The following is a 104,057-nucleotide window of genomic DNA, read 5'->3' as shown; positions in this document are numbered from 1 at the left end:
TTTATCAAACTTTCACATTAATAAGGCCCAGCGCAGACAGACCGGAATAATCCTCGCGCGGTCTCGAGCATTTTCTTTACGGCTCGCGGATGCTCGAGCATGCTCGCGACTGCTCGAGCCTGCGCGAGGAAAACTTTCTAGGTTACCATTCTTCATTAAACAGGCCAGTTTTCGTGAAAATTCGTCAACGATGATAGACTGGGCCATGATTATAATTGCTCTTTTGACTGAAGAAGAATAAAAATGACGTTCTCTCTCTTTAAACTCAGTAACAACATTGAAATTTTTCATACGATGCTCGCGCGTCCTCGAGTATGCGCGGGGATACCCGCGCATCCTCGAGGACGCGCGAGCATTTTTTGACAGGTTCAAGCAATTATGCACTTTATTTTAATTATTTTAAAGTTGATTTTCAAGTGCGTTAAAAAAATCCTCTCCGCTGCGCTCCTCTTGGTCTGCGCTGGGCCTATTAGTACGACATTGGACCAATTGAAAGGAAAGACTGAAGTAGTTGAATCCTGCTGTAGTATGTTAGCAAGTAGTGTTAAAAGTTCCCATGAAGTCCCACAGATGGCGTTGTATAAAATTGTACTATAGAATATCCTGGTTTAAAATGGGGAAAGGCATTTTATCCGACCTGCATATCGCATATCTCAGTTGACAACTATTTGAAAGCCATTACGTTGTACATTGTTTTCTCTCATATAGTAATTAACACTTTACGTTGAAGCAGCAATGTACTGAATAGTGACCATCAATTCAATTTGACGTACACTAGTTGTCAACTGAGATACGTGATGAGCCCACTGTACATAAGGCAACGCAAAGTATTATTGTTAAGTCTTATTATTACGTCTACATAATCGCAAAGGAGCTCGTGGCTTAGTTAAAAACAGTCCCGGGGATCGATCTTTGAGGTCAATTAAGGTTAAGGATGGGTGACCATAATATAGGGGAACCTGTTGTACCTTGGCACTATGTGTACCTAGGCCACTGGGCTCGTTTTCATATATTCGCGCGATACTAAATTCTACTGTTTATGGTATTCGATACGTCACTACAGACTATTCAATGTGTAGTTAGTCGCATACCGCCATTAAGCCGGTGTTTGGTGTTATCGACGCTGAAACTTTTTTGTGTGAAAAAGTAAGTATTTCTAATATATTTTGTAGTCTAATAGTTTTAAAAGTTTTCTAATAGTCACTTAACTGTTATATGCTATCGGTTCTTTGATTTTACAAGTCTCAACACAATAAAAAACTTACGAGATACTTAACTCTAAACTATATAAAATCCACCGTTTTAGTGAAGTTGGAGTAGTGTTGTACCTCGGCCACTGTCGATCAGCTGTACCTTGGCCAGTGGCCAAGGTACAACCTGGATGTTGTACTTTGGCCAGGAGAATATGTTATTAAATTATTTCACATTTACGTAATAATATTCCTAATTAAATATCTTTATTACTTCAGAAATCGATGCAAAAATCAATTAAAAACTGGAAATGGTCTGAAAAAGAGGATTTAAATCTGTACCCGATGAGTGACGTTGTCGAAAAAATTAAAACCCCGCAAAAAGTTAACAAGAACAGAGAAATTTATTATGTTCCAGAGATACAGAAGTACTGAGATTTCTACTAAATGCTTAAGGCTGAATAATATATCTACACTAGCTGACCCGCGCAACTTCGCTTGCGTCACATAAGAGAGAATGGGTCAAAATTTTCCCCGTTTTTATAACATTTTTTTCTGCTGCTCTGCTCCTATTAGTCGTAGCGTGATGATGTACAGCCTATAGCCATTCTCGATAAATGGGCTAACTAAAACTGAAATATTTTTTCAAATCAGACGAGCCGTTTCTTAGAATAGCGCGTTCAAACAAACAAACAAACTCTTCAGCTTTATAATATTAGTATAGATTATTGATAGTGTTTTTATAATAGCTAGTCCAAATGACTGATTAAAATTTAAGAGAGAAATAATAATTTGTATATAGGTAAAGATAAATTGTTTCAATATTTTGTTTTCCATTTGCTATGCTATATAGGTATATTGATTTGTTGTATTATATTATGTGATATCGTCGCTGCGCCTGCCAAGTTCCACATGTGTCTTTTGTGAGATTTTGGAAAACTTTTTCTTTGATTTGGGACACAAGATTCATTTTTTTTTAACATCAAAATACACATATGGACTTTGGCAGGCGCAGCGATGTGATGTAACGAAACGGTGGCAAAAAGTTAGTTGTTTTTGTTTAAATATTTTGTTTGAAAAGCATAAAAATAGCTATGAATATTATTTTAATTTTGATCATTTCTAAATGTTGATCAATTGAGAATTTTTAAAATGTTTTGTTAAATACTGTATACTGTAATAATACTGTGTACTGTAATAAATCAAATAAAATGATTTTAGTTAACAAAACTTGATAATTTGCTTAAATTACCCCCAAATTTCAATGTGTCCTAGGTACAACGTACTACTGGCCTAGGTACATAGGGTATGTTGTACATTGGCCACATTTCCCATTTTTTTCTAAATTTAAAAATATTATGTAAGTATTAAATATACATTCCTGATATTTTTTTGGTGAGTACCCAAATAATTGACATTTCAAAATATGCAAATATGATTTGTGTGCTGCACGTCAAATCACAATAAAAAATATATTTCTAAAAAACCGGCCTAGGTACAACAGGTTCCCTTACATATCGAGTTAAGGCGTTCTTGAATTTTGGCCTTAATTCTGATCGGAGAATAGATCCACGTCTACCAGGAGATCATGACTACTTGGTGATGTTGTCTCCATGTTCTATTCTTTCAAAATTATAAAGAGAGTTCTTCTTCTTCTTATCGCGTGGTTAGTGGTCAACCTAGTGTCAAAGTTGATCAAGCCGCCCGAAGGCCTTTGACGTGGCTTGATGACTGTTGTTTAATTAATAACAACTGGGACTGACGTTTTGCGTGCCCTCCGAAGCAGGGAGACGTCCAATTCAAATACCACTACGCGGTCACCCATCTATGGAATGACCGCGCCTAGGTTTGCTTAACCCACAGATCGTTTACCGACTGGTGAGCACAACTGGCTATGGACGCCTTCTGGCTATGGCTAAAAAGAGTTAAAAAGTAGAAGTAAAGTATCCTATGTACATCTCTTTGTCCTAAGCTACCTCTCCACCAATTTTCAGTGAAATCGGTTCAGCCGTTCTTGAGTTATAAATAGTGTAACTAACACATAACATAACATAATTATATAGATTGTTATACAGTCAACCTGGGTCAAACCAACAAAATTGATAAAAGTTTGCAAATCTAAAATAAACCTTTATCAATTGTGTTGTTTTCTATGAAAAAATAATCGAAACTAGTTCAAATTCCCACTGTCAATGTTGCGCAAATGATTCAAAGTTACCCAAATTGACCTTAATGAATAAATTATTTAAAAAAGCCCTATACTGAGAAATCATTACGACTTATTTCGAGGAAAATGTTGCTCTTTTAATAGAAGAAGGGCGTATGCTGAAGCTACCTGTGCTTTGCTACTAAAAGTGTGACGTCACAAACTTACCTTAACGCATTTTATTTGAGGAAAGCTAATGTCATCCTTTTAACTTGCGTAATCGCTTGGGTACGAATATGTTTGTGTATGTAATATTGTACCGCATATTATTATTTCACTGAGTCTACGGTCTAAATAAATAAATAATAAATGAATATCATTGGACAACTCACACTCGGTCATTTGATTCCAAGCTAAGCAGAGGTTGTACTATGGTAACCAAAAAACTTATAAACATACTTATATACTTACTTCTAAATGCATATTTCTAAAGATTAATTGACAACCAGCCTCAGAACAAATGCTCGTGCTCCTCACACAAATATTGTCCCGAGTGGGATTCGAACCCACCACACGCGGCGCTACGTTTATTGCGGCGAGGTGTATATAACTGTACACGAGTTTTCCAAAAGTCGCTGGACACATGTATTCATATTCATGTACCTGTGTATTGTGCACACACTTGGACACCACAAACCAAGTCCTGCACAGCAAGGGCGCGTTCCCACTATGTCGTAACGATTAATTTATCGTTGGACGACTGTCGTCTCTAGCTGTTTCCATTATAACGATTGTTTGTCGTCAAAAATGTTATCGTATAGTGACTGTCGTATCTAGCCGTCCCCACTGTCACGATAATCTGTCGTCACTGCAAAAAATGTCGTAGACGATAGTAAGTCGTGTCGTTCTATATGTGAACACCTCCATTTAAACATATAAGCCACGACACTTAAAACTAGACGATTATCTGTCGTCACGACATAATGGGAACGCGCCCTTAGCTGGATCAATGTAGCTTGCTGCTGTAGCCTAGCAACCAGCGGGCTTATCTCGTATCTCAGTTGACAACTAGTGTACGCCGAATTGATGGTTACTATGTAGTACATTGTTGCTTAAACCTAACGTATTAAACACTATATTCTAAGGGAGAAAACAATGTACAGCATAGTGGCTTTCAAATAGTTGTCAACTGAGATATGTGATAGCTCTTCATGCTAGCTTCAGCTACCCTGGAAGTTTATAGCTAGCATTTGGTCGAGTTTAGGAGTTAAAGAAAAATTACAATATTATTATAATATTTTATTTCCACTGTAAATACATACATACATAAAATCTCGCCTTCTTCCCATAAGGGTAGGCAGAGACTAGAGAACGCCACATAGTATGTTCCTTACAATATACACACAATAATATCAACATAACTTATATACTATTATTATTTAAATGTATAATACATGAGATCATTCTCGCATTACAATCACCGCTCGGTAAACGATCTATGGGTTAAGCAACCATTGGCGCGATCATTCTGTAGATGGGTGACCGCATAATAGTATTTGAGCTAAGCGTCTCTGTGCTGGCACGTAAAAAGTCGGTCCCGGTTGTTCTCAATTACGATAACAGTCGTTAAGCCATGTCAAAGGCATCTTGGGCGGCTTGAACAACTTTGACACTAGGTTGACCACTAACCAAACGATATATAGATATCAGCAAATATGTCTGCATTTGAATTTGTTTGTAGTAATGTATTAAGTTGAGTGATAGCCCTTCCTGTAGGACAGTTGCTGGCAAATTACGATAATTATCTATACTTATAATAAATCTGTAGAGAGGTTAATTCTGTACATTCAATCTATACTAATATTATAAAGTTGAAGAGTTTGTTTGTTTGAACGCGATAATCTCAGGAACTACTGGTCCGATTTGAAAAATTCTTTCACTGATAGATAGCTCATTTATCGAGGAAGGCTATAGGCTATACATCATTACGCCACGACCATTAGGAGCGGATTAGTAACGAAACATGTTACAAAAACGGGGAAAATGATGACTCATTCTCTCTTACGTGACGCAAGCGAAGTTGCGCGGGTCAGCTAGTATATTATATACTAGCTGACCCGCGTAACTTCGGTTGCGTCACATTGGAGAATCATAATTTTCCCCGTTTTTGTAACATTTTTCACTGGTACTCTGCTCCTATTGGTCGTAGCGTGATGATATATAGGCTTTAGCCTTCCTCGATAAATGCACTATCTAACACTGAAAGAATTTTTCAAATCGGACCAGTAGTTCCTGAGATAAGCGCGCTCAAACAAATCAACAAACAAACAATCTCTTTAGCTTTATAATATTAGTATAGATCTGTAGAGAGGTTAATTCTGTACCTTCAATTTATTAAAAAGAAAACAATTGGGGATGTTAAGAAACGGATAATGATACCGAATCTGATTTTTTTTTGTCTGTCTGTCCAGCATCACGTAAAAACAACCGGATAGAACGCACTGAAATTTGTTATAAGCATAGAATAAGTATTGGAGCAACATATAGAATACTTTTTAGCTCATAAAAAAACTTAAATTTCTAGATAATAAATGACTAGATAATAATAATAAGTAAAATGGCACATAAAGAGCTTAATTTAACACTAATACTAAGACTATAATTATCTAAATTTATCTAAAACGAATCTAGATTGGATTATGGTGTAGACTTTTTGGTTTCCTGTATGCGTATCACGCATCTCAGTTGAAAAATAGTGTACTTCAAATTGTATGTCACTATTCAGTACATTGCTGCTTTAAAGAAACATGTTAATCACTATAATCTACGAGAGAAAACAATGTATAGCGTAGTGGCTTTTAAATAGTTGTCAACTGAGATACGTGATACCTGGTCCTTCACCTGTGGCTTTATTTTCTACGGTCAGTACTATTAACTAACAAGAGACTCTCATTTAAAATTGAAGAAAATAGTTCTCGAAAAGGACGCTAGAGGCGCTGATCACTTTTCATACAACATTTCTGTGTCTGTTGTGAAAAAATGCTCTATCGATTGGTGATAACAGATATTGTTTACCTTTAAAAATGAGAAAGTTAGCAATGTGATAAAGGGGTTAACTTACTTTCCACAAAATCGGACTTATACCGTTTTTCACTAGAGACACAGATTTGTGGCTCCACTACTTCAGTTCGAAGTATGCAGTTTAGTGGAAGGTTCATATCTGGCGGAACATGCGTCGCGTATTATCGGTCGCGTAATGCCAGAACAGACAAATGTATTCACACTCAACCGATGATGCGTTGTTCCGAATCCTATACTATTTAGGCTTCGCCCGTCGCATCTTTCGTCATATGTGAATCGTCCCTAGTTTCTCATACATTAGTACTATCGCAATTACATCTGTCAAGCTACAATTTGTCGCAGATGAGTCATGTTGCACTAGACTTTGACTATAGTCGATAGTAGGAAGAAATCGCCCCCTGCACTTCTTGCATACGTCTCTTGCAGGTATTTTTATTCACCATCTGCACAGCAGCTTTTTTAAACTTTCAGTTAAAGAGCGCTCCTTTTAATATTAAGTTACATACATACATAAAATCACACCTTTTCTCCATAGGGATAGGCAGAGACCAGATAATGCCACTTGGAACGTTCCTTATAAACTTCCTTCTTTTAATATTAAGAAACATTTACTTAATCAATAATTTAAGTCCCATGATTGATTAGTGTTGATTCCAGGTTCACATTATTGTTAAATACATGTAATTTTTGGGTTACTTATTATCTTGGCATATATATCAGCTTAGCCTTTCTTCCAAGCTATGTTGGAGTCGGCTTCCAGTCTCCAGTTCCACTCTTCCAGTTTTACATGGAGCGACTGCCTATCTGACCTCCACAACTCAGTTACCTGGGATAACACGATACCCTTCAGTAAGACTGGTTGTCAGACTTTCAAGCTTCTGACTACTGTTAACGACTTATTATCTTGGCATGCGGTAGTGAATCAAGACAAACGTCAGATCGGGCGAGCAGCACTGTAAATCGGTTCTCAAAAAAATTCTAATCGTCGTAGCTGTAAAGAAAAAAAAATCCTCAGTAACTGGTAGTTAAGTTGTTTTAGAAACATGAATACTGATATATTCAATAATGTATAATATTATGATTGATGATTGATGATAATATTATAATACTATTTAATAATATATAATAGAATACGGGAATTAACGCGAACACGCATTTTACCTTAAACTATTTAAAACTATCTAAAACGATGAGATTTTTCTTTTGAATGAAAATTGGCAAATATCATTAAAATTAAATAATTAATACTAAAAATTGAGAATAGCGCGGTAAGTCACTATTGAGTTTTCTAGCGGTAAAATAGTTTTTTTTTCTTTTTAGTTTTAAAAGAAAACTCCCGCACTAAGAATTGCTCTTGTAACGCGGGTCTTTAAACATATAATACGACTATTTGAGGATCGCACAAATAATTGTTCCGTGTGGGAATCGAACCCACGACCTCGTGCGCCCGATGCAATGGTAGTGGCGTGGCGACCACTTTAACCACTGCGCCACGGAGGCCATCGAATACTACTCGCCACAAATACAAGATAATATTTAAAATTAACTTTCTCAATAGTTTCTCATTCACACAAATACCAATTGCAATTTAATGTACCATAAAAAACAATTGAATATATTATCTACGTGTCAAATTACCAAATATAAAACTACTTACTCATCAGGCATGCATCGTGATAAAACTAGTTTTTTTCCTTTAGAACAATGGCCGCTGCCTCTCGTCACATATCTCTTGCTTCTCACAATGTTATCCTCGAGGTTATGACCAGTAATTACTACTTCTTCACTCCTTGGAAGTAAGACGTTGCTTAGGAGTCTGCTGTTGTCTGTATCACCTGTTGTTTCGACTGGCAGGCAATATACTGTGCATAAACACACGAGGAAAATCACCAATAACAATTTATAAGTCATGGTTACGTTTAGCCACTGTTTACTGCACAAAGCGATCCAATCGACTGTACGCTCATTCAAAATGCAGGACTTTATATAAGTAAGTCGTCGCGACCGGCGACTTCATATGTGACTCAAAATGTGACCATATAACCTCTTTGGTAAATACGTTTCACTGTTTTAGTAACTAAACCTTTTATTACCAGAATCGTACGAGGAAAAAATTTGATTGAATATTGGATTAGAACAAGAAAAGTGATTCCTAGATATAATTTATGCGATTAAATATGTGACAGTGTGAGGAGCTCGTGGCTTAGTTAACAACAGCCGCGCGGATCGATCTCTGAGGTTAAGTTAGGCTTGTCGGGGTTGTTCTACGGATTGCAATGCGAACGATTAAAATAGTAGTCGTAGTCGTACTGATTAAATATTCATTGAACCTTTGACGAGACTAACTTGCTTCAATTACAAGGGAATTACCCAAAGACTATTGTACAGTCAGAGCCAAAAATATGTACACTCTGGCACATCTTTATATCAGCTTAGCCTTTCTTCCAAACTACGTTGGAGTCGGCTTCCAGTCTCACCAGATGCAGCTGAATACCAGTGATTAATATGCTGCGACTGCCTATCGGACCTCCGCCACCCAGGTACCTGGGGTAACACGATACCCTTCGGTAAGACTGATTGTCAGACTTTCAAGCTTCTGACTACTGTTAACGACTGTCAAAGATCTTCGAAAATGACAGCCGGGACCCACAATTTACCGTGCCTTCCGAAACACGGAGGAACTCGATATGTATAAGATGGTCACCCATCCACAAATCAACCTCGGTAAGCATAGCTTAACCTCAGAGATCGATCCGCGCGGCTGTTGTTAACTAAGCCACGAGCTCCTTAACTACAACGAATATACCGGGATAGAAAAAGTTGAATAAATACGGACAGTATCAACTATAGGTAACAAATTATTGGGAATACAGATATTGTCGATTTTAATAATTATGATTGTAATAGAAATAAAATAACCATTATTAGTTTCTTCGAAACATAATGTTGCGTTTTTACATTGCAATTTGTGAATTCTGTGAATCGTTGATTGGCCTTGGAAACGAGACTGTTATATAAAACTGGTCATATAAGACGGTTTCAAACTATATTTGACCTAAATCTATACTAATATAATAAAGCTGAAGAGTTTGTTTGTTTGTTTGATTGTTTGTTTGTTTGTTTGTTTGAACGCGCAAATCTCAGGAACTACTGGTCCGATTTGAAAAATTATTTCAGTGTTAGATAGCCCATTTATCGAGGAAGGCTATAGGCTATATAACATCACGCTACGGTCATTAGGAGCGGAGTAGCAACGAAAAATGTTACAAAAACGGGGAAAATTTTGACCCATTCTCTTAGGTGACGCAAGTGAAGTTGCGCGGGTCAGCTAGTCTATACTAATATTATAAAGCTGAAGAGTTTGTTTGTTTGTTTGAACGCGCTAATCTCGGGAACTACTGGTCCGATTTGAAAAATTATTTCAGTGTTAGATAGCCCATTTATCGAGGAAGGCTATAGGCTATATATCATCACGCTACAACCAATAGGAGCAGAGTACCAGTGAAAAATGTTACAAAAACGGGGAAAATTATGATTCTCTTATGTGACGCAAGCGAAGTTGCGCGGGTCAGCTAGTAATATTATAAAGAGGCAAGATGAGTGTGTGTGATGTTCTGCAGTATGTATAATACTGCACCGATTTTTAAAAATCTTTCACCATTTGGTAGCTACATAATCACTGATTATGAAAAACTACTTTAGCACTAATATAAGATTATTTAATTTCAAGAAAAAAAAAATCTTCCTTGCGAAGCCGGGAAGTATCGCTGACCCGTGAGAACGCCATTGAAAGAATAAAGAATACTGAAAATATATCGTGATGTAATTTGTTTTCATGTGTGTATAGACACACAGGGTTCCATCTTAGGTTTGATGTCAAGCATAGTGATAATTAGACGGCATAGGGATCTCCTCCCTCCTCCGGGGTCAAATATATAACGTCGGTAAAAAAGTATTTAGCATTATAGTAAGGACTTGTAATAAAATCTCTTTGGCATCAAGAATCACAAATGAGTTCACGGTTCATTAGGTTTCTTTCAGTTAGCTCGTGAGGTCCCCAAATATTTTTTTTTGTGTAGAGAATAGATTTTATTACAAGTTCATACATACTATAATGCGAAAAGCGATATCCCCGACCTAATATAATCTAACTGCTACGAAGACAGCCTTGTGAGCCTTGTATACATAGGTTGCGATACACAACTTTCTGAATTCAGATGATCGGTGAACTGCAAGCTTATGTTGCTAATGGTGGCCTTTTGGGTGTCTTTGCATGCCTGAGTTCTTTAAAAAACAATAATTGAAGGTATGCATAGTCCCCAACCCACATCGGCCAGCGTTTTGGGCTTAAAGCCTAACCCCAACCTTAATACGGAAGGGAAGAGCCCCTTATCTAGCAGTGGGAAAATAATGGGTTAATTTATTTATTATAGTGTATTCTACATTTTGGAGGACTATGTATATTTTGGTAGTCCAGGTTTCAGTTAATATATGTATATTGGCTTAGCCTTTGTTCCAAACTATGTTGGAGTCGGCTTCCAGTCTCACCGGATGCAGCTGGATACCATTGTTTTACATGGAGCGACTGCCTATCTGAGCTCCACAACCCAATATCTGGGTTATAACACGATACCCTTCGGTAAAACTGGTTGTCAGACTTTTAACGACTGTCAAAGATCTTCGAAAATGACAGGCGGGACCCACAATTAAACACAACCCAGATTTCAGCTAATGCGATTGCTAAATCAACAAGGTCAACAACAAATAAAATATGTTTTATTCTTTTAACTTTTTTATTTATGTAATTTGGTTTGTCAATAAAAATCACATTATGACATCGTACATAGTTTATAGAACTAATAAAAAAGGAGATTCATATAAAAAATACGAGTTGCATACAATATACTGAACATGTAATTTTTTTTTAAATATGTATTAATCAAATAAAAAATGCTGCGTTATAATTACGTAAGGATCTCCTTTTACTTTGAAAATGTAAGGAAACAAGTACTGTAACGCGATTCTCTACCACGAGCGAATTCCGACAACCGGCTAGCTGTCAAAAATATTGTTTAACAGTCGGATCAGCGCCCCTAGCGGACGACGTAGGAACTATTTTTGAAGTACATTTTAAATGTCAAACTCTCGTTATCAATAGTACCAACTGAAGAGAATTGCGCTACTAATGCCCAATTTAACCATCGCCGCATAGAACTGTCACTTGTGTCCTACCCTAAAAGTACCCGAAATAACCCCACATTAGTTCTTGTTGTTATACTTAAATGCTGATGAATAAATAAGGCAATAATGAGATTGAATTAAAATTACATATTACATATATTTTTGGTAGCAATAAGTTATGAGTATTTGGCACATTTTTCAATAATATAACTAGTTCTAAATATATTACAACAGATTCTGTTAAGTGATAGATATTAGGCTAGTCAGAGATTTTGTACGTAAAATCTATCGAAAACTTATCCGTAGCTGAAGAAACATATACCCTTAATAATAAATAGAGAGCTACCTTTAAATGCTTCCTAAATTTATAATATCACAGAAACGTATGAAATCAAGTGTAAATGGAACTTTATCCAACAGTAACTAAGCAACCAATTAAAAAGACCTTGAGAAAATAAATACACACATATTATCTCGCCTGTTATACTCAACGAGGTAGGCGGAGGTGTTTGAAAAAAAAAACCAGAAAATAAATAATGAGGTAATAATCTACGTATCCCTGCAAACGCGAACGCAAGAGGAAAACAGCAAATTAAACCGGACCGGTTCATTGCACTTGCTCATGAGTAGTAAACTGTGTAAAAACCCAAGTAAAAATTATACCAACGGATGACATTCTACATAGTCTATACAGGTTTAGTAAAGAAATGTCCTACATCTACAAAATGGCTCAAATAAATACATAGTTTCTAATGACTAGCGTCTAGCGTTTGACTAAACTTATCTAAGCTTTACAATTACAGTACTTTGAGCACTGTAGTAACAATTACAAATTCAGTAATAATAAATACTTATAACTAGTGATTAAAGTAAGTTGATTATTATCGCTCGTTAAAGAACGCTTGACACTCAGTGGGAGCGTTCTACCCTTAGCGAGTAATTGTAGAGTATTTGCGACTCGGACGGTGTCCAGTTGTGACTTGATTCTTGACTACAATGTAGATCCGATCAGGCCTCCAGGTGCCTCACATTTCATACAAGATTTGTTCCAAAGAGATACGAGATCTCCATTCCCTTCATTCCTCGTAGTCTTCATCACGCAACTGCTCATACCTAAGCAAAAATAAACAATGTATTAATATCGTGTTTATTTATTATCCTACTGTTACATTATATTGACATAATTGCTGTTATAACTACACGTCTTTAAAAGTAGTTTGTTTATCCTTAACGAGTTTATAAACGTTGTTGATCGTTTAAAAATAAATGGAAAATATTACATAATTAATGTCTTCACAAAATTTATTATTGAATTGTGATAAAATTAAGTCCTTACCTTTTAAATGTCATACATTTGCCGGCGTAGAAGATGTGGTTTTTAGCGCATCTGTGTTTTCCACGTCGGACCATGGATCGTTTGGTTCTCACAAGGGATCGGTCCACACTTGCACTTAGTTTCAGATTAGTTTGAACAGCACTTTCACTAGGTAATACACTCGATGTATCTTGAACAGGCATCGATAGTGCCATGCACAGTAAGCACAAGCACACGAAAACGAGGAAAAAGATTGATTTTGCCATTTTGCTAGTGGAGCGACTTGTCTTGCACGCGGTCCGTAAAGGAATGGTAAGGAATCGATCGTGGCTGCATTTTATATTCGCAATATTTGTCGCTGGAAAACCTTTTGGTAATTGTGACGTCAGATACATGTCTCATACGCACGATATTTCGAATCAAACTAGTTCGTAGTTTGCGTTAAGGATATTTTTTTACTTTTAGACAACATTTTGCCATGCCTTTTTGTGATTAAAATTCTTATTGTGCAATGTACTGTTTTACAATTCGTATGTAAATTTTGAAGAAGTGAACATTTAAATTTGTTATGTATTCTGGTTCGTTCTGAGACGAATTAAAAGTAATTAAAAATTAAGCTCACTGCATTACTATCCTAGCTGGACAAAGTTCTCCATATAGATTAAGGCAGGGGCCTAGAGTCTCCAATCAAATGTGGTTTTAGGACTTAGCATCCTCTCAAAAACTCTTAAAATAAGTTTTTATTTACAAGCTTTTATTTCAATGTTTATTAGAACTTGTAAATTAAAAAACTGATTCATAAAACCGTTATAAACTTGCGTAATACTTATTGCACAATTGTTGCACGTGCGTTTTTTTTACTATGACGAAACAATGATATTGCTGCTATCGTTAAATAATCTAAAAGAAAAAGGCATTTTATTTATTTTTATATTATGTATTTATTAAATTCTAGTTTGCGGAAGTATCTTCCATTGACTAAGACGCAAAAGGCATGTTTTTATTTGTATGATGACGAAAGAAATGAGAAAATCTTACTCCAGTAACTAGGATCAGTTTTAGCTTGCAAAGGTCTGAGAACCTGCGTCGAAACATCAAGCAACCCAAGGTGAACTACATGTTCACGTGAATTCCCGTATCTTTTGTGTTACAAATTTTTGATATGGAAAACCATAATTTATGAGGTATGCGGAGTTGATATCCAGGTTAGATGGTAGATGACTACCAGTCAAATGAACTTCTCTTTATGAAATGTCAAAAATACATTTTAGTATAGGAATACGAAATAGTGACGTTACAGTTTTGCATATTCGTTTGTATCAAATGAGTGCCTAATATTGCAGTCTGTAGAAGTTACAATTTCAACACTATTTACCAGCAAAACTACAAAGATTTTGCTAACGAATACAAGTTAAATATTTTTTCTTTTATCCAAATTACCCAATTGATGGCAACTATTCTGTTCATTACATTGACGTAACGAAGAAATCTCTTTCTGTCGAAATATTTGGATGTAACAGGCGTGATATTATGTATGTACTAGTCGTACTTTATACAATAAAATACATGTAACTGTATGCTCTTAAATTTCGTTAGATGAGTCATAGTTTCGCGGATCATTGGCTGAAATACAACACTCAATGTTATGGAGACTCATCCGTTCTTCCCCTGAATAAAGGAATAGAAGGGAATCACTTAATTAATGTTATATTAATAGAAAAATTCATTAAATGACGCATGTTCACGGCCTCTGTGGCGCAGTGGTTAAGGTGCTCGCCACGCCCATTGCAGCGCAAGGTCTTCGATTCTTTGTGCAATTATTTGTACGATCGACAAATAGTTGTATCGGGTCTGGTTGTACTTTGTGTTCGATGTTTGTATGTTTGTTAAAGTCTTCGCGTTATTAAAGCAATTCTTAGTGCGTGAGTTGCCGTCTTTAAAAAAATAAACAAACTAGAGCATGCGTAATGAAATAACGATATTTACAGCTAAAGAAATTTACTTATACTTAATTCATCGAATGGTTGAACGTAGTGTCAAAGTTGTTTTAGCCATCCGAAGACCTTTAAACTTAAGGACTGCTGTAATTATCAACAATAACTCCGACTTAATGTTAATAACCCATCAATTAATTTACAATTGACCTCTTAGACATTGGCAAATAAAGAGGTGTTGGCCCGTGCCAATATTTCCCATAGTGGTTTTACCCGTTCGATTCAATTATAAGACCTTTGACAGACATGTCACTTACATTTGCCCTAATGAGTAGACAGACGTGATTTATGAAAAATCCCATTGAAGAAGGAGATACCTAATATTTTCACGCCGTAGACTGAAATGATTAGGAAAATTCGGAGTTAATTAGTTAGCAGAGATAAGTAAATAGGTACGAGATTCTTCTTTGTTGCACTCACCGGTAGGTAAACGATCGATGGGTTAAGCAACCTTAGTGCGGACATTCCATGAATGAATGCCCGCGAAGTGTGAAAGGCTGAGTGTCTCTTTGCTTCGGAGGGCGCGTAAAAAGTAGGTCTTGGTTGTTGTCAATTAAGATAACAATCGTTAAGCCACGTCAAAGGACTTCAGGCGGTGGAGCAACTTGGACACTAGGTTGACCTCTAACCATACGATAAGACAAAAGGTAAAGAAGTGGATAAAACGGTACAAGTTAAGCCGCACCCCGCGTGGGTCAACTTTTAAGTACCTACATTAATCAGTAGCACGCGATCATAAGTGGAATTTCCAAACAGTAGCAATTTTGGTTTTTACTTTTAATTTTCTGTGAATCCCCATAAATATTTATGTTCAGGGTCTAATTATTTTTTTTAAGTAAAGTATACGATTGTTGAACCGATACAGTCACCTGTCTGGACTGCTGCCAACATTTTTGGTACAATCAACTTATAAATATTTGAACTCACTGTTTTGGAGATAAAAATAAAATAAAAACTGTTTTGGAGATGCGATACTTAAAATACTTGGCCTTGAACTTTTCTTGTTCTGGGGAAATTCAATTAGCAATTTTAACACATTCATTCATTTGTGATTCACCAGATGCTTATCCCAATTGATATCGAAAATTAAATCATATATTTAGGTCAAATGTTGACACTTAGGCTGCTTTTATAGTTACGCGTTTCGACAGCTGTAAAACCAGCCTTATGATAGTCGTTTCAATTGCTAAATCTATTATTAGCTCGGAAGGGGGAAAATTCTTATGGGAAGAGCTAGCATATGATTATTAGACTGACTTGACTGCCTCCGTGGGGCAGTTGTTTCGGTCGCCACGCCGCTACCATTCCGGTGGGAGGTCGTGGGTTGATTCCCACGTGAAACAATTATTTGTACGATCCACAAATTGTTGTTACGGGTCTGGTTGCACTCTGTGTCCGTTGTTCGAAAAAGTCCCACTGCTGGGCATGGGTCACCCGTAATAAGGGAGGGGCCAGGCCTTCAATCCTCCACGCTGGCCAACTGCGGGTTAAAGACTGCATACCTTCAAGAACTGTTATAAAGAACTCTCAGGCATGCAATATTGCATCACGATGGTTTCCTTCACCGTTAGAGCACGTGATAATTTATCTAATACACACATAACTTCAAAAAGGCATTATGTGCCTCGGGTTTGAACCTGTAACTACTTGCGTGGTAGGTACCAACTTATACCTCTCTTATCACTGTATCACATGTAGCTGTATAATCTACTAGCCTTGAATCCATTACATATTTGTCTATATACTATATATATTATAATGTCTAGTTGTCTACTATATAATCCAAGTGGTATGCGACAGCTGACGAGGTTTAGGTTCGATGCTCGACTCTGGAATTCGTACTTGTTATTTTTTCCGTAATGAACGTAGGAATGTGAGTTTTATTTAATCTTTATTTTAAGGGTTCAAACTTAAACAAGTAGCGCAAGGAATGTGAGTTTAAAAATAACTAGCTTTACCCACGAATTGATGTGTCGGAATAACCTAGCCGTTATTTAATCTCAGGTCTTTAACAGTCTCTATACCAACAATTACTTATGTTAGTTTAGCGTTTTTGAAAATAAGAATAAATAAATGTCATTGGACAACACTCGATCATTTGATTCAAAACTAAGCAGAGCTTGTACTATGGTTACTAAATAACTGATAAACATTCTTCTAAATACAGTAAATAAGCTCGTGGCTTAGTTAACAACAGCCGCGCGGATCGATCTCTGAGGTTAAGCCATGCTTGCCGAGGTTGATTTGTGGATGGGTGACCATCTTATACATATCGAGTTCCTCCGTGTTTCGGAAGGCACGTTAAATTGTGGGTCCCGGCTGTCATTTTCGAAGATCTTTGACAGTCGTTAACAGTAGTCAGAAGCTTGAAAGTCTGACAACCAGTCTTACCGAAGGATATCGTGTTATCCCAGGTAACTGGGTTGCGGAGGTCAGATAGGCAGTCGCTCCATGTAAAACACTGGTATTCAGCTGCATCCGGTGAGACTGGAAGCCGACTCCAACATAGCTTGGAAGAATGGCTAAGCTGATATATATTCTTCTAAACACATACTTACTTATATAGACAAATTAACAACTAGGTTTAACAGAGACTCATCACACAAATATTTGTCCGGGCGGGATTTGACAAGACATACATAGATTTATCATTTTTTTTTAATTTATTTATTTATTTATATATTCGTCTACTTTTGTATTGATAATTTTAGCACAATGTTTTTCAATCTTTCAGATGCACCATCAGGAAGATTGCAACACACTCGTTTTGGGCCAAAAGCAGTAATATTATCAAAAAAGAGGTGCTCATAGACAGTTGCGCTGAATGGTCGGGAAACGATTAGAGCGTAGCTTAACCTCAGAGATCAAACCCCGCGACCTTGAACTACCACTAACATTACCAAAAAATAATATGCATTGTAACATATTACACAATATCATTTGTTGTTACAAACTAAAGGTAACAACGTGAACTTATCAACAGCAAAAAAGGTTTCGGTTCATTACTCCTAACAGGCGATATTCATTAGAAACTTTTTACTTGTGTACTGGCAGCCACGGGGTTTCCCGCGCGGGCGTGGCAGTACCTTCTCGGGTATAACCGTAAAAAACCGGCTCAACGGTAGTGTGAGAACTGTTTATAAATTACGCAATATTAATCATTTGTTAAAACAAGGTTAATCGAAACGCGATGAACTAAAACACGGGGGGAGTGTAATATGAGTGTATTTTATAAGACTTTTTTTGATCACAACAAACTTAGAAACTACTGAACAGGTTTTCATACTGTTCTCACAGGCAAACATAATACATATAATATAATAATTCAATATCTGTACATTTTGTGAACATCAACGTTTTGTGTTAATATACTGAAATGTGATCATAACGTCTTCCTAGCCGATGTCCGGCTACGGCGGTCAGTTTCATTGAAACTGGACTTTGTCTATAGTGTCCAAGTGTTTGCACAATACACTGGTACACTCTCATAACCCGGTGAAACGGATAACCGACACTTCCAGTGAGGAGTCAGGCGCAGGACCGACGGCTTTACTTGCTCTCCGAGGCATGGAGATCTATGACCTCAACTTCCTGTCTCCGGGCAACCTCTGAAAAATTCTTAACAGAAAATCTCAAAAAAAAAACTAATTGGCGAAACCGAGGCCTCTTGCGCGGCAGTCGCATACGCTACCGACCGATAAATACATACATTACGCACATCCGGCACATCACACATCACGTCTCATGTAATACGAGGCGAGTCTGTCGCAATATACCGGGTACGATACAAAACCGGGACGCAATTGAGAATAAACTAATGTAATTTGAAAAAATGTCTATAGCTCTTTATTCAATGCTTAAATCGAACCTGAGACCATGTGAACAGCAGATGCACTGCGGCACAGAAAAGCCTTGACATTACTCATTTAATTACAAGTTTAAAACGGTGACGATGTGAAACTATAAATAAATAATCCAACTGTTTTCCCCTAGTGAAGCTAATAACATAGGAAATTTAACTCGATAATTTCAACTCAATGAATGATGAGATATTTACCTTGTGTGACTAAACCTCGTGGCTTAGTTAACAACAGCCGGATCGATCTCTGAGGTTAAGCTACGCATGACGTGGTCTTCCGAAACACGGAGGAACTCGATATGTGTAAGATGGTCACCAATCCACAGAACATGTGGATTGGTTACCATTTAACGTGTTTGTGTGTGTTGTGGGGTTGTTTCCTCCGTGTTTCGGAAGGCTCGTTAAATTGTGGGTCCCGGCTGTCATTTCTGAAGATCTTTGACAGTCGTTAACAGTTGTCAGAAGCTTCAAGGTCTGATAATCAGTCTTCCTGAAGGGTATCGTGTTTATAGCCCATGTAACTGGGTTGTGGAGGTCAGATAGGCAGTCGCTCCATCTATAATACTTGCATTCTGCTGCATCGGGTGAGACTGGAAGTCGACTCCGACATAGTTTGGAAGAAAGGCTAGGCTGATATACTAAAGCCTGGATCATCACTACATAATATAAACAGAGTTTCCTTACGGCGTCAGTCTGTTCGCAATAAACTCAGAATATATTTTCATGCGGTTTTCAGTAATAGATAGAGCAATTTTCGGGGATAGTTTTAATGTACAATGTGTTAAGGGTAGCCCGGACGAATCCGCGGTAATTCCCTATTTTGTTTTGAATGTAGATCTCCTATTATCATCTTCAGAGAAACATGAGTAGCTGACACCTCATGATGCATACATTAATGGAAAGATTCTAAGTTCACAGTATTATCACAGAATAGTTAATAGTACAAAGTATTACGTTCAATCAATTACGTGTAATCATGTGTTAATTGCTTAATCAATAGAAACATGTTTTGTATATTAAGCACACAAGCAAACGCTATGTTCCATGGAAAACCTACGTCCTTTTTATTATTTTGCCTTCTTCTTATCGTACGGTTAGAAGTCAACCTAGTGTCAAAGTTGTTCAAGCCGCCCGAAAGCCTTTGACGTGGCTTAGCGGCTGTTATGCTGCCATCAACCGGGACCGACTTTTTACGTGCCCTCCACAGCATGGAGAGGCCCAGTTCAAATACGCGGTCACCCATCTATGGAATGTCCGCGCCGAGGTTTGCTTAACCGTTGAGCGCAATTGACTTTGGGCGCCTCAAATTGTTAAAAAGAGTTAAGTACATAAAAGAATGACAAATAAACTATCATCATTTCACATTTGTATTTGTAATATTAGTAGGAATTATGTAAAGTAGAGCAACAACAATGATTGTATTCTTGCGTAAACCTGTTTCTTGTTAGATGGGTAAAACCTTACCACGCGCCGAACCGTCGCGTGCCCGGCGCGTGCGCAGGAATTCCAATTTTTCATACTTACGTATTTATTGAATCATTTCTGAGTCAAACATGTGTGGGAAAATCGTTGAGGGCAAAGGTAGTAGTGTTATAGCATTTAATTATAAGGAAGATGACAGCATTCTAAATTAAAATATTAGGTATGATGATGCTTGTGACGTGAAGACTCTAAGATGTCAGTTTTAGTTCCACAGTTTGTATTTAAGTGTTAGGTAACCAATCTGATACGCGGTAGTAAATGTATAATAATTTGACTCCCTCTGTGACGTGGTTGGTAGGGTTCGTATCCTGGGTCAGGCTAAAAAGATTTTTCCGAGCTTTAGTATTTCTCATAAATTGTCCGGCCTTAAGAAGTTCAGGTTTATCGGGTTCGATTAAGACAAAAAATAGTTACAGGATTTCAGACTACGAACTTAAGTATGCAGCTGAAAAAGAGTTTTTCCCAACAATATGTACCTGACGGTTAAACATTTAATCGGAAATATAACTTTGTCAAAGCACACTAAAAAAGACATTGAATTGACTCCAGAGAGAAAATACAGCCAGTATGTTTTGTGAGAAACCCCGCTAAAAAAAATACCAAACATTCGATTTTGCAGGCATCAGCTATTACATCAGCTATTAAAAATATGTCTCATGATCGTTCAATGTTATATTTAACAGGGATTTCGTTTAGTAGCCGGTTTTGAAAGAAATATAAAAAATTGTTATTAAATATTGTCAAACTAGCGCTTGTAAAAAGTTCATCTAAAATGCTCAGGCTATGTAGTATATTTTGTAAACAATGTTGAAATTGTTATTATCACAGACTGAAACATTTTATTAGATACTCATTTGATACCGAAAATATGAAACAATGACGTCAGCATGTCATATTTCTATATTAAAATGTGTTTTTAACACTTCATAAAGAATAGCTGATTTGACTGGTAGTCAACTACCCAATTATTCGTTTCAAAATATTTTGTTTTGAAGTCAGTACCTCGATTCTCTACCTCTATCGACTATCGATATACGACGATACAGTTTTCATCAGAAAATTGCGAAGTACTTTGTTTAATAATGCGTATTCATGTATTATTGTAATTAAAATACATTTACATTTACTACTGTATAACTAATGCAAATATTAGTCAGCTGCGAACTTAGTGACGTATCACGACAGACAGGTGAATGAGGTGAATCCCTTGCGGTTGCACAATAGGGAAATTTAAGGGTTTTTTTACTAGACTAAGTGACGTGTATAAGGTTCCTTTTTAAATTATGACTGCGTTCTATTCTTGGGTTTGATGTCATCATATGTCAGTCTAGCCTTTCTTCCAAACTATGTTGGAGTCGGCTTCCAGTCTCACGGATGCCGCTGGATACCAGTTTTACATGGAGGGACTACCTAGCGGACTTCCACCACCCAGTTGTAACACGATACCCTTCGGTAAGACTTATTGTCAGTTCAAGATTTTGACAACTGTTAACGACTGTCAAAGATCTTTGATAATTACAGCTGGGACCCACAATTAAACGTGCCTTCGATCGTCACCCGTCCACAGAACAGCCTCGGCAAGAGAAGCTTAACCTTAGAAATCGCGCGGCTGTTGTTAACTTAAGCCACGAGTTAATTTATGTCATCATGTAAAAGTTATTAACAGCTGTGGGTGTAACCGATGATAATGTGTTAAGACTTTTGACTGTTTTAAGAAAAAAAATCACGCCTAAACCTGCACCGAAACGTTCATTATTCCAAAACGCATGCCTGCGTTTATTCTGTGGGGTCACATAATGCAATGAAATGCAACGCTAAATTGCAATACGTATGGTAAAGATTACGCAAAAATTGGGTAATCGGTCTAAAATTGTTAAACTACACATTTTTCGAGGAAACGCAAAATAGTCAGCGTGGTAGGCTCAGGCCTAATCCCTCCCTCATTTCAAGAGGAAATCCCTTCTCTCCAGTTATATTTAGACATTCGTATACCCTTACCATTACCTTCTGGATACAGGCCGCATCAAATCGGTCATACTGGAAATCTATGGGGAAACTGTATGTTCACCAGTGGACGTCCCATGGCTGAGATGATGATACCCTTACCTTATACATATATAGATAGTAAATAATTAGGTACAACAATCTTTAACATTCAGTTTATTAATTTATTAAGATTTTAAGTATAAAACATTTAATTTGCATTACAATATACATATATCTACTTACATTTCATATAGTTTTACTATGCATTATTTATAGACGCCTCACTCAGACTGATTAATTATGATTTTGTTATACCCATTTACAGAACATATCGCAGTTTCTTATTTCTAGTAATATTACATATTCCAACTGTGACTCCTGCCTCATATAGATTTCTTTCAGTGAGCTCGTGAGGTAACCAAATATCGAGCTTTTTTGTGTAGAGAAAAAAATTTATTACAAGTTCACACATATTATAATCCAAAAAGATTTTTTCCCCGACCTAATATATATATACTCAAATGCCCGCGACTTCGTCCGTGTGGTTTATGACTTACAACAGAATTTTTATACAAACTTTCATCCCCTATTGTATCCCCTTGGTGGTAGAATTGATCAAAAATTCTTTCTATGCGAATCCTACCCCATAACATCAAACCTGCATGTCAAATTTCAGCTCGATCCGTCCAGTGGTTTGGGCTGTGCGTTGATAGATCACCATGTCAGTCGGCTAGTCACCTTTGAGTTATATATATTTAGATATATTTAATATGAGAGTAAATAAAATTTGTAAATAATAAATGTGTTTATTCATTATGTGATGTATCAACAGCATATCATTAAATAGACTAGAATATCATTAGTAAACTTAAATACAGATTTACTGCCCACTTCGGCACAATTATATCTATCTAAAAATATGGTTAAATTGTGGGCATGTGAATTGACAACGAAAAATTAAAAATACTTTTTTTTCTTTATACTCTTATAAGCTACACAATTTTTACCAATCTCCCCCAACTAAACAATAAAAATAACAATTATATTTCATTTGTTTCAACAAATAGTATATTTATATGAAATTTATGTTCATCAATTATCTGGTTCTTCCTGTATGACAAGATGTCCCATACATCTAAAGAATAAATCTAAAGAAGTTTTTAAGGACCCTACCAAGTGGCGTTCTCTGGCCTCTGCACGCTCGTATGGGAAGAAGTCGTGATTGTATGTATGTATATTGTACGTATTATCTTAATTACTTTATTTGTTTTTTATACGGCAAAGTTAACCGTTACGAGAGTTGGGCAAAGTTTGTCATCAACAAAAATGTTGTTATAAATTAATTTGCACATTTTCAGCATGATTTTTTATTTTTTCTTCTTAATGTTTTAACATGGTGGCAGTCTCGCTATTTCCTTGTCAGATAAGATTTTGAATTCTCTGCTACCTAAAAAATAAAATTAATCTATGAGATTTTCTTAAGACTTTTTAAACTCTGCTTAACTCATTCTATAGGCGCTCTCTTGATAATTATATAAATAAATACATTTATAAATTTAATCCACTAGAGTCCCACTGCTAGGCAAAGGTCTCCTCCCCGAACGAGGGAGGGATTAAGGCTTTGAGTGCGCCATGCTGGCCAAGCGCTGGTTCGGGACTTTGTATACTTTCAAGAACTGTTCTAAAAAAGTCTCAGACATGCAAGGTTGCATCACGATGTTTTCAAAATTATTTCTAATACACACTTTAACTTCGAAAAGTCATTGGTGTATTGCCTCGGGTTCGAACCGTCGACCACTTGCGTGGGAGGTGCTAACTTAGAAGAAGAAAATAATTTAAAATAAAGATTCGACAGTACAATATTGAATACGACTAATAAACCAAATTTCTAAGCACCGTCTAAAATTCTACGATAAAATGCTAAAATTTCTTCTAAAAAAATTTCATGGTTTGCGTTCATCTGGTCCACACAACCTTGGCAACTATTACGACCGTTATTGTAATCAACGCTATTGAGTCACTCTCAAGCTGTTGAAGTTGCGAAAGTAGTGACGTAGACACTTGACGTCAAACATGAGGATACGAGCCCACGGTGAGATGAATCAGACGGATCTTATAGCAAAGGAGGTAAGGTACCAAAGTCAAGGTCCTTGTAACAGGATGAACACAGGAAGGAACGAGTCACTTAAGAAAGATTTCTTGCGCAATACGATCTCCTGAAGAGCAAAGGTCAGATTTTGTAGTTTATTTTTTAATCGGGCGTTTATCACATACATCAATTTTTTTCTTTGAAATTTAGAAGGAATGTGTAAAAAGGCACATGTAATATATAAGAAGGAGAAGACGGAACCATTATTGTTTCGGGTCTGGTTATACTATGTGTCAGTTGTTTATATGTTTGTAAGAGTCCCTGCGACACAAAAGCAATTCTTAGTGCGGGAGTTATCTGAAAAAGATATAAATATTATTACCCACGTACTTTAAACACATCTATCGTAGAAAAGTTACTGTTTCCTCGTCGAATCCGTTTGATATCTGGGAGAGGATCGTTGTGAGTGAATTCTCGTTAGAAAATTCGGTGTGCAGTCTAAGGACGCTGAGGTGGGTCGTTCTGGTGATGGTCCAATCCTTCCTTCCAGCCAGTGGGTCGTCATTTCCCCCTTTCCCTGAAAAATATCACTATTATTTTCTTTTTGTTTGCTTGTACCGCTAGAAAAAGGCCTCTCCTTGCTTTAAATTGCTTATTGTTCACTGTCTAATAGTTTATTTACTCACACGGTGAACTATTAATTCATATTACTATTACTATTAATTCATATAGTATCCAATCAAGTGCCAGTCGGGCAGGGGCATGAAGGGTTCCGTACTGTCATAACCAAAAAGCACGAAAAAAACACGTTTAATGTATGGGGACCACCCTTAATATATCCATTTTTATTTTTAGTATTTTTTGCTATAGCGGCAATAGAAATACATGATTTGTGAGAATTTCAGCTTCCTAGCTATTACGGTTAATGAGATATGTACAGACGGACGGACAGACAGACAGGGAAGGCTTAGTAATAGGGTTTCGTTTTTACCTATTAGGTACGGAACCTAAAATTTACGCTGGTTTTTTGGATAGAGAGGAAGAATTCGGATTATAACCTTACCTTTACATCAACCACTCCTCTCGGTGATGTTATAAAAAGACCTGTTTTGTCTAAAGCCCGCTTGACGTCTTCAGAAATTTGAATTTTCATTGCTGGAATAAAATATACCTTTTTAATGTTTATTAAACTGAAGTAAATTAAAAAGTGAGGGATAGCCGAGTGGTATAAGTTGGTATCTCTCACGCAAGTGGTTGACGGTTCGAACCCGAGGCAACACACAAATAAATTTTCGAAGTTATGTGTGTTTTAGATATAATTATCACTTGTTCCAACAGTGAATGAAAACATTGTGATACAATCTTGCATGCCTGAGAGTTCTTTAGAACAGTTCTTGAAGGTATGTAAGTCCTCAACCTGTACTTGTCCGGCGTGGCGGACTCAAGGCCTAACCCCTCCCTCATTAGAGGAGGGCCCTGCCTAGCAGTGCGACATTAATGGGTTAAAATTGTTAAGTTTAAATTAACAAGTCTGTAGCTCGATTCTCTACTACTATCGACTACCGACAAACGGCTTACCATCGAGAAATTTTGTATGAAAATCTGATCAGCGCCTCTGACGGGCGTCGTAGGAAATATTTTGGCAGTACATTCTAAATGTCAAAATTTTGATACTCTATAGTACCGACTGTACAGAATCGCGCTACTGTTTGCTTTATATCGGCTTATGTCATGTGGTGCAATAATTGGAGAGAGGTCTGGCGCAGTGTAGTCACCACTGGTTATACGTAATATACGCAAAACTGGCGCTAAATGGTTTCGCAGAAATACCATGAACATACTATGGGACATCATACTTACTTGGTGAAAATTTATATCGAAACTTTATAAACATTTTTATTTAATTTACAATGCGGGCCAAGTTTTCTTTTAGACTGTTTTGATGTACTAAAACGGAGACGGCCTTTGTGGCGCACTGGTTAAAATGGTCGCCACAGCACTACCAGTGCGCCGAGACGTATCCCGGTGGGTTCGATTCCCACACGGAACAAATATTTGTCCGATCTAATAATAGTTGTACATTGTTGTTTGTATGTTTGTTAAAGTCCCCGCGACACAAGAGCAATTCTTATTACGGGAGTGGTCATTCAAAAAACAAAAAATAACCTACATTCCCCTGTGCTCTCCATTCTGCTTGCAGTATTGATAGTATCTCCAAATAAGCAATATCTAGGCATCTTGCTGCCCACGATGCCGGCAACGCACGGTCCTGTGTGGATTCCACTCCTCATACAGAGAGTCTGAAACAACGGTAGATAGGTGACTATCATTTTTCAAGGCGTGTTTAAACATTTTACTACTTTAAGCTTTAGTCTCGTCGACAATATAACTACATCCTACTAATATTATAAGTGCGAAAGTTTGTGAGGATGGGTGTGGCTGTATGTTACTCTTTCAAGAAAAATTAACTGGACAGAATTTAATAAAATGTGGTATTTTTATAGCTTACAACCTGGATTTACATAATTTCTACGCTTGTCGAGGTTTATTCTGTGGATAGGTGATCTTTTACATATCGAGGTCCTCCGTGTTTCGGAAGGCAAGATAAATTGTGAGTCCCGGCTGTCATTTTTAAAAATCTTTGACAGTCGGAAGCTTGAAAGTCTTGTCACAACCCAGGTAACTGGATTGTGGCGGTTAGACAGGCAATCGCTCCATGTAAAATACTGGTATTCAGCTCCATCCCGTGAGCCTCGAAGCCAACTCCAAAAGAGTTTGGAAGAAATTAAAGATGTGCATACTTTTTACCCTTGAAAATCGTTCAGAATCTTTCAGAAGTCGCGGTAAAAGAATAGGTATCTTACGTATGGCTGATCATCAAATACAGACAGCTAATGATTTGTTGGCGATAAAATCAGCAAAATAAATCCACCAATGAATTGCGTTTGAAGGCAACAACAGATTTATATCGTAACACGAGTATACATACCTAATAAAATACTAATTATAAAAATAAACATGCAACTACTACAAAAAGAACGGTACATGAAAGTGATCCATATAATGATAACAGTGGTAAAGCAAGCGCTGATTGGCTGCTAATGACGTGATATGGGAAAGCTGGACCAATCAGACGGCTTTGCGCATACGCTATAAACCAAAGCAACCAATAAAAAGGACAGAGAATATGTAAGTGTCAAATTCTATACATAAGAGAAATCACTATACCTACTCGGGCCATTTCAAACGTGTAAACTAATTAATGTCATTTCTTCAGAGTCTCTCGCTCGCACTTACACATTGTCACAATCATTTTATTCTTTTGTATATTTTGACTATCATAAGTGTCAAATGTTGACACTTATGTTAGTAATTACTAAATCTACTTGTTTGCAAAATAGTAGTAAATATAAGAGTACGTATGAATAAGAGAGATGAGAATAAATAAAAGAAAATATGATACATAGACACAAACAGTTACCTAAATAAGTACCTGGTCGGGACGATGCGGCAGTCGGCACATGGACGTCGCTTCAAGCAGTTCTAGTGCCATGTTCGCTATTTCCGTAGCATGCTTATTGCCTTCAAAGTATAAAATATTTATGTTTCATATGTGTTTCATGTGTCCCACTGCTGAGCATACAACTAAAATATTCTGCTGTACGTTGTCCATCGGTCAGTCAGTCACACAGAAATTTTAGGAAGACTTTTATCTGTTGATGATTGTTTATACAAAATGTTGACTCAGGCAGTTAGGCTTGCAATTAGCGCTGTAGGTTGCTAAATGTAGTTTTCTTGTTAGATCTTTTTTTGATGGGAAACCGGCTAGCCTGTTTCTAGTAAAACTTGGCAGAATCATATCCTGGGGAGGGTTTTAAACAAAAAAAGTCAACGGGCTGAGCTAGATTTCGTTACTTACCATTCCTCACCGGTAGCCCAGAAGCAACCATGTATGAATCCCCAATCGTCTCAATTTTATAAACGTCATAACATTCAATCTTTTCATCAAACAACTTGTAGACTGAGTTTAGAAAACTAATCACCTGAAACAAAATATGTACTTCAGAAATCAAAATCAATAGCCGCCTTTACACACACACTCTATCGCACGTTCTTAGGAAAGTGCAGGTAACACGCGGGAAAGCAGCGCGGTCTTCGCTCGCGATTTTCTTCGCGGGCTCGACAGATGAGCGCGGCGCGTAGTCTTTCCTTTCCCCTTGCACCCGCGATTGTTGTCTCATAAGCGATAAAGTGTGTGTAAAGGTGGCTAAATGCTGCCAGTATTCTGGGAACGTTGCCGATGGACGGTAATTTAGACTATCATACAAAAAATTCTCGTAAGCCGGTTGTCGATACTCTCGAACTAATCATACCGTACGCTGGGAGTACCTACCAACACGTGATAATAATAAGTGATTCTCACTACGTTTGCCGGCGTCCTCGTGACGTAATTCAATGTCACTCGTACAATCGGTTCGTATACGGATCCCACGTGGGTGTACGAGCACGCGTCACCGGCATTCCTTGCGTAAGTAACATAACAACGGACGTTCACGTTACGTTTTTGATAAGTAACGTTTGCTTTTACATCCGGTGATAATGTCAGAAAAGGACCATGACTTTTTTCAAAACTACTATTGCTTATGCCAGGAATTGTTTCCTGCATATACGTACAGACTCTATTTCGTGAACTAACATATTCAAACTGAACATAATATAATACACGGTTACGACGGCCAGTTGATCCCACGATCCTGCGCCTGACCAGAGACAGGTCAGGCGCAGGACCGTACTCCCCGAAGCACGCAGGTCTAAGACCTCAATTTCTTAACTCTGGGCCATACCTGAGAATTTTTTTAGACCGAGATTTCTTGCGCCGCAGTCACATACACTACCGCGCCACAGAGACAGTCACATACATCTATATAACATACAAACAGGCAACAAAAGTAGCTCACAAGTCACACACCTCTTCAGACTTACCTCCAAAAAAAAGTTAAGAATGCGTTGAATGATAAACAAGATAATATTCGTGGATGTTACTCACATGTTGATCGCGAGTGACTCACTGCCTGACTCACTGATACGTTGACTCAATACAATGTTAAACAACAATTTCGTATCAACTATAATATGCAAGTCGCAACTAGTTTTTGTCTTCGATCGGTCGACACGCAACTATTAAAATGGCCCCTTCCGACTTAGTAAGTATTTTAACTAATTATGAAGGACCTGTAGCTCGATTCACAACTACTATCGACTACCGACAACCGACCTGTCATCGAGAAATTTTGTATGAAAATCCCAGAAGTACCCCGATTCTGTGCCACTATCGACTACCGACAACCGGCTAGCTATCGAAATTTTGACATTTAGAATGCACCTACTGCCAAAATGTTTCCTATGACACCCGTCAGGGGCGCTGATTAGATTTTCATACAAAATTTCTCTATGACAGTTCGGTTGTCGGTAGTCGATAGTAGTAGAGAATCGAGGCACTGTTTCATTTAATTTTGGTAGTGTTTGTTATCAGGCTGGTGAGACAGACCGATATTATCATAAATACCAATTATACGGTCTACGAATAAATGTTCAATAACCTATTTAATAGATAAAGTGACAGCAAATGTATTAGCCCTTAAGCGTATACAATATTTTGGGCATTAAAAAAATTGTATCTTGGCAACGTCCAGTATATTGTACATGCTTTTTCAGAGAATGCGTATATCAGATCTTTTAATTACTTTCATGTCTTAACTATTCTTAATGAAGCCGAAAATGCATCAATATGCAATCATTTATTTTCATATATTTTTCTCTGAGGGTTAAAATAACAATCAAAATTTTAAAAATCTGTTCCAGCATCCTCTAGAACGTTTATAACTGATCATCCAAAGTTACCTTGCCTACAAATTTAAGTACTCCCCGCCTATAACAGTACATAATAACCTTTAAATTAATACGTGAAGCAAAAACTTTTTACGAAAAACGTGCAGAGGCAGGAGTATGAAAGAGAAAAAGGAGTGCAGAACGCAATATTAATTGATTATAATGCTTAGAAAGTGCATTAAATCAATAAATAAAACATTACACACAATACCACACTTATAAGTTTACTGAGGTCTTACTGAATGTCGTTAACTTTGATATTAAATTACTTATAATTTAAATTAATTATGGTCGAATTTCGACTGCTGAGCAGCCACTAATTGGAAATTAAGACGTGTTTTGTACCTGGTAAGGTGTAGAGACAGCTGCAATAGCTGTGAAACCAACGATGTCGCTAAAATACACTGTCACCGACGCAAAGAACTCGGCAGGCACCTGCAAATCAAATATTTATCATTTATCTGCCGGTAGGTAAATCTATACTCCATACTAATATTATAAAGTTAAAGAATTTGTTTGTTTGAACGCGTTAATCTCAAGAACTACTGGAGCCAATTGAAAAATTCTATTACTGTTGGATACCTTATTTATCAAGGAAGGCTACAGCCTATGCAACATTACGCTACGAACATTAGGAGTGGAGAAGCAACGCAAAATATTACAAAAACTGGGAAAATTATGACCCATTCTCTCTTATGTGACGCGAGCAACGTCGCGTGGTTCAGCTAGTAAATTATATACTGATAAATCAAAGAGAAGAAGAAGATAGAATTCTTGAAACATTTCACTACTTCATAATAAAATATTAACTTAAAATTATTATGATTTGTAACAACCCGGATTTTACTGTAGTCATAGCCAGCGTCTCTAAATGCCATTCATTTTAAATAAACAAAATTGAGCAATACTTTGGCAGATTCACAAAATTTACATGTTTAAATGATTCAACGTTGAGTCACGCAATGAACCTGACAAGCTATATGTTTCCTTGTATACTAATTATAGCCAACAAAAGTATGATATAAGAGAAAGAATAGGATATCCCATTGTCTTTCGTTTCACCAAAGGTGCTCATAGGATGCAATTGAGTACCCGTATTTTATATGGAGCGACTGCCTATCGGAACTCCGGAACCTAGTTACCTGGGTAACACAATACCGCTCGGTAAGACTGGTGAGAGTATTAACTATTGCAAAATTTCAATACAAAATAATCTACGATCAGTAGCACGATTTTCTACAATTAAAACCATCGAGTATCAAGACTTTGACATTTAAAATGTACTGCCAAAATAGTTTCTACGACGCCCGCTAGAGGCGCCAAACCGATTGTCATACAAAATTTTTCAATAGCCAGCTGTAGCCGATATCAGTAGAAAATCGCGGTACTGTAGTATAATAATGAATGGGTACGGTTATTGACCCTTTCGATAACACCAGTGATAATAATTACGACATAAATATCAGCCGGTTGTAAGTTCAAGGTCAATAATCTGAGCGTTATGTGACTGCTAAGTACCGGATAAGGCCACTGAGGTCAGAGGTCTTTATAAGATAACTTGATCAATTAATTTATTTAACAACATTCATAATCTGTGACTAATTTGAAAAAGGTCAAATGTTATGTACATATATTATGTAGTACTTGTGATTGGAATGTAAGACAAGATGTATGAATGTGCAAAAAAATTAATAAGTTTTATTGAGTTTATGTGGTTTCAGACTACTCTATAAAATTGCGCAATATAGCAGAGAGGGACCTATGGCTATACTATGTAGCATAACATTCACCATCCATGGAATAACTGCGCCAAGGTTTGCTTAACCCACAGTTCGTTTACCGACCGGTGAGCACAACTGTCTATGGGCACCTCACTTCGCCGCAGTGGTGTCCTAGAAACAGCTAAATAGTTTAATGGGCAATATCCTAAGAGAATCACGGACGACGTACTCGCCAGTTGGCCATATATCCATAAATAGATTAATTGAATAAGACATACAGGCTCCCAATCATAGATACTTATATGACGCATATGATTAGTACATTCCGTATGTGTTATGCCATACCTTCTGTAACTCGATTATCTACCACTATCGACTACCGACAACTGGCTAGCTATCGAAAAAAATTGTACAATAATCTAATCAGCGCCTCTAGCGGGCTTCGTAGGAACAATTTTGGCGGTACGTTTTAAATGTCAAACTCTCGATACTCGACAGTACCGACTGTAGAGAATTGCGCTACTGTTCACAATTTGTTGCTCTAGGAAAGATTTTCCGGGATTGAGCAGGACAATATTGGAAATGCAATGAGTCATCCGAGTGATTCATAAGAATATGAGTCAAGAAGATCGTTATCAATTAACTAATTTTATCAAAGATGGCAATTTATTAAATTACTGAACCGGTTGTAAAAGCTAGTGTTAGGTGGACTGTTTATAATATTAGTAGTCCAAAGTAATTAGGTACAAGCAGATTTGTAATTACCGGGAATATTTTCAATAGTCAACCGGACTTTAGTAGCGTGCTCGTTACGTTGCAATATGGGCAATAGGCACCAAAAATATCTAAATATAGATAGATACGAAATCAGAAATGTACTGAAACGCGATGTCTTGTGTAGCTCTATTTTCTATAATCTAGTAAAAATAACAATTATTGCAGAACGAAATCCACTATTTTTGTAGAAGCATGTACTCAGAATAATAAAAATAAAATTAAAATCAGAGGAACTAAATCTTGAGGCAATAAATTTTTTAAAGCGGAACATAACAAGTTGATTACAGTCGTAAGCGAAACAGTGTATTGTAAAGCATCGGACGACATTCGCGAATAACTGAATAACGATTTAAAAACGATTACTTCATGTCGAGTATTATTACCTTCATAGTGATGCTATTTCTCCTACATTCGGTGACTTTAAACAAAGGGAGCATAATTATTAATGAAACTCAACCAGGTGAATTAAGTGTTTCAACTTTGAAACAACAAAATACATCATCAGTGAGTGTAGAGCCTAGACTCTTGTCTAAAACCACACGTGGTATAAATAGGCGTAAAGCTACGACACCTAATGAATGCCTGTCTCGTTTAGAACTTTTTTGTGTAACTGTTAAATATGATGATTAAAATTGATTGAATAAAATACTCTTATCTTAATGTTGCAAGCGTGTTTATGTATGACGAAGGAAAAGAGACTATATATTATGTAAATTGTTTTTTATCCCAAATCTAAACAGCCGAGTGGTCTAAGAATGCACGTCCAAACATGTGGTCGACGTTTCGTACCCGAGGTAATACACCAATGACTTTTTTGGATTATGTGTGTATTAGAAATAATTGTCACTTTCTAAAGTTCGAAAGGTGAATGAAAACTTCGTTATGCAACCTTGTATGGTTGAGAGTTCCTTAACACTGGTCTCAAGGGCATACAAAGTTCCCAACCCGCACTTGGACAGCGTGGTGGACTCAAGGCCTCCTCCTTCGTTTGACAGGATACCTTGCCAGCAGTGGAAACATAATGGATAAAAAAAGGGAAAAGTGTATTTTAATTTAATTTGGATTGTTACCTGTTGTGTTTGTTTTAATTGCTTGGCTACACTCGGCGGTAGCATCTGATACAGCAATGAATCGCTAAGCTCCTTCTCATATTCCAATTCTTTTGCTTTTTCTGCTAAATTTCTTGCATAAACCTGAAAAAAAAGTAAAGTTACATACATAGTCTCGAGCAAAGATAGGCAAAAATATGGACATTATTACTTTGATTCAAATAAATATAATACATTATTATTTCAAAAACTTCGTTATGAAGTTTAGGAAATAAACGATATTTTGAATTTGATAAGAACTGTCGTAAAAAATATCACTTGGTTGCATACTTTAGCCTCCGTGGCGCAGTGGTTTAAGTCACCACGCCGCCGCCGCTACCATTGCGTCGCGTCGGAGGGGTTCACACGGAACAATTCTGTGCGATCCACAAATAATTGTTTCGGGTCTGGTTATACTTTTACAAACATATAAACAATGGATGTTTATGTGTTTGTAAAAGTCCCCGCGACACAAGAGCGATTCTTAGTGCGGGAGTTGTCTTTTTTAATAAAAAAAAGCATTGTATAAGTAAGAACAGGCGCTATCAATAAATACGAGAATTATGTAATGGAGGCCACGCGGCCTACGTTTCTCGTTGTATGAGCGTAGCAGTCAATGGACTTAAAATACTCACAATCTGCGTTCGGCCTTGGGGAAACCCGATGTTAGCCATTTTGCATTCCGTTTTATTTATTGCACGACCTAACTCCGAGTGAAGAGATCATTATGAGTGTAATTTATCACATTTAGCGGTTTCGTTTTTTGTTCGTTTGTCGAATGTATGTTAATGTAATCGTGTTTACTTTCATTTTATTGTAATTGGGATGCAAATTTTGTTATGCATGTATTTAGTAACTGTGTTAATGTGCTTTTTTTATTAACAAAATTAGAAGTATATCCAAAAAATCTATCTGTTTCATCTAAGCTCATATTACAATATTCTTTGATGAATATGACAAAGTAAAAAATACGTGTCCATTATTTTTTAATATTATATTCGAATGACTAAACAGAATTTCTATATGATATAATCTCACTGCCTCCGCGGCGGGATTGGTAGCGTATCCTACAGCTGAACATGAAGTCTCTTCGTTGTGAGGTCATTTGTAAATAATATATTAGAATATTTCTCAATAGCAGCCTGGAGTTTGGTAACGTGCTCCGTATATGGCAATATTGCACAGGACTAACTGCTAATGCCAAAACGTGGGTGTATTACCCCCCTCTTTTTTTTCGTCAGGAAAATGCATTACTGCGTGTTCCGCTCCAGGGAGGAAGCAGGGGTCTGTCGGGCTCTCCCGCCAGCTAGGCGTTACGGCTTTTAAATTTGGGCATACCGGCTAAAAACCTGAGGGTGTTCCGTCAACGGTCACCATAAAGTAGCCAGGACGCGGTACCTCCAATTGAATATTCCGCGTACCCCTGCGTACATTGACCTATATCACACCTATTTTACATAATATATTTGGTTTTCGTTTAGTTATATTCTACCTGGATAGTGTTGACAGCATTCCTAACGAGAGCTATGATGATGGGTGAGACCACGCAGACTAGGATGAGGATCCCAGCACACACAGCTTCTGACCTTCGCGCTTCCGTGAGACTTTCTGTCACACCATCTCTGTAAGAAACAAAAATTATACATGACTAGCTGACCAGTGCAATTTCGCTTGCCTCACATATGCGAGAATTTTTCACGTTTTTGAAACATTTCTCGTTGCTACTCCGCTTCTAATACTTGTAGCGTAATGTTATATAGCCTATAGCCTTCCTCGATAAAAAGGCTATCCAACAGTAAATTATCAATTCGCATCAGCAGTTCCTGAGATTAGCGCGTTCAAACTAACAAACTAACTCGACAATTTTATAATATCAGTGTAGATAATTATTGTTTGTGGACCCTTTATCTTACACATGGAGTGTTTAGAATTGTTTGTTCCGCACTCGATTCCTCCGTATACAAAAAAGATTTCCTCGATTGAACCGCAAGTGGGTAAGGGGCAAAGTGATGGTGATAGCGTGCAATTCTTTACTATAGCCTTCTGTTAGTTTTTGCAATCTATACTAATATTATAAAGCTGAAGAGTTTGTTTGTTTGTTTGTTTGTTTGAACGCGCTTATCTCAGGAACTACGGGTCTGATTTGAAAAATTATTTTAGTGTTAGATAGCCCAACTTCACGCTACGGCCATTAGGAGCTGAGTAGCAACAAAAAATGTTAAAAAACGGGGAAAATTCTCTCTTATGTGACGCAAGCGAAGTTGCGCGGGTCAGCTAGTCCTAAATATATATTTAGGACCGCAAAAACAGTACAGTATACTAAGTGTCCCAAACTCAACGTCAGGCCGTGCGTAACAGGATTAATCATTATTGTATCCATCGTGAGAAAAATAAAAAAAAATCCATCCCATGCAATTTGAAAATTATAGACATTTAAGAAAAACCACATTGGTCAAACAACAATCAATCCTTTTACTCCGTTAAGCTATACCACAAAACCATACGTGAGCATCATTTTATAACATAGTTTAATTGTTTTGACCACTAATGTGTTAAATGAGGAAATAGGAATATCTCATATTATGAAATTATTACACACATTTATATACCTATATGCTATAAATAGTATTTCCCATTGAATAATATTATTTTCCTGTACATTTTCATATGAACAGTAATGAATGGATGTAATGCTTACATTCGATTACGATATAATTATTTACACTTGTGGTCAATATTATTATTTTCATTCATATTACGTGGTATTATGATGTATATGAATGAATACGCAATTGTTTGCGACAGGGAAATACCAAGCTTTGTTTTGGTACATTTAAGTAAGTTATGACTAGTGTTTAGTATATATTTCGTGTTAATTAGTGATAGGGAAAGCCGCATGTGGTCTGTAATGACACATTATAGGTACTTGATGACGTTCTACGAGATTTCATTATGTCATGAATTTTATTTTGACACAAAAATAAAAACACCCTAAACGTACTGCAAAGATTTGGCACACAAACTGCTGCGCCCGTGACGCGCGAGGTTTGAGAGTAGCAAGAAAAACAAAAACGATACAATAAGAACAAAAATAAACGATTCTTTATTTATCTATTAGGCGCCCGTAGCCAGTTGCGCTCACCGGTCGGTAAACGATCTGTGGGTTAAGCAACCATTGGCGCGGTCATTCCATAGATGTCTCCGTGCTTCGGAGGGCACGTTAAAAGTCGGTCCCGGTTGTTGTCTACTAAGATAACAGTCGTTAAGCCACGTCAAAGGCCTCTCGGGGCGGCTTGAACAACTTTGACACTAGGTTGACCACTAACCATACGACAAACAACAAACATTTATCTATTGTGTTATTTTAGAACTCGTAGAATAAATATTTTATTAGCTATCTGGTCCTGCGGGCTTATCACGTATCTCAATTGACAACTAGTGTACATCAAATTGATGGTTTCTGTTCGGTACATTGCTGCTTTGACGTAACGTGTTAATCACTATTATCTAAAGGAGAAAACAATGTAAACATAGTGGCATAAATTTGAAGCAAGAATAGTTTTAGGCACCCGTTGAGGCTTTTATCAGTACCGCGATTTTCTACCACTATCGACCTCCTATAATACCTTAAAAAAATAAAAACTAGCTACCGAAAAATGTTGTATGACTATCGGTTCAGTGCCTCTAGCCGTCGTCGTAGAAACTATTTTTGCAGCACGTTTTATATGTCAAACTCTCGATACTCGAAAGTACCGACTATAGAGAATCGCGCTACTTTTTGTAATTCGATAGCTGCACTAACAAGTTAGTAGCAAAACGTGGCTGTGCGTGGCTGTATTTCATATGGATATGTCGATCTTATTCCCATTTCAAAATCAGCTATCTATCTTTGGAATTATTGCGTTAGAGATTGCTTATCGTTTATCGACCGTGTGCATCTGGCTAAGAGCTGTGTTATAAGCTACCTGAGTGTCTTATCTATAAGTACTTAGCCGTGACAGATAATTTCATGTTGTCATAGTAATTATAAGATTTACCCGACAATCGAATGTTGTTGATAAGAGTTTGCGAATATTATGTCTCATATCCTCTCATTTGTTGACAAAAGTAAATTTTCAGTGAATTATCATTTTTTTTATAAGTTGATCAATTTTGTTTGTCACCGTCAGGGCAGACCTAAGAAACGCTGGCGTGACGATGCCTTTCAAAGTGATTGGAAATATTAATATTGTGAAAGGGAAATCAGGTGGTAGGGATTACTGGAAAAGAAGGCCCGGCATTGAAAGTTATAACTAACAAAAAAATGATTAAAATTGTTTTCGTATAAAATTAAGCATAAAAATTGTATTCGAAATCACCTTTGTCCTAAGGGTTTGTCTTAATTGTTTGTCGGTATGTCATGTTCTTTTCTTCCACTCATCTTTATCAGCAGTCAACTCTGTCTTAACCTCATTTATTTCCATTTTCTATTATTTTATTATTTTGCAGAATTATTTTGGATCGTATACGGCCAGCCGAAAAATATTACCGAAATATTTCGATTTTTTTCTTTGTAACCTGGTTATAGTTAGATGGTACATTATTAAGTATAATATAAAATCTCTTGTTTAAATACAATAAAGGCAGAAATTGGTATTTATTACTTTAACTGAACCAATCTACTTGTAATTACAACATAGCAGAATACAGGTGTGAATGAAAGAAAAAGGATGCATTCTCACTCGCACTATAAAACTAGTCAAGTAGTTTCTAACTTATCTTCACGCTCGTATGCTTTCTGTGCTCAGTAGAGCTAAAGTTATCATATAATTCTTTTGGATTCACAATTCAGTCGACTGAATTGTGAATTCAAACGAATTATATAGGAGGAGCTCGTGTCTTAGTTAACAACAGCCGCGTGCCTGGCTGTCATTTTCGAAGACCTTTGACAGTCGTTAAGAGTAGTCAGAAGCTTGAAAGTCTGACAACCAGTCTTACCGAAGGGTACCGTGTTATCCCAGGTAACTGGGTTGTGGAGGTCAGATAGGCAGTCGCTCCATGTAAAACACTGGTATTCAGCTGCATCCGGTGAGACTGGAAGCCGACTCCAACAAAGCTTGGAAAAAAGGCTAAGCTGATATATAATTCAGTTGACTGATTTCTGAGCTGATTGAGGTATGATGTCTACTGGCAACATCGTACTCGCACAAAGAACTCTCGGATTCAAATTATAATATGGTTTTAATCCAGATCATAAAGTGTTTGTTCAGGTGTCTGGGCGTCAAGTTTTAGTATACTCTAATAAGATTCTTATCTCTAATAAGAGCCATAGATGACCCTATGTAAATGCAGACACTGTAATGAGGACGCAGAAACCATGAAACATATATATCTACTGTACGTATGTGATGCTTTAGGAAAAAAAAGAATGGATCTTCTAGGATGCGGTTACCTCAATCAGAAGACTACAGGCTGCTACCGATGGGGTCCATAACAAAACTGTTGAGTTTTGCTCTACCCCCTAACGTTTAGAGTAGCGAGAGTAACACAAAGGATTAACCCCCGGTTTCTGAGTACATTTATCGGTAGTTTATCTATTCAATAGCGTTTCTTATATGAGTTTTAACGCTATTGAATAGATAAACTACCGCTAAATGCACCTAAGAAACCGGGGGTAAGATTGGTACAAGTGTCAGCCGGCCATCACCCCCACCCCTAAGATAAGATAAGATAGTATATATACTCACGTTCGTGGATCAGAAGGCCACTGCAAGAGTGGCAAACGAGATCACGTTTACTACAGAAATACTATGTTTCATATCTTACATAATATATCACACGTTTTTATTTATATTATTATCTCGAGACTCGCCAAGTAATCGATGAACCGCAAGGCATCTTAATACATACAATTAATGTAATAACAGTTACTAATTGGCCTATTACTTACGTTTGCCGTATCTTGTAGCGGCGCCGCAATAAACACTGACTGACAGACAATCATACTATGTTTCAATAAGGATAATACTCGTATACAGATACGGTTTTACTCGATCGATTTGTTTTTTTAGGGCTAACTAAGGCTATACTGATATTCGGTTCGGCAATATTTGTCGAACCATAAAATGGACTCAAAGCAATTACTGTACTTGTTCGGCTTCTGCCGATCGAGTTGATCATTTGATTAGATTTTGATCTGCTACAACTACTGTATTGCTGTAAAGCTTGAAAGTCTGACAACCAGTCTTACCGAAGGGTATCGTGTTAAATCCCAGGTAACTGGGCTGTGGAGGTCAGATAGGCAGTCGCTCCATGTAAAAAACTGGTATTCAGCTGCATCCGGTGAGACTGGTAGCCGACTCCAACATAGTTTGGAAAAAGACTAAGCTGATATATATTGTATATACAACTACTATATTAGGTTTTGATTTATGGTGGTGTGGGTAATTCGTGGAGTTATTACCTACCGAAGGATATTAGATGGTAAACATGCAACGTGCTAATACGTATAAATTATCATGCGAAACTAAATGGTATCGCTGGGAGGGCCGCTCTAGATTCGGCGGTCCTTCAAAAAGTCATGTGCGTAGGACTAGTAACTGATGGTCCTGCATGAAAAGATGTATGGATGTGAATGAAGCAAGCGAATTTGTTATGATCTTACTAAGTAGTGTGCTATTGCCTAAAACATGATTAATTGTATGTACGTATGTAAGCATACAATGCAAAAGGATTTTTTTTACCTTATGTATTCTCTTAGTTGTTTCTGCACGGCCCTCAACTTGTCCAGGAATGTAGCAGTTTGGTCAAAGTACTCGATGGCATGACTCACGCTACCGTTGTGGTGTCGGTTATCCACTATCTGCTGGTTCCTATAATATAAAGAAAAAATATATAAGTTCTCGGAAAAAGTCTTTTCGCATCATAGTATGTATGAACTTGTTATAATATCTCTTTGGCTTCAAGAATCACAAATGAGTACACGGTTCATTAAGTTTATTTCAGTGAGCTCGTGGGGTTCCTAAATCTTCTTCTTCTTATCGTATGGTTAGTGGTCAACCTAATGTCAACGTTGTTCAAGCCGCCCGAAGGCCTTTGAAATGGCTTAACGACTGTTATCGTAGTAGATAACAACCGGGACCGACTTTTAACGTGCCCTCCGAAGCACGGAGACGCCCAGTTCACATACCACTATGCGGTCACCCATCTATGGGTATAAGGTTGCTTAACCCACAGATGTGTGAGCGCACCCGGTACCTAAATATCGAGCTTTTTTGTGTTGAAAAAAGATTTTATTACAAGTTCATACATACTATAATGCGATAAGACATTTTCCCCGACCTAATATTTAACTGCATGTTTGGCGCAGTGCTTAACGTGGTTATCTTGGCACAATGACCGTAGCGCCGCGTGTTTTTGAATCCCACCCAGGAAAAATATTTGTGTGATGAGGACGAGCATCTAATTCTGTTCTGTAGCACGATTCGGTATTTAAGAGTATCGAGAGTTTGACATTTAAAATGTACTGCAAAAATAGTTTCTACGACGTCCGCTAGAGGCACTGAACCGATTGTCAATTGTCATACAATTTTTTTTGACAACTAACCGGTTGTCGTTTGTCGATAGTGGTAGAGAATCGCGGTACAGAGCCTGCTTGTTAATTTATCTATATAAGTATGTATTTCGAAGTATGTTACTTGGTTACAATAGTACAAGTTCCGCTTAGTTTGGAATAAAATGACCGTAGTTGAGTTGTCCAATGATATTTATTATTAAAAACTTACTTTTTCTCTAGATCTTGATATTCGAAGCTGTCTTCCTTGATGTCTTTGTGCAGCGGTATAAGAGACGGCACCAAATTGAGCGTGTTGTCTAATAAATCTCGACCCAAAACCATATGAGCTATATATCTGTAAAAGTAACAAGTGTCAGGCACATGAACGAGTCGTGACTGCCTCCGTGGCGCAGTGGTTTAGGTCGCCACGCCGCTACCTTTGCGTTGGGAGGTCGTGGGTTCGATTACCACACGGAATAATTATTTGTGCGTTCTATACAATATAAATAATTGTTTCGGATCTGGTTGTACTTTGTGTCCGTTGTTTGTATGTTTGTAAAAGTCCCCTCGACACAAGAGCAATTCTTAGAGCGCTCGTGTCTCTGTGGGAATCGAACCCACGACCGAACGGCGACTGGCGACCCGGCGACCTAAACAAATGCGCCACAGAGGCAGTCATAAAAAAAATTGGTCATCTACTTCGTACCTTGCGCGTTCAACATTTAAGCTTACCTCTCATAGGCACGTGGTTGAAGATATCCCCGAGCGAAGTAGTTTATACCGAGCACTGAACCTATGCCCTTGCACTCGATACTTCGCAGCAGGTTCTTAAACCCTACGAGATACCTGAAACAAGAATAGTTACTTTGTATATATATAAGTACGCAGTGATGAGTGGTATAAGTTGGTACCTACACGCAACTGGTCACAGGTCCGAACCCGAGGCTACACACCAATGACTTTTTGAAGTTATGTGTGTATTAGAAATAATTATCACTCGTTCCAACGGTGAAGGAAAATATCGTGACGCAAACTTGCATGCCTAAGAGTTCTTTAGAACAGTTATTGAGGGTATTCAAAGTCCCTAACCCGCAATTGGTCAACGTGGTGGACTTAAGGCCTTATCCCTCCCTCATTACGGGAGGAGACCCTTGCCCAGTAGAGGGACATTAATGGATTAAATTTATTATTAAGAATACTTTGTGTGATGAACACGAGCATTTGTTCTGAGCTTGGTTGTGAATTACTTATATAAATATGTATTTAGATGTATATAAGTTGTTTATCAGTTATTTGGTTATTATAGTACAAGCTCTGCTTAGTTTGGAATCAAAAGACCGTGTGGGAGTAGTCGAATGATATTTATAGAGTTATTTTTATCATAAGTCAACACAATCATACATATACATAATACACACCTGTAAAAAATACACTCACGTTTTTAACAATGTCAGTCCCATGTAATAGGGGCGAGCTTATTGCCATTTACCGGACACGGTGCCAAACTCCGGACTACTATTGAGAATAATCTAATTAGTTCATAATATTGTAGGCCTTTGCTTGCGTAAGTCAGAAGCCGCAATTATAGCAAGGAAACAAGGGTGGCGAGACCCTACAAACTCGAACTGAAGTTTCTACTGACCCACTCGGCCCCTCTATAACACGACACATAAAAGAAATAAAATTGCATCCACTGAAAAGATGACCACCAAAATGAAAGTTTTCAATGGTCTAAATATAAAGTCTGCCTACCCCTATGGGAAGAATGCGAGTTTTATGTATGTATTTAAATTTAAACTCTGTTTTGAATTACATGTGTATGGTGTAAAATTGCAAATAATTAACGCCACCCACCTCGGCAAGCACCGAAGATATCGCAATGTTTTGTCACCTTATGAAATAAAACCAACACGCAATGACGCAACACTTAACCAAGAATCACCAAAGACAAAAGCTATTCTTTTTTTTATCGTGTTTGTCATAATAATATTTCCAAGGTAACAGAACAGAAATTGTAATTAGTTCGCCAGTCAGATAATATAAAAATGTGTAAAAAGTGGCTTACTTAAAAAGCATTAAAGTTATGGAGTGGGGGCAAATGCCGTCACACGTCATAATTTGATTACGCACAAAAATGACAAATAGGTCTTTAATTTTTTTCCACAATCTGCTAGAACAGGGGTTCCCAACCTTTTCTTAGTCTGGGACCACTTTTATATTATTCTGGTTAGCAGGGACCATTATGTAAGTATATTAAAAATAAAGTGTAATAATCATCCTGAAAATTTTAAATTTTGAAGTCTTTCGCGGACCATATTTTGATTTCCACGGACCACTAGTGGTCTGCGGACCACTGGTTGGGATCCACTGTGCTAGACGGACTAAAAAATCTAAATTAGTCATCATCACTATTGTCAAGACTAGGTTTGTGCGGGATTGACGGGAAATTCCCATAGGATCAATGTGAATTGTGATTCTAATGAATACTCGGACGAAGGGGGGCCGGACCGGCCGGTTTTGTTAAAAATACATAATGTCCGACTATGCTCAACCTCATTCTGGTACAAGGTTGTGGTTTGATTCCGCTAAAATGACTACCATTTATTACTGTGGTTTCTTAAAACTTGTGTCCGTCTGGCTCAGGCTAATTCTTTCTAAATGAGTCGACAAGCGAATCACGACAAAGGATGGGTCACACCTTCTGCGTCACTAGGACATGGATGTCACAGATATTACACAATTATATTTTTTAAGCCTTCGTGTTGCACGATTATTGCATATTAGAATACGGGAATTAAAATTAAGCACGACTAGATGTCAGCTTGCGGCCACAGCCAGTGCAAATTAAGTAAAAAGTTACCAATGTCCCCCCCTTCCCTCGGCGCAGTATTTTAGTGACCCCAGTCGAGAGCATTGGCTTTTAAACTATTTTAAAAATGGCTTCAGTGGTTTTCTATGAAATCATTACAAACAGACAGACTTTCCAATTCCTGTTATAATGTACGAAGCGAATAATATGAACTCATTTGTGTGAAAAATAAAATCATCTTCAAAAAATGAACTCATTCGTGGAATTTGTGTGAAAAATATAATCATCTACAAAAATACAAATACCATACTAACATTGTTTAACAAATTAGTAAACTATAAAAAACGAATTCACTAGCGCGTCTCCCCTTTAAACTCGGTAGGCGGAGCGTTTCGCTTGCTTGACTGTTCACGGATCAAATGGCTTAGTGGGTGGACAGCTCACGATTAATGCATCAAAGAGCACCAATAGAAGCAGTCTACATTTTTTTGTTATCTAATGTATATCTATACTAATATTATGAAGCTGAGTTTGTTATTTTTTTGTTTGTTTGAACGCGCTAATCTCAGGAACTACGTTTGCGAATTGAAAAATTATGTGACGAATAGACCATTTATCAAGGACGGTTTGAGGCTATATAACATCACGCTACGGCCATTAGGAGCGGAGTTATTAGATTATAATAATATTATTAACCTTTTCACCGCCACGGACGTTAAGAGACGTAAAATTGAAAATCGCTCACGACGCCATCGACGTGATAGCACGTCAAAAATATCACTTTTTTATAGTTCAAAATAAACATACAACAATACGTTTCAAGTGTTTTCTTTCTCCTGTTATTATTACCTAAACATATTTATTACATTATTACACAAAGACATATAATAATTAGACAGTTGTACCTGAAAAAAAAACAAAGTAAATCATCATGCAAAATGTATAAATTTAGCCCGCAAATCCACGCCACAGACGTGAAGACGCGTCAACTAGTGATGTGCAAGGAAAAGGACTACAATCTAAACACTTTATGCAATATTTCGAAAACAAATTGAAATACTTCACTCCTTTCTGAAAAAAAAATTTTTTGTCTGATATGTTTTAAATTAGATTCAATACAAACCTAAATATGTAATAAAACTACCATATCTAGTGATAAACTCATGACTAAATAAGTGCAAATCGATCATTTTGTGGCAACTCTCGCGCATCTCTATTAGCGGAATCCCTTACAGTGCTTCGTACGCCACTGACGGAATGAGACGGCGCGCTCTGACGTCACCCGCGCTGCTGGACACTCGTAGTGTTGTTGCAATACGTTATTAATAATAGGTACATAAATTCTTGTGTATAATAAATTTTTCGTACACCATCTGCGCCACAAAAATGTCTTCAAGTCAAATGACGACAGAAGAGCTGTTGAGAGTGTTAGAAGGTGTAGAAGATGATGTAATGTCGTCATATTATCAATAATGTCGTCCGAAGTAACTTGGGTTTGTTTATCGGCGTAATTGACTTTTCTTTTTTTATTTAAATTGCTAATTAGGCTTGGTGAACATGGACGAGAATCTTTAGAAGTAGACATAATTAGCAAAATATTTTCGTAGTACGCGGAATAACAGTGACATTTCGAATCATAGAGCACAAAACATATTTATTTTACCGAGTCATAGAGTTCTTTCAAACTGTGTTTCCATGTTACTACATCAAAATAAATTTTATAGACTAGAAAAATATTACGAAAATTTTATTTCTACATTTATTAAAATCGTAAGATACGAGTACGAAACAATTGTGCAAAATTGAGTATTGATTATAATTTAACGTATTCAGATGAATGATTAAACGTAACGATATATTATACTTCACTCCGACTTGCCACACTGGTACATCTCTAATATAAGGCGGCAAAATTTGAAATCGCAGCGCTGACCACGCCAGTGGCGTTTCTTAACGTCAAAAGGTGTCGTCACAACTGGGATTAGTGCTGTGACTTTTTGAATAAAATATTTGAATTAAGTACTTTTTTTATGCAAATTGTTCGTGTATATCATTGTTATTTTTGGGTAATGAGTACTGAGTAGTGTAAAGTTGACACATGGGAGAAATTCAATAAAATTTTGTGGTACTTTTATGCAATTTTTACTCATAATATAAGAACACGTAAAATTAATCGAAGTTTTATCGATATACACTTTTCCCGTGACTATTATTTTGTAGGTATAAACGAAGGAATTTATTGCTTGGCGTGGGGAACACCGATTTTCAATATTACTCTGGCGGTGAAAAGGTTAATTTGGATAAGCATTGTGGACTTTAAAACTTGCTTTACGCGCTTTTAGCCGTGCGGAATTCTCAAAAATCCTGTCTTAGTGTTACCCTAATTAAGGAGTCTCCATAACAAATTTCAACTTTCTAAGCTCAGTAGTTTCGGCTGTGCGTTGTCCATCGAGTCAGTCATTCAGTCTCTCAGTAATGCAAGAGCTTTATTAATTGAGCTTTAGCTCTCGTTTCTACTAAATGAAAGGGCTTGATGCGAGAATTATATTCAAGCTATTAATTTTATTTAAAGGTACCAACCTAAAAGTATATTGACTTAAAATATATACCTACATATTTTTAACTTACAACTTATTATGTATGTACATTGCATTCGAAAATACACTACATAAAAACAAGATGAATACGACCGGCTTCCAATATGTGCGTCAGGATAATATATATTTTTGGCCAATTTACGTCAATATTAATATCTTAGTTGTTACGTCTTGAAGCCATGCGCATGCGCACATGAATTCTTTCTAGTTCTGTGTAAGAGTAACGTCAGCAGAAACAACTTTCATTCGTACTTTGTTCTGGAATTTAAAGCCATAATTAATGACGCATTTAAAAGAGCGATCTGCGTGATGAACCCTTTTTTTAACATAATGTTACCTTGAACACGCATTTATTTATAAGTTTTATTAAATTAATTTTATATACTAGATTCTACTCACAACTTCGTCCGCATGAATTGTTATTCAACTCTCTGTAAACAAATTTCATCAAAATCCGTTCAATATTGTCACACGCAGGGCACGTTACCTAATCGATGTACTATTGAAAATAATTTCATGTAAAATACGCCATTACGCGTGAACGGCTATCTTTTATAAAATTCGTTGAAGTATTGGGGATGGTTCTTACGAAGAAAAAAAAGGTTTATAAATAATTTATTTATTAAAAATCAGCTGTTAGGCGAAAGAGGTTGACCGGGCAGTTAGTCACTCAATAAAACTTTTTTACCTAAATAAAGAGTAAAGTACTAAATAGGTAGGTACAGTATTTTAACACATCTTGCGGTTTACATTCCGAGAATTTGGTGAAATATTCATATAAATAATAAGAGGTCAGACATACTTAAAAGTTGTACCGGCAGTTGTCAAGATGACTGTCGTGCAACAAGGTCGCAAATCATGATTGCGTTAATCTCCTTATGACGCATTCTTATTTTTATGTGTAGGAGGGGTCAGTAAAAGCTCAAGTTCAAGTTTGTGGGGTAACCAACTTGCCCCAGGCCGCCATTTTGGACAAAAATGAAAATCTGAAAAACGCAAGCTTAGGACTAAAATTGTAATATTGTTGAAACAAATTCGTCAATCTAGTGATATCATTTAACCAAATGTTTCAGTTAGGATTGCTACACGTATTCGATTCGGCACATTCAGTTCTGCATAATTATCAAACTATAAATCCGGCTCGTAGCAATTGTTGCACTTTCGGTTTGTGCCGGTCGAGTTGTTCCTTCGGATGTAATCGTCACAATTTGGTGTTACCATTCAGGCGCGGCTATGTCTAACGGCATTTTTCCCGAACATTCATCTTCACATATTCATTATGCAGCTCGGCTATTCCAATTTATTCCTATATGTGTATATGCACACGGTCAATGGTATCGGTGACTAACAACCCATCTATTCTCGTTATGACTCAACTTGTCTAAAGATGCTGCCATGATTGGTCAACTGCGGAAACTTGATATTTGAATTAACCAATTTATCATTCACTCGAGGATGTGGTTTTTATGTGTAATCAATGAAGGAAAAACGGACATTAACGATAAGCATAAATAGAGTAGGTAAATAATAGGTGTGAAATACATAAGAAGAGGAAAACGTTTTCCCCGATTCGCATCGTATTAAATTCTCTATCATCGTCAGATTGTGTACAGGAAAAGCATTTCTTAGTAAGGTGTCGTAGGTACCTTATGTACCTATATTGTCAATTTCTCGCTTTCATTATTTTTTTTACAATTTTATTAATGTCCATTCATAAAATATAAAAGCCTCATGTGCTTTATGCAGTAACTACTTTTGACGAATTTTCTATTTAATGAGCCCGGAGAAGGTTTTTGTTTACGAATATCTGTTAAAAAAGTAGAAGTAAATAGTAAAAAAATATACAAGCTTGCGGCAGGGGTCACTTTTTATAAAATAAAATAGAAGAATATTATAAATATGATATTAATATTAATGCAGTTCTAAGTCTTGCTTAATACTTTCATTGCATTTCCAAGCCAATGGATAGCAGAATTTACATACAGTAATGTATGTAGTTACAGAAATGTTCCACAGTTTTTATTATTAAAATATGGGACAATAATATGATCACGTACCTACATGTTATTGTTCGAATGCCATCTATGCAGCTGTATAAATAAAGAAATAAAATAAAAAATCATTTATCACAAGTCCAATATCACACAATTTTACTTATAACTTTTTGCTGTCGTCACATTTATTGGAAAAAATAGCAAATCCAAAAAGTGCTCTCTTATTGAGACTCCCTTTATTAGGTTTTCTAGGAATTGTGGTTATATAGTTCAAATAGTACCGTCGGTAACCCTGATTGCTCAGCAAACACTACAGTGCAAAGTTGAACCCTCCTAATACTGCGTTATTACGTCGACTCAATTAAGTTCATGTGTTTGTCACAAATACGGCTCTAGTGACTAATTTGTGTGACACATTTTTATTTTTTACTATCTGACCCGCGCAACTGCGCTTGCGTCACATAAGAGAGAATTTTCCCCGTTTTTGTAACATTTTTCGTTGCTAGTCAGCTCTTAATGACCGTAGCGTGAAGTTATATAGCCTAAAACCTTCCTCGATAAATGGGCTATCTAACACTAAAATGATTTTTAAAATCGGACCCGTAGTTCCTGAGATTAGCGCGTTCAAACAAACAAACAATCAAACAAACAAACTCTTCAGCTTTATAATATTATTCGTATATTAGTATATTAGTATATTAGTATTAGTATAGATTTTGAAAACTAAAATTACTTGTCTTGTGCGGACTTTTACTAACGTATAAACAACAGAGGCGCTCATAGCCAGTTGCGCTAACCGGTCGGTAACTTTCATCCCCTTTTTTATCCCCTTGGGGGTAGAATTGCTCAAAATCCTTTCTTAGCGGATGCCTACGTCATAACATCTACCTGAATGCCAAATTTCAGCTCGATCCGTCCAGTGGTTTGGGCTGTGCGTTAATAGATCATTATGACAGTCAGACACCTTTGAGTAAAAGTAAAAAATATCGCGACGAATTGAGAACCTCCTCCTTTTTTTTGAAGTCGGCTAATAAACAGGACATTTCACTTCCATTATGAATCAGAAATGACTCATTTACTTTCCTAGCGGTGTTGTAGTGTATTAGTTGTTAACCGCAAATGTTTATTGATCAAGTCAAATAGTAATTTCTACCTGTGCCCATGTATCAACAGAAGTTAAGTATGACGAATGTAAATATTATTATGTGGTTATGGAAAATCCATAATATAACTACTCTAGTACCTAATATATAATTATTTTATACTCATTATACTCATATATCAACAGAAGTTAGTATGACGAATGTAAATATGTGGTTATATAGATATTTTCTCTAGAAATGTATATGTCTGTGGTCTCTGATTAAATTTTCGGGTCAAGCTTACTATCTATATAATATAATAAAACAGCAAAAAATGGCGTATCTGTACATTTAATATATTTACAAATAATAATCAATGAGGAGGGGGGGGGGGAGGTCGTTATGAATAGTAATAGAACACAAGTCGACATAAAAATTATTATTGTCTGTTTGTCTTTTTGTACGCGCTTATGTCTGGAACTGTTGGACTGATTTGAATGTAACTTTCTTTGTTGTATATCTTTTAAGTCTAGACAACATAAAGACTACAATTTATTTTGAAAAACGGAAAAACTACCACGTGGACGACGTCGCGGGCGTCTGCTAGTTTCTAATACGACTGTCCAGCTTCACAAGCCAATTACCTGGGTTATAATACCATACCTTTTGGTAAGACTGATTGCTAGACCTTCAAGCTGCAACTGTTGGTAACGACTGTCAAAGATCTTTGAAAATTACGACGGGGACCCACAAATTAACCTGCCTTCCGCAACACGAAGGATCTCGATATTTATAAGTTACACCCATGGTCACCCATCCACAGATCAACCTTGGCAAGGGTAGCTTATACACAAATTGCGATGTTTTCCAAACTATAAAATTTTTTAACACATTTTTTGTACAGTCCAAACACGATAGCCGGTTATTTATTTGTTCATACACTGTTCATTACATCGTATACTTATAGGATTTAAAATAGAATGTGCGTGTATCACATCGTTGATGAAACATGAGTCACTTAGTAGGTACCGATCTTTCGCGTGTGAGGACAATCATTTTCAAAGTATGGTGTAAATTAACTGCACGCTTGGCGCAATGGTTAACGTGGTCACCTGGTCGCAATAACCTTAGTGCCGCGTGTGGTGGGTTCAAATCCAGGACAAATACTTGTATGATGAGCACGAGTATCTGTTCTGAGCCTGGTTGTTAATGTATCTATGTAATGTATTTAGAAGTATATAAGTATGTTTATCAGTTATTTGGTTACCATAGTACAAGCTCTGTTTAGTTTGGAATCAATTGACCGTGTGTGAGTTGTCCAATGAAATTTATTTAACCACACGCGGCGCTACGGTTGTTGCGGCGAGGTGACCACTTAAACCACTGCGCCAAACGTGCAGTTAGTTTAGTGTCGAATGTCTTACGTTACGGCGTAGACAACATTGGCTTTAAAGCTAACCTAATCTAGTCAATTTAGACATTGAACCCTGAAAAAATTCCCAGGAAGCTGACAATTTGTATAGATGCTCCATAATTTCATAACAATGGCCCTAGCACCTATACAAATTTTCAGCTTTCTGGGAATTCATGCAAGGGTATTTTTACAGCTAAATTGACTGGACTAACCTGCTACTTCAACCAGTAATTAAATTTCAAGTACCAGCATTAACTAACCAACTAATAATAGCGATGAGTAGATACCACATTATTTGAATCAGTAACCAAGTAATGGAATGTAGGTAATAACCAAATAAGGCATTGTTTTATTAAGAAAACCGCAAAAGTATTACTTAGAACTGAACAACGTAATTTTCTAGTTATTATTACGTAGACTTCATTGATCTTTAGTTCAGCCAGTCGCGGTTTTAATTAAGATTGATTCTGTACCTCTACTGAAAAAGGTAATAAGTCCGATTTTGTCGAAAATGTATTAAGTATACCAAAATGTTTAAAAAAAATAAACTCTATCAATTGATGAAAACGGATATTGTTTATCTTTAAAAATGACAAAGTTAGCAATCTGCAAAAGGGCTAACTTACACTTAAAATATTGCAAAAGTGGGATATAAATACACTCTAATTTCTTAACTCAATTTTGTTAAAATCGGACTTATATCCTTTTTCACTCGAGGCACAGAATTCAGTACTTCTATTGTAAGTTGGTGAACACTTTGATTGTTTTACAAGTGACGTTATGACCATATTCGGTCATTGGCCAAATCAGGTCTGATTTCCTTTTTCATAATACTGCTAATCTATAGATTCGTAGATATGTGACATAAAAATTTCCGTAATGATAAACTGGCTTTTTTAAGGTGCAATATTTGAGCAATATTGAGATTTATGTAAATAAGAATATGTGTCATATTGAAACGCCGCTATTGGTCACACGTGCCATCTAGGCGCAGATGACTAACCAAAATGACGTGCGCGTGCGCATGACCTTTGGCCTATTATTTATGTTTTTGTGGCAATAATTTATCTCAGTTTTACGATTTCTGATAGAGATAAGAAGATACTTCTAGGAGTTATTATGTATCTCAGTTGATAACTATTTGAGGCGCCCATAGCCATTTGCACTCACCGGTCGTTAAACGATCTTTGGGCTAAGCAAACCTTGGCGTCATTCGGTAGAGAAGTGACCGACGAGTGTTATTTAAACTGGGCGTCTCCGTGCTTCGGAGGTCACGTAAAATTTTTTGTCAATTAGGATAACAGTCGTTAAGCCGGACACTAGGTTGACCACTTGCCATACAAATAATAATAATAACTATTTGAAAGCCACTATAATGAACACTGTTCTCTCTCAGATTATAGTCATTAACACGTTACGTTTTGGTCCAATTAACGGCTCATATAAAATGGTCTTGGGTCTTTCTAATTTATATATTGAGTGCCTCCGTGGAGTAGTCGGTATTGGGTAATTGGGTATAGGTTTCAAATCCGAAACACAGCTCTGGTCATGTCGGTTATCGGCTCCAACGGGCCATGAGAGCGAGTGACTGTTTAATGTACGTACGTGTGTATTGCTTACGCATTTAGTTATTGTAAATCAAGTTTTGCATAGGCCCGCTGTCGAAGGAAATTAATTATACTTACTGTCGATACATACATACACAAAAGCTTTTTCAGGGGTAGGCTGGGTCCTAAGATGACTAATGTTAAACTAAAATTTATATAAAGGGTACTTAAGTAGGTATATTAGGGAATTTCCATAACCACATATTTACATTTGTCATACTTACTTCTGTTGATACATAGGTACAGGTAGAAATAACTAAACAACATAGATTATTAAACCGTTGCGGTTAACAGCTAATACACTTCGACACCGCGAGGAAAGTAAATGAGTCATTTCTGATTCATATGGACGTGAAATGTCCTGTTTATTTACTTATTGGACATAATTTAGTCCTGACTGTTTGACTAAGTATTGAAAAGCATTACTTTGAAACTTTCGCGTTGCAAGTTTTACCTACTATTCGCATTTTACTTTTGAATGCCTGACGTTTCGGCGCCGGTCACATTGGCCTGTAAGTCTGCGACCAGGTAATTAATATTGAAAACTTTCTTCGACTACTTTGTTGTAATAGGAACGAAATAAATTTTGTTTAATAGTATCATGTATGTTATAAACTATATTCGTTCGGTAGATCTACGTTAACTCTTAGGCTGCCTGTCCACCGAAGCGGAGCGAGGCTGCGGTGCGCAGAAACGGATGAATACTAACCAATAAGAGTGCACAAAATCTCCTCTCCTCGTGAGTGGTTCTCTCCGATTGGTTAATATTTCTCCGTTTCTCCGCACCGCAGCCTTGCTCCGCTTCGGTGGACAGGCAGCCTTACTGCATCTTATCCTAGTAATATTATAGATGAGAAAGTTTGTGAGGACGGGTGTATGTATGTTTGAAACTCTTTCACGTAAAATCTCCAGAAGTCAGTTTTATGAAATTTGGTATACATAAAGTTTATAACCTATATTAAAGCATAGGATACTTTTTACCCCGGAAAATCTTTCCACGTGTATAAGTCGAGCCCAGAAGCTACTATAAATAAAATTGAACGTTTTGCTACATTTGGCAGTAGCTCCTTGAAACAATAATTTTATATTTTTTATTGTAAAGAAAAGAAATGTAGCTGATTGTCGATTGTCGACAATAATAGGAAATCGCCCCACTTTTTTTCTTCTTATTGGCCGTACTTTCCCAACTTAAATTTTGACAATCATAAATGTATTTTGAACAATAATTGATTTTGATTGCTGTCTTCTTTCTTTGAACTATATCATCACGCTTTCGTTTAATAATAGTTTATTGATCGAGTTAATAAAAATATCTTTGTAATTGATTTCTTCATGTTTGTCCTGTTTGCCAATGTCTAGACTTTATAGGCACTTGATGCAACTTCACTACGTAGAATAAGGTCTTTAAAATTATTCCAGGCGAAGCAGGTGCGGGCCGCTAGCGAGACGTAACATTTCATTGCTTGTCACATTACATTTTGTTCGAGACCATTCACATGAACTTTCAAGCCGACACATTTTTGTATGAAAATAAAATCAAAGAAATTATAAGTAATCGAACCCACGACCTCCCGACGCAATGGTACGTGGCGACGTTAACAACTGCGCCACGGAGGCAGTCAAATGTTTGAGAATGCAGTATTTATTAGGAAAGGATGTAAAGTCATGTAGTTTTAAGTAAATAAGAAGGTCCATACTTCCGATAGATTGTGCATCTGAATGAGTCACTCATTCAGGGAATACCCCTTAACTTTAGGGCTGCTACAAAATTCTGAAGTGTGTTTAATGTTTTTTCAATTAGACGATGAAGAAAATATTTGAGAAAAATATATATTGTGTTTTTCCGACAAAAGGTGTTATTTTTGTTTAAATAGATCTGCTTTGTACATAATGTACCACCCTTCCATCCTAATTATAAGTAATGAAAACTGTGTGTACTTAAGGACATCCCCTTCAGCCTTCGGGTATTAAAAGTAAAGTTAAAGTCTTACAACTTATTTTAAAAAGAAAACAAACAATTGTAATTTAGTCCTGGCCGATTCTGGCTATGGCGTCCAGTTTCATTGAAACCAGACTACTGTGCAAAACTTTGCTTATAGCGTCCAAGTGTGTGCACAATACACAGGCACAGTCTCTGTTCCTTTACTCTCATAGTCCGATGGGACAGATAACCGACACGACCATTGAGAGCTCAGGCGCAGGAACGACAGCTTTACGTGCTAACAGAAAACTAAAATTGGCATTTTTTTTTCAACAACAACTCCCGCACTAAGATTTGTGTCGCGAGGACTTTTACAAACATACAAACAACGGACACAGCACAACCAGACCCGAAACAATAATTTGTGGATCACACAAATAATTGTCCCGAGTGGGAATCGAACCCACGACCTCCCGACGCAATGGTAGCGGCGTGGTGACCTAAGCCACTGCGCCACAGAGGCAGTGAAATAAAAATAAAAGTAGCATGCAATAATTATACCGAGTGTGTGAACCCTGTATGACCACATGTGCGAGCTCTTGACGCATGACTCACGAGCCACTAAACCACTGATTCTCGTGCCACTAATTGACTCAAAAGTGTGCTCAGACAAGTTAAACGATTTCACAACATCATAAAAAGATTTTAATCATCACTAGTCATCTGCAATTAATTTGCGATCAGTTTGTTTTATAAAACACCTTAAGTTTTTTTTTTGGTTTGGCGGCACTTATACCTGGCCATTCAGAAAGTTGAATAACAATTTTCTGTATAAGACATTGTTCGGTTATAGTTGGCTCTAAAATTCTTCTTAAAAAAAACAACTCCCGCGTTAAGAATTGTTCTTGTGTCGCGGGGACTTTTACAAACATACAAGCAACGGACACGAAGTACAAGTAGTACAACCAGACCCGAAACAATTATTTGTGGATCGCACAATAACAGCACCAGTAGCTCGAATCTCAATCACTGTCAACTACCGACAACCGGCCAGCTATCGAGAAATTTTGTTCGAAAATCTGATCAGCACCTCTAGCGGGCTCCATAGGAACTATTTTGGCAGTACATTTTAAATGTCAAACTTTCAATACCGATTGTGAAGAATTGCGTTCGTTAATACAGATTTGACTGACACACTAAGACTCAATCATTAAATTAGTTGATTCGTTCAATTTAGTTTTTGTTAAGAAACTTTTTGCCTAAGTTATCTGATTAGTCATGATTTTTTGCGTAGTTTTTGCATTGATATACAGGGTGTGGCGTATATAATGGATAATCCTTTACCAGCGGATGGGCGACAACCCAACTGATCTAAATATCAAAATTTACCTCTGGCACAAGTATCATAGTTTTTGAGATTTTGGCCATTTTGTGTGTTTTTTAAGAAAGCGATTTAAGCTCGTTCTTTTTAATGCTGTGATCACAATTTAAGGCTTTTTTTAAATCGGTTTTATTGCAAATAAATCCTGAATAGATGTGCTATCGAATCTACAATCTTGTTTTGTTATTACTACTTGTTTTTTATTTAAATTATGCATTCAAAGTTGAATTTTATAATCTTTCACAACATTTGTGCAACTTTGAGCACTTGTGGTGAAAAAAAAATGTATGGTGGCTTTACTGCCCACGCCATAAATAATTTCTAAATTTTATTAGAATTCTAAATTGGTATAACATGCAGCATTAATACCGATTATTGTCAAAATATTACAAAGAACTTAAATTATTAACACTTTTGCCGGTCGACTAATTTAATTTTTTCACACTAAGCGCGTTCTAGATTCAATAGCACATCTATTCAGGATTTAATTGCAAAACACGGATTTAAAAAAAGTCTTAATTTGTGATCACAGCACCAAAAAGTACGAGCGTAAATCGCTTTCTTAAACACACATAATGGCTAAATTTTTTTGGAAATAAATCCTCAATTGATGTGCTATTGAACCTAATATCTTTTTTTTGTTATTACTACTTGTCTTTTATTTAAACTATGAATTCAAAGTTAAAGGAGAATGGGCAAAATAGTATGGAGCCTGGGCGATCCGCGGCCAAACTTGATTTTTTGTTTTTTTAATGTAGTTTAGTCCTATAATTACCGTGTAGAAGTTTTATTGCCGCGACGCACTTATATGACGAACAAAATACATTTTTGTTTTTGAGCACTTTTAATAGTATAAAAACATATTTTTGGCTTATATTCGGAGATTAAATAAAAAGTACTATTTATATTATTGCATACAAATGTAGACATTATTAATATTCGAACAATCATAACATGTAAATATATAAATATCGTAACAAGTAAACATCTTGCTCTTCTATAATATATTCACTGAGACGACTTATCTGTCTTGAATGCTCAGCTTAAAAATGAGGCGTTCATAGCCAGTTGCGCTCACTGGTCGGTAAACGATCTGTTGGTTAAGCAACCGTTGGCGCGGTCATTCTATAGATGGGTGACCGCATTGTGGTATTTGAACTGAGCTTCTCCGTGCTTTCGACGGCACGTAAAAAGTCGGTCCCGGTTGTTGTCAACTAAGATAACATTCGGGCGGCTTGAACAACTTTGAAACTAGGTGAACCATATGATAGATAGATACGAGTTACGATTATTGTTCATTTTGATGGCATTGCAATCGTTATAAGAAGATGTAACGTAATTACACAACATTAAATGCATTACAGACACGAAATAATAGTATTTGTTCTATGAAATTCCATTATATTTACATGTCAATATATTGTTTCCTGAAAGGATTGCAGCGAAACGTTCTTAGTAAAAGTTGTTCCTAGTTATCATTACTTTAATTTGACACTACTTTCATTAATGGCCGCCGACCGCCCAGGAGTGCCCATTCTCCTTTTATACTTTTTCAACACTTTTGCGCAACTTTGAACACTTGTGTGCAGTGTTGAAAAAAAAAAGAAATACAAAACACAAATACTATTCAAATAATAAAGATAATTAGAAATCTAAAGAGAACTACTCTGTTGACAAAAAAAACATTTTTCATCAAATTGTTATACATTATTTTGAAATAGACTTGGTAGAAGCAGCACAGTTCCAAGCTTTTTTATCATCTAAATAATCTTTAATAGTCTAATAACCCTATAAACATGAATATTTGAAAGCAAACTTAGCTTAAACGCGCTGATAAAATAAAATTAGTCGACCGGCAAAAGTATTAATAATTTAAGTTCGTTGTAATATTTTGACAATAATCGGTATTAATGCTGCATGTTATAACAATTTAGAATTCTAATAAAATTTAGAAATTATTTATGGCGTGGGCAGTAAAGCCACCATACATTTTTTTTTCACCACAAGTGCTCAAAGTTGCACAAATGTTGTGAAAGATTATAAAATTCAACTTTGAATGCATAATTTAAATAAAAAACAAGTAGTAATAACAAAACAAGATTGTAGATTCAATAGCGCATCTATTCAGGATTTATTTGCAAAAAACCGATTTAAAAAAAGCCTTAAATTGTGATCACAGCATTAAAAAGAACGAGCTTAAATCGCTTTCTTAAAAAACACACAAAATGGCCAAAATCTCAAAAACTATGATACTTGTGCCAGAGGTAAATTTTGATATTTAGATCAGTTGGGTGGTCGCCCATCCGCTGGTAAAGGATTATCCATTATTTACGCCACACCCTGTACATATAAACATAGTATGAATGAAAATTACTGCTTTGATGTAACGAATTCATCACCACCACTTAAGGTATAAAAAATACTGTACTGTGCCAATCAAATAAATTGGAGAAGGTACGGCATGTAATATAAACATCGCGTGGGCATTTTTAAACCGTTTCGTTGCATTCCTCCTACGTAAATGGTCGAGGATTCGTATCGGAGGTATAATACATCAATGATTTTTCGAAGTTATGTGTGTATTAGAAATAATTATCACACGTTTTTGAAGGCATGCAATGTCCCGCACTTGGCCAGCGTGGTGGACTCAAGGCCTAACCCCTCCGTCATTCCGGGAGCAGACCGATGCCCAGCAGTGGGACATTAAATTAGATGTTGTTGTATTATACATATAATAAACATGCAACGCAAAAGCTTTAAAGAAACAGTTTTCAATATTTAGTTAAACAGTCGTAGTAGTAGTTACGTACTAAATGATATCTAATGTGTAATAAGTTAATTCTTCCATTTTCTATTCATATTATGAATGTGAGAGTTTTCTTCTTACCTCCATATTGTGCTACTGTCAGTATCCTTGATCTCCTTGGTGAGATGACTGAGCAGAGCAGCGTTCGCATTGGTGTACCATTCCACGGCCTCTGTCATCGATGTACCGGCGTTTATACCAGCCCTGAAACCAAAACATTACATTATAATATGTTCTCCGATATTTGGCTACTGCGGCCAGTTTCATTGAAACCAACTGTGCAGGACTTGGTCTATAGTGTCCAAGTGTGTGCACATTTACACAGGTACACTCTCTGCTTAGGTACCTACACTTTCTTGACAGGAATGAAATACTTAAGCATAGTTGCTAACGTCCGGCGCTACATTACACAACACTAGACACAAGCTTTGTAAGAACTAATTATATTTATATTGAATTGATATTTATTATGTTTATATTAGTTATTTGTAAGTTATCGTTAAATGTGTAGGGCTGCAATGGATGAGACTAGCACAGGACCGTAGAAGCCTATACTCAACAATAGGTGGGAACGGGCTTATTATAGATAGATGATAAACCTGATTTTTTTATTTTTGTGTTTATATTTTACATAAGTATACATGAGCTCTGATTAATGAAATAAAAGTAATAAGAAAAAACTTATACTCTATATTTTCTACTTCTACTAACTTGCGCCTATAACATGGGCCTGACATTGTTAATAGCGAAACATAGACGTATTACCTTTGCGTATACCGTCGCTTGATATAATGTATGTATGAATGTTGCCATTGATGCTGTTCTTCTGATGTCACTGTTTTTATTGTCATGTCTTGTACATCAGTGGTATTTTCCTTAAGATAACGGTTTATAATGGTGTGATTATAAGCACATCAGTGAATCTTGATTGGGAATACCAAAAGCGACTGGGAAATTTACGCCCTCAGAAGGACTGTTTAAGGAAGTAGGTGCAAAAATAATTATCTACCTGAATCCTCATGATCAGCAGTCGATACATTACCGCGCCACGGAAGCTGTTATACAATATAACATATTACTAGCTTATGGCCTCGACTTGGTTTGTGTCTTAGGACAAAATTTTCATACAAAATTGTATCCCCTATTTTATCCCCTTGGGCGTAGAATTGATCAAAACTCTTTCTTAGTGCCTACGTCATAACATCTACCTGCGTGCGAAATGTCCAGTGGTTTGGGTTGTGCGTTGATAGATCACTATGTCAGTCACTCAGTCAGTCACCTTTGAGTTAGGTATATTTAGATAGTAAGCCGGCCACAGCAAGTTGCCCTCACAACCGGTCGGTAAACGATCTGTGGGTTAAGCAAACACTATGCGGTCATTCCATAGATGGGTGACCATGGTGGGGCATAGTGTATTTATTTATTTTAGTGTAGTATTTAAACTGCGCGTCTCCTAGCTTCCGAAGGCATATAAAAAGTCGGCCCCGCATGTTTTTAATTATTGACACTAAGAATTTATATAGTATGAAATTCAGTATCACACCTCGTTGCCTGTTGATTTTGATGTTTATTCTTATACTAGGGGCCGCCCGCGACTTCGCCCGCGTGGAAACCCTTCCCGTGCAAATCCCGATCCCTCGGGAACTCCGGGATAAAAAGTAGCCTATGTGTTATTCTGAGTCTTCAGCTACCTATATACCAAATTTCATTGTAATCGGCTTTGTAGTATTTGCGTGAAAATGTAACAAACATACATACATACTCACAAACTTTCGCATTTGTAATATTGTTAGGATGAAATCCAGTATCACATCACGTTGCTCGGGGAGTTTGATGTTTATTCTTATTTCAGAGAATACAGTCTCCTTTACCGTCGGCAAGTCGTCGACCTATCAGATCAATAGGGAACCCCTCCTCAGTATTCTAATCACGTAATGTTGTGGACTTACGCTGTAAATTGCGCGAAGGAACATAAGCAAACATCTCTCCAGCTTCCAATATATCTTTGTTGCTTGTACTGTCTGTTTGAGAGTTTATAGGGTTTTTGCTATGCCACGGGGTGATTTCGCACTAGTACTCGACTTTCAATAACCAGCATCCGCTGTAGATAGGGTTAATCTATACTAATATTATAAAGCTGAAGAGTTTGTTTGTTTGATTGTTTGTTTGTTTGTTTGAACGCGCTTATCTCAGGAACTACTGATCCGATTTGAGAAATTCTTTCAGTGTTAGTTAGCCCATTTATCGAGGAAGGCTATATATCATCATAATTTTCCCCGTTTTTGTAACATTTTTTTACTGGTACTTTGTTCCAATTGGTCGTAGCGTGATGATATATAGCCTATAGCCCTTCTCGATAAATGGGCTTTTTAAAATGAAATAAAATTTCCTTTTCATGTTTAATAATATGTCAATTTTTTTTTAACCTTTTGAATTGACCTTTAACATTAAGATTTTATTAAAATCGTTTTAAAGATAAGGAGGAAAAAGACCACTGGAAAAATCGCGATGAGTTACTGTAGTATTGTGATAATAATATAATTTACATACTAGATGAATCATCTTCAAATGATTATGGGAACAAGAAGTTATTCTCTTAATATTCGTAGTTCGCGTGAGATCATTATTAGATAGACAATTAAAATATTGTAATTATTTCTTTTTCCTGTAATGACACATGTTTTAAAGCATTAACTGCCTCTGTGGCGTCGGGATGTCGTGGGTTCGATTCCCACACGGAACAATTATTTGCGGTTCACAAATAATTGTTTCAGGTCTGGTTGTCCTTTGTGTCCGTTGCTTGTGTGTTTGTAAAAATTCCCTGCGACACAAGTTCAGTCATTTTTAAAACAAAATAAAACAGCCAGCGAGCCAATGTTTTAAAATTAAAAGACTTAAATTATTATTATAGTTAATGAGAAATAAATATAGTAGTGTAAGTCGACAAATATATCGTGAGCCTGCGACCACGGCGAGTGCGCCTGCGCCGAAACGTCAAGCATTGTAAGGTGAAATGCGTAAGAAAATAAATGTCATAAGTCAGTGATCTAGTGACGTCATTCAAATCACATTAATTTAGAGTCATAATATCGACACTAATGTCGTCATAAGATGATATAAGGAAACCTTTTATTAAATGCATTTAATACAAATTTAGAAACTTCTTACGTATTAAGGAAAATATAACTACTTCAAATGAATCACGGTGGTAAAAACGTTTTTCCCGGAAAGGTACCTATATGATATTATTTAAACTGTTATAGGTTTGTGTGAAATTAGTAGGTAAGTAATAACGTAGTGTTTATATTAGACATAGATAAATTTGTTGATTCTCTACCACTATCAACCATCAACCGGCTAGCTATCGAGAAGTTTGTATAAAAATTTGATCAGCGCCTCTAACGGGCAACGTAGGAACTATTTTGGCAGTACATTTTAAACGTCAAGCTTTCGATATTAAGTATTGATTATAGAGAATCGGGCTACAACTGTCTCCGTGGCGCAGTTGTTTAGGTCACCACGCCAATACCATTGCGACGGGAGGTCGTGACCGTTGTTTGTATGTTTGTTAATGTGCCCGCGACACAAGAGCAATTTTTAATGCGGGCGTTGTCTTTTTACAAAAAAAAAAATCTCTGACACGATAGATTATATTGATAAGACATCACATATAAGGAAATATCGCGTCAGTCACGTTGTGATATTATGTGAGAAAATTCCTCCTTCTATAATGATTAAGAACAACCAGTTGAGTTATAAATAGACACATATGAAACGTGAGTTATTACCTACGATGTGGTCTCACACATCAAGTTAAATGTTGAGATACTTTACTCTGATGATTCATGATTACGATCAAATCCTACTAATATCATCAGTCTAGCCTTTCTTCCAACTTTGTTGGAGCCGGCTCCAGTCTCACCGGATGCAGCTGGATACAGTAATTTACATGGCGCGACTACCTATAACGGACATCGAGAAAAAATAAGTTATCTTAATCCCTTTCGTCTAATTGTTCTAATATGAAACATGTCGCCCATATGTTTCAATGTGAGAAACGTTCTCTAGGTTACGTCATACTCACCACACTCGATACAAGGAAGTTTGAAAGTGCATAATTATGTGTGTTAATGTTTTATTTAACTACACTATAAAATTAACATAAAATTGTATAGTTTGTTTGGTTGAACGCGCTAATCCCAGGAATTACTGTTGCGAATTGAAAAAATACCTAGATACCCATTGAACACGTGTGCAATAAAATTTAAATTCCACGTATTCTACAGATATTTTTTTCCATTTCACATTAAAAATTCGACTTCAATGAACAAATTACAGTTTCGGCAGATCTTGGCCTTACAATGCATTTTTTGCCGTTGAATAACTCATAAATTATGAGATGAATTCAACGACCACGTGTTATGAATAATGCATGAAAATACATTGTGTTTTTTGGATGTAATTCTAGCAGTGTTTTAACTAATATCTATTTGATTTAGCTTCCAAATCCAGGCATTTATAGTATTAATAACACGCGAGATTCCCTTCAACTTTCTGATATTCCTATATTTAGGAATAGTAAATAATTATGTAAGCTCTGCTTAGCTTGGAATCAAATGACCGTGTGTCAGTTATCCCATTGTATTTATTTTTTTATTCTATCTATCGTATGGTTAGTGGTCAACCTAGTGTCAAAGTTGTTGTAAATAAGGCCTATGTCTTAATATGGCCTATTTCTGAAATTTCACACTTCTCAGTTTCGATTGGTCGCCAGGCGCCAATGCATGTAGAAGCGGGAAATTTAATGTAATTGGTTGGACTGTAGGTTTTTCCTTAAAGTTAAGGTACATAATTACTCATTCTTTAAACTTTGCTTGTGACAAAGTCCTTTGCACCTACGCAATATTTGAAATTAAAATACACACGTCCCACGCATTTAAGCTAATTTCTTCAATAAGTAACACGAATCTTGATCTACTTGGCAGGATGGTATGTTTCGTGTAAGCATGAGAAATTATGTTGCAATTATATTCATTGCACAATCATCTCAATACCCACTGGGAATCTCGATAAACTAGGTACCTACATAAGTACATTTTTATTCTCACACCTGATTTTGCCCGCTAGACTTAGCCAGCGTGGTTTTTGACTTAGGACAGAATTTTCGTACAAATTTAGATCCCCTATTTGATCCAAACGATCCCCACCGACCGGTGAGCGCAACTAAAATTGTTATGTAACTCACTCAAAACTTGATTATTATATTAGGTCGGGGAAAAAGTCTTCGCATTTTAGTATGTATGAACTTGTAATAAAATCTTTTCTCTATACAAAAAAGTTCGATATTTGGGTACCTCACGAGCTCACTGAAAGAAACATAATGAACCGTGTACTCATTTGTGATTCTTGGAGCCAAAGAGATTTTAACAAGTTCATACCTACATACTATAATGCGAAAAGACTTTTTCCCCGACCTAATATAATAGATAGAATACGGAAATAAACGCGAACACACAACGCGAGAGTTTAAAAAAAGTTATGTTTCAAAACTTGATTCGCAGGCTATATTTTTTTAGATTTGCTTCTGCTAGCTTATTGTCTTTGTATAGGTACCTATTGGATAATTCCCAACGATTCAGAGAGCACCTTCAAGGTCACGTGTGCCGTCGGAAGTAGGTGAATGGTGGCCGACGTTCACGACCACTGTCGCCGAGCGCAAGTAGGTTTAACACCTTCTTTACAATTAAATTGAATTACATTAACAAAAAATAAGAGAATATAAATATCATTCGACAACTCACATATGGTCATTTGATTCAAAACTACTTTATTATAAGTAGTGATAGCCGAGTGGTATAAATTGGCACCTCCCATGTGGTCGACGGTTCGAACCCATGACTTTTCGAAGTTATGTGTGTATTAAAAATAATTATCACTTGCTCTAACAGAGAAGTAAAACATCGTGATGCAACCTTGCATGCCTAAAAAATATTTCATACATTTCTTAACAGTATGCAAAGTATGGTATACACTTAGGCCCTAACCTCACCCTCATTCGGGAGGAAACCTTGCTCGGGAGCGGGAAAGTTGAAACTAAAAAAACCTTATTTATGAAGAACGGATGGCAACCCTATGAGTGAATGGGTGTGGCATGCGCCGGCGCACGGGTGTCAGTCACATTTCACGAATCTTCGACCGAGACCGCTCGCGCCAATGACACACACATGGCGCCGCGGTCATTAACATTATGCATTCAATTGTGTCTGTGTTCCACTTTTCAAAACGCCTTCTTCTTAAGCCATTACCATATTATACACGTTATCAAACTCCTGGCTATTATTGAAAAGTATTCTAATATAATTTAGAAAATACTAATGCTACTACCCGTGTCGGTAATCTGACCCAAGTCATCGTTTCTAAGGTGGTCCGTGGCCTGAGATGGAAAACATTAATAAGATCCATTTGACATACATACACATTAATACAAATGACCTTAAAATGCCTGTAGGAGAACGGTAACTTTCGATAAAAGCTTGCAGTACAATAATGACAAAATCTCGATAGGCGATAGTAACGATAGTGAAAATCGCGCTACAATATTACTATAGTAAGCTACTCGATTTGCACTACATTGCTGCGTCGACGTAACGTCATTTTAGGACATCAGCTCCGTATATTTAATTAGTGAAACTGTGTTAAAAGTTATCAAAACGGACCATAATTAGTGTATTTCGAAGTATAATATAGTGATACATTTGTGGAAATGTTATCTACGTGATCAGTGGACAATTACTTAAAATATTAAACAAAATCTCTTAAAGTGACTGTTATGTAAACATTTGTGAAATTTAAGGAAACCTGTGGTACAAACCATAGAAATACGTGTGAACCTATAAAAATACAACACAATCGACTCAGTGAACAGTGAAATTAAAACTTAAACAGTGAAATATTGATAACCCAATATTTTCGGTAAACAAAAACAGTTAAAATTCAAACATACCATCATAACGTAAACAAATTTAAGCTGCACTTGATGAAAGTGACATCTAGCAGTTATTGTCACAATTAAGTGGTTCAATACTATCGTAAGTGCTTTTCGAAAATCTTAATGACATTTTATCAATACAAATTGTGGAAAACAATAGATGGCGTTGCCCGCTTTAGTTTACTCAAATGAAAGATAGATGGCCTAAATACTAATTACCATAACTATCATATACCGAATAACAATGGATACACCGGGGAAGAGATCGAGTTTTAATAATATTACGTTTCGGAAAACCCGTGTGCCTGACTTCTCATCCAACGACTCGCTTAACCTCTCATATGCATCGGTAACATCAAATCCACACCATGGCAGTTTACCGGACATATCAACATCTAATATAGAAGATATCAAATTACTTAAAGAAGAAGTACTCCGACTTACCAACGAGCTTCAATACGCTCAGAAAAAGATAGAAGATCTAAAAACAGAAAACAAGCAATATAAAGAAGAAAATGTTAAGCTACAGAAAACACAACTACGATATAAAGAAATTCCCAATAATCCATCAAAAACTAAAAAGAAGACGAGAGGTACGTGCCCACAGATCCTTACAAATACTAGTAGTTCCGATGAACCAAATTTGGAACATTCTGATCTTACTAATACCACACTTCGACCAATAGATGTCACTATAGTACAAAATTACGACAAAAACAAACCCGAGCAACTTCAATCAGAAACACCTGCAAACATCTCGACCAATATAGATAAGTATAATATAATAATCTTGGGGGATCAACGTGCCCGCGGTCTATCTAGAAGACTGATACAATCAAGAAGAAATAAATGGAACGATAAATACACCATCACATCTGTCGTTAAACCGAACGCGACTAGTGCACAAATTTTAAACAGCTGTAATGAAGATTTCATCAAACAACTTACCCCTAGTGACATTATAGTTCTAGTAATAGGATCCAACGACAGAAACCCCTATATTTTTATGTCGGAATTGTGTAACACCTTATGTAAACTACGCTCTCAAACTGTGTATGTAACAAATGTCCAAAATAACCCATATTTGAACACAAATATGTTTAATACCAATTTAGAACTAATCGTCCAAAATTATAAAAATTGTAAACTCCTAAAAATACACAATCTACCCAAACAGTATTATAATGCTCGATACAGTCGACACTCTACAGTAAACTACCAACATAACACATTTATCTCGACTCTGTGCCAACAATTAAACACCGAAATTGATTATAAGGTTTATTATAACAAATTCATTTCTATTAATAATAAAAGTCGAAAACATAACAATAAATTAGACTCATTCAACAAAAGTAACACATTTAAAATCACGCAACCACCCATCATCCAAACAAAAATAACACAATATTTTAAAAAGGAATATAAAACAAACATTAATAAAGAACGAGTTTTTTTTCGCTCCTCAACTTAAGCAAGAGAAAATTACGTTAATTCACCAAAACATTGCTGGAGTATTGAATAAAACGGAAATAATCGAATCAGCTATAAATGACTTGCAAAAAGACCTTAGATCCATTGAAATTTTATGTTTTACAGAAACGTTTCTAAAACGTGGTTCTGAACTAAACCTTAGAATAAATGATTATAGATTGGTATCTTCCTTTTCTCGGCCTAACCAACGCCGCGGCGGCTCCTGCATACTGTTAAAAAATAATCTCGAATACAAAGACGTTCATATAGCCATCCAGCCAATCCCTCTTCAATTTGAATATTGCGCTATAGAATTAATTAAATATAACCTCATAGTAGTATGCATATATAGAACACCTACAGCAAATGCGGCAATATTCCTAAATAATTTCGAAATTCTAGCTAATAACTTAAGTAAAAAGAAAAATAAGAAAATAATTATGTGTGGGGATTGGAACATAGACATGCTTAAAACCAATAAATTCTCTAGTGACTTAAAAAGTATACTTAATAATAACAATTTAATAAGCCACATAGAACTGCCGACACGGATGAATTCGTGCTTGGATTTAGTAGTTAGTAATTTGAATGATACCAAAGCTTCACTTCATTATTTAGCTCTGTCAGACCATGAATCGGCACAATCACTGACATTTAACATAGAAGCTAGACAAAATTACAAACAAAAATCTAGCTATTGGTTTAAATATATAAGGGATCTAAGCACAGAAAACATTGATAAGTTTAAATATTGTATGTCAGAACTATCTTTTAATGAAATTTATAGTTGTACCAATACAAATGAAGCATTTAATTCTCTACACGATACAATAACATTATTTTATAAGCTTTGTTTTCCAGTCATTAGGATAAAAAATTCCCACAAACAAGTTAAAAATAGGTACTTAACAAAAGGTATTAAAAAATGCTGTATAAAAAAGACAACCTTATATCTTAAGTACCACTTATATAGACATAATAAAAAAAATAATAAAACTATTTACAACAACTACACAAGAATTTTAAGAAAATGTATTTACAAATCACAACAGATAAATAGTTTAAGATATATTAATAACTCCAAGAACGCATGTAAAGCATCATGGCAGTTAATTAAAGAAAATATAAATAATTCAACAGCCATTTCTGAAATAGAATGTATTAAAAGTGATAATAAATTATACGATAATCCTAACGAAATATGTGAGTTATTTAATAATTATTATATATCCTTAACTAATAATGAAACACAAAATACTAGTACTATTAGCTCATTTATTTCTCCAAACCCTAAAAGTATATTTCTGACCCCAGTAGATGATATTGAAGTACATAAAATAATTAAGCATCTAAAAAATACAAACTCAACAGGTTATGATGAATTAAACACCAAAATATTAAAAATATGTGCTCTGAATTTAGTGCCTCCCCTTACTTACATAATAAATTTGTCTTTATCCGAAGGTGTATTTCCAAATAGGTTAAAAATGTCAATAGTAAAACCGCTTTACAAAAAAGGAGCAAAAACGGATATGAGTAATTACCGTCCCGTAACGTTAATCCCAATTTTATCAAAGGTGTTTGAAAAGGTAATGTACATAAGAATGGAAGATTTCCTAACTTCCTGTGATATTCTTAAAAAAGAACAGTTCGGTTTTAGGAAAAATAGCTCGACTTCTCTAGCATGCTTTCAGCTAGTCAAGCAAATTACGGAGGGATTAAATGAGAAGTCTAAAATTGGTTGTGTATTTCTGGACATGACCAAGGCATTCGACTTTGTCTGTCATAAATTACTGTTATCCAAGCTATCTTCTTACGGTATACGGGGTATCGCAAATGATTGGGTAAAAAATTATTTAGAAGTTAGACAACAATGTGTTGAAGTAACTAGAACTAATAACTTTCAACAAACCAACTCAAGATCTGACTATAAAGTAAATAAATTTGGCACCCCACAAGGTAGTATATTAGCTCCGCTTCTTTTTCTTATATACATAAATGACCTTCCCGATGCAATAAATCAAAATTGTATATTATTTGCTGACGATACAACCCTAATAATAAAAAGTAACAACAAAGAAAATCTAGAAACTGAAATGAATAACGCTATAAGTACTGCTATAAAATGGCTAGAACAGAATAATTTAAAAATAAACATAACAAAAACTAATGCAATACAATTTCAAACACATAACTCACTTACATTAGATTTAGACATCCATCACAATAATGATCAGCTCCCTATCACTAATAATTGTGTATTTCTAGGTATAACTATAGACCAATACTGCAGTTGGAAGCCACATATAGAGAAAATTGTCAACAAAATAGATCGGTTTATTTATGTATTAAATAGAATAAGACAAACAGTTAACCAAGAGGCCGCAATGTCTGCCTACCATGCCTATGTATCCTCTATCCTAAGATACGGAATAATAATTTGGGGTAACTCCGTAGATATAGATAGAGCTTTTAAAGTCCAAAAAAAATGTATACGAGCTATATGTAATTTAACCTTTTTAGATAGTTGTAAACCGCACTTTATAAATCTGAAAATACTTCCACTGCCTTCTCTATATATATATGAAATATGTATATTTGTAAAAAATCATCATTATTTATTCGAAAGTTTTGGAGATAAAAATAATAGTAGATCTAGGCATAAGGATAGATTATGCTTACCACAAATAAGATTAGAATTATATAGAAGAAACGTTTATTGTATGTGTATTCGAATATTTAATAAGTTACCACAGAGTTTAATAGAGCTACCGTTTCTGATGTTTAAAAAACGTCTATTTAAATTGTTATTATGTAAATGTTATTATAGTGTTAAGGACTTTTTAGAGGATAAGATAGAAATATTATAAACAAGTACTTAGTTATAAAATTTGTTAATATTTGCACGCCACATGTGGCAGAATATGCGCTCTTTCATTTGTATTATCATCTGTAAACACCATATTTGAGCAAATAAATTATTTGATTTGATTTGATTTGATTTGAATAGCACAATGTACTGCAAAGTGAATTCATATTATAAATAATACTCTGCGGTGAACAGAGTATTATGCTAATTTAGTAAATGATTTTATCTACATTAATTATTTTTAAATTTTTTTAACGACTGAAAAGTGTGGCTTTGACTTTCTTGCTCGCTAGCTCTTTTCAACATTTGGACTAAATAAATAAAAGATTTGATATAATAATTACATCTTGACATGAATTTCATCACGGTTTAACTGACGGGGAATACCGAAGGGGACTTCCCTACAATAGTTAACTGGCCATCTGTAACGCGTAGCTTTTTATGATACTGTTTATTTTATGCCAATTTCTACCTTATTGCCCACATGTATGGCGCAACACTTTGTGATTGTTGCCAAGCTGTGATATCTAATGTAAGATTTACTTGTCACAAGGTCTCGAGTTCGATTCCTGTATCGGGTGAGGTGATATTAGTATTTTATAATTTATTAGAACTCAATCGTAGCTTAGAGTTTAGTTACTCTTATATTCAAATAGTAGGCAGGTTCATGTGAGTTAACAACAGCTAGTTAATTCATATAAACCGGTTTACCCGATGGTTTTATTCGTATTTAAAGTGATTACTCTTGTATTGCGATATATAGGTTAAAGTATAACTGTATATATCCTGCAGACAGACAAACAGATTTTGCTTTACCAATTTGTGTTCTATTACTGCTCTTAAATCCCCCCTCATAGATTATTTTGTAAATATATTAAATGTACATACGCCACTTTTATTGTTTCTTTACGTAGCGTCATGTATAGATTTGTAGCCCTACTATCCTCCCATTACCAAAGTGAACCAAGCTTCAGAGAACTTTCTTGTTTTAATTGCGAACAAAACTTTTTTTTAAGCTTTTATAATCCCTTTGCAAAATATCTGGTGTCAATAAAAAGTTTCCTGCCAGCAATAACCCTTGTATATCGGCATCGTATTTTATAATCTGCTTGATCTTTGAAAATGATAGCCGAGACCTACAATTTAACGTGCCTTCCAAAACATGGAGAAACTCGGTAAGTGTAGCTTCACCCGAGGGATCCATCCATTCTATAGCGCGATTCCCTACATTTGGAACCATCGAGCATCCAGAGTTTGACATTTAAAATTTACTGCCAAAATAGTTTTTACGAGGTCCGCTAGAGGCGCTAAACCAATTGTCATAGAACATTTTCTTCAGTAGTCGATAGAGCGAATCGCACTATCGACTACCTAGCCACGGTAATTTTCTATTTTAAAGTAAAGCAATAGAATTATCAATAACATGTCAGGTTGTTGAAGCAACAGAGATTACACCTCTCAATATGATTCAATTGTTGTTATTTTTTTAACGATTTCTTCAATGAATTGCCTATAAAACCTTAACGATCATTTTATGAATAAAGTACGCACATTTATAGGTGATTAAATGTTCTGATATTTCTCTTATTGTTGTATTTATATGGACTAAGGAATGAGTTTTCATGAGCGTGTCATTGGCAACAATAATCTTATATGCATATAAATACCGGCCAAGTGCGAGTCGGACTCCAGCCCAATCGGACGGATTGGGCAGAAATTTGGCATGCATACAGATGTTATGACGTAGGCATAGAAAAGATTTGTTAAATTCTACCCCCGAGGAAATAAAATAGGGGATGAAAATTCTGTCCCAGTCCACAAACCACGCGGACGAAGTCGCGGGCAAAAGCTAGTTGGGAAACACATGCTGATGATGAATTATTTCGTCGGAGTGACATCATCTATTTCGTCAATATTGTACAGTTAAGTCTAATAGACATGAGACATATTTGTGGTCAACACAGGAAAAAGGACCTGCAGTAGGTACAGTAGGTACCTACAGTCCTAAACGATTTTTTTTCTTTTTAATGTGGTTTGCGGTAACCATTGCGTTTCAATGCTTGGCCTACTCAACCAATTATTCACTCAATTTTCAATTTATACTACCTACCTTGCTCTAACGGTGAAGGAAAACGTCATCATGAAACCTTGCATGCCTAAAATTTGTTAAATACGTTTATTGAGGGCATGCAGAATCTTGTAAAGGCCTCTCCCTTGAATTTCCAGTCCCCTCTGTCTATTGTTGCGTCCGGCCACCCATCCAGTAATGCATCCAGGTCATAAGGGTCATCATCCAGGTCTTGAAAGAATTAGGCCAAATATAAGTAAAATATCCATCATAGTAGTCGGATTATTTGGATAGATATAATATTTTCAATTTCCATACAAAATGTCAAAAGCAATTAGGAATTGTCAGTCAACTCCTTTCACAAGTAATTAATTACTAAACAAAACAAGCTCATACATTAAATATTACTTAGTTATATAGGAAATGATAACCTTTATATAAAAAGAACTTCATGGGATTTTAACGAGCGTCAAACATCATTAATGTGTGTAGGAGTGCCAGTGGTTAAATCCATTATGGTATATTACACCATTAGGACACCATGAACAAGGGGTGCAACATGCATGCTTTTTGCAAAATTAATGATGTGTTTGCTAGATTAAAGACCTGACAAGTGAGGCAAATATTCCAAGAACTAGTATATTATGTAGGTAAGTTTATTCATCATACAGACTTGTAGTCCTAACGTATGTAATGAGTATGACCGTGTGAAGAGTACGAATACCATCCGGGACTAATATTTGTGTGATAGCACGGGTATCTGTTGTTAATTTATCTATCTGATATACAAAATTTCCATGTCACAATGTTAGTTACCGTACTCTTCCGAAACGGCTTGACCGATTCTCATTAAATATTGTGAGTATATTCAGTGGGTCTGAGAATTAGCGAACAACCATTTTTCATACCCCTAAGTGACACTATTTTTTTATTTATATGGCAAAATAACGTTTGTAGGATCAGCTAGTATACGTATAATATTATAATGCAACGGGTCTTAAACGCCATTGAAAATTATAATATTATGTATACAAAATCGTTATTTAAGTATGTATTTAGGAGTATATAATGTATGTTTATCAGTTATTTGGTTACCATAGTGCAACCTCTGCTTATTTTGAAATCAAATGACCGTGTGCAAGTTGTCCACGCACACAATTTGTTTTCAGAGCCGAAGTTTTTTAGTTTATACCTACCAGATAAAAAGCAGATATCAAAGTTAAAACCAGTATCGTATAACACGAGATAGTTGCTGTAGTTATTAGCGAAGTAATACAACTTGTCACAAGTATTGTTGATCGATCGTCGCCGGTTCCCGGCTGAGTTTCACTTGAAGTATAATTACGTGTTTACATTCTGGATAAATATAACTTTATGAATTATGGATGAGTTTAAGGTTAGCCTACTTTACTTTAAAGGTTAAGTTTTTTATTAGTTTTATTCACTAAAACTTGGACTTAATCAATCGATTTAATATATCCATTTCTAAAATCGTCTTGTTATAAAATCTTTGTACTCACTTTAAGGTAATTATGTAAAAAATATCAATTCATATCTATAAAATTATAAAAAACATGACATATACTTTATGACCATTTAGTAATTGATCGATAATATCCGCTTTGGTAAACATTCTACCATTTTCGGTAAATATGAGACTCCTAAGAATAAAAACAGAATATCAGCAAAAAATATTTCACTAGATACTTTGAATCTTTCCAAACTTATCCTTTAGCTTCTTTTTTACATAAACCTTATACTTTACAAGGATAATGAGTTCAACGAACTTGTGCCACAATGGATTAGAATCAAACTCATTGGCTGAACATTCTAACAAAATTTATTAGTAATAAAGAGACTCTCGGTCCCACTATTGTAACAATAAATCGACTCACTGCAGGTGAAACTAAACGATTTCTATTACTTTCCGATACGAAGTAACAAAGATTAATAGTTCACTTTTAATTTTATTAGTGTTTAATGAACTGAATAGAGCTTCAACTCGTGGCAAATGGTACAGATAAGTTTTATTTAACAGCTATTTAGCTGCATTTAAGATAAACATAGCGTTCTCCACTCCTCCTACACATAAACCGTAAATGTGCTAAATTTCATACTTCTGCGTCCCCACGTTTATTGTAAACAGGGTTCCTAGTTTTTGCTTCACGTATTTGTATATAGATTTTAGGTATGTAGTTTATAGAAATTTAAAATTGGTCCATTTTTTACTACAACTAACTAACACAGATTTTAATACATTAAGGTTTCCTTACCTTAGTTCTTCAAGTTCAGATTTAAAAGCCTCTTCATCGACTGGTTTCGTTTTGTTCTTGAACACCAATAGCGGCAGTGAGCCCATCTGATCGATAGCTCTGTTGGTGCCCGCGAAACGCTGCGATAAATTTGACCTGGACAACAAAAGCTTAATTTCACTAACATTGATTTGATTGTTTTGATATTATTTAAAGGACAACTCCCGTGTTAAGAATTGCACATGTGACGCGAGGACTTTTAAAAATATACAAATAACAGGCAAAAAATACAACCAGACCCGAAATAATTATTTGCTGATAGCACAAAATTTTATGATTGTCCCGTGTGGGAATCGATCCCACTACATGCAGCGTGCATGTAGCGGCATGGCAACCTAAACCACTGCACCACGGAGGCAGTCATAATAGTATATATTTATATTAATCTTAATATACGAATGTAACTCTGTCTATCTATCTGTCTGTTTGCCTGCTACGCGTTCACGTTTAAAATACTGAACCGATTTAAAATTTGATAGAGCTAACCTTGAGAAAGAACGAAAGCTACTACTTTTTTGAATTTGGAAATTCATTTTCAACTATATTTATATTTCTTGCATAATTCATGTTATTTCATGTAGACATATTATTATGAGAGCATCAAATTATACAACAGGACGACATCAGGCTAGCGAAGCCGCACGGATCAACTAGTAAGTTAATAATAATGTTACTCCACAATTATATTACGAAAATCCTGTAAAAATTGTCCCTCTGCACGTCGCCAAGCGGAAGTGAGGGCACACGTGGTGGTTTAGTGGGTAATGGTCGCCGTTACGGCGGGAGAGTCCTAGCTACATAACCCGGCAGACCACCCAGGACGTAGTAAGTTGTATGCATAAAAAAATCCCCACGTTAAAAAAAGTGTGAATAAATAAATAAAACTATATCACAGTACAAGCTAAACACGAACATTTTACACGTGTTTGAACTCAGCATTTCCACGTCTCTTCATAAATATAGAGACAAACCAAGGCTCCCTATCTCGACTACACAACATTAGGTCGGAAGTGAAACAATGGTCGTTCGACGCAACGCTACCTTTGTCTGAAACCTCTCAATAGGTCCAAGATAGTAGCCGGCTCTTATACCATGTATATATAGCTATCCTACTTCCAACTAACATTATAAATGCGAAAGTTTGTGAGAATGTATGTAATTTATGTATGTATGTTTGCCAATCTTTCACGCAAATACTACTGAACCGATTACGATGAAATTTGGTATATAGGTAGCTGAAGACTCCGAATAACAAATGGGCTACGTTATATCCCAGAGTTCCCGAGGGATCGGGATTTGCATGGGAAGGGCTTCCACGCGGACAAAGTCGCGGGCGGCCCCTGGTACAAACATAAACGATCGATCAGTCGGTACACGATCTGTGGGTTAAGCAACTTTTGGCGGGGTCATTCCATAGGGTGGTAGGATGAGTGTTTTTGAGCTGCGTCTCCGTGCTTCAGAAGGCACGTAAGTCGGTCCTGGCGGTTCCTACTAAGATAACAGTCGTTAACCCACATCAAAGGCCTTCGGGCGGCTTGAACGACTTTGACACTAGGTTGATCAATAACCATACGATAGAAAGAAAGTCGAAAGTTGGAAGCTTAAAATGTGCTTTGGCTTGATCCTTAAACTCTTCATCGTTCGAGGACCTTTCATAAGCTCTTTACTAAGTTTTTGGACTATACAGGATAGATGAAAAGAAACGTAACTGCATTCAGTCTTTGATCACATTATACAATTTTATACCTTATTTATTTACCTGTTGTTGCATTATAATATTACACGAATGACACGAATCGTTGTAAGAAATGGACGGATTTCGTTGAAAATTCATAGATATAAATTATAATTCCAATAATAAGTTATTATTTATCAAGAGTCACGGAGCATCGACCTTTTGTTTCTGAATTTAGTATACTAAAATAGGGATAATGTGCTTTACTTCCAAATACAGTATTGTTTTTCCGTGGAGAAGGTATAAGGGCTGAGTAATACATGTTTACAAGTAATTTAAACCTATAATAAAACAGTAATAGTGGCGTTTTTGTACATTTAGTATATTTACAAAATAATAATCAATGAGTGGGCTTAGAAATAGTAAAAGAACACAAATCAACAAATAAAATGTCTGTTTGTTCGCGTTTATCTCCGGGACTACTGAACGGATTTTAATGAAACTTTTTATTCGTTGCAAAGCTACAATTTAATTTGAAAACAACCGGCCAAGTCGGACTCGCGCGCAAAGGATTTCGTACCAAAAAATGCGAAAAAACACGTTTTTTTCAGGGTCCCATTGACATATTATATTTTTTTAAATTTTAAATATTTGTTGTTACAGCGGCAACGGAAATACATCATTTGTGAAAATGTCAGTTTTCTAGCTATCACGGTTTATAGATAGCCTGGAGATAGATTGACAGACAGCGGAGGCTTAGTAATAGGGTCCCGTTTACGGTTCCCTAAAAACGGGAAGTCTATCACGCTTACGAAGTTGCTGGCGTCCGCTAGTAAGTAATAAAGGATCGCAAATTATTCATTGCGGCGGTATTTATCCTTCGTGTGTTCTGTTTTATTGTGAAATTGTGATGTAATTTCTATATTTGTCATCAATTTCATCTGTTATAACGTCATGTGTTTACATGTTGGTGACAAATCGGCTCTATAATGTAGTTTATTATTGACAATGTCAGAGCAACTATAGTCTCTAGTCAGTACTTTCCTACTACTATTGTTTATAGAAAGCCAGATGTTGACAAATCTTATACCTACTCGTAATGCAACACCCGCGCAAAAAATGTTCTTGTGTCGCGGGGACTTTTAAACAAACAACGGACACAAAGTACAACCAGACCCGAAAAAATAATTTGTGGATCACACAAATAAAATGTTCCGTGTGGGAATCGAACCCGCGACCGACACCGTCCCGACGCAGTGCTACCGGCGTGGCGACTTAAACCACTGCGCCACGGAGGCAGTTTTTCGAATGCTCTTTCTCGCCCGATTGTTGTTTCATGTGCGATAGAGTGAATATAAAGGTGGCTATTATGTCTAAACTACCCACACACCTTTACTAATAGATGAATACATTATAATTCTAAGAATACTAACACAGTGATCCGGTGACACGAATTAAATAACAATGCTCTGCCTCTGTGGACTACGCAGTGGTGTATGTTCAATTCTCGTGTCGGGCAAAGTGTATTTCAATTGCCATAAAAATATACTTGCTTACACGCACTTGGCGTCCAAAGTATTTGAATAGTCCTCTAAAAAAATATGCGAAACGTATGTGCATATTATACATATCTGCCCACATCTTAAGGTATTACAAGCGTGATGTTCAAGTATTTTACACAAAAAGCATATTTTCGTTTAAATACCGAGTCTATTTATCAGTCATAAGCCTCAAAGCTATTGGGAATAAACAAATGTAGCGGGGACTTTAATCATCGAAATATATCAGGATCAAAGAGAGTTATATCTAAATGGCTGACTGTTTTCACTCATACAGTAATTTAACATAGATTTAAATGATATCCGTCTTTTATGTTAGCAATTACAACCGATATCTACGAATACCACGGGGATTTATGTGTTAATTACAATACAATAATACAAAAGTTCTTTGGCCACATATCTCGCAACGAAGGCTCTATCGAACAGCTAGTAGTGCAAGGCCAAGTGGAGGGGAAGAGATCCAGAGGAAGATCACCTACCCGATGGACGGATCTCATTAAATCAGAGACCCAAACTTCTTTGGTCGCATGCTCGCGTAATGCTGCTCACCGATCTAAGTGGAGAAAGATCGCAAAAGAGGCGGTGCGAACCAAGACCGACAACCCACACTCCATGGCCCTGACATCAACCACAACCACGACCACTCTGTCAAGAGTGTACGACTAAGAAGACTAAGAAGAATACAAAAAAGACAACTCTCGCACTAAGAATTGCGCTTGTGTCGCGGGGACTACAAACGTACAAACAACGGACACAAAGTACAACCAAACCGCACAGTGGATCGCACATATAATTGTTCTATGTGGGAATCGAGCCCATGACTTCTCAATGAAACCTCGATGCAATGGCAGCGGCGTGGCGACCTAAACCATATTAACAACCAGGGCCAGAACAGGCACTCGTGTTTTTCACACAAATATTTGTCTCGGGTGGGATTCGAACTCACCACACGCGGCGCTACGGTTATTGCGACCAGGAGACCATTCACCAAGGGTTCCCAACCTTTTCTTAGTCAGGGACCACTTTTATATTATTCTTGTTAGCAGGGATCACTATGTAACTATTTTAAAAATAAAATGTAGTATTCGTCCTGAAAATTTAACATTTTTAAATCATTCGCGGACCATATTTTGACTTCCGCGGACCACTGGTTGGGAACCATTGTTTAAAATCCATGCAAACAGAGCCACGCCCTTCAGTCCTTAACATACGCATAGATATTTCGTTCAGATTTTTACTCAAAGGAAAATAAAAGTGTGCTATTATTAGCGAAATGTTCTCATAAACCTTTACGACAATAGCTTTTATGTGTTCACTTTATTGTACGTATTGATATAACGAATACGTACTTTCGTCCTTCGTAGGTCGTTGACCTTAATTTTGGGAGAGAAGTATCTGGAAAATTATATTCAATTAATTGGTTTGTCCTCTCTACACTAAAATGTGGTATTAAATCAATCCATATAAAATGACTTGTCCTGACTGACTGATTGACTGACTGATAATCAACGCACAGCCCAAACCATAGAAGTTGGAAACATACAATTTGATCAAGGGATGCCTTTCATGATAGTACCCCTAGTTTTAAAATCTCTCGGGTATGTAAATCTTTCAATTTTGAAAAGATATTTACCTACATAAATAAAAATAAATCACCGAAATGTAATGATGATAACTTTTGAACAACAAAAAGTTTGTATGTAAATATAACTTGAAAAAACAACAACACAGGTTTTGAATAGAAGTCCAAATAAAAAAAAAAAGGTTCTTGTATTGATTGATGTTTGCTTACCTCAACGTGCTTCCATTAGTAAAGATGAAGAAGGCCACTTCGGACCTTTCTTGCTGCAGCCTGGTCACCAGTTTACCAAGCTCTGTAGCCCTGCTGACCTATACAGAAAAACAATATTAGTTACGGACTAATTTTCCATTAATAAATGCTTAAAACAAAAGAAAAATAATGCTGTACCGCGATTCTCTACCACTATCGACAACCAGCTAGCTATCGAGAAAATTTGAATGACGGTTCAGCGCCTCTAGCGGGCGTCGTAGAATCTATTTTTGCAGTACGTTATAAATGTCAAACTCTCGATACTCAAAAGTACCGACTGTACAGAATCGTTACAGATGAAAATGAGTAATGACGTTGACGTTGAAAACACTTGTCTTTAGTTGTCAGAAAAATATTACCGCAAGAATATTACATACTCAATATATTTTTGAAAAGGCATTCGTTCTGTGAATATTAATAATTGTGTGTGAATTATTAATTACTTATTCAAGTAAACGGACCGTCTCTTTGAAATTCAGATGAACACCCAAAGCACAAGTTGTTTTATTCGTCTGTACATTTCGACATTCCAAAATAAATAAATATCTACTCATTCAGACTAATACGACGCCACGTGCGAGTTATGAAAATAACAAAGATAAAAGACAAACTCTTTCAAATCCTATCAAAACACATCAACAGCACGCCAATCGATAAAGCAATTTTGCATAAATCGTGAAAACACGCAAAACTTTCCAATGAAGCTATGAACAAATATTTTTCTTTGCGTGGAATTTAAAAAATGTAATTTATTTACCGTCACATCTGATAAATACAGTCTCGGTGACGGCCATCGTCGTTAGCTCATGAAAATGTATGAGCCACTCTCATACACTAACAACTCTTTACCTACTATATGAATATAATCGTTTGTTTGTTTACTGCTTCTCAGAATATATATTTTTATTTGGTTTACTGAATATAAATTTTCCTTTTCTGTGGACTGTTAAATTGATGATTATTGAAGAATATCAAGGAATGCGCTCGTCCTTACTGGACATGCTAAACTGGTAAAATCTGATAATCCTGTGTCAATTTGAGCTGTCACACGAAGCTATTAATCGGTCTTACTTGCCCCACTTCAAAAATGTGTTTGTGCAAATCCATACCTTTAAAATAATATAAAATATTGACAATTTAACTAAAAAAAATATACCATTTAGTTACCAGATCCAAAAACTGTGTTTCAGAAATGAACTGAAGCTCACCTGTTCTTCAACATCAGCAACATCCCTGCCATTAGTGATGGAGCTCTTGAGGGAGAGCGTGGTCTGCACGATGAGGGCCAGGATCGGGATGAACGGCAGCAGCAGCAGCCGCCACAGCTGACACCGGCGGCTCTTGCACCAGCGGCGGATCTTCGGCGCACAGCTTGGCTTCTCTTCCACTTTCACGTTTGGGGACGCTGGAAGAAAAAAAGATTATTAAAAGCGGCTCATTTATATCAATATTCCGGCAACTCATATACGGTCCTTTAATTTCAGACAACGAAGCTTCCGCTGTGGTAATCAGATACATACATTGTCATGAAATCACGTCTTTTTCCCATAGGGGTAGAGCAGAGAACGCGACTAGGTACGATCCTTACAAACTTCCCTTGCCTCATTCACATCCATACATCTTGAGATACAGGACCGCCGGTTACGAGTACTACGCACTCGACCTTCTTGTAAGACATCGCTGATATCCATTTTTTATGATTTATGTTTTGTGCATAATTGTATAGTTAAGGGTTGTTAAAATATTTTTCTTTAACAATTATAAATATCTTCCATAAAAATAAAAAATACAAAATTCTCTGGTCTCTTTATACTCCTATGGGGAGTGATTATATGTAGCTACATATGTATGATTGTATTTAAAAAAAATGTCCATAAATATCTATAGCAACAAGTCTGTGTGGTATAAAGTAAAAGGTTATAGTCCCTACTATACTCAACAGTGAACACAATTTGCTCCTAATATCAAAATTGTTAAAAAGGATTCTCTTCGCCTCCTTGGGTCTCCCATCTTTGACGATGCTTTAAATTTTTTCATAGACGAAAAAATGCAAAATTTTTGTAAAGTTTCGGACCGCCTGGAAAAAATTAACATTCATTCGGCCTTTACAATTATCCGGTACTGTCTTTTTGTCCCTAAATTTACCCACGTAATTAGATCTACACATTTTTGGAAACATTTAACACTTTTAGGAAAAATAGACAAAATTATTGAAAATACAGTCAGCAAAATTTTAAATTTAGCCATGAACGACCGAGTGTGGCTTCAGGTGAGCTTACCCGTTCACCTGGGCGGCCTCGGCGTTCGCAAAATTACTGATGTGAGTTTACCAGCTTTTTTGGCCTCAGTCCACAGCACTGAAGTTTTAACCAGGAAGATTCTAGAACCCTTAAAACTGGTTAATTCCGAGGTGCTTTGTAAGACTGACGCCTTAAATGCCTGGAAAATGGCTTGTCCAAATGTAGATGCTCCCACTAACCCTTCCTGCCAAAGACAGTGGGACGTGCCGCTCTGCGCCAAGGTAAGGCAGTCCCTTCTGGACAGCACTTCCACTGCCGCAGAGCGCGCGCGCCTTCTGGCTGTGGGTGAGTGGGAATCGGGTTTATGGCTGCAGGCTCTCCCGTCGTCCAATGTAGGGACTATGTTGGACGACGCCACCTTCCGACTTGCTGCCTGCCTCCGTGTAGGGGCACCTTGTGTATCTCCGCACCGCTGTCATTGCGGTGTACTAGTCGACAACCTCGGACATCACGGCCTCTCCTGTAGTAGGAGCGCCGGCCGCATTTCACGTCATTGCAGCTTAAATGACATAATTCGTCGTGCTCTTGTCACCGCCGGCGTGCCAGCTGTTCTTGAACCTAATGGGCTGGCACGTGACGATGGCAAGAGACCTGATGGTATGTCGTTGCTACCTTGGAAGATGGGTAGGCCTTTGGTATGGGACGCAACTTGCGTCGATACCCTTGCGCCATCACATCTTCCTAGCACGTCGATTTGCTCCGGCGCTGCTGCTGCAGCTGCAGAGTCCCTCAAACGGCGCAAATATGCAAATCTTATTGGTGATTGCATATTTGAGCCGTTCGGAGTTGAGACGATGGGGTCGTGGGGTCCGAGTGCAAAAAAAAATTTCTTTGATATCTCTCGCCGAATAATCAGCACGACACGTGACCAGAGGGCTGGCCTTTACTTAGGGCAAAAAATAAGCATTGCCATTCAACGTGGCAATGCTGCCAGCCTTCTGGGCACGTTACCCGGGGACGGCGATGCGGAGATATTTTATGATGCCTTATTTTAATTTTAATTTTGTTTATGTTTAGTTCCTTTATTATTATTATTTTTTTTTTCGTTTGTACATATAAAATTATGATTTAATGTATTAATTTAATGTTTAGTTCTAGTTAATTATCTATAACATCTAAGAATAATCATAGGTCGAATATACCTAGACGGACAGGGAATCTTATTTGCCTAAGCTCTAAAACCGGAACTTTGTGGTTAGTTGTAAACTCGTTTAATACAAGTAATTTACCCTCATTATTGAAAGCATCCTATAAGACTACGCTGAATGCATAACACAATGCGTTACGCATTTAAATGAATCTATGCGTCACTTTCTTGCTAAAATAAAACAACTCATGAACGAGTCATGGGCCGCGTGGAATATACATACGTATAGACCACGGGCACAGAGTACAACCAGGCTTACTCCCAACAGGATCAAATTTACTTAATTTTAATCGAGTTAAATTAGGGCATATGTCAAATTGTACCGTCAAATTACAAACTAGCGCATACTCGAGTGCTGATTACAGTGAAATGGGACAGTGATTGACTGTCTCCATGGCGCAGTGGTTTAGGTCACCACGCCAATACCATTGCGTCGGGAGGTCGTGGTTCCCGCAAGGAGCAATTTATTTGTATGATCCACAAATAATTGTCTCGGGTCTGGTTGTGCTTTGTGTTCATTGTTTGTATGTTTGTTAAAGTCTAGGCGACACAAGAGCATATCTTTGAGCGGAAGTTGTCTTTAAAAATAATGAAACTAATTAATTGGTTCTACCTGTATTCAGCGATAAATTATGCACTATTTTGTGTATAAAGAGTAAGATTTGACATTCGCTCGAACCTTAATCGATGGCATTCGATATCGAATTCTGTCGGAAGTAGGCCACCATCGGCTGCGGTGTGGAGTCTACGTCACTTCTAAGTAATCTATCTGTTTCAGTTTCCTATATTTTACATGACGTATTCAGACTAGTTAATTATAGAATTCAACTAAAACTGATGCCATTGTGTCTGCCATGACCTAATCGGCTGCTTCCTCACGTTAGCGACGTAATATTAGTACGATATACATAATATTATATTAAATGAATGAATAATTAATGTCTCTAGTGTAAAGAGTATAAGTCTGATTTTTAAATCTGAAATTGGGCACGCCAGTAGATGTTTTGACGTAGGCACCTGGGGATAAAATAGGGGATGAAAGTTTGTATGAAAATTCTGACCTAAATCACAAAATACGCGGGCAACAGCTAGTCAAATATAAATTAGAAAAAGACCAATGGTATATCCCGCCGTAGTAAAAATTTTACGATTTTTTTAAGAGACAACTCCTGCTTTTAGAATTGCTCATGTGTCGCGGGGACTTTTACAAGCATACAAACAACGGACACAAAGTACAACCACACCCGAAACAATTATTTGTGGATCGCACAAATAATTATTATTCCGCATGAGAATCGAACCCACGACCTCTCGACGCAATGGTAGCAGCGTGGCGACCTTAACTATTGCGCCACGGAGGCAGTCAATTAGAATAATAGTAGTTAATTTTTCTCCGAATTTATATTATGTCAATTTCTAGCAACATAATTGGAATAGACGAGACGTCATTATTAGGATTAAGGCCCAGCGCAGACAGACCGGAATAATCCTCGCGCGGTCTCGAGCATTTTCTTTACGGCTCGCGGATGCTCGAGCATGCTCGCGACTGCTCGAGCCTGCGCGAGGAAAACTTTCTAGGTTACCATTCTTCATTAAACAGGCCAGTTTTCGTGAAAATTCGTCGACGATGGTAGACTGGGCCATGATTATAATTGCTCTTTTGACTGAAGAAGAATAAAAATGACGTTCTCTCTCTTTAAACTCAGTAACAACATTGAAATTTTTCGTACGATGCTCGCGCGTCCTCGAGTATGCGCGGGGATACCCGCGCATCCTCGAGGACGCGCGAGCATTTTTTGTCAGGTTCAAGCAATTATGCACTTTATTTTAATTAATTTAAAGTTGATTTTCAAGTGCGTTAAAAAAATCCTCTCCGCTGCGCTCCTCTTGGTCTGCGCTGATCCTAAGTTTACGTCATGGCATATCCATTGCATTCGTAATACAGTTGCAATTCTAGCTAACAATTACTGACTTGATGATTTATTCGTATTATTTACATGTTATTTTTACATGTTTCTTATGAATTCATAAGGAAATCGGATATTTATATACATAAGCACATATTTCCGTCCTATGAGGATGTGTCGTAATACAAGTGGATCGATTCACACTAAGTACTTTTGCAATATCGTGCGTATTACGTGTCTTTTTTGCATTTATATCATAACTTTTTAACTTTTATGTTGCATGTTTATACGAGAATTAGAGTGATATCCTTTGTCCAGTCTCACCGGATGCAGCTGAATGCTAGTATTTTACAAGGGGCGACTGTCTATCGGACCTTGGTTATGACGCGATATCCTTCGGTAAGACTGGTTGTCAGACTTTCAAGCTACTGACTACTGTTAACGACTGTCAAAGATCGTTGAAAATAACATCCAGGACCCACAAATAAACGTGTCTTCCGTAACACGGAGGTACTCGTTATGTATAAAATTGTCACCTATCCATAGAGCAACTTCGGCAAGAGTCGCTAAACGCAGCTGCTGTAACTTAGTAACGATGTGTTTGTGTATCTTTTTATATAAGTGAAACATAAAAATACATCTAATATTTATTCATTTTAACAGTCAAGTGACACATCTCCCAATTAATCTTTGTCCTTCCTGTAACTCGAACCTGGGACCTCGCAGTGTCAATGTGCCAGACGTGGCCTTGCTCTGACACATGATTATGTCTGATAATAGACAATGTAGTCGTTTTAGTCAGAGCACGCGTTTTTATTGTTTTTTTTTGTTCTTCTTTTTAAATAGAGCACTCCCGCACTAAGAATAGCTCTTGTGTCGTGGGGACAAACTCCAAAACAACATATTTTTTACTAATACAGAAACCACGGACTGAAAAAGTTTTGTTAATTTGTTTTGCTCATTATTTTTCGTTTTGTGAAGACGTATAAACTAAACTATGAAAAGTAAAAAGTTTTCTAATTATGAGGCAAATTAAAATGAAACGACAGAGACATCTACAATTTGTTTAAAATTAAAAAGTTGGATAGCACGATGGTCTACATGCGTATTACGTATCTCAGTTGATAACTAGTGTACGTCAAATTGATAGTCACTATTCAGTACATCGCTGCTTTGACGTAACGTGTATAATAACTAACACTATAATTTAAGGGAGAAAACCAACTACAGCATGGTGACTTTCAAATAGTTGTCAACTGAATTAGGTACGTGATAGCCCCCTGAATGAAAGAATGAACGAACCACCGAGAGCATTTGAATTTCTATGAGAGAGTTTTTGCCCAGCAGTGGAATAACAGCTAAAAAAAGTGTTGCAAACTTTTGATTAATATGTTATACAGTAACCTAGTATTATAAAAACAAAGATATTTATTTCTAAAGAAAGTTCAAAACTTCGACATTTGGTTGTATTTTCACCGAAATGGTATTTAAATCAGAGGAAGTTTGACTCAAAACAAACCGCTTACTTACAAAGTTGTGGTCAGAAAACAAATAAGTTTATAGTTGTACAAATATTATTCTTTAAAATAACTGGTTGAATATTGCGGTTTAAAGCCCGGCTTCCACCAACAAATAGTCGGCAAGTATGCAGTTCGCACTTGCGAATTTAGCTGAGTCATTAATACATTGGGAACGGGGCTTAAACCGCTTCAACCCAAATTTATATGTATAAGATTTCGACGTTTCGTCGAAACGTCCGGTAAACAAATAAGATATCCTAACTTTTAATTTTAAATCGCTTTAAAGACCCTTTGCATTATAATGTTAAGGTGAGGTTGTTCAAGTCAATGAATACGTAAACAACAGAAAACGAATAAGACTTTTAACAGCCCTGAAATAGTACTAAAAGACAAGGTCTACGATTCCAGGCTACCTAAAACAATTAAAACATTATTAACATCGAATGGTTGTCTGTTTTACTTCGCTTATGAAAGTACTTACCAAATTGAAACTTAAATAATAGAGCACAACTTTTTAAAATAGTAACGCTATTTTACGCCCCTCCCTCATTTTGGGCGAAGACACTTGCCCAACAGTGGGACAGTAATGGCCTATTTTTTTTAAAACATTTGATATTTTATTTCTATTTGTTAATCAGCTCCCTCATTCCGGTAGAAGACACTTGCCCAGCAGTAGGACGGTAATGAGTTACATTTTTTTGAAATAATAAGAAAAATAGATATTTCTTTTTCTTATAAAATATAATATTTAGATTTAATTTTACCAGAATCTTCGCCGATGAGCCAACAGTATAACAGACAGGAACAAGTGTAGCCCTTTACAAAAATATGTAGGTAACCTTAACCCTTTGAACGCCACGGTCGGCTATACTCGACAAATAAAAACGTGCTCACGACGCTATATTTTTGACAAAATTTGCCGACGAAAGCGCCGTAAGCACTTACTGATTTGTCGAGTATAGCCGACTGTGGCTGTCAAAGGGTTAACGAATGTTTTATTTGTATATATTTAAATCTTCCGTTACTGAGTGACTGACCAAAGGGAGTGGAAAGGGACGAACTTTTATATATGAAAGATCAGCAATGAAAATGTTGTAAAAACAAGAAAACTAAAGTCCGCGCAGACGAAGTAGCGGGCGGATTCTAGTATCCATATAAGTCTTTTCATTAAACATAAGACTACAAATACAGCCTCTTTTGATTGTCTACAAGGTAATTGTTTCATATCTAAATCGTAAAGCTTTTACTTAATGCAGCACATAACTCGAATACGAAAGATAATCCTATGTTCAAATTCAATTGTTATTACTGAATGAAGTTTATCTTGACGTTCGTGTATGAATAAAAGCAGGACGCAGTTACTTTTTATTATAATGTATTATTATATTTGAATGTTGCTTTCTTATGGTAGTTTATTAGAGGGGCTATTTCTTACCACTGACTATCGGAAACCTGGCTACCGAATCATTTTAAATACATCTAATATATAAAATTCTCGCGTCACCGTTTTCGTTGCCATACTCCTCCGAAACGGCTTGACCGATTCTCACGAAATTTTGTGAGCATATTGAGTAGGTCTGAGAATTGGCCAACATCTATTTTTCATACCCCTCAGTGACACTTTTTTTTATTTATATATGGCAAAACAACGTTTGCCGGGTCAGCTAGTACATACATATAATTTCCCATAGGGCTAGGCAGACACAAAAGAGCGCTACTGAAAAAAATCCTGTGGTTTTTTCCAATGGTTCTTTTTCTTTTTTTTCCGTTTTTACACACGGTTACGAACAAACAAATACACTGTCAAATATATAACATTAAGTTGATTAGTCTATATATTTGTTTTACTTCAGATATAGAGATTCACAGCTGTATGTCTGCTAAGTTTCAAAATCTAATTATTTGTTTCAGGAGTAAAGGACTTTGAACCTATATATACCTGAATGTATGTTTGTAAAAGTCCCCGCGACACAAGAGCAATTCTTAATGCTTAATAAATATGAATCAAAATTTAGAATCGCACCGAAACTAATGAACGGATTTTGATGAAACTTGGTTGTTTTGTAACTTATCTATACTAATATACTAATATTATAAAGCTGAAGAGTTTGTTTGTTTGTTTGTTTGAACGCGCTAATCTCAGGAACTACTGGTTCGACTTGAAAAATTATTTCAGTGTTAGATAGCCCATTTATTGAGGAAGGCTATAGGCTATATATCATCACGCTACGACCAATAGGAGCAGAGTACCAGTGAAAAATGTTGCAAATACGAGGAAAATTATGACCTACTCTCTCTTATGTGATGCAAGCGAAGTTGCGCGGGTCAGCTAGTCTACTATATTAACACATGGGCTATATGAATAAAGTTTACACGGACGGAGTCACATGCTAGAGCTAATAAATACTAACTTTAAGTGATCAGTCACTCGTAATATCCGACGTATAATATGTATGAACAGTAGTGATATTAATAATATAAACTCTTTATTGTCCACAATAAAAATACATTAAATAAAAATAGAGAAACCTTAAATATAAATAAAATACTGATGAACAATCGGCGGCCTTATCGCACAAGGCAATCTCTTCCAGGCAACCATGGGATGGAGAGAGAAGTGTAGATGTAGAAAAGGGTAGAATTGTGTACAAGTAACATAAACTAAATACATGAGTAACATAAATAAAGGCAGGTCATAATAACATACACTGATTATTACATAAATAGAGAATTTATAGAAATTGTATAAATAAAATAGACATAATATATAAATAAATACATATATTATTATATATATATATATAAATATATATTTATATTCATACAGAGATAGCAAGAGGAGTTTAGACAGTCATTGGAAAAGAAAAAAGTTAGAAGGAGATATTCAAGGCAAGGTGTTTTGCAGTGATAGATAGTGCTCCTTAACCCGATTTTTGAAAATTGGCAAGCTTTGCACTTGCCTAATGGATAGCGGCAGCGCATTCCATAACCGCACAGCTTGCACAGTAAACGAATGGTCTAAAAACTTACTGGAGTGCACAGGCATCTTAAGTCTCAAGTTTTCTGATGATCGTAAAAACCTTGAATGCGTGTCATGTAGAAAAACAAAACGTTGTTTGAGATAGAAGGGAGTCGAGGGATTAAACAAGATATTGTACAGAAGATAGAGAATGTGAGCATTCCGGCGTGAACGTATAGGTAACCACTTGAGCTTGTTTCGATACTCGGAGACATGGTCATATTTGCGTAATCCAAATATGAACCTGATAAAGAAGTTTTGAAGGCGCTCAAGCTTATTAAGTTGGTTCTCGGTTAAATCGGGATAGCTGACATCGGCATAATCAAGAATGGGGAAGAGAAGGGATTGTACAAGCGCAATTTTAGTGTTGATGGGGAGAAAATTGCGTAGCCTGCGCAAGGACCCCGCCGAAGAAAATGTTTTACGGCTGAGTTCCTGGAGTTGAGGACTCCAGGACAAAGTCTTATCAAACCATAGCCCCAGGTTTTTGATTTTGTCACCAAAAGGGATGGCAGTGCCATCAAAGATCACGTTGGGTACTAGTGACCAATCCACTCTCGAGATCATCCTGGGGCTACCGATGGTAATGGCTTGAGTTTTGTTAGGATTGACGTCAAGTCCATACATTCTACTCCATTCACAAATGCGAACCAGATCGCTATTAATTGTTTCCACAGCTTCCGTCAACCTGTCCGGGGGAGCACAATAATAAATTTGTAAGTCATCTGCATAGAGGTGGTAGGAAGAAGTTATGTTATTGGAAATTGTATTGATAAAAACAGCGAAAAGTAAAGGAGATAAAACGCCGCCCTGCGGTACGCCAGCGGATAATGCACTCCATTCAGAGACATTGTTTTCAATGTTAATACGTTGCCGGCGCCCATACAGGTAACTACGAAACCAGTCAACCACCGATGGAGATATGTTAAGAGAACACAATATACCCAGTAGAACATCGAAATCTACACAATTAAAAGCATTGCTGAAGTCTAGCAATACTAGGGTCGTAAGCTGGCCATCTTCCATACCTGATCTGATGTCCTCCGTAATATGAACCAGGCTCGTAGTTGTACTATGACCAGGACGGAAACCCGATTGGAAAGGATTTAGGAGTAGGTTAGAGGAAAGATAGGTGCTAAGTTGCATATGGACCAGGCGTTCAAGTACTTTCGATAGGAACGGGAGAATGGATATGGGACGATATTCTGAAAAGGAAGATGGGTTACGCTTTTTTGGTATAGGGACAATCTGGGCATCCTTCCATGTGGACGGAAAGATGCCGCTAGTGATGGAAAAATTAAGGATATGACATAGGATAGGGAGTATTACATCCAGGACAGGGAGGATCATATTACGGCTGACACAATCAGTACCCTGCGCATTCGATGTGATCGACAATATGCTCCTCTTAACATCACAAGCAGTGAATTGACTAAAAACAAATGGGGAACAGTCAGGAGTCGAACAAGATGAGAGATAACTAAGTGTATTACATTTCGTGGTATTATCTAACTTTGATGATGCAGAGAAGTGTTGGTTTAGGAGGTTAATATTAATACTATTGGGGACAGGGTTGTGTTGTGGTTTGCCGACCCCCAGCGACTTGAGAAATGTCCAGACCTTGGCTGGATCTCCATTTTCAACGGATTCATGAATGTGTCGGCGTTGTGCATTCCTACACACCTTGCTGCAGTGATTACGTATGGCTACATATTTTTCTCTATTAGCCTCTGAGGGACGACATCTGTACTTCGATTTGGCTGTAGCTTTTTTGTGGAGCAGAGATTTGATGTCGTCAGTAAGCCAAGGCGACGGAAGCTGTTTCACTTTAATTTGACGGAAGGGTGCGTGAGTGTCGTAAAGCTCGATTAATTTCACTGTCAGTATACGCACCTTGTCATCGACGCAATTAGATTCAAAGAGTGAGCTCCAATCAACATTTCCGGCATCCTCGCAAAGCTTAACGACATCCATGTCACGAAAATTACGATGCACAAGGATTTTCGGTTTGGGTTTAGGTGGTCGGATTCGGTAGGATAGGAAAAGTAAATCGTGGTAGGAGAAAGCATCAGCTGGACACTGACCATGTTTGGAGACACGATTTGAAGAGGAGACAAGAATGAGGTCAAGTAAGGAGGGAGTGCAGTTGGGAAAGTGGTGAGTGGCACTGAGAGGAAGGATAGACAGGTTATTGGATTGAACTATAGACTGGAGTGTGGTGGAGCGGGAATCGTTTTTCAGGAGACAAGTGTTAAAATCACCCATGATTATGGTTTGACTGTACATTGGAGTAAAGTTTTCTAAAAGAATCTCAAAAGATGAGAAATAATCGATGCGAGAAGAGGGGCAGTAAAATACACCGAGCAGTATTTTAGAGTGGAGAAGTACAATCTCAAGAAAAAGGTGTTCGCCAACATCATTATGTGATGACGAACTAATAATAGAATAGGGGATGTTATTTTTTAAGTATACGGCAACGCCACCCCCACCTCCCGTAGCCCGATCATTTCGAATGAGCTGATAACCAGGGAGGGAGTATGCAGAGGATGCTAAACATGGTTTAAGCCATGACTCAGAGACCAATATGGCGTGCAGGTTTGTACAGTCAAAACTAGTCAGCATGTCTGGATAATGAGCCGGAATACTCTGGGCATTTATATGGACAACATTAAGATTTCTAAGAGCATCAGAGAAATGAGATGATATTGTTTCAGCGAGAGAAGGAACACTAGCATAACTGGAATCACTGTCAGCTGAAAAAAAATCATCACTATCGACACTGTCGTCGTGTAGCGACATAATAACAATGTGAATGTATAATAATAATATATGACGTAATACTATAAATATACCTCAACAATAATAATATAAATGTGTAAATGTTAAAGTAAAATAATAAATATAATAGCTGTAAAAAACTTAATAAAATAAATAAAACAAAAATAATTATGTGTTAAATAAAAAAATAAAAAAAAAAAAAAAGTATAACAAAACGTTCATTGTTCCATCTGCCGGTTGTGGAAACTAAACGTAGCAATCATACAAACGCAAGATGAGAAAAAAAAATTAAAACAATAATGAATAAAAGATAAAATAGCTAGTTCAGGCACAAAGATATTAAATCAAATAAAACTACATAAAAAGGAAATTAAAAGGAAATAAATAAATATTTAGGAATAGTTTAAAAATAATAGCATAATTACATAAATGAAGATAAGAGGAGAAACGAAACGTTAAACGGAAGGAAGGGCAGTGACAGATGACGTTTGACATTTAATGTCTTGTCATTGTCACACACCATGAAGTGCAGATTTGTGTTAATAATATTAGCTTAATTGAAGGTATTAGGAAGTTAGGAAGAAAATTTAAGAAAAATATATGTGTACCTGAACTAGTTACAAAAAGCAGGAGTTTTCCATTATTTCTTGGCAACTGTGCGTTTGGACTTCACAGCAACTGGTACCTCGGGCTTCTTAGGGGCTGAGGTCGACTTTGGCACAAGTTCGCCAATCCTGCTCAGCTCTACCAAGGAGGTGACCCGATACCGCGTGTCATCCGGGCCTTTTATGAAGACTGTACCCTCACGAGTCCAGCATTTGGCGACACCAAACTTCTCCCGTGCGGCCATAAACACGTCGTGCCTAGTCTTCGTGAGGAACTCCGACACTGTGATGCCTGTGCCCTTCAGCTTAGTTTTTGAGAACCAGATCTTGTCACGAACGTCAGAGTCCACCAGCTTCACAAGAATTGGTCTAGGCCGCTTAGGAGAGTGTTTCTTGCCAAGTCGTTGGCAGCGCTTGATGCAGTGATGAGTGAAGTCACCAACGCCTAACTGGTTGGTGACCAATTTAGTGATGGTCTGCTGCACATCCTCGACCCTCTGCTCACTCTCTGCCACACCGTGAAGCAACAAAATCTTCTTTCGCCTCTGCATTTCCATGACATCAACTGTGCGTGCCAATGTGTCAATTTGGGACTGTAGCAGTTTCAGAGCCTGGGTGACAAAGGCACGATATGCTGTGAAGTCAGTTGTTAAGCTGGAGACAGTTGTAGGGGAAGACTTCAGCAGTTGAGCTTCAAATTCTGCCATTCTACTATGAATGCTGATGTTCATCTCATCAAGTGTAGCCTGCATGGTGTCCATTTTGTGCACAGTGGAGATTAAGGACAGGAGATTATTGTAACCGGCAGGTAGAGTGTTCAGTTGATAATTGGGGACATAAACTTTGTAAATAAACTGTGATATTTATTTAAATTAAATAAAACTTTGTGGAGCTAATTATTTGTGACCAACCCTTCTGACTACCCACGTCCAAAAACGTTAACTATATAATTAACACTCTCGACCGCACTGAAGCAAATCCCTCGGGGCTACACGTAGTGGGTACTATGTTTAAACGGAAACCTCATTGTTCTACGTAATACTGGCTATCTAATTTATGTATTGAGCTATATACTAGATTATACATGAGAGATAAGCAAAATAAACGCCATTTCGTATTTTTAAAACTCTTTTAATTTGACCCAGAGGCGCCTATTTGGGGGTTTAGCAACCCTTGGCGCGGGCATTCGATAGATGGGTAACCGCGTATATGAACTGGGCGGCTCAGTGTTTTGGAGGGCACGTAAAATGTGGGTCCCGGTTGTTGTCACATTCTCCTTGTCTGTTATACTATTACGGCTAAACTGCTTCACCGATTTTGATTTAATAAGATATTGAGAAAGCTCAATACTTAGAATTATATAACGAGTACTGTTTTTAAAGTAACGTCTACACGTCTGAAATTGAACATTCAATTTTGAACTCGAGTGGACTATTATAATTATAAATCCTACTTCAGAAGGTTATCTGGAATCATAAGCCCAAAGATTTGTTGTCAATGAAGAGCTTCTATTAGATCTCAAAATTTTACTATTAAATATCGAAATAATTTAATTAAATCACGAATTTAATCAAAAATTGTTATCGGTATCGTTGCTTACTTTGAAATATTTATTTCGAAATATTTATCTGAAGGACTCGGCGATTGGACACCATTTTATTAAAATAGACTAAAGATTTTATTTTCAGATACGTAGGATTCTTCGAACTTAGAAAATTGTGTTATATTTACAGATTAAAGACAGGGTTAGCGGTCACAGACTGTCGAAATCGGTGGAACAGATCTCGTGATGTGCGACATTCTGTAGCCCGATTCTCTACTACTATCGGCTACTAACCAGCTAGCTATCGAAAAATGTTGTATAAAAATGACATCAGCGCCTTTTGCGGACGTCGTAGAAACTATTTTTGCAATAGTATTTAAATGTCAAACACTGAATCACGCTATTGGTTCATTTAAGTGGAATTGTCTAAAGGTTAATGTGTCCAGAAAAAGTAAGCCCAAAGAATATAAATCAGTCTTGTTATTTAAGTATAAGTATTTATTTAATTAGGTTACATCCTTCTGAAACATGTTTTTTTAATAACATATGCAAAACTAAACTATAAATAACTTTTAACATTAAACTAAACTAAACTAGAAATAATAAACAAAAAAACAAAATATTTACAATTATACAATATATTTACAGTATATAATATGGATACAAAGTAAGTAAGTATTGATTATCTTATTTACAGTCTCTTTTTCTTACCGTAATCATGATTTTATTGGTTTAAAAAAGACAACTCTTGCACTAAGAATTGCTTTTGTATTTTTTTCTTTTACAAGCATACAAACAACGGACACGGAGTACAACCAGACCCGGAACAACTATTAGTGGATCGTAAAAATACCCAATTATTTCGTGTGGGAATCGAGCCAACGACCTCCAAACGCAATGGTAGCGGCGTGGTGACTTTATTTACAGCGCCGCGGACGCAGACAAACTAACGTTGAATGTATTTTATATCATTTTAAGTTTTAATAATCCATACATCAATAAAAATGTGAAACAAACTTATCTCTTTGTTTTCATACCTTAAACACCGCTTACACGTACAAAAAATCTTATTGAAAAATACCTTAGCCGAATAGCAAAAGGGGATAAAACGGACCAATATATCATGGTCTCAAATGTCAGCGAAATCAATGTTTATATTCAAAGCTTTCGTATATTCCATAGATCAAGAAATATTGGTTACCCAGTGATAAATATTCTGTCTACCCGGATATTCTTCTCATTGTTAAGCGGCGTAAATATCGTATCTTCACGCATTTTTCTATAAGGGCTGTGTAGTACATAAATATCTACAGGATTTTCCTGGTTTGTAAGTATTTTGCTCTTTTTATTAGATAATTTTTCAGAAGCCAGTGGGCTCTTTTGTAAAAATATCTCGCCACAAGACTACTTTAATGTAAATATAGTAAAATAATCAATGATAATAAATAATGATATAAGCAGTGATAGCCGAGTAGTTTCAGTTGGCATTTCCCGCTCAAGTGGTCGCAGATTCAAACCCGAGGCAACAAACTAATGTCTTTTCAAAGTTTTGTGTGTATTAGAAATAATTAATACTTGCTCTAACGGTGAAGGAAAACATTGTGATGAAACCTTGCACGGCTAACCTGCAATCGGTTTAATACATTTATTGAGTTTATGAAAAGTTCCCAATCCACAAAAAAAGTCAATGATATTTAATACTGTATTTTTAAATGATACATAAACACGAAAACCATATAGATTTTCTGGTTTTCTGCTACAAAGATAGTATACATTTTATATGTCTTCAAGGCCCAGAATCACGACATCACGAGTGCACGCTTTGAATTTAAATTTGAAACAACACCTCAAAGGCTGCTCCGAACAACGTAAACGCCTAAAATGCCTTACATGCTTAAGAAAATTATTAAGAGAGAGAAAATATCAAAAGGGAAAATGCTTTTATTTCTGAAAAAAGTAAATACTACATTTAAATATTTTTGATTAATGCTTTCATAAACCGTTTATCGAAGTTTCAAAAATGAAAAAAAATACAACTCCCTATTTTATTTAACCCATAATTTCCACCCTGTATATTATTTGAGACGAAATTGTTAAAATAAAAACATTGCCTGTTTTTCATATTTTAAAGTGTATATCGTCATAATGTTCTTGTGGACATCAATCCTCGTGAATTGATGTTCGTTCTCGAGTGGACGCCGGCCATCTGTCCAGTGTGATCATCAATCACTTCTACTCTCTGCAACGCTATGTAGTATATAAAACAGTTTACTTGATTGTTTTACTCTTCTAATTAATAATTCATAATGTGACTGCCTCCGTGGCACCGCTACCGTTGCGTCGGTAGGTCGTGGGTCCGATTCCCACACGGGACAATAATTTTTGCGATCTACAATTATTTTTTTTGAGTCTGGTTGTACTTTGTGTCCGTTGTTTGTATGTTTGTAAAAGTCCCCGGCGCAAGAGCAATTCTTAGTGCGGGTGCTGTCTCCTTTTTATTTTTCCAATATCACCGGATGACCTGAATACTGGTATATTTGTCTATCGCAACTCCACAATCCAATTACCTAGATTATAACTCTCGATATCTCTAAATAAATATCGAATATCGAAATATACCTCTCGGTAAGACAACAAGTTGTCAGGCTTTCAAAGCTTCTGACTGCTGGAAAAGATCTTACGATACGAAAACTAAACATTTAAAAAAAAGTAAGTACAGACAAATGTAATGGATCTGTCCATACTAAATTCAATCTTGAACATATAATAGTAAAACTGTTGAATAAATTCAGACAAAAGATACTAATATTTGTCGAGAGTGTTCAGTGATGGATAATGGATATTTATGATCGAATATTAAGAACTTTCCTGTCATAAATGATTTTAATGGACACTGAACAGTGATTGGAATGGGCGTTATATTTCTGCGATAAGTAGTACGTATACACTATACAGGGTGGAAAAAAATGGGCCATGAGAAACTACTTTAAATATTTTATAATAGCTTTTACCCGCGACTACGCCCACCACCTGAATTTTTCCATGGGAATGCGTCATTTTCTAGGGGTAATAAATAACTTGTGTATCCTTTCTCGGGTATCAAAATATCACCATACCAAATTTCATGCAAACTGGTTCAGTAGTTTAGGCATGATTGAATAACAGACAGACAGACAGAGTTTATAATATTAGTATGGATTTTGGCAATAGCCGTGTTAGCGTCGAAATGCAGATTCGAATTGAAACATTTTAGTGTCTTCTTTGGTTTCGAAAAAAATTACGTGTAAAGAGGAATTCATACATATCATAGAGCCTATCAATGTTCAGAACATATATAGAAGTGGGATTAATTATAATTTTACTGAGTTTGAATCCCGGTTCATACGACTAAAAAAAAAATGAACTTATTTTTATTTTTTTAGCGTGTTTTCTTTTAATTAATTAAGGTAAGTATCTTTAATCCGCCGCCGATCACTTAATAGCCTATTTTCTACCATGTATAATAAGTCTTAGAATTTAATAATAAAAGAATGCTAGCTATTTATACGTTTTATCTATTGTCCCAATTACATTAAATTGACTATTTCGGCGCAATCTCACAAAATGCTCCGAGTGCTGTAAACAAATAACCTAAACAAACAAACGTATTTGTCAACGTTCTTATTAAATACTGACACTAGTTTAATCCTGCTGCTGCGTCTGTGTTTGACAAGCAATATGTTTTGCCTTTAATGCTTGACCCAATTTCATCGAACACTTTTTTTATAACTAATTGCTCCCGAAGTGTGTGGTCGCCATATTGCTATTAATTTAAGAAAAGGAGTTAAGGATTAAATTGCCTTAAGTTATTATTATGATTTGTGTCTTAGTGCCAGTTAAAAACTTCGCTTGTCTCATTCAAATTCATAAATTTTGTCATACAAGACCGACGGTTACAAGTAACATGAAACAAATTTTATTACAGGACATCACTGAAATGAGCCTGCTAATATTATAAAAGTTCTTGAGGCTTTATATGTTTGTTACTATTCCACGCAAAAACTACTTAAAGATACTTACTAACTGAACACATAGGATTTTTTAACCCTGGGAAATCTATTAGGTCGGGGAAAAAGTCTTGTCGCATTATAGTATGTATGAAATTGCAATAAAATCTTTTCTCTAAACAAAAAAACTCGATATTTGGGTACCTCACGAGCTCACTGAAAGAAACCTAATGAACCGTGTACTCATTTGTGATTCTTGAAGCCAAAGAGATTTTATTACAAGTTCGTACATACTATAATGCGAAAAGATTTTTTCCCCGACCTAATATGTATTGATAATTCTGTGTATTTCTAAATAAAGTACTCGTTCTATACAAGCTACTGTCAGCTACATAAGATTGCGGATCAATTAAATAGAATTCCAAATTGTTTACACCTCTGCCAGCTGCAAACTTGCATGTAAGGCTCTCTACTAAGTTGTTGGTCCATAGTTTACAATGTTGTTTGTTTGTCGTATGGTTAGTGGTCAACCTAGTGTCAAAGTTGTTCAAGCCGCCCGAGAGGCCTTTGACGTGGCTTAACGACTGTTATCTTAGGAGACAACAACCAGGACCGACTTTTGACGTGCCCTCCGAAGCACGGAGACGCCCAGCTCAAATACCACTATGCGGTCACCCATCTACGGAATGACCGCGCCAATGGTTGCCTAACCCACAGATCGTTTACCGACCGGTGAGCGCAACTGGCTATGGGCGCCTCAAAGTTTAGTTTACAATAACAGTATATAATCCTGTTGCGTAACAAAGCAACCGTTTCCAAACGTTGTGTATGTTTATATTGAAACATTTTACGTAACACAAACAAATACGGAATAGTGGGTAGTGCATGCATTATGCAGTTGTACACTTACATAATATGAAAACGGACGAATGCGCGTACTATGCGGCATGAGTTGTTACGTTTTTCTTTTGGGACTGTCTCTGCAGAAACCTGAATTTTCGTTCTCTGTGTAATGCAGTCTTTGTAAATATTCTTAGTAAATTGTATTATAAACATAGTATTTATATACATAGTATTTAGAGCCAGTACATGAGTGTCAGATAACCTATTTTTTGCATAAAATGACAGCAAATGTATGAAAAATATATAAAAAATGCATCTGATAAGTTATCTGATAGTTGTCTAGAAGTGGTTCGTGGTCAACCTAGTGTCAAAGTTGTTCAAACCGCCCAAAAGTTCGACAAAGCTTAAGGACTGTTATCTTAATTGACAACAACCGGGACCGACTTTACGTGCCCTCCGAAGCACGGAGATGCTCAGTTTAAATACCACTATGCGGTCACCCATCTATGGAATGACCGTGCCAAGTGTTGCTTTACCCACAGATCGTTTACCGACCGGTGAGCGCAACTAGCTGTGAGTATCTAGAAGTGGTGAATTCGGAGCTTAATGTCACCGCACTCTATCATAATAGAATTTTAGGTCAAATGTGACCTTTTTGGAAAAACAGTCGTAAAATAAAAAAGCTACATAAGTTTTTCAGTTCAAAAATTCTTTATTAACTTTATTGCAGTGGAAATCAGATTACCTATAAATTCGTTACGATGCAGCACAATTTGATTAAAGTACGTGACAGTATATAGTACCAATATTAATATTTTAAAATAAAATTTCAAATAAAATTGGAAAAATATTTTTTAATAGTAGTAAAAGGAAATTCTTACCCATATCGGTAACAATGCACAAACACTATCAACAATAAATAAGAGTTGTTTTAGGGTAGTTTTTCGCGTTAATGTTTCGTACAGAGCGACGACCACCCCTCCCGAGAGTCGTAAGCATACTGAGCGAGAGAGGGGTTGTTTACACTGTTGCTCGAAACTCATGAAATATATTCAAAGTTCTAAGAAAACAATTACTTGATGGCTTTTTCAAGTGTATTGTAATATTATAATGAAATTATCAAAAGATTTAAGGAAGGTAAAGAACTTTTATTAACGTTTTTTCCGAAATATGTAGGTTTTTTACAGAATTACAACTGTTTCAGAGATCAAAGTGCTTGATCACGATGTCTCGTTTTCAGTGCTTGCGTGAGGTTTTACTATATTCAGTAGTTGAAAGCAAAAACTTTTATATTAGTTTGATGATACGTTATTTTATTTAACGTACTATGGAGTAGGTATATACATATAGTACAGATTATACAGAATTGCGTTACTGGTCGGTACTGTCGAGTATCTAAATTTTGACAATATTAGAATGTACTGCCAAAATATTTTCTACGACACCCGTCAGAGGCGCTGATCAGATTTTCAAACAAAATTTATCGATGACAGATTGCCGGTAGTCAATAGTAGTATCGCTCCCTATTGTTATGAAAGGTGTTTAACCCGAATCATAAGTACTTATCATTATCATAAGATTACCACAAGATGTAGTCCTTTGTCTCGTCACAAACAACTGTTTACGAATGTCCTCGAGTATTAGTGTATAGTACCATGTTTCAGACACATAATACTGTAAGCTCGAGGTTTAAAGCCTTATTCAGACTGGCTTAGAGGGTTGCTGATGAACTGTGTTTAATACTAGTTTGTCAACGTGAGTTCGTTTGTATGAAAACTTTGTGATTGTGTATGTTTTAAATTGTGTATATTGTTTTTGAACACTTTAAAAGCGAATTTATATTATAGATTATTGGTTATAGACTTTCCTTCTTATTCATAAAAACACTATAAACAAAACTCTTTATAAACCTTTCATAACTTCATATATTTTTATGAATACGAGGGTTTATCTTTACTTTGCAGGTAATATACACAATTTTGATGGATGAAAAGTTTTTATATACTTATAGCAACCGCCCGCGATTTCGGCCGCGTGAAAAAAATTTCCGCAGCAAAAATAATCTTACACGTGTTAATCTAAGTCCTAGTCTACCTGTATATCAAATTTCGTTACAATTCGTTCAGTAGTTTTTTCGTTAAAGAGGAACAAACATAAATCCATCCTCACAAAATTTCGCATTTATAATATTAGTTGGATTACTATACTTTTTTCTAAGAATGTTTATACACAATGTACTATACCTAAAGTAAAAGATAGTAAGACAGTTCGTTGTACAAAAAAGCTGATTTGATCCCAAGTTTAGGTTGCTTTTTCTACTACACAAAGCACCGGATAAACGGATGAAGCAATGAAAGTACCAAAAAAGCACTAAGACATATCCTTCTGGCAATAACTAACAAAATAACATAAAGATACTATATACATACTAGAATGTATATGTATGTTATCAACATGAATATTGGAATGGTCGTAGATACAGCTACAGATTTCGTAGTAGTGCTACGACGTTCGCAGTACGTGCTACAGAATAATTTGATTGAAGATCTACCAACTCTGCTATGAGATTTGCTTACTATATTTCTAGCAATCTGAGTCTAAAATTAAATGTTTATAACGTTACCGAGAAATTTTATAGTAATCTTTTGCTCGTGAAACTGTTGAAGCGTAGAAACTCATTTTAAGTGTTCGGCTCTAAGAAGAATATGGGCCGTTTAAAGTTAACCTAAGAGGATATTCCCTGTGAGTAATAGTAGTATGCCTTTGGCAGCAGCATGATAATAATATAATGTTTGAGGTCATAGGTACCGCGCTCCTATGCATATGAAACCTTTGGAACTATTGTAATTCAATGTTGTTAGTCATTAAATGTTTCTTGTTCAACTATTGCACAGGTTGTTGTTCTTTTGTTGATGACACCTTTTTTTAGTTAAGTATTTTAATTTTAACATCCAAATTTTTATTCTTACGACGAGTTAAAACATAAATGGAGCTCAAAATAAATTTGAATACAAAAAAAACCGTATAAATTAAATAAAAAAGCCCGTAAACCCGTCTCTTAACCTTAAATTCTTTAAATAATATTTTAAGAACAAAGTCATAAGGTAGTACTCAGCTGTTCAAACAAAACGTTAGAGATTATTGCCCAAAGCGTTTCCTTGAATCAACTTGACCTCATTGACCTACTTCTAAGGTCCCTGAAGTCACTAAATGGTCGTACACCAACGTGTTGTTTTGACTTCTCCTATAATGTCAATTAAAGTAAAACTGAACATTTAAATTAAAATTTTATATTTTCCTTTTAAAATAATAGATAGGAGACTTTCTATATGTCGGAGCGCCCGCATCGAGGCGCTATATCTTCGAAGAATCTAATTAAAATTAGCTTGATTTGATTGTTAAGAAATAATTTACTCACTACTTCACTACTACACACACCGTGCCCCCGACATATATATGTTTTTTCCGACATCAAAAAAATTCAATTCGACTGTACATTGTTAAATTTGTTTTGTTAAAGTGCTTTACTGATTTTTTGCTCCTACTTGTCAAATGACGAAAATGTCAATCGAAATTGATAATCATGTAGACTACATAATATGTTTTAATCCGAAGTTTCGTTACAATTTCGAAAACAGTCATGTGTCTGAATATAATGTATATAGATTTCACTACAGCGAAGCTTGGAAATAATCCGAAATTTTGTGCAGAGTTATTTTCTTTGAATTATAGCAGGCAAATTGGTCTACGAGTTTCTGTAGGCCAATAATAAGTTTAAGTTATAGTTTCAAGGAAGTACATTGGTTTTAAAAATAACGCCAGCTGAAAAAGTAGTCGAACTATTTTATGGTGAAATAAATCACCATTTAATTAATTTAAGTACTTAATTTCCGATGTACTTAAGTTTCCATGGCCTGTGTATTTGGGAAACTATCGTAAAAAAGTTTCATTAAACAGATGGAAGCAAGTAAATTAATAGGAATGCTGTCAGCACCTGAGGTACATTTACTACCAGTGTCTATGTATATCTGCAACTATTGAGAATCGAGATGCCCATAGAAAGTTGCCCTCACCGGTCAGTAAACAATCTGTGAGTTAAGCAACCATTGACGTGGTCATTCCATAGATGGGTTACCGCATAGTAGTATTTGAACTGGTCGCCTCCGTGCTTTGGATGACACGTAAAAAGTCGGTCACGGTTGTTGTAAATTAAGATAACAGCCGTTAAGCCACCTCAAACCCTTCGGGTGGGTTGAACAACTTCGACACTAGGTTGACCACTAACCATACGATAAAAAAAAGAATCGGTTATACCTTTTAAAATTAAGTTTTTAATTTCAGTTTTAATATAAGTATAAGTTGGAAGTGAGTTCGATTCCCAACTGTTTCAAGTCTGGTTATAATTTACGTTCGTTGTTTGACTGTTTGTAAAAGTCGTGGCACCTCTTGTATTCCTCTAGTTTTCTTATACTTATATTAAATGAAACAAATAAGATTGTAACAACATTTTATTCGAGTAAAAAAGGCATAACAATTATTAAGTATAATCTTAGTCTAACAAACAGCACAATTCTATGTTTAATACATTCATCATATCGACGGTCCCTACGTACATTCCCTCAAGTGGTACTTACGGGATTTGCCTTTTTTGTTTCCGTGACCTTCCGGTTGTCATATACTTTCGATTG

At 36.4% G+C, this 104,057-nt stretch overlaps 1 protein-coding gene across 1 annotated transcript; it reads right to left on the bottom strand.

The window, feature by feature from the left end:
- Positions 1–22,399: 22,399 nt before the first annotated feature.
- LOC142977491 (uncharacterized) lies at positions 22,400–100,361 on the bottom strand. The gene is made up of 17 exons (XM_076121392.1): positions 100,251–100,361; positions 80,930–81,126; positions 79,683–79,780; positions 74,615–74,749; positions 59,025–59,147; positions 42,065–42,178; positions 41,562–41,687; positions 40,521–40,649; positions 35,291–35,420; positions 33,781–33,903; positions 30,558–30,647; positions 28,243–28,366; positions 27,817–27,905; positions 26,494–26,623; positions 25,387–25,478; positions 24,714–24,900; positions 22,400–23,681 (listed from the first exon to the last, which is right to left on the bottom strand). The coding sequence occupies exons 1-16, from the start codon at positions 100,252–100,254 to the stop codon at positions 24,739–24,741; spliced, it is 1,866 nt and encodes a 621-aa protein (XP_075977507.1). The 5' UTR covers positions 100,255–100,361; the 3' UTR covers positions 22,400–23,681; positions 24,714–24,738.
- Positions 100,362–104,057: the final 3,696 nt, after the last annotated feature.

The sequence above is a fragment of the Anticarsia gemmatalis genome, chromosome 13 (genome assembly GCF_050436995.1).
Source record: "Anticarsia gemmatalis isolate Benzon Research Colony breed Stoneville strain chromosome 13, ilAntGemm2 primary, whole genome shotgun sequence".
In the NCBI taxonomy this organism is placed as follows: Eukaryota; Metazoa; Arthropoda; class Insecta; order Lepidoptera; family Erebidae; genus Anticarsia; species Anticarsia gemmatalis.
The sequence above is the reverse complement of the archived record's forward strand: the minus strand, read 5'-3'. Positions and strand labels throughout refer to the sequence as shown.

Excerpts from the sequence above, each read along its gene's own strand:
- LOC142977491 (XM_076121392.1), bottom strand. Across the intron at positions 42,179-59,024 it reads GACAGTAGCACAATATGGAG|GTATCTCGTAGGGTTTAAGA; the intron begins GTAAGAAGAAAA and ends TTCTTGTTTCAG. Across the intron at positions 30,648-33,780 it reads AATTAAAACAAACACAACAG|GTGCCTGCCGAGTTCTTTGC; the intron begins GTAACAATCCAA and ends TTTGATTTGCAG.